Source organism: Amblyraja radiata, chromosome 35, assembly GCF_010909765.2.
Source record: "Amblyraja radiata isolate CabotCenter1 chromosome 35, sAmbRad1.1.pri, whole genome shotgun sequence".
Taxonomy (NCBI): Eukaryota; Metazoa; Chordata; class Chondrichthyes; order Rajiformes; family Rajidae; genus Amblyraja; species Amblyraja radiata.
This window is the reverse complement of record NC_045990.1, coordinates 8,180,449-8,324,307: the sequence shown is the minus strand read 5'-3', so window position 1 is coordinate 8,324,307 and position 143,859 is coordinate 8,180,449. Positions and strand designations below refer to the sequence as shown.

General features: G+C 48.5%; 2 protein-coding genes and 3 long non-coding RNA genes across 10 annotated transcripts; 2 read left to right on the top strand and 3 right to left on the bottom strand.

Annotated features, from left to right (window-relative positions):
• Positions 1 to 45,433: 45,433 nt before the first annotated feature.
• On the bottom strand, positions 45,434 to 46,171 carry LOC116991825. The gene is made up of 2 exons (XR_004416912.1): positions 46,079 to 46,171; positions 45,434 to 45,875 (listed from the first exon to the last, which is right to left on the bottom strand). It is a non-coding gene; the product is annotated as an uncharacterized LOC116991825 (long non-coding RNA).
• Positions 46,172 to 47,602: 1,431 nt separating this feature from the next.
• LOC116991826 lies at positions 47,603 to 48,083 on the top strand. The gene is made up of 2 exons (XR_004416913.1): positions 47,603 to 47,865; positions 48,008 to 48,083. It is a non-coding gene; the product is annotated as an uncharacterized LOC116991826 (long non-coding RNA).
• A 70-nt stretch (positions 48,084 to 48,153) lies between these two features.
• On the bottom strand, positions 48,154 to 61,368 carry LOC116991824. 3 transcript variants are annotated; one of them, XR_004416910.1, is made up of 4 exons: positions 61,173 to 61,368; positions 60,529 to 60,669; positions 58,771 to 58,882; positions 48,154 to 48,737 (listed from the first exon to the last, which is right to left on the bottom strand). It is a non-coding gene; the product is annotated as an uncharacterized LOC116991824 (long non-coding RNA). The 3 variants fall into 3 exon arrangements; XR_004416911.1 differs by lacking the exon at positions 60,529 to 60,669 and adding an exon at positions 56,627 to 56,727; XR_004416909.1 differs by lacking the exon at positions 60,529 to 60,669.
• Positions 61,369 to 72,155: 10,787 nt separating this feature from the next.
• On the top strand, positions 72,156 to 87,145 carry LOC116966020 (keratin, type I cytoskeletal 18-like). 2 transcript variants are annotated; one of them, XM_033012145.1, is made up of 10 exons: positions 72,157 to 72,687; positions 75,712 to 75,794; positions 76,415 to 76,571; positions 78,781 to 78,942; positions 79,337 to 79,462; positions 79,874 to 80,091; positions 81,763 to 81,812; positions 83,505 to 83,529; positions 84,973 to 84,989; positions 86,876 to 87,145. In XM_033012145.1, exons 1-10 carry the CDS (start codon positions 72,247 to 72,249, stop codon positions 86,896 to 86,898), a joined length of 1,302 nt encoding a protein of 433 aa, XP_032868036.1. In that variant the 5' UTR covers positions 72,157 to 72,246; the 3' UTR covers positions 86,899 to 87,145. The 2 variants fall into 2 exon arrangements, with proteins under 2 accessions (XP_032868035.1, XP_032868036.1); XM_033012144.1 differs by lacking the exon at positions 84,973 to 84,989 and having other exon boundaries at positions 72,156 to 72,687.
• Positions 76,666 to 108,329, bottom strand: LOC116966021 (keratin, type I cytoskeletal 13-like). 3 transcript variants are annotated; one of them, XM_033012149.1, is made up of 10 exons: positions 108,004 to 108,329; positions 103,958 to 104,040; positions 101,848 to 102,004; positions 100,795 to 100,956; positions 99,324 to 99,449; positions 97,771 to 97,991; positions 95,547 to 95,605; positions 94,632 to 94,660; positions 93,417 to 93,436; positions 92,149 to 93,061 (listed from the first exon to the last, which is right to left on the bottom strand). In XM_033012149.1, the coding sequence occupies exons 1-8, from the start codon at positions 108,289 to 108,291 to the stop codon at positions 94,647 to 94,649; spliced, it is 1,110 nt and encodes a 369-aa protein (XP_032868040.1). In that variant the 5' UTR covers positions 108,292 to 108,329; the 3' UTR covers positions 92,149 to 93,061; positions 93,417 to 93,436; positions 94,632 to 94,646. The 3 variants fall into 3 exon arrangements, with proteins under 3 accessions (XP_032868039.1, XP_032868040.1, XP_032868038.1); XM_033012147.1 differs by having other exon boundaries at positions 94,632 to 94,659; positions 95,553 to 95,605; XM_033012148.1 differs by lacking the exons at positions 92,149 to 93,061; positions 93,417 to 93,436; positions 94,632 to 94,660 and adding an exon at positions 76,666 to 76,702 and having other exon boundaries at positions 95,553 to 95,605.
• Positions 108,330 to 143,859: the final 35,530 nt, after the last annotated feature.

Here is a 143,859-nt window from a genome sequence, read left to right as displayed (position 1 = left end):
AGTTATTCCCACTTAATTTAGCCTCCCTGCTTTTCATTTTGTCCGTCTCTCTGTTTCTCTTCCCCCCTCCTCCCCTTTTCACTTGCAGCATCCTCAGGGTTCCCTTGTGTGATATCTCCCCCTCACCCCAGCACCACCTCTCCACGCTTCCTTACCCCCAATCCCATCTCTTTGTCTGACACGCAATCTTCCCTTCCTCTGGGGGCCATGCAAATCAAATTATTTTCCAGCAGGAAAAATCCTCCCCATAAAACAAAACATTTACATCTGCCAGAGTCCTCTACAGACTAGGTCTGAAGGCTCTCAACCCAAAACATCACCCATTCCTTCTCTCCAGAGATGCTGCCTGTCCCGCTGAGTTACTCCAGCTTTTTGTGTCTACAGTCAGGATAAATCAGTTTTAAAATGATTAGAATGTAAACTGGGGCTAAAAATATCAACCATGCGAAAAATTTAAAAAAAAGGAATAATCTGAACTGGTCAATTCTTTCGGTATCAGAAAATGTCTTTAAAAGATAAAAATATTATCCATATTCTAAATATTACAAATATTTTGATGGTCCTTACTCAAATCAATGGCCAGCTAAATGATCAAATTCTGACTTTTATCATCGGATTATTTATTAACTTATTACTTTTCATTAAATGTATCATTAAATTATTATTACATTTATCATTTAAATTAGTATTAAATTTATCATTTAAATTATTTTCTATTATCATTTAATTATTACATTTATCATTTAAATTGTTTTAACCATCATTTAAATTGTCATTAAATTTATCATGAAACTATTTTATCAGTAGATTTCTTTTATCACTTTCATCAACATTCTCAACCACAACCAATGGTAAAGTAAGCTTTATATATTGACTTCACATCAGAGGTATTGATTTGGTGATTTTCCCGACACCACACAGGGGCATAACTGCATGTTTACAACCTGTCGAGTCTAGAGCAGTCGGAGGCTTTGGGGATGGGCGAAAATGCTATATAAATGCTAATATTTCTGCCGCAACTTCAATACATTTTTATTATTATCCAGAGCTTTGATGTTTTGGGGCGTAAGAAGATCTGGATGGGGCATGGCAAGGATGAGCAACACACATTAAAAGAGGCGTGGAACTCAAACTGCAGGTGTAGAAATCAAACTCAGCGGGTCAGGCAGCATCGCTGGAAACATAGACAATAGGTGCAGGAGTAGGCCCTTTGGCCATTCGAGCCAGCACCGCCATTCAATGTGATCATGGCTGATCATCCACAATCAGTACCCCGTTCCTGCTTTCTCCACATCTCCCTTGATTCCGTTAGCCCGAAGAGTTCTATCTAACCCTCTCTTGAATACATCCAGTGAATTGGCTTCCACTGCCTTCTGTAGCAGAGAATTATAGATTCACAAATCTCTGGGTGAATTTTTTTTCCCACATATTGTCAAACGTTGACCCCTGGTTTTGGACTTCCCCCAACATCGGGAACATTTTTCCTGCATCTAGACTTAAGAATGTTATATATTTCTATAAGATTCCCTCTCATCCTTCTAAATTCCAGTGAATCCAATCTTTCATCATATGTCAGTCCCGCCATCCCGGGAATTAACCTGGTGAACCTACGCTGCACTCCCTCAATAGCAAGAATGTCCTTCCTCAAATTAGGAGACCAAAAATGCACACAATACTCCAGATGCGGTCTCACCAGGGCCCTGTACAACTGCAGTAGGAACTCTTTGCTCCTAACTCAAATCCTCTCACTATGAAGGCCAAAATGCCATTTGCTTTCTTCACTGCCTGCTGTACTTGCATGCTTACTTTCAGATAGGTGATGTTTCAAATCAGGACTCATGTCCTCCAGAGATGCTGCCTGACCCGCTGAGTTACTCCAGCACTTTGTGTTCTATGCGGAATTCCAGCATCTGCAGTTCCTCGAGTCCACATTTGAAAAGATAATAGTTTTGCTTAGTTTAATTCAGAGATAGAGCATGGACACAGGCCCTTCGGCCCACCGAAGATAGACACAAAATGCTGGAGTAACTCAGCGGGACAGGCAGCATCTCTGGAGAGAAGGGATGGGTGACGTTTCAGGTCGAGACCCTTCTTCAGACTGAGAGTCAGGGGAAAGGAGAGATATGGATGGCGAAATTGAGAGAAATAGAACAAAGAAATGAAAGATAAGCAAAAAAATGATGATCACGGAAAAGTTGTCCATTGTTAGCTGTGGACTGGGTGAACTCACCAGGACTCTAGTTAAGCTCGTACAAGAACTAGGGTGGGGGGGGGGAGAGAGAGGGGATGCAAAGGTTACTTGAAGTTAGAGAAATCAACATTCATACCTCTGGCTTGTAAACTGCCCAAGTGAAATATGAGGTGCTGGTCCCCCAGTTTGTGTGTGGCCTCACTCTGACAGTGGAGGAGGCCCAGGACAGAAAGGTCAGTATGGGAATGAGAAGGAGTAGTTAAGATACTTGGCAACTGGGATCATTTAGAGTCGGGACCCTTCTTTAGACAAGAAATTCACACTTGATCTTCTCTGGTGCTAAGAGACTTTTGGATTTAACACAAGAGAACAAAATGGGCTCAATAACATATAACGCAGGAGATTTGGGGGGGGGGGGGGGGGGTCGTAGAGGTGTATAAAATCATGAGGGGAATAGATAGGATGTATGTACACAGCCTTTTTCCCAGGTTTGGAGAAATAAGATCAAAGGGATGTAGACAATAAATCAGCGGGTGAGGCAGCATCTATGGAGCGAAGGAAATAGGCAACGTTTCGGGCCGAAGGGTCTGAAGAAGGGTTTCGGGCCGAAACGTTGCCTATTTCCTTCGCTCCATAGATGCTGCCTCATCCGCTAAAACAGAAACTGCTCCAAACATTCACCTTCTGAATGTTTCCAGCATTATCTGTTTTTATTACAGATTTCCAACATCAATTTTTAGTTTGGTTTAGAGATACAGTGCGGAAACAGGCCCTTCGGCCCACCAAGTCCGTGCCGACCTGCGATCCCCGTACACTAGCACTATCCTACACACTAGGGACAATTTACAATATTTACCAAAGCCAAATACCCTAGAATCCTGTACGTCTTTGGAGTGTAGGAGGAAACCGGAGCCCCTGGAGAAAACCCACTCGGTCACGGAGAGAACGTGCAAACTCCGTACAGACAGCACCCTTGGAGAAAAATAAATGAAAAGATCAAGGGAATGGGATTGGCTGGATTGCTCTGCAAGAGGGCTAGCATATGTCGATGGGTTGAATGGCCTCCTGCTTAGTACTGATCTCCTGGCTGACTGCATTTAACATCCTCAAAGATTTATCAATGACTGAGAGTTTACAAAAAATCCCAGAATGTTGGCATTCCTATAGTTGGGAGGAAGCACAGACTAGGGATGTTGGCATTCCCTTAGTTGGGAGGAATTCTAGGAATTGCTGACCACCCAATCCAACATGGTTGAAACTCGGATCTCTCTCCGGTGTATAGCTCAGTTTCACTATACTGCAGCACATTTACCAAACCAGTCATCTCAGAAACGTACAATCTGTCACGCGTGTGGTGCAGAATCAACATGGATGTTGCCATGGCAAGGACTTGCATTCATATGCCCTTGTTACGTGTGCAATGGAGTTACAGGCTCACCTCGGGGTGAGCTTATAGAGCATTACAGCATGGAAACAGGCCCTTCGGCCCAACTTGCCCACACCGACCAACATGTCCCATCGACACTAGTCCCACCTGCCTGTGTTTGCTCCACATTCCTCTAAACCTGTCCCATCCATGTACCTGTAGAAATGCTTCTTAAACGCGCGCCTATCCGATCTATTCCTCTCGTGATTCTGGTGTTGGGGTATTTTAAATGCAAAGTGTTCAGTCTTATTATTTTTCCATATAGATTGCATCAAAAGGTTTGGGAATGAATCATCTTGTAATCCATGCTGTGATTTGGGTCAGAGTTAGACTTCATGATCACACACCAAACATCTCAGCTATGTTGGTGCTTTAGGCTTCAGCAATACAGTGGGGAAACAGGCCCTTCGGCCCACCGAGTGACCAGCCATCACTCCGCACACCAACACTATCCTACACACCAGGGACAATTTACAATTTTACTGAAGCCAATTAACCTACAAACCTGAAGTAGCCAAAAATGCTGGAGAAACTCAGCGGGCGAGGCAGCATCTATGGAGCAAAGGAAATAGGCAACGTTTCGGGCCGAAACCCTTCTTCAGATTTCAATTTCTTAAACCTACAAACCTGTACGTCTTTTGAGTGTGGGTGGAGACCAGAGCTCCTGGAGAAAACCCACCCGGTCCTGCAAACTCTGTACAGACAGCACCCGTGGTCAGGGTGGAACCCGGGTCTCTGGCGCTGTAAGGCAGCAACTCTACCGCTGCACCAGTTTTAAAAAAACCTTGATAAACCTACCCCTTTCTCAGTTTAAAAAAACTCAAAACACTTTAAACTTCCCATGGGTAACCTGCTGAACATTCACACAAAGAAGCATTCATACAGAGAGTGCTGGAGTAACTCAGCGGGTCCGGCAGCATGTCTGGAGAACATGGATAGGTGATGTTTTGGGTCGGGACATTCAAACGAGGTCTGCTGGTGGAAGCTCACACCCGCGCGTTCAAACAGTGACTGCACTTGAGACCAAAGATCTTGCATCAGACGTGGAGAGGGGGAGAGCGACGGGGCAGGGACCGTGAAAGCCAATGCATGAATGCAAGTTCCATCATTTCCCTTTGTCCTGTGCCTCAGCATCGGCCCGTGCAAAGATCACAGCTCAGTAAAGTCCCATCCCCACAGCCAAAACGACTGACTGCAAAGCCGACAAGCTCGGGGAAACAAAGGGATTGTGCGGCTTTACAAGCGGAGATTGCAGCCGCCGAACACAGGATGTAATTGTTACACATGCTAACTGCCTTCACTCGCTCATTCCAATTCCCCAGGCCCGCCCGCCCGCCACTGACAAAGACTGGAGACAAAAGCAGCAGATTTATAGCGTACTGCCGCCCGGTGATGTCACCACTTTAGCCAACATCCACCGAGACCCTCACTTCAAAACCCAGCTCCTGCAGATAACTCTCACAATTAAACAACAAGCGACCTCACACACTCAACAGCAAAAGTGCTCAGCTTTTAATTAAAGGAGTCCGTGTTTCAATTAAGGAATGGGTGACATTTCGGGTCGAGACCCTTCTTCAGACTAAAGAAACGTCACCCATTCCTTCTCTCCAGAGATGCTGCCTGTCCCGCTGAGTTACTCCAGCACTTTGTGTCTATCTTCGGTTTAAACCAGCACCTGCAGTTCCTCCTTACACAGTGTTTCAATTCATTTGGGTTAATACAGTCATTCTTTCAATAGCACGAGGTTAATGGGCCCTGTCTTTCTGAGGGTCTCCTCATTAGAGACCCTTGGACTATCTTTCCTCATTGAAGACCCTCGGACTATCTTTCTTCATTGAAGATCCTCTGACTATCTTTCCTCAAAGACCCTCGGACTATCTTTCTTCATTGAAGACCCTCTGACTATCTTTCCTCAAAGACCCTCGGACTATCTTTCTTAATTGAAGACCCTCTGACCTGCTTTAATCGGACTTAACCTTGCGCTAAATGTAATTCTCTATATCCTGTATCTGTACACTGTGGACGGTTCGATTGTGATCATAGAAACATAGAAAATAGGTGCAGGAGTAGGCCATTCGGCCCTTCGAGCCTGCACCGCCATTCAATATGATCATGGCTGATCATCCAACTCAGTATCCTGTACCTGCCTTCTCTCCATACCCCCTGATCCCTTTAGCCACAAGGGCCACATCTAACTCCCTCTTAAATATAGCCAATGACTGGCCTCAACTACCTTATGTGGCAGAGAATTCCACAGATTCACCACTCTCTGTGTGAAAAATGTTTTTCTCATCTCGGTCCTAAAAGATTTCCCCCTTATCCTTAAACTGTGACCCCTTGTTCTGGACTTCCCCAACATCGGGAACAATCTTCCTGCATCTAGCCTGTCCAACCCCTTAAGAATTTTGTAAGTTTCTATAAGATCCCCACTCAATCTTCTAAATTCTAGCGAGTACAAGCCGAGTCTATCCAGTCTTTCTTCATATGAAAGTCCTGACATCCCAGGACATCATGTATAATCTTTCTGCTGACTGGTTAGCAGGCAACACAAAAAGCTTTTCACTGTACCTCGGTACATGTGACCATAAACTAAACTGTCTTTCTGTAATTAAGAGAGTTAAAACACAGTTCGGAGAACTTGTTATAGATTCTCTCAATAAGGACTTACATACAGAATTATAAACAGCACAGGGGCAGCTCAGGGCTCTGCTCGACTCTCTATATCAGGGAGAGACGGGGAGACGGGGAGAGGGGGAGAGGGGGAGAGGGGGAGACGGGGAGAGGGGGAGACAGAGAGAGAGACAGAGAGGGGGAGACAGAGAGGGGGAGAGGACAGATATGGAGAGACAGAGAGGGAGAGACAGAGAGGGAGAGACAAGGAGGGAGAGACACGAGAGAGAAGACTAGAAGAGAGAGAGATAAAGAGACGGAGAGAGAGACATGAGTAGAGATCTACAGGGAGAAGGCGGAATAAGAGAGACAGGGAGAGAGAGAGAGACAGGGAGAGAGAGAGAGACAGAGAGACAGAGAGACAGAGAGAACGGAGGTGTGATGGTGGCTGTGCAAACCTTGCACTCCTCGGGCAGAGAACGAAAGAAAAGTTTTCACCAATGTATTTTTTACAGAGGGCTTCACAAGCAGGTCGCCGGTCCTGGGGGCAAGCTGGGTAAACCACACTTCAATCCCACATCTTGCAAACGGTCTCTGTTGACAATTTGAGCCAACCCAACCCCCCCCCCCCCCCCCCTCCCCCCCCGAGGGTATTGCTCTAACGAGGCCCCTCGTGCCCCAGTAACCTTTCACTGTCTGCAACCTTTGACCTCAAGTCTAGCACCGACTGCAGGCCTTTGTAATAAGTTTGTCTGCCTGGGTACGGGTTTTGCGGGCAAAATTAAAAAAAATGCAGAGTTGCCGATTCCATATTGAGCTCAGCAACTGCAATTATGCCTTTTGCAGTCTCGAGCATGATGTAATAGATTCCCTTTCTGTTGTAGGAGGCAGGCCATGGCTGTGGGTCACCATGAAAAGAGCTGGAAATCAAATGAAGTGAGTTTTCCTTTAATAACTTCTGTATTGTCAGAGTTGAAATGCAAAAGATCAAAGAGTCTGGCATTGGCCCCACATTAGTCAGAGCTCCATTTCCTGCTCTCCAGATATATTCCTGCATTCATACCGCTAATTTAAAGCCGGCATTCTTGCTTGGCACGGTTCACCAGAGCAGAGTTTATATATTTTTTTTATACAATAGGTGCAGGAGTAGGCCATTCGGCCCTTCGAGCCAGCACCGCCATTCAATGTGATCATGGCTGATCATCCTCAATCAGTATGTTTAAGAAGGAACTGCAGATGCTGGAAAATCGAAGGTACACAAAAATGCTGGAGAAACTCAGCGGGTGCAGCAGCATCTATGGAGCAAAGGAAATAGGCAACGTTTCGGGCCGAAACGTTGCCTATCTCCTTCGCTCCATAGATGCTGCTGCACCCGCTGAGTTTCCCCAGCATTTTTGTGTACCATCCCCAATCAGTACCCCATTCCTGTCTTCTCCCCATATCCCCTATCTTTAAGAGCCCTATCTAGCTCTCTCTCGAAAGCATCCAGAGAACCTGCCTCCACCGCCCTCTGAGGCAGAGAATTCCACAGACACAAGTTTGGTTTAGACCGAAGACAGACACAAAATGCCGGGGTAACTCAGCGGGACAGGCCACATCTCTGGAGAGAAGGAGTGGGTGACGTTTCTGGTCGGGACCCTGCTTCAGGTTTAGTTTTGTTTATTGTCACTTGTGCCGAGGTACAGTGGAAAGCTTTCGTTGCGCGCTAACCAGTCAGCGGAAGGACAACACATGATTACAATCGGGCCGTCCATGGTGTACAGATACATGATAACATGAACAGCGTTTAGTGTAAGATAAAGCCAGTAAAGTCCGATCAAAGATTGTCCGAGGGTCTCCACTAAGATAGACAGTAGTTGTTGGTAGGGTGGTTCACTTGCCTGCCAACAGCTGTGGTAATGGTACACAAACTTAGTCTTAGAGAGAGGAAAAGTTAGAAAATAGGTGCAGGAGTAGGCCATTCGGCCCTTCCAGCCAGCACCGCCATTCAATATAATCATGGCTGATCATCCAAAATCAGTACCCCGTTCCTGCTTTCTCCCCTTATCCCTTGATTCCGTTAGCCCTAAGAGCTCTATCTAACTCTCTCTTGAAAACATCCAGTGAATTGGCCTCCACTGCCCTCTGTGGCAGTGAATTCCACAGATTCACAACTCTCTGGGTGAAGCAGAGAGCACAAGCATATTGCGGAGGTTCACAGGCATGGAGTCAAATAGTAACGGAAGAGGCCCTTCAGCCCATCAAGTCCAGCAATCAAACATACAACCACACCAATCCTAGTTTTGATTTTAGTTAATTTAGTTAATTAATTAATTTAGTTAATTGAGTTTATTATAGTGACATGTACCGAGGTACAGCAAAAAGCTTTTATTCGCCTGCTATCCAATCAAAGATTACACAACCATTTAAGAAACATTTGGGCAGGTACATGAACAGGTTGGGTTTGGAGGGATAAGATATTAAGAATAAGGAGTTGGCCATTTAGAACGGAGACGAGGAAACACTTTTTCTCACAGAGAGTTATGAGTCTGTGGAATTCTCTGCCTCAGGAGGCCGGTTCTCTGGATGCTTTCAAGAGAGAGCTAGATAGAGCTGTTAAAGATAGCGGAGTCAGGGGAGAAGGCAGGAACGGGGTATTGATTGGGGATGATCAGCCATGATCACATGGAATGGCAGTGTTGGCTCGAAGGGCCGAACTGCCTACTACTGCACCTATTGTCTATTGATATGGGCCAAACATAGGCAGGTGGAACTAGTGTAGATGGGACATGCTGGTCAGCATGGTCAAGTTGGGCCGAAGGGCCTGTTTCCATGCTGTACCACTCTATGAATACAGTCAAGCCTTCCACAGTGCTCAATAAAGGATACAGGTTCATCCTTTAGTGCAAGACATAACATTTTATCCTCTCTCCAAGATTCTACCATCCATGCGCCTGCACACTCTGGGATCATTTACTGTGGACAATAAATCCAGCGATATTTTAGGAGGCGGGAGGAAACGCACGTAGTGTGCAAACTCCACACAGACATCACATGAGTCAGGATCAAAACTAGGTCGTCTGAAGCCGTGAGGTAGCAAATGGGAGCTGATCGAGGGGGGGTGCTGGCACAGGGCTGCAGTCAGAACAGTACTCCCGCCCTGCATTGATATAGCACCTTAGCATATGATAGAATTCTGTAGAGTAAGTCAGGCAATTAATTTGTGTCATTACAACTAAATCGCAAGGCACAGTTTAGTTTAGTTTAGTTTAGTTTAGAGATACAGCGCAGACACAGGCCCTTCGGCCCACCGAGTCTGCACTGACCAGCGATCCCCACACATTAACACCACCCTACACACACTGGGGACAATTTACATTTATACCAAGCCAATTAACCTACAAACCTGTACGTCTTTGCAGTGTGGGAGGAGACCGAAGATCTCAGAGAAAACCCACGCAGGTCACGGGGAGAACGTACAAACTCCGTACAGACAGCGCCCGTAGTCAGGATGGAGCCCGGGCCTCTGGTGCTGTGAGGCAGCAACTCTACCGCTGGGCCACTGGTCTGCTGTACCACATAGTATACAAGGTACAATATACAAAGCTCCCACAAAGTGTACCGATCGTAACCTCAGAGACAGTTTCTTCCCAGCTTTTATCAGGCAGCTGAACCATCCTCCCACCAACTAGAGAGGGGTTCTGACCCATCTACCTCATTGGAGACTCTCGGACTATCCTTAATCGGACTTTATAGACAATAGACAACAGGTGCAGGAGTAGGCCATTCGGCCCGTCGATCCTTCGCTAAACGTTGTTCCCATTTATCCTGCATCTGTATGCTGTGGACAGCTTGATTGCCACAGCATACAAGAATTTAAAGTCTTTTTGCTGACTGGATAGCAGGAAACAAAGAGCTTTTCGCTGTACCTTGGTAGACCTGACAATGATAATAAACCAAAGTACACCAATGAGCAGCTAGGTCAGTAGTTGGGCCTAAAGCGAGTGTTGAGAAGCAAGAAGGATTTGTGTGGAGACTAATGCTAACGCTACTGAGCAAAACACTATTGAATGTATACACATGAAAAATGTATGAAGAGTTTTTTTGTAGGGTTTTTGATTTGTATATATTTTTTATTGCGCTGAGTTTATTTTTGAATTTTTTTTTTTTAAATCGGGGAAATTCCCCATCGTTTCAAGTGATCTTTTGCACGCACTCAATTCTCTCTCCACTGCTTCTATCCACCAACAATGTTGCACTGCACTCATAGCCAGGCTTGCGTTCAAATAACTGGAGGGAGATAAAAATGCTGGAGAAACTCAGCGGGTGAGGCAGCATCTATGGAGCGAAGGAAATAGGCAACGTTTCGGGCCGAAACCCTTCTTCAAATAACTGGAGTTTAGATTAGTTTAGTTTTAGTTAAGAGATACGCAGAAACAGGCCCTTCAAGGCGAAGACCAGCTTTCTCCACTTACTAACACTATCCTACACACACCAGGGATAATTTACATTTACACCAAGCCAATTAACCTACAAACCTGTACGTCTTTGGAGCGTGGGAGGAAACCGGAGATCCCGGAGAAAACCCACGCAGGTCACGGGGAGAACGTGCAAACACCGCACAGACAGCACCCGTGATCAGGATCGAACACCCCAGCAATTTCCACTGAAATGTCACCCATTCATGTTTTCCTGAGATGCTGCCTGACCCGCTGAGTTACTCCAGCGTTTTGAATCTATCGCTTGCCAGGCTTTGTCCTGCCCCCACCTCTCTCCCCACCCCTCCCTCCCCCACCTCCCCACCCCCCCCTCCCCACCACAATCAGTTTGAGGAAGGATCCCGACCTGAAACGTCACCTAGTCACGTTCTCCAGAGATGCCGCCTGACCCGATGAGTTCCTCCAGCACTTTGTCTCTTTTTTTTCTGGTTGCGTCTCCGCCTGGCTCATGGGCAAAGAGGTTCCCGTGGAGCCATCGGAGGTGCCCCTCTCCCATGCAGGGGATTGCCCGGGTCATTAGGACATTGTGCCTGCCTGCTCCTGCACTAATTTGGCTGCCACAGCACTTCGAATAACAAGCACCACGTCCACTGACTCTGAAGCAAACGGCTTTGAAACTTCTGCGGCTGAGCCAAAGGAACTCCCCCAGCACCCGACCTTAATGAATCATTCTCCTTTAAGCACCTGGCATCTTTCAAACATGGCTTCTGTTTTTTCTCAAAATATAACGAGCCTTTCAATAAATATGAAATGAAAATGATTAATGTCCTTACATTCACGGTTCTACAGGCAGGCTTTGGAATTCATTCCTTACCCCCCCCCCCCCCCCCCCCCCCTTCCACAAATACACAATTTCCCTGCTGTGTCCTATCCATTAAAACCAATAAAAATGTAACTCTACAGCTTGGAGTCACAGCCAGGCAATAGTAACGGATTCACTTCACAATTTAACATGGACACAAAGTGCTGGAGTCACTCAGCGAGTCAGGCAGCATCTGTGGACAAAAGGAATAGGCAACATTTGGGGTCAGAACCCTAATCAGGGGTTCCAAGCCGTAACACCATCTCCAGAGATGCTGCATGACCTGCTAAGTTACTCCAGCACTTTGTGTCCATTTTCAGTAGAAACCAGCATCTGCAGTTCCTTCATACACTTCACAATTTCACTCGAATCCATCTTGACTAGTCGGCATAATAACAAACTTCTCGAATGCCTTGTTGATATTTAATTTAGAGATACAGCGTGGAGACTAGGCTCTTCGGCCCTCCGAGTCCATGCCAACCATCGATCACCCGTTCACACACTAGTTCTGTGTTATCCCACTTTCTCATCCACTCCCTACACACCAGGGGCAATTAACCTACAAACCCGCACGTCTTTGGGATGTGGGAGGAAACCGGAGCACCTGGAGGAAACCCACGTGGTCATAGGGACGGCACCCGGGGGTCAGGATCGAATGCAGGTCTCTGGCGCAGTGGGGCAGCGACTCTACCTACTGCACCACTCTGTCACCCTGTATATACCGTGCATTTACAATCGTATCAATTGAAGGCTAAGTCACACAATTCTTCATAAGCACCAAGGCTACAGCTTCACAATCACATACCAGTTAGCAAATCGCCAAATTGGTTTATCATCAACTACCGATGGGGTATTGGTGACCAATTTACTAATCGCTTTATAATCTGGTCAAGTTCAGTCACTGATGGGGAACTGAACACCAATCTCCACCTACACATCTGTGGAGTTGCTGCCTTACAGCGCCAAAGACACTGGTTCAATCCCGACCACGGGTGCTGTCTGTACGGAGTTTTACGTTCTCCCCATGGGTTTTCTCCGTGATCATCGGTTTCCTCCCACGCTCCGAAGGCGCACCCGGAGGAAACCCACGGGATCACAGGGAGAACGTGCAAACTCCGCACACACAGACAGCACCCGAGGTCAGGACCTGGCGCTGTGAGGCAGCGACTCTACCACTGCTCCACCAACGAAGGGATCTATAGGAAGCAGTCTGATAAAAGGCAGCTAATACCAACAAGGACCCACAACAGCCTGGCCACACTCTCATCTCACTGCTACCATCAGGAAGGTGGTACAGGATGCTGAAAACCGTGGGTTGTCTATTTGTTTGCTGTTTTATTGCATTAATGGGTCTGTCGAGCTGCAGAAAATAAGAGCTCATTCTTCCATTGCCGACACACATGACAATTAAACTCCCTTGATAGCACCGTACATGCACACACACTCACATGAGCACACACTCACTCACACGTGTGCACACACATGCACGTGCCCACACACACATACACGTGCACACACACACACATGTGTACACACACATGCATGTGCAAACACACGTGTACACACAAACACACATGTGCACACACACATACACGTGCACACATACATACACGTGCACAGGTGTACACACACACATGCACACTCATGTAGGTAAACACACGTGTACACACACATACATGTGCTCACACACACACACATGCGTGTTCACACACACACACACACACACACACACACACACACATTTATAACAGCCACAAAGTGATAGCTAGCAGGACAGTACAGAGTGGGACAAGATATAACAATGATACATGAGCCTCTGCCAGCTCCCAGGGGAACAATCCCATACCCATTTCCCCGACACAAGCCCGCTGCTCCTCATTCAGCCCGTTACTGCACTAGAAGCGACCCATCTGAAAACCAAACAGCACGTCTTTGGGATGTGGAAGGAACCAAGAGGAAACCCACACGGTCACAGGGGGAATAGCTTCCTTCGGCACCATGAGGAGTGCCACACTGAACATGGAGGAGATAATAAATGTGGGAGCTACCAGCCGAGCTCCAGCAATACCTTACTGTAATATTGAAATCGGTGGCTATTAGGTTCAATAGAAATGAAGGGCGGCACAGTGGCGCAGCGGGTAGAGCTGCTGCCTCACAGCTCCAGAGACCTGGGTTCAATCCTGACCTCAAGTGCTGTCACACTTAGTACCACTCTGCCTAATGTATAGTATGATTGTCACTTGACAGCCCACAACAAAAGCATTTCACCGTACCTAGGTACAAGTGACAAGAAAGTACCATTCAACCACTGTCTGCGTGGAGTTTGCACGTTCTCCCTGCGACCGCGTGGGTTTACTCCGGGTGCTCCGGTTTCCTCCCACATCCCAAAGACGTGCGGATTTGCAGGTTAATTGTCCCTCTGCAAATTGCCTTCTCGTGTGTAGGGAGCGGATGAGAAAGTGGGATAACACAGAACTGGCGTGTGAAGGGGCGATCAACGATCAGAGAGAGGAGTCTCGACCCGAAACGTCGCCTATTCCTTTCCTCCCAGGGATGCTGTCTGGCCCGCTGAGTTTTTGTGTGTACGATCGATGGTCAGCATGGATGCAGTGGGCCGAAGGGCCAGTCTCCATGCTGTACGTTTCAATCGAGGCTTTTTTTAAACAAAGAGGGGGAGAGCGTGGACATGTGGTGGGTGGATCAGGGGTCCGACAGTCTGTGGGGACAGTAGGGATGGATGAACTAATCCTTGCTGTCTATCGCAGGGCTTTGTGTGGGTTGACAGGGCAGGAGAGGGTTAAACAGCTGGCTGGGGGAGGGAGGGGGGGCTCCACATCTGGGGCACATTACCCCATAAACCACTTTAAAAAAATCAGAATGCAGGGTGGGTAAAGCCCAGGTTTAAGTGGACTATGTTTGTTCACTCCCTTCTCTCTCACTCTCCTCTCTCTCCTCTCTCCATCCCCCTCACCTCCATCCCTCTCCCCTCCTACCTCCTCTCAGCTCCCATTCCTCTCCCCCTCCTCAACCTCATCTTCTTCTCCCCTCCCCTCACCTCCCTTTTTTCCCTCTCCGTCTGGGTTGTTTGAACAGCGGGGCCGCGTTTCCCTTTGTTAGGGAGCAAGTGCAGTGGCGAGACAGCGCACACACCCCGTGGGGACTCAAGCCCAATCTGCCCTCCTCTCCCTCTCCCTCCCTCCTTCATCCTCTCCATCTTCCCATCCTTCCTCCTCTCCCCTCTTCCCATCCTCGCTTCCTCCCTCTCTCTCTCCTTCCCTCTCAAACCCCTCCATCTCTCTTCCCTCTCTCCCTCCCTCCCCCTCCCCTCTCTCCTCCCCTCCCTCTCCCCCTCCATCCTTTCTCTCTCTCCCTCCCTCCTTCTTCTATCCCGCCTTCCCCTCCCTCACTCTATCCTTCCCCCTCCCTCTCTCCCACCCGGACCAAGTTGGCGCCCAGACAGCGGGGCGACACATCCCGGGACAGTCACAACTCCAATGATTCGCTCCCAACTTCCCCGAATCGGTTGTAAAGACCAGGAGGGAGGGATGGATGGCGCGGAGATGGTCGCCTGCCCAGCCCAGCCCAGCCCAGTGGCCGGAGCCCAGCCCAGCCCAGCCCGACCCAGCCCTGCCCAGCCCAGCCCAGCCCAGCCCGACCCTGCCCAGCCCAGCCCAGCCCAGTGGCCGGAGCCCAGCCCAGCCCAGCCCGACCCAGCCCTGCCCAGCCCAGTGGAAGGAGCCCAGCCCAGCCTGACCCAGCCCAGTGGCCGGAGCCCAGCCCAGTGGAAGGAGCCCAGCCCAGCCTGACCCAGCCCAGTGGCCGGAGCCCAGCCCAGTGGAAGGAGCCCAGCCCAGCCTGACCCAGCCCAGTGGCCGGAGCCCAGCCCAGTCCTGCCTGACCCTGCCCTGCCCAGCCCAGCCCAGTGGCCGGAGCCCAGCCCAGCCCGACCCTGCCCTGCCCAGTGGCCGGAGCCCAGCCCAGCCCAGCCTGACCCTGCCCTGCCCAGCCCAGCCCAGTGGCCGGAGCCGGCGTTGCCCTTCACCTTCAGCCACCGGCGGCTGGAACTTTACGGTCAAGAGGCGGCGACGAGGCGCAGTTTCCCCCTTCAACACGAACCCGGACTCGGACTCACCGTGAGAGGGAACGCGCTCCTCCCTCGCTCCTCTCCTTCATCTTCTCTTCTCCTCTTTCTTCTCTCGCCTCTGTTGTCTCCTCTTTCCCTTTCTCGCTCTTCTCTCATTCTCCCCTCTCTCATATTTCATTTTTTCTCTCCTTCTCTCAGTTCTTTCTTTCCCCCCCCCCCCCGCTTCGTCTCTCTCTTCTCTGTTCCCCCTTTCATTTTTCCTCCCTTCATATCTTTTCCTGCCCCCTCTTTTCTCTCCCCACTCCCCTCCTCTCTCATCCTCTCTTTATTTTCTTCCCTCAATCTCTCCTCACTTTCTCCTCTCTTTCTTTTCTTCACCCTCTCTCTGTTTAACCCACCGGGCCACACACACACTCTCTCTCTCTTTCTCTCATCTGGCAGCTTTCCCTGAGAGTCTAGCAGCGATGGTTGCAACAATCCCGCTAAACATTCATCCCTGGCCGCTTTATACACCCCCTATGCTGCGAGGCGGGGATGAGGGAGGTACTTTGGAGGGGGGAGAGGGGCTGGGTGAACAGGCATTGCCAGAGGATTGGCTCAGACAGAGCAAGGGGGCTGGGGGCCGGGGAGTGGAACACAACAGTTAGGTTCTTTCCCCCGCTTGTCTCTCGCTCAAAGCCCCTGTACGACTTGGCAGTCTGCCCATGCATTAACCCTTTGATGCACCAAAGCCAGCCACTGGGACCAGACTCCGAAGTGACTTCATTGCAATAACAATGGCAAACAACTGGAGAGGGGAAAAAAAGACTTTGGTAAAAATTAGTTTGAATGTCAAGGGCATATAAATGTGTATATATATATATAGCAGACACAAAATGCTGGAGTAACTCAGCGGGTGAGGCAGCATCTCTGGAGAGAAGGAATGGGCGACGTTTCGGGTCGAGACCCTTCTTATGTATTGCTGCTGCATTCTCTAATGTACAACAGTCAACGCATTATCACTTAAAAAACAGACTGAAGAAGGGTCCCAACCAAAAGGGTCTCGACCCGAAATGTCACCCATTCCTTCTCTCCAGAGATGCTCCTGTCCCGCTGAGTTACTCCAGCGTTTTGTGTCTATCTTCGGTTTAAACCAGCATCTGCAGTTCCTTCCCACACATCACCTATCCATGTTCTCCGGAGGATTTGAAGGCGGACAGATTCGTGATTGGTAAGGATGTCAAGGGTTATGGGGAGAAGGCAGGAGAAAGAGGTTGAGAGGAAAAGATAGATCAGCCAGGATTGAATGTCGGAGTAGATGTGATGGGCCAAATGGCCTAATTCTGCTCCCATGACATGAATTTATGCTGCCTGACTCGCAGAGTTACTCCGGCACTTTGTGTCTTTTTTTGTGAACTAGTATCTGCAGTTCCTTGTTTCCAACCAAAAATCCAGGATCAATTAGCAAGAACAGATGGACACAATTTCATAATGACCCAGGTAATCTGATGCATTTCTTATATAACTGCAACACGAGCTCCCAACTTCTATACTCATTTTCCCTCAAGATTCTGCTGCCAATGGATGTGTGACTGAACTCTCTCTCACGTGGTCAAAGGGTGAACATGCAAACTCCACACAGTGAAGCGTCAAGGTCAGGACTGAACCTGGGTCTCTAGCATGGAGCAGCTGGGTTTACGAGCTGTACGATTGTTATGGATGGAGGGACATTCCCTCCCGACTGGGGTTGTGCGATCAAATGCTCATTTTTAGTCGAGTCTATTATTGTCACGTGTACCGAGGTACAGTGAAAAGCTGTTTTGTTGTGCTCTATCCAGTCAGCACAAGAACCATACATGGTTACAATCTAACCGATACAGGATAAAGGGAATAACATTTAGTGCAAGATAAATTCCAGCAAAGTCTGATTAAAGATTGTCCTTATTCTTCAGACTAGTCACTGACGAGTGGGGTTTAGGACTCTAACCACAGATAAAATCACAACAATGTTATATATTGAGGCATAGAGCATAAAGAAAAAGCTGATTTGTATTACGGAGATGAGTCTGAAGAAGGGTCTCGACCTGAAACATCACCCAGTCCTTCTCTCCAGAGATGCTGCCTGTCCCGCTGAGTTACTCCACCATTTTGTGTCGACTTTCAATTAAGCTACAACCTGCGTCTTTGGAGTGTGGGAGGAAACCGGAGATCCCGGAGAAAAGCCACGCAGGTCGCGGGGAGAACGTACCGACTACATTGTATCAATGGGATAGGGCCTCGTATACTTTGTTTACTCTGGGATGTTTCTCTGTGGAATTCTCTGCCTCAGAGGGCGGTGGAGGCAGGTTCTCTGGATACTTTCAAGAGAGAGCTAGATAGGGCTCTTAAAGATAGCGGAGTCAGGGGATATGGGGAGAAGGCAGGAACGGGGTACTGATTGGGGATGATCAGCCATGATCACATTGAATGGCGGTGCTGGCTCGAAGGGCCGAAGGGCCTACTCCAGCACCTATTGTCTATTGTCTATTTACCCTGTGAGAATGTTAAAGTACTTCCCAATACTCTCCTGTGTGTCTTTCCCTTTATCATGCGTGCTTTGGTCTGTTTTTGGAGCTAACCTTTGTTGTTTTGGAGCTAACCTTTACAGTGAGCAATGTAGCTGGCTCTCTAGTGCCATGTGCTGGAGATACGAGAGAGATACAGACCTTGTGGCACTGATCCTGAACACGGGATCTCAACTTTTCCCTCTTCCCCAGTCCCGACAAAGGGTCTCAGACCTGAAGCCTCACTCCATTTCTCTTCCCACAGATGCTGCCTGACCTGATGAGTGTTTCCAGCAGAGTCTGTCTGTAGGAACAGTCGGCAGGCCACAGCCTCAGAATACAAGGACGTACCTTTAGAGAGGAGATGAGGAGGAATTTCTTTAGTCAGAGGGTGGTTGGTGAATCTGTGGAATTCATTGCCACAGCCGGCTTTTGGGTACTTTTAAAGCAGGGACAGATTAGAACGGGTGTTAAAGGTTATGGGGAGAAGGCAGGAGAATGGGATTGAGAGTGAACGATAGATTAGTCATGATTGAATGGCAGAGTGAACTCCAGAGGCCAAATGGCCTAATTCTGCTCCAATGAAGGTAGACAAACGTGCTGGAGAAACTCAGCGGGTGCAGCAGCATCTATGGAGCGAAGGAAATAGGCGACGTTTCGGGCCGAAACCCTTCCATAGATTAGTCATGATTGAATGGCATAGTGAACTCCAGAGGCCAAATGGCCTAATTCTGCTCCAATGAAGGTAGACAAAAGTGCTGGAGAAACTCAGCGGGTGCAGCAGCATCTATGGAGCGAAGGAAATAGGCGACGTTTCGGGCCGAAACCCTTCACACTTTCTTCTCCCCGCCCCCCTCCATCAAGTTAGCCCTTGCTGTCTCCTCCCCTTCCTATCTCTCCCTCAGCCCTCGGGCTCCTCCTCCTTTTTCCTTTCTTCTCCCCCCACCCCCATCAACTGCGAAATCTGCTCCAATTAACTAATTTCCAGATGGCCAATTAATCTACAAATCCGCTTGTCTTTGTAATATCCCCCCCACCCACTCTCTCCTTCCGGAGACACCCCTCCCCCCTAACTTGGTGCACATTAATGTCTCCCACTATCCAGCCCCTCTTCCCCCTCCCCTCATCCCTTTCCACCCATATCCCTCCCTCTACCTTTACATTCCATTATCCAACACAGGGTAGACTAAAATGCTGGAGAAACTCAACGGGTGCAGCAGCATCTATGGAGCGAAGGAAATAGGCAACGTTTTGGGCTGAAACCCTTCTTCAGACTGATCACACATTATCCAACACACTTTGGCCCCCTTTTCACCTCCAGCCTTTGTCCACCCCTCTGCCAATCCACTGCTCCCCACACCTGTATCCACCTATCACTCGCCAGGCTTTTTCACACCCCCACCTCTCTTTGCCCTCTTCCCCCCCCCCCTCCCTCCCCACTACAATTAGTGAAAAAGGATCCTGACCCATAATACCACACGTCCATTTCCCTCCCTCTGCAGATGCTGCCTGATCCGTTATGTTTAGAACTTCAAGTTCAAGTTCAAGTGAGTTTATTGTCATGTGTCCCTGTATAGGACAATGAAATTCTTGCTTTGCTTCAGCACACAGAACATAGTAGGCATTTACTACAAAACAGATCAGTGTGTCCATATACCATAATATAAATATATACACACATGAATAAATAAACTGATAAAGTGCAAATAACAGAAAATGGGTTATTAATGTTCAGAGTTTTGTCCGAGCCAGGTTTAATAGCCTGATGGCTGAGGGGAAGTAGCTATTCCTGAACCTGGTTGTTGCAGTCTTCAGGCTCCTGTACCTTCCACCTGAAGGTAGCAGGGAGATGAGTGTGTGGCCAGGATGGTGTGGGTCTTTGATGATACTGCCAGCCTTTTTGAGGCAGCGACTGCGATAAATCCCCTCGATGGAAGGAAGGTCAGAGCCTATGATGGACTGGGCAGTGTTTACTACTTTTTGTAGTCTTTTCCTCTTAGACTAGACTAGAGATACAGCGTGCAAATGGGCCCTTCGGCCCACTGAGTCTGTGCTGTCCAGCGATCACCCCATACACTTGCACTATCCTACCCACTAGGGAGAGTTTACAAATTTTACCGAAGCCAAGCTGCAGTCCTGCGCATCTCTGGAGTGCGGGAGGAAACCGGAGCACCCGGCAAAAACCATCGCAGGCCACGGGGAGAAGGTACAAACTCCGTACAGACTCCTACAAACCTGTTAGTCGGTTGGAGTTATCCCAGCACTTCGTGTTTTGCTTGAGAGAGGGGCAGGCAGGTTTAGAAGGTGAGAGGGGACAAGATAGCAGGAAAGATAGAGGGAGATAGATAAACGGAAAATGTGCGCGCCACCCACAAAGACTTCTGTTTCGCAGGTGCTGCAAAGATTTGAACGCTGATGTCTCGAGGTGGAAGGTAGTCAAGAGAATCATTTGATGCACAGGATATGGGTGATCAAATCATCAGCAGAATGAGAAAGTTCTCAGTGAGATGTTTGAGTTGAGAGGTACGTTGGTGCAGCGGTAGAGTTGCTGCCTCACAGCGCACAGAGACCCAGGCTCAATCCTAACTACAGGTGCTGTCTGTACAGAGTTTGTACGTTCTCCCCGTGACCTGCGTGGGTTTTCTCCGGGATCTCCGGTTTCCTCCCACACTCTAAAGACGTACAGGTTTGCAGGTTAATTGGCTTCGGTATAAATGCAAAATGTGTTTAGTTTGTGTGGGATCGCTGATCGGCGCGGACTCGGTGGGCCGAAGGGCCTGTTTTTCACGTTGCATCTCTAAACTAAATGAACTTTACTAAGAGCATTCTTTTCGATCAGGAACCGCAGGAGAATCAGCTGCTGAGAACTGTCATCCTCAAACTCCACCAGAATCAGAGAGGCAGCGCCTGTCTCCGAGAATATGACATTAACTCCCACACTGTTTTAAAAAAAAGGTAAAATAACAGGGTGTTATACAAAAGAACATTCTATGTTATTGTGATACTTTGCCAATTCAATCAGTTTTTGATTGAATTGGCTGAAAGATACAGCATGGAAACAGATCCTACAGCTCACCGAGTCCACACTGACTGCAGACAGAGAGGGAGCAAGGTGGCGCAGCGGTAGAGTTGCTGCCTTACAGCACCAGAGACACGGGTTCGATCCTGACCATGGGTGCTGTCTGTACGGAGTTTGTACGATCTCTCCGTGACCTGCGTGGGTTTTCCCCGGTTGCTCCAGTTTCCTCCCACACTCCAAAGACATGCAGGTCTGTAGGTCAATTGGCTTCGGTAAAGATTGTAAATTGTCCCTAGTGTGTAGGATAGTGTTAGTGTGCGGGGATCGCTGGTCGGCACGGACCCAGTGGGCCGAAGAGCCTGTTTTCATGCTGTATCTCTAAACTAAACTAAACTAAACTAAACAACTAAATTAAACTTAAGTAAACTCAATTAAACTAAACGGAATGAAACTAAACTATATTAAATTAAACTAAATGACTAATTTAAACTCATCTAAGCCAAATTAAACGAATCTGAAGTCTGAATCCAGAAAACCAGTTACATTCTTATGTCAAAATATTATAATCTATTATTGGAAGATTCTATATGCGTGTCCAATCTGCTTTCTGCTTTTTCCTTTATTTCACACTCTCTCTCTCTCTCTCTCTCTCTCTCTCTCTCTCTCTCTCTCTCTCTCTGTCTCTCTGTTTCTTTCTCTCTCTTTCTGTCTGTCTCTCTCTCTCTCTCTCTCTCTATCTCTCACTCACAGTCTGTCTGTCTCTCTCTCTCTGTTCCTACCTCTCTCTCTGTCTCTGTCTCTCTGTCTCTCTCTCTCTCTCTTTGTTCCTCTCCCTGCCCCTGTCTCTCTCTCTCTGTCTCTCTCACTGTCTCTGTGTGTGTCTCTCTCTCTCTCTCTCACTCTCTCTCTCACTCTCTCTCTCTCTCTCTCTCTCTCGGGGGAATTTCAGGGGAGACTTTCTTCCTTTCCACCATCTTGCACCTGAAACCATTTACAGAGCATCCCTGAGGACTGTGGCTTGTGTTGTTCACTGCCTAGCCTGACCCCTTCCCCCATGAGGTGTGCAGCCTCACCCCACAACGCGAGCCACTGTGTCAGGGGGGAGCCCCCTTGCCACCAGCAGGCCAGCTCCGGCTCCGGTGCGAACCTTTATTTAAACAAAGCACACCATTAATCACAAGAAAAGTCAACGTGAGAAAATAGAGGGAAATACCCAGAAACTCCCGACACAGAGCAGATTAACGAAGATTGATTATCCAGCCTCAAAAGGAACTGCAGATGCTGGTTTACAACAACAAAAAACACACAAAGTGCTGGAGTAACCCAGCGGGTCAGGGAGCATCTCTGTATAACATGGATGGGTTACATTTAGGGTCGAATGAAGAGTCCCGACCCGAAACGTCATCTATCCATGTTCTCCAGAGATGCTGCTTGACCCGCTGATTCACTCCAGCATTTTGTGTCTTATTCCTAAATTCATAAATTATAGGATCAGAATTAGGCCATTTGGCCCATCACATCTACTCCATTCAATCACGGCAGATCTATCTTTCCCTCTCAACCCCATTCTGCGGCCATCTCTCAACCTTCACTGTAAACATATCCATTGACTTTGCCTCCACAGTCGTCTGTGGCAATGAATTCCACAGATTCACCACCCACCATCTGCCTAAAGAAATTCCTCCTCATCTCCTTTCTAAATGGTACGTCCTTTTATTCTGAGGCTGTGGGGTTGCAGGGGTCATCCTGGCCAGGAGCAGCTATCTTCCTACAACCATCAGGTCCTTGAAGCGACTCAAATCCGACTCGGCAGCAGAATATAAACCACCTCTTGCACTACCATGGACTAATTTTTCTCTGTTTCCATGTGGGTCTCCTCCTGGTGCTCCGGTTTCCTCCCACATCCCTAACATGTGCGGCATCCGCCAACAGGCATTTAAATTATGACCAACATTTTTTAAAAACTTGAACTTGAAGGTACAACATGGTGCCCAAGATGGCGCCCAAGATGGCACCCAAGATGGCGCCCAAGATGGCGCCCAAGATGGCGCCCAAGATGGCGCCCAAGATGGCGCCCAAGATGGTGCCCAAGATGGCGCCCAAGATGGTGCCCAAGATGGCGCCCAAGATGGCGCCCAAGATGGCGCCCAAGATGGCGCAACTCTTCGTGCGGCACGGCGGCACAGCGGTAGAGTTGCTGCCTCACAGCTCCAGAGACCCGGGTTCGATCCTGACTACTGGTGCTGTCTGTACGGAGTTTGTACGTTCTCCCCGTGACCACGTGGGTTTTCTCCGGGTGCTCCGAAACAGGGCTTCGGCCCACCGAATCCACACCGACCAGCGATCCCCGCACATTAACACTAGCCCACGCACACTAGGGACAATTTTACATTTACACATTTACACCAATCCAATTAACCTCCAACTGTACGTGTTTGGAGTGTGGGAGGAAACCAAAGGTCTCGGAGAAAACCCACGCGGGTCACGGGGAGAACGTACAAACTCCGTACTGACAAGCGCCCATGGTCAGGATCGAACCCGGGTCTCTGACGTTGTAAGGCACCAACTCTACCGCTGCGGGGGTTTTTTCGTTTTTTCTCATTTTTTCTTTTTTTTATCTTTTTCTTTTTATACATATAAGTTCTCTTTTAAACACTTAACTATATTTACCTAGAGACCGGGAGGTCTATATTCAATGTGTATTTTGACACTGCACTCATATTTATGTTATACCTGCCATGAATGTAACCCTGATCCCTATGTATCAGTATCACCGTTATGTTTAGAATTGTCTTTTTTTTGCTTTTGAAAAACACGAATAAAAAGATTTAAAAAGAAAGACAAGCGCCCGTAGTCAGGAACGGAGTAGGGTCTCTGTAGTTGTAAGGCAGCAGCTCTACCCGCTGCACCACCACGCCAGATGCCAATGATGGCTCCTATGTTGTTTGCTAGCCCCTTGATAAAGTCATGGATGAATGTGAGCAAAATGTTCCCCCCACCCCCACCACACATCCGCCTCCCCCCTCTGATCATCAGGACAGGTTTCAATAAGACACACTAAATATAGAGACAGTCTTTTTTGTTTCCATCCAGCGAAAAGTTAACAGATGCGGACCACAAACCTCGATGCCCATAACCACCAGTTAAACTGCCACTGACCACATCCAGCGGTTCTGAGCACGAACCTCTCCCACCTCCTGCTCCGGTGCACGGTGCAAATAGTTAGTTATAAAAAGATACGCATCTCACACCAAAGCGACTGCAAATCTCTGCCGTTGGGCCTTGGCTGCAGCTGTTAGCGTCGAGGCTCCAAACAGTGGATGGAAACATCGCAAGGGCAGCATCACAACTGACTCCTTTTCCACAGCCCTGACCTCCAGAGGAGCCTTCGTAAGTTCATAAGTCATAGGAGCGCGGTGGCGCAGCGGTAGAGTTGCTGCCTCACAGCGCCAGAGACCCGGGTTCCATCCGGACTGCGTGTGCTGTCTGTACGGAGTTTGCACGTTCTCCCCGTGACCCGAGTGGGTTTTCTCCGGCTCCTCCGGTTTCCTTCCACACTTCAAGGACACACAGGTTTGTGGGTTAATTGGCCTGGTATAATTGTAAATTGCCCCTAGTGTGTAGGATAGTGTATAGGGTGATCTCTGTCAGTGTGGGCCGAAGGGCCTGATTCCTTGTTCTATCTCTAAACTAAACTAAACATAGGAACACATAAAACAGGTGCAGGAGGAGTAGCCCATTCAGTTCTTCGATCCAGCATTGCCATTCAATATGATCATGGCTGATCATCCAAAATCAGTACCCCTGCTTTCCTCCCCATTCCCCTTGATTCTGTTAGCCCTAAGAGCTAAATCTAACTCTCTCTTGAATATAACCAGTGAAATGGCCTCCACTGCCTTCTGTGGCAGAAATTTCCACAGATTCAAGACTCTGTGCAAAAGTTGTTCTTGGTTCTTGGTTTCTTGGTCCTCCAAAATATTCCAAATGGAATTTAAACTGGAGGTGGTGAAGGGAGGTTCCTCATCTCAGTCCTAATTGACCTTCCCATTATTCTTAAACTGTGACCCCTGGTTCTGGACTCCCCCAAAATCGAGAACATTTTTCCTGCATCTACCCTGTCCAATCCCTTACACTAAACAAAGAGCAGAATTAGGCCATTCGGGCCCATCAAGTCTATTCTGCCGTCAATCTATCTTTCCCTCTCAACCCCATTCTCCTGCCTACCCCTCGAAACCCCCAACACCCGTACTAATTCAGAATCTGTCGACCTCCACCTTAAAAATATCCAATGACTTGGCCTCCACAGCCGCCTGTGGCAATTAATTCCACAGATTCACCACCCTCTGACTAAAGAAATTCCTCCTCATCACTTTTCTAAGGGTACGAACAGAATAATAGATTCTGCGGCTGTGTCCTCTGGTCCAAGACTCTCCCACTAGTGGGAACATCCTCCCCACATCCACTCTATCCAAGCCTTTCACCATTCAGTAAGTTTCAGTGAGGTCCCCTCATTCTTCTAAACTCTAGCGAGTACAGGCCCAGTGCCGTCAAACGCTCATCGTATATTAAGGACCTGCCCCACTTGGGCGTCAGTTGCACGTCATGCAGGTGGCGCGCGAAGATTTTGAACATCCCAAAATCCTGGGGCGCCGCCCGAAACCGCACGTCACTGCCTACGTCACCACTCACCATGCGCGCATCACATGCGTGTCACGACGCGCGAGTCGTGCGTCATGCCGCGTAAATTACGGGCAAATGACGCCCCAGTGGGACAGGCCCTTAAACCCACTCATTCCTGGGATCATTCTCGTGGGCTTTCAGAAGCTCACGAACACTATCTTTGTGAACCCGGTGAGGTGAATTATGCTCAGTGGTTCCTCATAGAGTCAAAGATTGATAGCGTTTCCCTGAGAGTGGCGTCGCAGGCTGAGAACAAAGAGGGGCCCGGTGTGGTTGGGGGGGGGGGGGGGGGGGGGGGGGGGGGGATCCAAGAGTAAAGAGGGACTGGGGAGTGGAGGTCCAAGTGTTCAAGTTCAAGTGAGTTTATTGTCATGTGTCCCTGTATAGGACAATGAAATTCTTGCTTTGCTTCAGCACACAGAACATAGTAGGCATTTACTACAGAACAGATCAGTGTGTCCATATACCATAATATAAATATATACACACATGAATAAATAAACTGATAAAGTTCAAATAACAGAAAATGTGTTATTAATAATCAGAATTTTGTCCAAGCCAGGTTTAATAGCCTGATGGCTGTGGGGAAGTAGCTATTCCTGAACCTGGTTGTTGCAGTCTTCAGGCTCCTGTACCTTCTACCTGAAGGTAGCGGGGAGATGAGTGTGTGGTCAGGATGGTGTGGGTCTTTGATGATACGGCCAGCCTTTTTGAGGCAGCGACTGTGATGAATCCCCTCGATGGAAGGAAGGTCAGAGCCGATGATGGACTGGGCAGTGTTTACTACTTTTTGTAGTCTTTTCCTCTCCAGCGCGCTCAAGTTGCCGAACCAAGCCACGATGCAACTGGTCAGCATGCTCTCTACTGTGCACCTGTAGAAGTTAGAGAGAGTGTTAGAGAAGTTAGAGGTGGGGCAGAAGGAAGAGTTTCTTGAATACTTTTGTAACTTTGTCGTTGCCCTTTAGGTAGTAACTCTTTGCATACTTGTTTATTGTTTGCAGAAGAAAGGATCTCACTGTACCAAGTACACTGGACAATAAGGTATCAAGCAATCCATCAGTCAGTAGGGTGGTAAAGAAGGCTATTGGTACACTGGCCTTCATTAGTCAGGGTACCGAGTGAATGGAAAAAGGACATAAAGTGCTGGTGTAACTCAGTGGGTCAGACAGCATCTCTGGAGAACATGAACAGGTGACGTTTCAGGTCAGGACCCTTCTTTAGACAGTATAGAAGTTGGGACCGAAGGTGGACACAAAAAGCTGGAGTAATTCAGCGGGACAGGCAGCGAGAAGGAATGGCAACTCCATCGACTTTATCAAATCACCTCCATCAGATCACAATTGAATCTTGTAATCTCAAAAGAATGCGGCTCCACTTGTGCTAAAGGGGTGAGACCTGCGTCGACCGCCCGTGTCAGGGAACAGGTGCGTTACCCGAGATTGTCTTCGATACGCAATCGATGTTGATGTCGATCACGGCCCAGAGTTCTCTCCACATAGAAGAGGATGTGCCTGTGCTATCTGCCTGGGCTCATCTAAAAGTCATTCAAACACACAGCTGCATGTTCATCTGATCATCGTTTAGAGTCAGAATCAAAGAGAACAGTCACAGAGGCACAGCGGTAGAGTTGCTGCCTTACAGCGCCAGGGTTCCATCCTGACTACGGCTGCTGTCTGTGTGGAGTTTGCATGTTGTCCCTGTGACCTGTGGGTTTTCTCCAGGTGCTCCGGTTTCTTCCCACATTCCAGGTTTGTAGGTACATTGCCTTCAGTAAAATTGTTAAATTGCCCCTAGTGTGTAGGATAGTGTTAGTGTGTAGGAGGTGCGGACTCTGTGGGCCAAAGTTTCATGGCCAGTTTCCATGCTGTATCTGGATAAAAGTCTAAAGCACAGAAGCAGGCCCTTCGGCCCAACTCGCCCATGCTGACCAAGATGCTCCATCCAAGCTAGCCCCACCTGCCTGAGTTTGGCCATATCCTCCTAACCGTTCCTATCCATGTACCTGTTCAAATGTCTTTCAAATGTTGGTATAGTACCTGCCTCAACTATCTCCTCTGGCAGCTCGTTCGATCCCAACTACGGGTGCTGTCTGTACGGAGTTAGTATGTTCCTCCTGTGACCGCGTGGGTTTCCTCCCGCTACTCCAGTTTCCTCCAACACTCCAAAGACGTGCAGGTTTGTAGGTTGACTCAAGAGTCAAGAGTGGGGCCTGGCCAAGCTGGCCATCCGCGAGTCACGGTGCCAGGCAGAAGAGGATTTTGCCCGAGGTGGCTGTCTGCCCCTTTACATAGAAACATAGAAACATAGAAAATAGGTGCAGGAGTAGGCCATTCGGCCCTTCGAGCCTGCACCGCCATTCAATATGATCATGGCTGATCATCCAACTCAGTATCCTGTACCTGCCTTCTCTCCATACCCCCTGATCCCTTTAGCCACAAGGGCCACATCTAACTCCCTCTTAAATATAGCCAATGAACTGGCCTCAACTACCTTCTGCGGGAGAGAATTCCACAGATTCACCACTCTCTGTGTGAAAAATGTTTTCCTCATCTCGGTCCTAAAAGATTTCCTCTTTATCCTTAAACTGTGACCCCTTGTTCTGGACTTCCCCAACATCGGGAACAATCTTCCTGCATCTAGCCTGTCCAACCCCTTAAGAATTTTGTACGTTTCTATAAGATCCTCCCTCAATCTTCTAAATTCTAGCGAGTACAAACCGAGTCTATCCAGTCTTTCTTCATATGAAAGTCCTGACATCCCAGGAATCAGTCTGGTGAACCTTCTCTGTACTCCCTCTATGGCAAGAATGTCTTTCCTCAGATTAGGAGACCAAAACTGTACGCAATACTCCAGGTGTGGTCTCACCAAGACCCTGTACAACTGCAGTAGAACCTCCCTGCTCCTATACTCAAATCCTTTTGCTATGAATGCTAACATACCATTCGCCTTCTTCACTGCCTGCTGCACCTGCATGCCTACTTTTAATGACTGGTGTACCATGACACCCAGGTCTCGTTGCATCTCCCCCTTTCCTAATCGGCCACCATTCAGATAATAATCTACTTTCCTGTTTTTGCCACCAAAGTGGATAACCTCACATTTATCCACATTATACTGCATCTGCCATGCATTTGCCCACTCAACCAGCCTATCCAAGTCACCTTGCAGCCTCCTAGCATCCTCCTCACAGCTAACACTGCCCCCCAGCTTCGTGTCATCCGCAAACTTGGAGATGTTGCATTCAATTCCCTCGTCCAAATCATTAATATATATCGTAAATAGCTGGGGTCCCAGAACTGAGCCTTGTGGTACCCCACTAGTCACTGCCTGCCATTGTGAAAAGGACCCGTTTACTCCTACTCTTTGCTTCCTGTCTGCCAGCCAGTTCTCTATGCACATCAATACTGAACCCCCAATACCGTATGCTTTAAGTTTGTATACTAATCTCTTATGTGGGACCTTGTCGAAAGCCTTCTGAAAGTCCAGATATAACACATCCACTGGTTCTCCCTTATCCACTCTACTAGTTACATCCTCGAAAAATTCTATAAGATTCGTCAGACATGATTTACCCTTCATAAATCCATGCTGACTTTGTCCAATGATTTCACCACTTTCCAAATGTGCTGCTATCCCATCTTTAATAACTGCTTCTAGCAGTTTCCCCACTACCGACGTTAGACTAACTGGTTTGTAATTCCCCGTTTTCTCTCTCCCTCCCTTTTTAAAAAGTGGTGTTACATTAGCTACCCTCCAATCCTCAGGAACTACTCTAGAATCTAAAGAGTTTTGAAAAATTATCACTAATGCATCCACTATTTCTGGGGCTACTTCCTTAAGTACTCTAGGATGCAGCCTATCTGGCCCTGGGGATTTATCGGCCTTTAATCCATTCAATTTACCTAACACCACTTCCCGGCTAACCTGGATTTCACTCAGTTCCTCCATCTCATTTGACCCCCGGTCCCCTGCTATTTCCGGCAGATTATTTATGTCTTCCTTAGTGAAGACAGAACCAAAGTAGTTATTCAATTGGTCTGCCATGTCCTTGTTCCCCATGATCAATTCACCCGTTTCTGACTGCAAGGGACCTACATTTGTTTTAACTAATCTCTTTCTCTTCGCATATCTATAAAAGCTTTTGCAGTCAGTTTTTATGTTCCCTGCCAGTTTTCTTTCATAATCTATTTTCCCTTTCCTAATTAAGCCCTTTGTCCTCCTCTGCTGGTCTCTGAATTTCTCCCAGTCCTCTGGTAGGCTGCTTTTTCTGGCTAATTTGTACGCTTCATCTTTTGTTTCGATACTATCCCTGATTTCCCTTGTTATCCACGGATGCACTACCTTCCCTGATTTATTTTTTTGCCAAACTGGGATGAACAATTGTTGTAGTTCATCCATGCAGTCTTTAAATACCTTCCATTGCATATCCACCGTCAACCCATTAAGAATCAATCGCCAGTCCATCTTGGCCAATTCACGTCTCATACCCTCAAAGTTACCTTTCTTTAAGTTCAGGACCCTTGTTTCTGAATTAACGATGTCACTCTCCATCCTAATGAAGAACTCAACCATATTATGGTCACTCTTGCTCAAGGGGCCACGCACAACAAGACTGCTAACTAACCCTCATTACTCAATACCCAATCTAGAATAGCCTGCTCTCTCGTTGGTTCCTCTACATGTTGGTTTAGAAAACAATCCCGCATACATTCCAAGAAATCCTCTGCCTCAGCACCCATTGCCAGTTTGATTCACCCAATCTATATGTAGATTGAAGTGACCCATTATAACTGTTTTACCTTTGTTGCACGCATTTCTAATTTCCTGTTTGATGCCATCCCCAACTCCACTACTACTGTTAGGTGGCCTGTACACAACTCCCACTAGCGTTTTCTGCCCCTTAGTGTTTCGCAGCTCTACCCATACCGATTCCACATCCTCAAAGCTAATGTTCTTCCTTTCTATTGCGTTAATCTGCTCTCTAACCAGCAACGCTACCCCACCTCCTTTCCCTTTCTGTCTATCCCTCCTGAATATTGAATATCCCTGGATGTTCAGCTCCCAGCCTTGGTCACCCTGGAGCCATGTCTCCGTGATCCCAACTATATCATAGTCGTTAATAGCTATCTGCACATTCAACTCATACACCTTATTACGAATGCTCCTTGCATTGAGACACAAAGCCTTCAGGCTTGTTTTTACAACACTCTTACCCCTTATACTATTATGCTGAAAAGTGGCCCTTTTTGATTTTTGCCCTGGTTTTGTCTGCCTGCCACTTTTACTTTTCACCTTGCTACCTATTGCTTCTACCCTCATTTTACACCCCTCTGTCTCTACGCTCACACATTTAAGAAACCCTTTCCCTTTAACTCCATCCTCCACTATCCCATTCGACACCCCACCCCCCTTATTCAGTTTAAAACCACCCGTGTAGCAGTGGCAAACCTGCCTGCCAGAATGCTGGTCCCACACCTGTTAAGATGCAATCCGTCCCTTTTGTACAGTTCCCCCTTACCCCAAAACAGATCCCAGTGATCTAAGAATCTAAATCCCTGCCCCGTGCACCAGTTCCTCAGCCACACGTTCAGGCCCCGTATCTCCCTGTTCCTGCTCTCGCCAGCACGAGGAACTGGAAGCAAACCGGAGATAACAATCCTGGAGGTCCTGCTTTTCAGCATTTTTCCGAGCTCTCTAAAGTCACGCTGCAGAATATTCATCCCCTTCTTTCCGACATCGTTTGTGCCGACATGCACTACCACTTCTGGATGTTCACCTTCGCCCTTGAGGATTTTCTGCACTCTGTCCATGACATCCTGGATCCTGGCACCAGGAAGGCAGCACACCATCCTCGCATCCCGTCTGTTGCCGCAGAAACCCCTGTCCGTAACCCTCACAATGGAGTCTCCCACTACAATGGCATTGCCTGCCTTAGGCCTTTTTGGTTTTGGCTCAACAGCCCTATTCGCATCGCAAGCCAGTCCGCCGCTCAGTGTAAACACGTCTTCTGTCCCGACAGCTTCTAAGTGGGTGAACCTGTTCACAAGAGGTACAACACCCGGGGAAGTTGGCATTCCATGCTTCCCTCCCGTTCTCACTATCTCCCACCTTCTCTCTTCCAGTACCTTAGGTGTAACAATCGTACTGTAGGACTTGTCGAGGAACGACTCCGTTTCTCGGACGAACCGGAGGTCATCCACTTGCTTCTCCAGTTCCCCAACACGGCCCTTCAGGAGCTCTACCTGGATGCACTTCTCGCATTTGTAGCAGCCAGAGGCACCAGCGGTGTCTTTGACCTCCCACATACTGCAAGCATCGCACTGAATCAGCTTGCCTGACATCTTCTTTCGTCTCTACCTCTCAAGTGTATTGCGTGGTCTCCTCTCCTCAGCCTCCTCGCCAAAGACTCACACTTTTCTCACAGGGCACTTCCCTCACTGCCGCTCGCTAAGAGCCGTCTTGCTTAAATTGACTGGTAAATTGCTGATTTACCAATTTACAAACCTCAGTTTACAAATTCCTCCGTTTTCAACTGGTTTCCCAGCACTGACTCACTTCTCTCCTCCCACTCGGGCTAGAGCCAATCAGTCGTATCTCATGATTATCTCCTGCTGCTGTTGCTCCCAAATCTACAGCAGTTAACCGGGGTTAGGCCCGCGCCCGGGTGGTGTTAGAGAGGGACATTGTTTCTCACAGAGAGTTGTGAGTCTGTGGAATTCTCTGCCTCAGAGGGCGGTGGAGGCCGGTTCTCTGGTTACTTTCTATGGATCTCTGGATATTCTCTGGATACTTTCAAGTGAGAGCTAGATAGGGCTCTTAAAAATAGTGGAGTCAGGGGATATGGTTAGAAGGCAGGAACGGGGTACTGATTGGGGATGATCAGCCATGATCATATTGAATGGCGGTGCTGGCTCGAAGGACCGAATGGCCTACTCCTGCACCTATTGTCTATTGTCTATTGACATAATTGTACAGTGTTTAGATAATATATTTGTAATATATTTGTTTGGAAATTTTGTGTCTGAATAATTTGGTGATTTTGTAATCTCCTTGGCATTGGCCAAGCTTTATCTCTTTGTGAGATGGTACAGGAGGTGTCCACCTCTGGAAAAATGCAGGGACATGCTGAGCGGTGGGTCTCGGGGTGTGAGGGTTGTGGTCACAGAATCATTGCAGTCTGCTGTCTGCCCAACCTCAGTCCTCGTTGACCTTCCATCGATGCTGCCTGTACAACTGAAAGAGGAACATGGAAAGTAAAAGGTGCTCAGAGTCAGATTGTGGTTGCTCGGTCAATCGATCACCAACCACATGTCTGAGCTCAGAGATCCCTCAGGCGGAGAGGTTACACTGCACTGAAAGATCAACTATAGAAGGTGCTGAACCATAGGAGGTCACATTTTAGCTTAGTGTAGAGATATATCATGGAAACAGGCCCTTCGGCCCACCGAGTCCGCGCTGACCAGCGATCCCCGCACACTAACACTATCCTACACACGCCGGGGAACTATTTACAATTTTACCATGTCTACAATCCTGTACGTCCTTGGAGTGTGGGAGGAAACCCATTCAGGTCACGGGGGAGAACGTGCAAACTCCATACAGACAGCACCCGTAGTCAGGATCGAACCCGGGTCTCTGGCACTGTAACGCAGTTGGAGTTCAAGTTCGTAGCTCTGTAATGGTGGCAGCACAAGGAGATAGGATAGTGAAGAAGACTTATGGGACTCGTGCCTTCATCAGTCAGGGCACTGAGTGCAAGAGTCAGGAAGTCATCTTGCTGCATGAGAGGGCTTCGGTTCGGCCACATTTAGAGTATAGTCAAGTCAAGAGAGTTTATTGTCATGTGTCCCAGATAGGACAATGAAATTCTTGCTTTGCTTCAGCACAACAGAACATAGTAGGCATGAATACAGAACAGATCAGTGTGTCCATATACCATAATATAAATATATACACACATGAATAAATAAACTGATAAAGTGCTAATAAACAGATAATGGGCTACTAATGTTCAGAGTTTTGTCCAAGCTGAGTTTAATAACCTGATGGCTGTGGGGAAGTAGCTATTCCTGAACCTGGACGTTGCAGTCTTCAGGCTCCTGTACCTTCTACCTGAAGGTAGCAGGGAGATGAGTGTGTGGCCAGGATGGTGTGGGTCCTTGTTGATGCTGCCAGCCTTTTTGAGGCAGCGACTGCGATAAATCCCCTCGATGGAAGGAAGGTCAGAGCCGATGATGGACTGGGCAGTGTTTACTACTTTTTGTAGTCTTTTCCGCTCCAGGGCGCTCAAGTTGCCGAACCAAGCCACGATGCAACCGGTCAGCATGCTCTCTACTGTGCACCTGTAGAAGTTAGAGAGAGTCCTCCTTGACAAACCGACTCTCCGTAATCTTCACAGGAAGTAGAGGCGCTGATGAGCTTTCTTTATAATTGCATCAGTGTTCTGGTCGCCTCATTACAGGAAGGATGTGGAGACCTGGGAGAGGGTACAGATGAGGTTTAGAACATAGAACAGTACAGCTCATGAACAGGCCCTTCGGCCCACAATGTTTGTGCTGAACATGATGCCAAAACCATCTCTTATCTACCTGGTCCTGAGCATAATCCATATCTCTCCATTCCCTGAATATCCATGCGCCTATCACACAAACCAACCTCCCTTCTATTGATTCTATGTATCTCACGATAAACAACAGACAATAGACAATAGGTGCAGGAGTAGGCCATTTGGTCCTTCGAGCCAGCACTGTCATTCAATGTGATCATGGCTGATCATCCCCAATCAGTACCCCGTTCCTGCCTTCTCCCCATATCCCCTGACTCCGCTATTTTTAAGAGCCCTATGTAGCTCTCTCTTGAAAGCATCCAGAGAACCGGCCTCCGCCGCCCTCTGAGGCAGAGAATTCCACAGACTCACCACTCTCTGTGAGAAAAAGTGTTTCCTCGTCTCCGTTCTAAATGGCTTACTCCTGATTCTTAAACTGTGTGGCCCCTGGTTCTGGACTCCCCCAACATCGGGAACATGTTTCCTGCCTCTAGCGTGTCCAAACCCTTAACAATCTTATATGTTTCAGTGAGATATCCTCTCATCCTTCTAAACTCCTGTCCTCGACAAGGACAGCAGTATAATTGGGTTAGACTGGTGTAGGTTCATAAGGTCATATGTGATAGGAGGAGAATTAGGCCATTCGGCCCATCGCGTCTACTCCGTCATTCAATCATGGCTGATCTATCTTGCATTGTATTCACCACAGACATGCGGAGGAATTTCAGGAAGTCAGAGGGTGGTGAATCTGCGGAATTCTTTGCCACAGAAAGCTGTGGAGCCCAGGTCAATGGATATTTTAAGGCGCCGATTCTTCATTTGTATGAGTGTCAGGGGTTTTGGGAAGAAATCAGGCGAATGGGGTTAGGAGGGAGAGATAGATCAGCTATGATTGAATGGCGGAGTAGACCTGATGGGCCGAATGGCCTAATTCTGCTCCTAGCACTTATGATCATGACATTGCGGGCTGAAGGGCCTGTTCTTGTGCTGTACTGTTCTATATTCTATGTCTATTTTCCAAGAGACTAGAGGCACTGGTGTGACTCGTGTGGGAGCACATCTGTGGTGAGTCCAGGACACATCATTCCCGATGTTAACGGCAAGGAATTAAAAGCTGCAAACTCTCCCTGCTGCCAACCCCACCAATTAAAACTGCTCCTTCTTTAATTCTGTTTGGTTTAATATTAGCCAGCTGCCTACGTTGCTGTCGTTCAAATATCAACAACCTGGTCTCTTGCTTTCAAGTTCTAAACCTCTCAGGAACTGGACGGCCATAGAGACCTCTGAACATTCCCTCTTCATTCTGTGTGGGTTGTGTGTACAAGTGTGTGTGTGTGTGTGCACATGAACATGTGTGTGTACGTGTCTCTAATAATAATAAATTTTATTTATGGGCGCCTTTCAAGAGTCTCAAGGACACCTTACAAAAATTTAGCAAGTAGAGGAAAAACATGTAAGCGGAATGAAATAAATAGTAGAGACATGACTAGTACACAAAGTAAAGACAGAATTCAATTCAAAACACAATATGAGGCAATGCAAGCACAGATGAAAAGGGAGGGGGACGTGGGGCTAAGGATAGGCAGAGGTGAAGAGATGGGTCTGAGGCGGGACTGGAAGATGGTGAGGGACACGGAATTGCGGATCAGTTGGGGGAGGGAGTTCCAGAGCCTGGGAGCTGCCCTGGAGAAGGCTCTGTCCCCAAAACTGCGGAGGTTGGACTTGTGGATGGAGAGGAGACTGGTTGATGTGGATCTGAGGGACCGTGAGGGTTGGTAGGGGGAGAGGAGGTCAGTGAGATATGGGGGGGGCCAGATGGTGGAGGGCTTTGTAGGTGAGGATCAGGATTTTGTAGTTGATCCGGTGGGAGATGGGAAGCCAGTGAAGTTGTTTGAGGACGAGTGATGTGATGCCAGGATTTGGTGTGAGTGATGAGTCGGGCGGCTGCGTTCTGGACCAGTTGGAGTCGGTTGATGTAGGTGGAGCTGATGCCAAGGAGAAGTGAGTTGCAGTAGTCCAGTCGGGAGGAGATGAAGGCATGGATGAGTCTTTCAGCAGCGGGAGGTGTGAGAGAGGGTCTGATTTTGGCGATGTTGCGGAGGTGAAAGAAGGAGGTTTTAATGACATGGCGGATGTGAGGCTCAAGGGAGAGGGTGGAATCAAAGATCACGCCAAGGTTGCGGGCCTGGGGAGATGGGGAGACAGTGGTGCCGTCGATGGTGAGAGTGGGGTTATTGATTTTGCTGAGTGTGGATTTGGAGCCTATGAGGAGGAATTCTGTTTTATCGCTGTGTGTATGCTTGCATGTGTGTGTGTGCATGTGTACATGGGTGTGTGTTTACATTTTGGTGCACATGTGTGTGTGGGTGTGTGCATGTGTGTGTGTGCATGTGTGTGTGGGTGTGTGTTTACAAGAGGGTGCACGTGTGTGTGTGTGTGTGCATGTGTGTGTCAGTGTGTGTTTACATGTGTGTGCACATGTGTGTGCCTGTGTGTGTGTGTGTATGTTTGCGTGCGTGTGCATGTGCACGTCCATTTGTGTTTCCGTGTGTGTGTGTACTTAGCCTTAGCCTTAGCCCCACGTCCCCCTCCCTTTTCATCTGTGCATTAATTGCCTCATATTGTGTTTTGAATTGAATTCTGTCTTTACTTTGTGTACTAGTCATGTCTCTACTATTTATTTCATTCCCCTTACATGTTTTTCCTCTACCTGCTAAATTTTTGTAAGGTGTCCTTGAGACTCTTGAAAGGCGCCCATAAATAAAATGTATTATTATTATTATTACTTGTGCGCATGTGTACGAGTGCATGTGCACATGCATGTACTTAGATGTGCGTGTGCATGTGTACATGTTGGTATGTGCGCATGTGTGTGTTTATGCGTGTGTGGGCATGGCTGTGTGTGTGTATATGTGTGTGTGTGTATATGTGTGTGTGTGTATATGTGTGTGTGTGTGTGTGTGTATATGTGTGTGTGTATATGTGTGTGTGTGTATATGTGTGTGTGTGTGTGTGTGGGTATATGTGTGTGTGTGTATATGTGTGTGTGTGTATATGTGTGTGTGTGTATATGTGTGTGTGTGTATATGTGTGTGTGTGTGTATATGTGTGTGTGTGGTATATGTGTGTGTGTGTGTATATGTGTGTGTGTGTATATGTGTGTGTGTGTGTATATGTGTGTGTGTGTATATGTGTGTGTGTGTGTATATGTGTGTGTGTGTATATGTGTGTGTGTGTGTATATGTGTGCGTGTGTATATGTGTGTGCGCCAAACTGGGAGTTGTCTCTGTATCTCAGCTGAATAGGTTGCCATACCCAGCATGTCCACAAGATGGAGTGGGTGTGACACATTTCCCAATCCCTCTGATATTCCGCTTGGGCAGCTGACAACACCATGTGAATAATGAATTCTTCCATTTCATCTAATACCCCTGCTAACCCCCCTCTCTCTTTCCCTACTCCCCCATCCTAGAGAGCACAGATTTCTCCCACCATCTTCCACCCCCTCCCCCAGTCACCCTCAGTGCTGGAGTAACTCAGCGGGTCAGGCAGCATCTCTGGAGGACCAGGTTAGGCAACGTTTCAGGTCAAGACTCTGCTTCAGTCTGAATAAGGTGCAGTCTGAAGAAGGAACCCAACTAGAAATTGTTGTCTGTCCATTCCCTCCACGGATGCTGCCTGACCTGCTGAGTTCCTCCAGCACTTTGCGTTTTTTACTCCAGATTCCATCGCCTGCAGTTCCACATACCCCAGTCGCTCTTCTCCTTTCCCCTCCTCTGTACGCTCATCTCCGCGTCTTGGTTAGGGCGGCAGGGTGGCGCAGCGGTAGAGTTACTGCCTCTCAGCACCAGAGACCCGGGTTCGATCCTGACTACGGGTGCTGTCTGTACGGAGTTTGTACGTTCTCCCCGTGACCTGCGTGGGTTTTCTCCGGGATCTCCAGTTTCCTCCCACACTTCAAAGACGGGCAAGATTGTAGGTTAATCGGCTTGGTATAAAAGTAAATTGTCCCTAATGTGTGTAGGATAGTGTAAGTGAGCGGGGATCGCTGGTCGGTGTGAACTCGGTGGGCCGAAGGGCCTGTTTCCGTGCTGTAACTCTAAAATGAACTAAAAATCTCCCATCCCTGCCTCCTATATTTCTTTTTTACCACCCCCTTCTCCCCTTATACACATATTCCTTCCCTCCAGTTTAACACTTAATTCCACTTCTTCATTCTCTATCTGACACGCTTTTACCTCCTGCACAGATTGTTCTGAGGAGTGATGGGTGGGTCATTAGGTTTGACTTTTTAAAAGCAGGGTAATCTCGAAGGCAGAGGTGGCAATGGATGTAGTGAAGGAAAAAGGGACCTGAAGGCCAGCCTGATTCTCCGGCTGTTCCGGGTTCTTCCCACACTCCAAAGACGTACAAGTTTGTAGCTTAATTAGCTTCGTTAAAATTGTAAATTGTCCCTAGTGTGTATTGTACAGGGTGATTGCTGGTTGGTGCGGACTTGGTGGGCTGAAGAGTCTATTTCTGAGCTGTATCTCTGAAGTTTCTAAAGTAAAATCTAAAGTAATCGAGGTCCAATTATGCCACTAGGGGGAGAAGTGTCAATTGTCAAAGTGGTTAGAGTTGCTGCCTCACAGCGCCAGAGATCCAGGTTCCATCCTGACTACGGGTGCTGCCTGTGTGGAGTTTGTACGCTCTCCCTGTGACCTGCGTGGGTTTTTTCCGGGTGCTCCGGTTTCCTCCCACACTCCAAAGTTGCACAGGTTTGTTGGTCCATAGGCTTTGGTAAAATTGTAAATTCTCCCTGGTGTGTGTAGGATAGTGTTAGTGTACGAGGATCGCTGGTTGGAGTGGACCCGGTGGGCCGAAGGGCCTGTTTCCGTGCCGGATGATCTCTGATCTTGAGGGCGGACACCATATCTCTAGTGATGAGAATGACAATCTCAAGCTGGGTTTAAATGATGTCTAATCTTTAAACACTGGGAGCCCACAAACAACAATGTTGGAATGTTAGGATCCAACCAGAAACATCATTTGCCCATTCCCCCCAAGGAAGTTTAGTTTAGTTTAGTTTAAAGACACAGCACGGAAACAGGCCCTTCAGCCCATACCGACCATCCTTTCACACTAGTTCTGTGTTATCCCACTTTCTGATCCACTCCCTACACATTAGGGGCAAGTTTCAGAGGACCAATTAACCTTCAAACCTGCAGGTGTTTGGGATGTGGGAGGAAACCGGAGCACCCGGAGAAAACCCACGCAGGTCACGGGGAGAGAACGTGCAAACTCCACACACGCACACACACACACACACACACACACACACACACACACACACACACACACACACACACACACACACACACACACACACACACACACACACACACACACACACACACACACACACACACACACACACACACACACACACACACACACACACACACACACACACACACCACCCGAGGTCAGGATTGAACCCGGGTCTCTGGCACTCTGAGGCAGCAGCTCTACCCGCTGCACCACTGCGTCAAACTGGGAACTGTGTACTTAGTCAAGAGTTCAAGTTCAAGTTCAAGTTTACTTGTCACATGCCCCATTTTTTTAATAATCAAATATATTTATTCAAATATTAAAATAGTATTTGCAACACAATAAAACAAAACAGAACCCACCACCATAGTACAGGGCAAAACAAATATACCAAGTAAAAGTCTGAAGAAGGGTTTCGACCCGAAACGTTGCCTATTTCCTTCGCTCCATAGATGCTGCTGCACCCGCTCAGTTTCTCCAGTACTTTTGTCTACCTACCAAGTCAGCAATCCTTGTCCAGGATTCTCATGCACCACAAGGTGCAGTGAAATGAATTTGCCGTGCAGCGTTACAATTAAAAAGGACATAATACACAACATATTTCAACACAGACATCCACCGCAGCATTCTTCACTGCAGTGGAAGACAAGGCAAGACAAGAGAGACATTTATTGTCACATGTACCAATTACTACAGTGAGATTAGTGGTCACCCTACAGACATACGAATAAAAATGAGCACAGAACACGATGGGCAGTGCAGTTCAGAGTCCCCCTTCTCTCTTGTTCACCCGTGGTCGGGGCCCTGACCCTCCATAGTGTATTCGCCGCTACGGACAGCCCGATGTTCAAGTCCTAAGGGCAGTGTCAAGGGTTAAGTGATGATCAGAGACGTGTAGATATTGCCCCATCCACTCAACAAGTCTGGAATGGAAACTCCCTGTGGTGTGGGAAAGTAAATGGCTGTGGTCTGGGAAGTCGGTTGTCCTGGCAACAACAGGTGCATTATTCCAAGCAGTCCATGTTTATAATAATTTCCCTCATTGCTTCATGTTGCAATTATCTCTCAATCATCATTCTCTCTCTTACATTCCACCCTTGCTTATCTGTCTGTTTTTCTGGAACCCCCGTCCCTCTTTCCCGAGTAACTCACGAATTCTCCCGAGATTTCCCCTTGATTCAAACTCACAGAATGCCCGTAGCGAGTCCGTATGAGGTCGTAGATACATCGTAGCGGCTCGTAATGCCAGCCGTAGGTACTCGGGGCGTCAGGTAAGTCGGGACGGTTTTTTTCCAGCATGTCAAAAAAGTCCATGAGTTAAAAGATAATCGGGAGGAGAAAAATTGCAACTTTCGTAGATCACAAAAATCTTGATTTTATTTTTAAAGGTCCTTTCAACTCAGCAGAGGACTCGGGATAGTGGGACAGGCCCAGTTTGCCTCCTCTTCTCATCCCCCAGCACCTCTTTGCTCTTTGCTCTTGCATTTGTATTCTCTCTTGGTGTTCATTGCGAATTTAGTTTCGGTTTTAGCTTAGAGATACAGTGCGGGAACAGGCCCTTCGGCCCATCGAGTCCGCACCGACCAGCGATCAACCCGTATACTAGCACTATCCTACACACACTAGGGATACATAAATACAACACAGATCAGTTTAGTTTATTGTCACGTGTACCGAGGTACAGTGAAACGTGTTTGTCATGTGTGTATTTGGAACTTTGGAAGGAGTAGGAGGGGGACCCACAGCCCCATTTATATCAACGGGTCGATGGTTGAAAGGGTCAAGAACTTCAAATTCCTGGGGGTGCACATCTCTGAAGATCTTTCCTGGTCCGAGAACACTAACGCAATTATCAAAAAAGCTCATCAGCGCCTCTACTTCCTGAGAAGGTTACGGAGAGTCGGATTGTCAAGGAAGACTCTCTCTAACTTCTACAGGTGCACAGTAGAGAGCATGCTGACCGGTTGCATCGTGGCTTGGTTCGGAAATTTGAGCGCCCTGGAGAGGAAAAGACTACAAAAAGTAGTAAACACTGCCCGGTCCATCATCGGCTCTGACCTTCCTTCCATCGAGGGGATTTATCGCAGTCGCTGCCTCAAAAAGGCTGGCAGTATCATCAAAGACCCACACCATCCTGGCCACACACTCATCTCCCTGCTACCTTCAGGTAGAAGGTACAGGAGCCTGAAGACTGCAACAACCAGGTTCAGGAATAGCTACTTCCCCTCAGCCATCAGGCTATTAAACCTGGCTCGGACAAAACTCTGATTATTAGCAACCACTTTCTGTTATTTGCACTTTATCAGTTTATTTATTCATGTGTGTATATATTTATATCATGGTATATGGACACATTTATCTGTTTTGTAGTAAATGCCTACCATTTTCTGTGTGCTTAAGCAAAGCAAGAATTTCATTGTCCTATACAGGGACACATGACAATAAACTCACTTGAACTTGAACTATATTATAATTTACTATATAAATATAGCAAATGTGCTATACATATATATACATATATATATATATATATATTAAAAACTTCTTAAAGGGCCTGTCCCACTTTCACGAGGTAATTCACGAATTCTCCCCGAGTTTTCCCCTTGATTCAAACTCGCAGAATGTTCGTAACGAGCCCGTAGGAGTTCGTAGATATATCGTAGCGGCTCGTTATGCCAGCCGTAAGTACTCGTGGCATCAGCTAAGTCGGGATGAAAGAATTAAGTCGCGAAAGTGGGACAGGCCCTTTACGCTGCCTTATCCAATACATTTGTGGACGGCTCAGTGGAGCGGGGGTGAACTTGCTGCCTTGCAGTGTCCAAGATCCAGGTTCGATCCCAACTACGGGTGCTGTCTGTACGGAGTTTGCACGTTCTCCCCATCACCTGTGTAAACTTTCTCCTAGATCTTTGGTTTCCTCCCACACTCCAAAGATGTACAGGTTTGTAGGTTAATTGGCTGGTATGAGTGTAAAATTGTAAATTGTCCCCTAGTGTGTGTGTGTGTAGGAGATAGTATTTGTGTGCGGGGATCGCTGGTCGGTGCGGACTCGGTGGCAGGAGGGCCTGTTTCCTCCCAGTATCTCTAAACATTTGCATTACACCTGCCTGAAATGTTTCCAGTGGAGAGGGAGTTCTTGCAGAAGCTGAATTACTCCAACACTTAGTGTTCTATGCAAATGGTTCTACCTGTAGCGACAGGCAGGAGATAGGGAGGGAAGATAGGACTGTTCGGTAAACTTTGGAAACATTCTTGGTGCCGGAGACATGGCGACACTTGTGTTCTGCCTGGGTGAGGTCTGCTGTATGATCTTACTAAGTTGTCTGCCAAACAAAGCATTTCACTGTACCTAGGTACATGCGATACTAAGGTATCATCGCAATTGAGTCATTCCAGCATCTACTGTTCCTTGTGTGTATGTGGAGGAAACTTTTGTTTCAGTTTAGTTTCGGGAGACAACAGGGACACAGTCCCTTCGGCCCATCCAGGCACGGAAATCGGTGTCAAAACATTGGGGGGGGGGAGGGGGACAATTTATTGGTGGCCGCACACACGCACTGTGGAACTGCACTTGAGTTTTGTGGCCTTGCACCCTGCTTGAAGTGGTAGGAAACTGCACTTGAGTTTTGTGACCTTGCACCCTGCTTGAAGTGGTAGGAAACTGCACTTGAATTTGGTGGCCTTGCACCCTGCTTGAAGTGGTAGGAAACTGCACTTGAATTTGGTGGCCTTGCACCCTGCTTGAAGTGGTAGGAAACTGCACTTGAATTTGGTGGACTTGCACCCTGCTTGAAGTGGCATAAAATTGCACTTGAATTTGGCGCACACACGCGAGATTTCAGCCGTGGGCCCTATGGCCGGTAACATCGGGAGCTGATCTGGTTGGTGACCGACTCCGAACTCTGGCAACAGCAGCTTCGCCCACCCCGAATCGTGGGGCGTCAGTCGGCCCGTTCGTGGGGGCTTCAACATCGGGAGCCTCGATCACCTCGACGCAGTAATTTGGCCGCGGGGCGGTGGAAGGTCCTGAGGTCAATTTTAAGCCGCGCCGGGCGATGAAAGGCCCCGCGAACGGGCCAATTCAAGCTCCGCCCTCTGATCTTTGCTCGTCTCCCTCCTCCAATCACGGCGCTCTATCCTCAGTCCCACCCCCCTACTTCCGCCTCTGACCGACACCTCCCGCCTCCAATCATCGGGCTGAATCATCATGTCCCCCCCCCCGCCATTGCCTGCTGACCGACGTCCCTCTCGTCCAATCGGCGCCCTCGATCATCAGTCCCACCCCCACTGTCTCACGGAAAGCGGAGATTTTTGAAAGTTTTTTTTCAAGGAGTTTTAAAATCCGGATTACAAAAAATGGGGGGGATCGTCCCCCACCTGCCAAAACAGGGTGGGGGGTGTGTCCCACCTGTCCCCCCCCGGGATTTCCGCCCCGGGTCCCACCGAGTCCACGCCAACCATCGACCACCCATTCACACCATTTTAGTTTAGTTTAGTTTAATTAGTTATTGTCACGTGAACCGAGGTACAGTGAAGACCTTTTATCATTGCATGCTAACCAGTCAGCAGGAAGACCATGCATGGTGACATCCAAGCCACCCACAGTTATTCCACTCCCTACACACTAGGGGCAATTTACAGAGGCCTTTTAACCGACAAACCCGCACGTCTTTGGGATGTGGGAGGAAACCCGAGCGCCCGGAGGCAACCCACGCGGTCACAGAGAGAACATGCAAACTCCACACAGACAGTGGCAGAAGTCAGGATCGAACCCGGCTCTCTGGCGCTGTGAGGTAGCGGCTCCACCCGCTGCGCCAACGTGCCACATTCATTCTAAATTGAATGCATACTGTGGACTGCTGTCTGGCTGATGAGCTGTTTGCTTATATTCTTGTAATAGATCTTTGGACTCTAATCATTCAGTTTGATCTTTGTATTGGTATTGGTTTATTATTGTATAGTCTACCGAGAAACAGTGAAAAGCTTTGTTTACATATTTACAGTAGTTTAGTTTAGTTTAGTTTAGTGATACAGCGCGGAAACAGGCCCTTCGGCCCACCGAGTGTGCACCGACCCGCGATCCCCGCACAGTAACACTATCGCACACTCACTAGGGACCGTTTTTACATTTATACAAACCTATAGGTGAAGGAGAAGGTTTAGTTTGGAGACGCAGCGTGGAAACAGGCCCTTCGGCCTACCGGGTCCGCGCCGACCAGCGATCCCATCCTACACCCACTAGGGACAATTTTTACATTTTGACCCAGCCAATTAACCTACAAACCTGTACGTGCTTGGAGTGTTGGAGGAAACCGAAGATCCCGGCGAAAACCCACGCAGGTCACGGGGCGACATTTCGGGTCAAGGGCCTTCCTCAGACTTTTGAAGAAGGGTCTCGACCTGGATTGTCACCCATTCCTTCTCTGCCGGTACATAGTAGCTAAGGACAGCTCTCTAGTTGTTGGTAGGATGGTTTAGTGGCCTGATAACAGCTGGGAAGAAACTGTCCCTGACTCTGGAGGTGTGCGTTGTGACACTACTGAAACTCCGAGGCAGCAGCTCTACCCGCTGTGCCACTTGTGGAGCTTCTCGACACTGTCGACGTCTGTCAGCAATACTCGTGTGAAGTACCTGCACAGGTATCATGGCCTTCAATGTAAACTGTCAATGCAGCTTATAGGGTGGGTGTGACTGAGAAACGATCTCATCCCGCTCGGACAAGGTGAGATCAGTGCTGACTTCAAACACTTAGACAACAATATTTTCTTTTATGCGGCCGGTTCCAGTTTCCAGTGTGAGAGAGTTTAGGCGGTTACTCATATCCTCCAGACAAGTCTGTTCCTTACGCGATGAAGTCATTCAGAAGTCAAGGCTGTCGACAATACAACTGCCCAACAGTTGCAGAGTGAATGGACAGATCACCAGGAGCGGGCAGGGAGGGGTTGGAACGCTCAGGGTTCAGAGGGCAAACCCAGGTCACAGAATCACAGCCTTCAGTCAGGGGTCACTGATAGTACTGAGGGAGTGTGGTAGTGGCAGTAGTGATGGAGATGTGACACTATCAGTAGTGAGTGAGTGTGATACTGTCAGTAGTGAGAGAGTGTGATACTCAGTAGTGAGAGAGTGTGATACTGTCAGTAGTGATGGAGATGTGACACTATCAGTAGTGAGAGAGTGTGACACTATCAGTAGTGAGAGAGTGTGATACCTCCTGTAGTGATGGAGTGTGTGGCTCTCAGCTGTGACGCAGTATGATACTATCAGTAGTGAGCATGTATGACTGTCACTAGTGAGGAAGTGTGACACTGTCACTACTGAGGGAGAGATGACAGTACAGGGAATTATGTTAGTGTGTAAGGAGTTAAAATAGTAGCAGTGCAAAGTGTGACACTCAATAGTGATGTGTGACACTGTCAGTAGTGAGGGAGTGTGATACTATCAGTAGTGAGCATGTGTGTTTCTTCAATAGTGAGGGACAGCCACTGCTGACAGGGTGTGACACTGTCACTACTGAGGGAGAGATGATAGTGCAGAGAGATGTGACAGAGGGGAAGGTGTTAATTAGGAGGCAGTGCACAGTGACACTATCCGTAGTGAGTGAGTGTGATGTTATCAGTAGTGAGCATGTGTGACACTGTCAGTAGTGAGACACTGTCACTACTGGGGGAGAGATGACAGTACAGAGAAGGATGTTAGTGTGTAAGGTGTTAAAATAGAGGCAGCGCACAGTGTGACACTTAGTAGTGATCAGATGTGACACTGTCTGTAGTGAGCTAGTGTGATACTATCAGTGGTGAGCATTAGATTAGATTAGATTAGATACCTTTAGTGTCATTCAAATTTATTAGTTTGAACAAAATTGCGTACCTTGCAGCCATGACAGAAAATAACGTAACAGAACACACAATGAACACAGTTTAACATCCACCACAGTGACTCCAGGCACCTCCTCACTGTGATGGAAGACAAAAGTCTTAAAGTCCTTGCCTCTTCCTTCCTTGTTCTCCCTCTGCGTTGAGGCGATCCAGGCTTTCAATGTTGGCCCCCCCGCCGGACGATGGTAAGTCCCGCGGCCGAATCCGAGCTCCGCAAACGGACCGGTTCAAACTCCGTGGCCCGGGGCGGAAGAAGCTGTCACCCTCCAGTCCAGCGGACGGAGCTGTTGTTGTGGGAGCTCCGGAGATTCGGTCACCAACCTGGGACCTGCGAGCTCCCGATGTTGTCGTCCACTGGGCCCGCGGCCGAAGCCTCCGAGGCGCCGAAGTCGGGCCGCCGCCGCTGCCACAACGCCACCACAGCCCCGAAGTCGGCCAGCTTCGCGATGGTCAGTCCACAGGCTCTGCCTCCCGAGCCTCGAGGTCGCTCCCAGTTGGAGGAGGCCAGCTCCACGATTAGGCCTCAACGCAGACGGAGACAGAGATGGAGATACGACAAAGAAAAGGTCACATTCCCTTGAAGGAAGAGGTTAAAACACGTTTCCCCTGCCCCCCACACACACATACATACACAACGGAAAATAAACTAAAACATACATCTAACATCTAACAAAACAAAAAAAGGTAAAGACAGACGGACTGCAGGCGAGCCGCAGTTGCATTACAGCGCCAACACTTCCACATGTGTGTTTCATCAGTAGTGAGGTACTGACACTACTGAGGGAGTGTGACATTGTCACTACTGGGGGAGAGATGTCAGTTTGGATAAAGATATCAGAGGGGAAGGTGTTAATCGTGAGGCAGTGCACGGGGTGGGTTCTGGGGAAGTGTGACATTGTCCGTAGTGAGCACGTGTTACTCTGTCAGTAGTGAGACACCGTCACTAGTGCGAGGGGTGCAGACACTGTCACTACTGAGGGAGAGAAACTGTTAGAAATTAGGGAGAGATGACAGTACAGAGAAGGATGTTAGTGTGTGAGGTGTGTGCTGCACTGTGTGACACTTAGTAGTGAGCAAATGGGACACTGTCTGTAGTGAGCGAGTGTGATACTGTCAGTAGTGAGGGAGTGTGATACTATCAGTAGTGAGCATGTGTGTTTCTTCAATAGTGAGGTACTCTCACTACTGAGTGAGTGAAACATTGTCACTACTGAGGGAGTGTGACACTGTCACTACTGAGGGAGTGTGACACTGTCACTACTGAGGGAGTGTGACACTGTCACTACTGAGGGAGTGTGACACTGTCACTACTGAGGGAGAGATGTCAGTTCAGATAAAGATATCAGAGGGGAAGTTGTTAATTGTGAGGCAGTGCACAGGGCGAGTTCTGGGGAAGTGTGACTGTCCGTAGTGAGCATGTGTTACTCTGTCAGTAGTGAGACTGTCACTATGGAGAGGGGTGCAGACACTGTCACTACTGAGGGAGAGAGATTGTCAGAAATTAGGGAGATTACAGTACAGAGAAGGATATTCGTGTGTAAGGTGTTAAAAATAGAGGCAGCGCACAGTGTGACACTTAGTAGTGAGCAGATATGACACTGTCTGTAGTGAGGGAGTGAGATACTGTCACTACTGAGGGAGAGAGATATGATCACATGATCTCAGTCCTAAATGGCCTGCACCTTATTCTTAAGCCTGTGGTGAGGGATGTGGATTATGTGTTGGGCGTGTCGGTGAACTCCCCGGCAATAGATGGAGAATGCGCCCAGCCTCTCACCATGCAGAGGATGGTCAAACCGAGCACAGCCGTGGACGCAACCCGCAAGAACATCGAGTGATCGCCACGGTGACCGCCTGAATCTGCTGGCCCTCTTGAACCATAACTTTACCTGCCATTCCAAACCAATGCCAGGCTGGGTAACTCAGCGAGTCAGGCAACATGTCTAGGGTGAAGGAGGGTGTCGACCCTTAGATATGAATCCACAAGTGTCTCGACCCATTCCTTCTCTCCAGAGATGCTGCCTGTCCCGGCTGAGTTACTGCAGCACCAAGCCGGTGTCCCAGTGATGTCTTCTTTAGCTTGCCAGAGGGGGTTGCCTGGAAATGCCTGAGTTCAGCAGATTGGACAACGTCTGGGTCTCGTTGGCGGTAGTAATTGTCGCCCAGCCCCACACAGGTGAGGTTGCTCTCTGATTCTGTTGGAATGAGTCACAGCAGAGTTTAATCACAGCGTTGGAAAGTGTTTCATGGTCAGAGGTTAAACATCAAAGCAGGTTCAAACAGTTTGAAGACGCTGCAACAGCATAATTTTGCACCCACTCCCTACACACTAAGGGCAATTTACAACTTACAAACAACATAGAAACATAGAAAATAGGTGCAGGAGGAGGCCATTCGGCCTTTCGAGCCAGCACCGCCATTTAAAACAAAATTTTAAATTTATTTAACTCTTTATTTCGAACAGAATAAAAAGCAAGTGTGAAACAACATACAAAAAACAAAACAAGAATATTTATAAAGTGTCATAAACAATATCTATAAATAAATGAAATCATATGTGTCCGAAAAGGAGCAGGAAGAAGTCAAAGCTAATAGTAAGATTAAATGAGAACTTACCAGTTTGAAGTTTGATCTGTATTTTATGAGGCGTTACGATGACGGATTACGTGAAGAACCCGCTCAGCACGCATGCGCGGCATACTTCAAAGCAGCGGTGTGGAATCACAGATAGACACAGTTATTGAAGTAAACATAGTAAAGACAAGGAGACATCAGTTTATGAATTTGACCCATATTATTGAGGGTGGGAGCGGAGGGCACGTAATCGCTCATCGTAACTCCTCATAAAATACAGATCAAACTTCAAACTGGTAAGTTCTCGTTTAATCTTACTATTTTACTTCGGAGTCACGCGAGTGATTCCGTGAAGATTTCAAAGCTCTGTGATTTCAAACCGTGTAACAGTTATTACTACATCACTGCCGAAGTCTACCGCGCATGCGTGCTGAGCGGGTTCTTCACGGAATCACTCACGTGACTCCGAAGTAAAATTAATTCCCACCCCTTATTCAACTGTGTCAGAACTGAACGAGGAGGAGGACACAAATGCAGGCTCAGACACAGGGCAGATCAGTCTTCGGCGTTTAATCGGTCCAAGTCAGTACACAGGTAGGCAAAACAGATGCAACAGTACCATATAGGAGCAGGCAAGAACCAGTGGTCGAAAATACAGGCAAAGGTCGAGATCACAAGGTCACAAGATTTCGAGGGCTGGAACGAGGTGATACCAAGTAGCATACACAACGAACTGGCAATGGGAACTAAAACACAAAAGGCTTAAATACAGACTAGCAGGGGATAACGAGACACAGGTGAAACACATCAGGGCGTGGCCAACAATCACATGAGGGTAAACGACCTGACAGGAAATGGGACCTGAAACAAGAGGAGATGTGAGACACCAAAATAAAACAAGAATGCAAACTCTAATACTAAAAACCAATAAGAAACAGAAACTAGATCAAACGCGAGACCTGACAGTACCCCCCCCTCCACGGCCGGCTCCTGACGGCCCAGGATCTTCAGGATGTTGGCGCCGATAGTCCCTGATAAGTTCCGGGTCGCATATGTTGCGAGCTGGCACCCAAGACCGCTCCTCAGGTCCATACCCCTCCCAATCCACAAGATACTGACAACCACGACCACGCCGGCGCATCCCCAGCAACCGGCTGACCGTAAACACTGGACCCCCATCAAGGAACCGGGGGGGCGGAGGGGGTGTGGAGGCAGGGACCAGAGGACTCTCCTTAAATGGCTTCAGACGGGAGACATGGAAAGTAGGGTGGACCCTCATGGCACGGGGGAGTTTGAGACGAACCGCCACAGGATTGATGACCTTCGATATGGGGAAAGGACCAACAAAACGAGGAGCCAGCTTCCGGGATTCCACCCTCAGCGGTAAGTCTCGAGTGGAGAGCCACACCCTTTGACCAGGCGAGTATACTGGAGCCGGCGTTCTTCCACGGTCAGCCATCCTCTTGTAACGCGCAGAACTGCGCAACAGCATCTGACGAGCCCCATTCCAAACCTTGCGACAGCGACGGACGAGAGCCTGAGCGGAGGGCACACTGGACTCCTTCTCCACAGCAGGGAACAATGGCGGTTGATAACCATAGGCACACTGGAATGGAGAGAGACCAGAGGATGAGCAAGGAAGTGTGTTGTGTGCATACTCCACCCAAATAAGGTGTTTGCTCCAAGTTGAAGGGTTCTGTGCCACCAAGCACCGCAGTCCTGTCTCCAATTCCTGGTTAAGGCGTTCAGTCTGTCCATTGGATTCCGGGTGATAACCAGATGTAAGGCTGACCGTGGCGTCCAACAGAGAACAAAACTCCTTCCAAAACCTGGACACGAACTGAGGCCCCTGGTCAGACACAATGTCTCTGGGAAATCCATGAATGCGAAAAACATGAGACAGCATGACCTCTGCCGTCTTCTTGGCGGAGGGAAGCTTGTGCAACGCAATGAAATGGACCATCTTAGAAAATCTGTCCACTACAGTCATGACTGAGGTGTTACCTTCAGAAGAGGGCAAGCCCGTGACAAAGTCCATGGAGATGTCTGACCAGGGGCGTGAGGGGACAGGCAGCGGATTCAGGAGGCCAAAGGCGGCCCGACGGGAGGTCTTGTTCTGAGCACAAATACTGCAGGCGGCGACGTACTCCTTAATCCCCCTCTCCATGGAAGGCCACCAAAACCGCTGTTTGGCCACAAACAGGGTTCGGCGGACACCAGGATGACAGGAGATCCGAGACGTATGAGCCCAGTGAATCACCTGTGAACGAAGAGACTCGGGAACAAACAGACGATTAGAAGGACACCCTAGCGGAGACTGAACACCAGCAGTTGCCTCGGAAACTCTCTTCTCAATCTCCCAAGTAACCGCCCCAACAAAACAGGAAGCAGGCAGAATGGGAGTTGAAACCTTAGGGGATGGGTCAGGATCAAACTGTCCGGAGAGAGCATCAGGTTTGCCATTCTTGGCACCAGGGCGGTAAGACAGTACAAAATCAAATCGATTAAAGAAGAGAGCCCACCTTGCTTGGCGCCAGTTGAGGCGTTTGGCTGACTTGATGTATTCCAGGTTTTTGTGGTCTGTCCAAACTAGAAACGGCTGCTTGGTACCCTCCAACCAATGTCTCCATTCCTCCAAGGCTGTTTTAACCGCTAACAGTTCACGGTTACCCACATCGTAATTTCTCTCAGCAGGAGAAAGCTTCTTTGAGAGGAAAGCGCAGGGATGTAATCGACCATCTGTGGGGGATTTCTGTGAGAGTACGGCCCCGATGCCCACACCCGAGGCGTCCACCTCAACCACGAACTGGAGTGACGGGTCAGGGTGAACCAGGATGGGGGCTGAGGAGAAGCTCCTCTTGAGTCTCCTAAATGCAGTTTCTGCTTGAGAGGACCAAGAGAAAGGCACGTGGGGTGAGGTAAGAGCATGGAGTGGTGCAGCAGTGACACTAAAGTTCCGGATAAACTTCCTATAAAAATTAGCAAACCCAAGGAACCCCTGAAGTCGCTTACGACTGGAGGGTGTAGGCCAGGTGGCCACAGCACCGACCTTGCTCGGGTCCATCTGTATACCAGCAGGTGATACAACATAACCAAGGAATTGAACAGTGTTAACATGAAATTCACATTTCTCAGCTTTCACAAACAGATCATTCAGGAGCAAACGTTCTAGCACCTGGTGTACATGCTGCACATGGGAAGTCTCGTCTGGAGAAAAAATCAAAATGTCATCAAGGTACACAAACACAAATCGGTTCAGCATGTCCCGTAATACATCATTAACCATGCCTTGAAAAACTGCTGGAGCATTAGCAGGACCAAACGGCATGACCAGATATTCATAATGACCACTGGGTGTGTTAAACGCAGTTTTCCATTCATCCCCGTCCGTTATCCTCACCAGATGATACGCATTTCTAAGATCTAACTTAGTGAATCCTGCAGCGTCTTTTAACAGTTCAAATGCAGAGGAGATAAGAGGAAGAGGGTATCTGTTCTTAACAGAAATGTCATTGAGTCCTCTGTAGTCAATGCAGGGCCGAAGTGTTCCATCCTTCTTATCCACAAAGAAAAATCCAGCTCCTGCAGGTGAAGAAGAAGGTCTGATGATCCCAGCAGCAAGGGCATCGTCAATGTACTTTTCCATGGCGAGCCGCTCAGGTGAAGAAAGGAGTAGAGATGGCCCTTAGGAGGCGCTGTACCTGGCAGAAGGTCGATGCAGCAGTCATACGGTCTATGCGGCGGAAGAGATGTGGCCTTGGCCTTGTTGAACACCTCCTTTAGGTCTAGATAATATGAGGGAACCTTGGTGAGATCTGGAAAACCCTCCTCCCTTGAACGGGGAGGCTGCCGGAGGGTGGTCCTGGAAGTTCCCAGCAAACTGCTCCTTGACGGATCCTTCATAGACTCAGGAGAAGAATCATGCAGATAGATGAGTTTACAGTTATTCCCCCAAGAAATTACTTCCCCATACCCCAGTTCATGTGAGGATTATGGTAAGACAGCCAAGGGAGCCCCAAAACCAGAGGATGAAGAGGACAGTCGAGGAGATGAAAACTGATGGTCTCCAGGTGATTACCTGCCACGATGAGTTGAACAGGTTGAGTTCGGTGAATTACCCTGTACAGTAGGCGCCCATCCAGTGCACTAGCCTCCATAGGATCTTGAAGCTGTTCACGTTCCAGCTTCAATTCATCAGCCAAGCGAATGTCCATGAAGTTCTCATCTGCCCCAGAATCAACCAAAGCCTGCAGGGAGTGCCACTGGGAATGCACCAACAATTGTACCGTCGACAATGGACGAGAGGAACGGCTCATAGGAGTGGTACAACTCACCAATGTCCTCTCTTTCATTGGTGAGCTTTGTCTTTTACTGAACAGCTGTTCAACAAATGTCCCAGTTCACCACAGTAAAAACACCTCATTTCCCTTAGACGGCGCTGCCGTTCCTCCGGACTGAGTTTGGCTCGTCCCACCTGCATGGGCTCCTCCGAAGATGCAGGTGGCGCTGTAGGCTGACTGGACCGGCCGAGAGGGAAGAAGTCCCGACTGGAAGGTGAAGGGCGACGCTGCCGCCACTGCTGGGAGGAGGACCGAACTGCAGCCGATCTCCTCTCTCGATCTCTTTCTCTGAGCCTAGCGTCAATTTGGATAGCCAGGGAAATCATAGACTCGACGTCGGAAGGCAGGGTTAGAGGAGCCAATTGATCTTTGATAGCTTCAGACAATCCATTGCGAAAAGCATCCAACAAAGCAGCCTCATTCCATCCACCCTTAGCAGCAACAGTTCGAAAGTCAATAGCAAAATCCATAACAGAGCGATTACCTTGTTTCATGGAGACCAGGTTCTGTGAAGCCTCTCGGCCAGGATTGGAGTGATCAAACGTGCGGGACAGAGCTTCTATGAACAGGACCGATGTCTGGCAAACAGGAGAATTCCGAGACCACTCCGCCGTGGCCCAAGCCTCCGCCCTACCCGGCAGGTGCGTGATGATAAAGGCTACCCTTGAGCGTTCTGATGAAAAGGAAGCCGCTTGAAGTTCGAAATGCAGTCCACACTGAATCAAAAAAGGTCTACATTTCTCCGATTCCCCCGAAAAGTGTTCCGGTCTTGCCAGGTGGACGAATGGAGATGCTGCAGCAGCCGCGGCCATCGGAGCTCCTGGAGACACAGACAAGGAAACAGACTCGGCAGGCACGGGAGCCACAGCAGGAAACAAAGAATTCAGCCGAGTAACCAGGTCTTCAAACCGAGAACTTAAAGTGTTCACCTGTGAACCGATGTCTGCCTGGAACCCCTGCTGACGCTCGCCGAGATCCCGGAACCCGGCGACGATCGAGGAGAGTTGACCCTCGTAATGCGAGATGCGCTCCTCTTGCTTCTGGAGCGCTGCACGAAAAGGATCAGAGCCCGCTGAGTCCATTGTTGGCCAGTTCGTAATGTCAGAACTGAACGAGGAGGAGGACACAAATGCAGGCTCAGACACAGGGCAGATCAGTCTTCGGCGTTTAATCGGTCCAAGTCAGTACACAGGTAGGCAAAACAGAGGCAACAGTACCATATAGGAGCAGGCAAGAAACAGTGGTCGAAAATACAGGCAAAGGTCGAGATCACAAGGTCACAAGATTTCAAGAGCTGGAACGAGGTGATACCAAGTAGCATACACCACGAACTGGCAATGGGAACTAAAACACAAAAGGCTTAAATACAGACTAGCAGGGGATAACGAGACACAGGTGAAACACATCAGGGCGTGGCCAACAATCACATGAGGGTAAACGACCTGACAGGAAATGGGACCTGAAACAAGAGGAGATGTGAGACACCAAAATAAAACAAGAATGCAAACTCTAATACTAAAAACCAATAAGAAACAGAAACTAGATCAAACGCGAGACCTGACAAACTGCTTGTAATTATATTATACAAGTTTAGCAGGTATATGTACACCATATGTACACCAGCAGCTATATGTACACCAAATTATTTACATTTATACACTAATCAAATATTTACAAAACCATACAAAAAAGACAAAAAGAAAAAGAAAAGAAAAAACCCTCACATACTATACAGTATCGTAGTCATATATACAACCCATCACTCTATAATCACCCTTCCCAATACAATCAGTATAACAAATATCCCATTCACAATCACCTATCCTCATCCCAATATCCTTTTAAACAAGTGTTTTTGTACATCTTTTTAAACTGATTGTGATCATGGCTGATCGTCCCCAATCAATAACCCGTGCCTGCCCTCTTCCCATATCCCTTGACTCCACTAGCCCCTAGAGCTCTATCTAACTCTCTCTTAAATCCATCCAGTGACTTGGCCTCCACTGCCCTCTGTGGCAGGGAATTCCACAAATTCACAACTGAGTGAAAACGTTTTTTTCTCACCTCAGTCTTAAATGACCTCCCCTTTATTCTAAGACTGGCCCCTGGTTTAGTTCAGTTTACTTTGCTTTGGAGATACAGTGCGGAAACAGGCCCTTCGGCCCACCGAGTCCATGCCGACCAGTGATCCCTACATATCAACACTACCCTACACACACTAGGAATAATTTAGTTAAACCAAGCCAATTAACCTACAAATCTGTATGTCTTTGGAGTGTGGGAGGAAACCGGAGCACCCGGAGAAAACCCACGTGGTCACAGGGAGAACTTACAAACTGCTCCCTGACAGCACTCTGGCGCTTTGAGGCAGCAGCTCTACCCGCTGCACCACTGTGCAGCCCCGGTAGAATCTAAGCATGGGTTTAAGGTGAGAGGAGAAAGATTTCAAGAGAAACTGAGGGGCAATGCCTTCACACAGAAGGTGGTGGGTTTATGGAACATGCTGTCAGAGAACAGACACAAAATGCTGGAGCAACTCAACGGGACAGGCAGCATCTCTGGATAGAAGGAATGGGTGACGTTTCAGGTCGAGACCCTTCTTCTATGGTAGAGACTGGCAGAGTTACAACATCACAGGTCATTTGGATAGGTACACAAGGGATTTGGCCCAAGCACAAAGCAATGGAATTAACTTAGACAGACATCTTGGTCAGCATAGACAGGTTGCCAGCATAATCTTAAGATTGTTAAAGGCTTGGACACGCTCGAGACAGGAAACATGTTGGAGGAGCCCAGAACCAGGGGCCACAGTTTAAGAATAAGGGGTAAGCCATTTAGAACGGAGACGAGGAAACACTTTTTCTCACAGAGAGTGGTGAGTCTGTGGAATTCTCTGCCTCAGAGGGCGGTGGAGGCAGGTTCTCTGGATGTTTTCAAGAGAGAGCTAGATAGGGCTCTTAAAGATAGCGGAGTCAGGGGATATGGGGAGAAGGCAGGAACGGGGTACTGATTGGGGATGATCAGCCATGATCACATTGAATGGTGGTGCTGGCTCAAAGGGCCGAATGGCCTACTCCTGCACCTATTGTCTATTGTCTAGTGTCTATTGTCTATAATCACTCTGTCTTCTCCCTTCAGACAAGTGGGTACAGAAATTTGAAGATGCACACCTCCAGATTCAGGGACTTTCTTCACAGCCATCATCAGCCAATTGAACCATCCTCTCAACAGCTAGAGTGCGCACTGATCTCCCAGCTACTTCATTGGAGATCTGCATTAGGGGAATACATTTCATTAATTTGTCTATATCTCTCTACATCACTGGCTATATCTCTCGTTTCCCTTTCCCCTGACCAGTCTGAAGAAGGGTCTCGACCCGAAACATCACCCATTCCTTCTCTGCAGAGATGCTGCCTGTCCCGCAGAGTTACCTCCAGCATTTTGTATCTATCTTCGGTTTAAACCAGCAACTCACTCTACTCAACAACGTACCTCGGTGACTGCCAATCACCCCCCCCCCCGGACACTTATTATTATTTATTCAAATAATTTGCTATGTCGCTCTTCCAGGCAGATGCTAACTGCATTTCGTTGTCTCTGTACTGTACACTGACAATGACAATTAAAATTGAATCTGAATCTGAATCTAAATCTGATCTGCAGTTCCTTCCTGCACAGCTAAAACAACGAACAGGCAAAAATCAGCTAGAAAGGCAAATCTTCCTGAGGATGTGGGCTGCCCTCGAGGCTAATGCAATGAATTGCCAAACCCTTCGAGAACTTTTGATCTTCTACTGATTCATGTGTAGGTTTGCCCAACCCATCAGGAGCATGCATCCAACACCCTGAGGTGTGGCAGACACCAAAAACCTGTGGATGCTGCAAATCTGAAACACAAACGCAAAGGGTGGAACATTCAGGAGGTCAGGCATTAACCGTGGGAAGAGAAACATGGTTGGGTCCAGGACCCTTCATTAGAAGGTTCATGTTCACAAAGTCCAACGTACCAAATAGTGAAAGGCCTGGCTAGAGTGGATGTGGAGAGGATGTTTCCACGAGTGGACCAAACTGTAAACTTTAGTGGGAGAGTCTAGGAGCAGAGGCACAAACCTCAGAATAAAAGCACGTACCTTTAGAAAGATGAGGATGTATTTCTTTAGCCGGAGGGTGGTGAATCTGTGGAATTCATCGCCACAGACGGCTGTGGAGGCCAAGTCAATGGATATTTTTAAGGCGGAGATTGACAGATTCTTGATTAGTCCGGGTGTCAGGGGTTATGGGGAGAATGGGGTTGAGAGGGAGAGATAGATCGGCCATGATTGAATGGTAGAGCAGACTTGATGGGCCGAATGGCCTAATTCTGCTCTGAGAACTTGTGAATTTATCAACATATGAGCTTCAAGTTTAGTTTAGTTTACTTCAGAGATACAGCATAGAAACTGACCCTTCAGCCCATCGAGTCCATGCCGACCATTGAATGACCCCGTACAGTGGGACAGGCCCTTTAAGCTGTGCAGAGGGCTTGACAGAACGGTTATGGAGAGGATCACTTGGATCAGAGCCCAGCAGCAAAGACCAATGGATGGCTGACAAGTCAGTGGCATCCTCCTTCCTCCACAAATAAAAATGTTCTTGTTTGCAACTCACTTTAAAGCAGTTGAACCGGTTTTATGCAATGTTTGAATGTTTATTAGTTAGTCAACTTGGTTGTGGCATATTTCAAACCCATTTGCCTAAACAAAGAGTATTTGTTATGAAACCAATCCATATCTAATCAGGAAAAACAAGGAACTGCAGATGCTGGCTGATGAAACAAAAGATACAAGGTGCTGGAGTAACTCAGCGGGTCAGGCAGCATCTCTGGAGGAAAAGCATAGGTGACGTTTCGGGTCGGGTGTCTGAAGAAGTGTCCCGACCCGAAATGGCGCCTATCCACGTTCTCCAGAGATGCGGCCCGGCTTGCTGAGTTACTCCAACACCTTAGTTTTAGAGATACAATGCAGAGACCAGCAAGCCCGCACCGACCAGCGATCCCTAACAGCTATGCGACACACTAGGGACGATTTACATTCACACCAAGCCAATGAACCTACAAACCTGTATGTCTTTGGAGTGTGGGAGGAAGCCAGAGCTCCCGGGGAAAACCCACACGGTCACGGGGAGATTGTACTGTATAAACCCCATATAGACAGCACCCGTGGTCAGGATCGAACTCGAATCTCTGGCGCTGTAAGGCAGCAGCTCTACCGCTGCCCCTTGTGTCTTTACTTCCATATTGAAACAATCTTACGCTGAGATTCGATGCCTTTCTCACCTGTGGTCTGAGTTGGAGAGGTGTTTTCCTGCCTTGGTCGGCCCAGTGTCTGTCCTCGCCGTTGGACGGGTGGGATCTAGAAGTCTATGATGGAGTAGGTTGGCTCAGCATCCTACAGAGGAAGAAGTTGGGCTTGGTGTATAGATAATCATGGCTATGGCAAGTACATTTCTTCCCTACTAACATTTTCTTCCACCATCCCGTACAACCCCAATCCTACCTCAACAACAGAACACTGACGTCCACCGATTATGTTTTCATAAGGTCATAAGTGATAGGAGCAGAATTAGGCCATTCGGCCCATCAAGTCTACTTTGACATTCAATCTTGGCTGATCTATCTCTCCCTCCTAACCCTATTCTCCTGCCTTCTCCCCAAAACCACTGACACCCGTACTAATCAAGAATCTATCTATCTCTGCCTTAAAAAATATCCAGACTTTGCCTCCACAGCCTTCTGTGGCAAATAATTCCACAGATTCACCACCCTCTGATTAAATATCTTCCTTTATGCACTGATCTTTTTTCTTCTCTCTCTTACACTATGCATATATCATTTATGTACAATCATTCATATATGTAAATTAGCGTGCCTAAATTTATGTATGTAAATTCATGCACCAATGCGATTTATCTACATAATTTTTGTGCATAAATTATATAAAACAAAGTACAAGACGTGCAAAACTGTACAAACTCTGTAAATGTCTCGAATGTAATCATGTATAGTCTTTCTGCTGACTGGTTAGCTCGCAGCAAAAGATTCTCACTGTACCTCGGTACACGTGACAATAAACTAAACTAAACTAAGCTACAGAATTCGGGCAGACCACCTTTCACTGAGTTGATGACGTTCCAGTAGCACGTGACGTCCATCTCCGGGTGTGTCCCTGGGAACAGTCCGTAAATCACAGAGTCCTCTGTGACGGAGCTGTTCGGATTAAACCGTGACAGGGACCTCTGCATCACTCTCCAGACTCTCTTTGCGAATCCACACTGTGCAAAGAGGTGGGCAACCGTCCCCTCTCCATAGCAGCCGTCCCGAGGGCAGCGTGCGCTGGTGGTGAGGTTCCGACGGTGCAGGAAGGATCTGACTGGGAGTGCTCCCCTCACCGCCAGCCAAGCCAGGTCTTGGTGCTTGTTGGTGAGTTATGGCGATGAGGCATTTTGCCAGACAAGCTGGGCAGTCTGCTCTGGGAACCACGCCACCGGATCCATGGAGTCCTTTCCCACGTTCCATGCTGACCACTGCCCGATGGACTTGTGGTCAAAGGTGTTGGTCTGGAAGAACCTTTCCACGAACGACAGATGGGGCGGCAATGCCCAGCTGACTGGCACATTGCGTGGCATCTGCGCCAGGCCCATCCTTCGCAACACCGGGGACAGGTAGAACCTCAGCAGGTAGTGACACTTGGTGCCCACGTGCCTTGGCTCGACGCTCCGCCTGATGCAGCCACACACGAAGGTGGGCATCAGGGTGAGGGCAACGTTGGGAATGCTTGTACCCCCATCGTCTGCCTACTCCTGCATTGTGGCCCATTGCACCTGCTCCATCCACGACCCACGGATGAAGCTTTCCCTGCAGTGACTCCAGCCAGCATCAACACCTTCTGGGACAGCGTGCGGGAGGGCAGTGTGGCCAAGAGTCCAAGCAAGGGGGCGGAAGGAAAACTGAAGCTCGGTTGAGAAAGGATGGGAGAATGGGGAGGAGGTGCAGTGGTGAGAGGACAATGATTCAAGTGGTTACTCCGTCACTAACCTCCCAGCCTGTCCAGTCGGGACCTGCAGCCTCACACCCAACCAGTGGCAATATTCAGTGTTTCGGCCCGAAACGTTGCCTATTTCCCTCGCTCCATAGATGCTGCTGCACCTGCTGAGTTTCTCCAGCATTTTTGTCTAGCTAAAACATACAGATGCTAGAAATTGGAACGATGACAGTTGTCGACCTGAAACATGAACTCTTTCTCCCACCATAGATGCTACCTGATCTGAGGACTATACCAACCCTAATTTTGCCGCCCCTGGCTAATTTCCTGCACTGGCCTCTTATGCTGTAGATGAGTCTGACCACTGACTCATAGAAACATAGAAACATAGAAAATAGGTGCAGGAGTAGGCCATTCGGCCCTTCGAGCCTGCACCGCCATTCAATATGATCATGGCTGATCATCCAACTCAGTATCCTGTACCTGCCTTCTCTCCATACCCCCTGATCCCTTTAGCCACAAGGGCCACATCTAACTCCCTCTTAAATATAGCCAATGGACTGGCCTCAACTACCTTCTGAGTTAAGGGCTCATCCGAGTCCTTAAAATCAACATGAAGCAGTCGAGAGTACACACCAGGAACTGCAAATGCGTATAAACACAAACAATTAGCTGATACCATCTCCTCGAATCTCACCTGAAATGTTCAGCCTTGTTTTGCTTTGTAGATCAGGGAGTTCTCAATGTCAAGATGGAGATTCTCACTCCAACTCTGCGATCCTTTCTCTTCGTAAACAAGGAAATAAATGATCGCATAACCCTGGATAGGAGTATTTATTTCAAACTAAAATAGAGCCTAAACAATTGAGTTTATAATTGGAAACCTTCGGAGAGGGTGGGGGAGCTTAGTGAATGCAAAATGGATTGTGTTGCAGGGTGCGGTTCCAAACTTAAAACCTGTCAAACTATTTACCTTTCACAGCTATCTTTTACCGGTGGCAAATTTTTCTGGCTGCTTCACATTTTTGCAAGTTACAAAAGGTTTCTTTGTGGATTGTGAGAGAGTTGAGCAGAGTGTGAAGCAGTTAGATCAGGAGGCCTAAGGCAACATCCAAAAGTGGGGGCATGAAGTGAATTTCTCCACGGACACCTGGGCAGACCAAGCAGTGGGTTAAAGGGAGGACTCAATCAGGGCTCTTGTGGCTGGGTGGCTCAATGTATCTTTAGGAAAGAAGGAAATAACTTCCAAAGCCTCCAAACCCGAGGGGCACCTTCAGCAACAGACTGGTTCCACCAAGATGCAGCACAGAACGCCACAGGAGATCCTTCTTCCCTGTGGCTATCGAACTGTACAACACCTTCCCCTTCTGTTGTGGGGTAGACTGACTTCCCCCCCCCCCCCCCCCTCCCTAATCTTTGCACATCGCCAATCCTTTCCACTTGTCACTTTAATTTCATGTATGTTGTGTTTTTATCGCTGTTGGCAGATCAATTTCGCTCCTGGGATAAATAAAGTTCTATCCTATCGTACCGAGCTGTTCATCACATCCGGGTTCACTCCTGACCTCAGGTGCTGCCGTTGCTGAGTTTGCACGTTCTCCCTGTGACCACCTAGGTTTGCCCCCCTATGCTCCGGTTTCCTCCCACATCCTAAATTCTCCCTAGTGTGGAAGGAGTGGATGTGAAAGTGAAGGTGTGGATTCAGCGTTTTTAGTTGCTGCCTTAAAGCACTTGCAGCATCGGAGAGCCGGGTTCGATCCCGACTACGGGTGCTGTCTGTACGGAGTTTGTACGTTCTCCCCGTGACCTGCGTGGGTTTTCTCCTAGATCTTCGGTTTCCTCCCACACTGCCAAGACGTACAGGTTTGTAGGTTAATTGGCTTGGTGTATGTGTAAATTGTCCCTAGTGTGTGTAGGTTAGTGTCAATGTGCGGGGATCGCTAGTTGGAGCGGACCCGGTGGGCTGTAGGGCCTGTTTCCGCGCTGTATCTTTAAACTAAACTAATCTAAACCCATTTTCCTAGGGTTGTTTTGATCAAACTTAGATTGTTTTCTCCTAAACATTGAGATTCAAACTGAAAGAATCATATAAAATTATGAGAGACACAAATAGGGCAGAGAATATGAATCTTTCTCCCTGGGTGGAAATGTCAAAGACTAGAGGGCATAGGTTAAGGAGATAGGGGCAAGGTTTAATGAAAATGTGCTGGGCCAAATGAGTGGTCTGGAGAGAATGGAGCGGCTGGGCTTGTAAACTCTGGAATTTAGAAGGATGAGAGGAGATCTTATTGAAACATATAAGATTATTAAGGGTTTGGACACGCTAGAGGCAGGAAACATGTTCCCGATGTTGGGGGAGTCCAGAACCAGGGGACACAGTTTAAGAATAAGGGGTAAGCCATTTAGAACTGAGATAAGGAAACATTTTTTCACACAGAGAGTTGTGAGTCTGTGGAATTCTCTGCCTCAGAGGGCGGTGAAGGCCGGTTCTCTGGATACTTTCAAGAGAGAGCTAGATAGGGCTCTTACAGATAGCGGAGTCAGGGGATATGGGGAGAAGGCAGGAACGGGGTACTGATTGGAGATGATCAGCCATGATCACATTGAATGGTCGAATGGCCTACTCCTGCACCTATTGTCTATTGTCTATTGGTTGGTGCATGGAATGCACTGCCAAGGACCACTTATGCCCAGTAGACCATGGGTTCTCTGCCACATCTAGGTAATTGAATGCTATCTTCCTCAATAGACCAAAGGCTGTGTTGGCGCATTCGTGGAAGCAGTGAAATTCTTCACATTGTTTCTCAGTTACAAAGCCTTCCCAAAATTCAAGCGTCTAATAGTCATATGCAAAGATCTGCTCTGTGATCTTTGGTCGTATGTGCCAAGAACAGAACAATGAAATTCCTACCTGCAGAATTTTTGAAATACTTCCTTTCTTACTTACTTGATCTAATTGGATAGCACACTAACAAAAGCTTCTCACTGTGTCTCTGTACATATGAACAAAATAAACCAACATCGATACCAATGTAGAATGTAGTCTACCTTCGAATGTAGATTGCAGGCTCTTTAATGAAATAACACACAAATGTTCAGTAATAAAATGGGTCGGCATAAATGGTGGCGCAGCGGTAGAGTTGCTGCCTTATGCCCCTGTCCCACTTAGGAAACCTGAACGGAAACCTCTGGAGACTTTGCGCCCCACCCAAGGTTTCCGTGCGGTTCCCGGAGGTTGCAGGTGGTTGCTGGAGGTTGCAGGTAGTGGAAGCAGGTAGGGAGACTGACAAGAACCTCCGGGAACCGCACGGAAACCTTGGGTGAGGCGCAAAGTCTCCAGAGGTTTCCGTTCAGGTTTCCTAAGTGGGACAGGGGCATTACAGCGCCAGAGACCCGGGTTCAATTCTGACTGCGGGTGCTGTCTGTACAGAGTTTGTACGTTCTCCCTGTGACCTCGTGGGTTTTCTACGGGGGCTCCGGTTTCCTCCCACACTCCAAAGACGTGCAGGCTTGTAAAATTGTCCCTAGTGTGTAGGATAGGGTTAGTATCGTTGGTTGGTGCCGACAGCCTGGCTTTTAATACGTTATATAAAAGTTGAAAACACAAAGTGCTAGAGGAGATGTCAGCGGGTCAGGTAGCATCTGTGGAGAGTATGGACAGATGATGTGTAGGGTTGGGGCCCTTCTTCCCCTTCTGCAGTTGGGGAGGTCAGAGGGAGAAAGCTAACTTTAACCAACAACTTTTTGGTCTGGAGAAGGATCTTGACCCAGAAAATCATTGATCCATGTTCTCCAGTGATGCTGCCTGACCTGCTGAGTTACCTGTCCTCTGGGTGGGCAGGAACTGCAGATGCAGATTTAAACCGAAGATAGCTACAAAAAGCTGGAGTAAATCAGCGGGACAGGCAGCATCTGTGGAGAGAAGGAATGGGTGACGTTTTGGGTCGAGACCCTTCTTCAGACTGTGTCCTGGGGTGGGAGATTGCAACCTTCACGTGGTCCGCCCTGTTTTGACGAATGTAATCAACCTGGCGTGCACAATCAAATAAGATCAAATAGAACAAGTTGTCCTATAACTTTAGGCTGTGCACGCCATACGCAAGAAGAAGAAGAAGTCTGTGTCCTTTAAAGAGCATCTGCAGTTCCTTGGTTTTAATTTCCAATCTCTCCTGCATTTGAAGAGGTTTCATTTTACACCCTCGGCACTCTCTGTTCTCACACCTTTTGTTCTGGCACCGTTGATTTTATCTTGTCTCTAACTCTGCTTTCTTACAGAGCACAGATATTCGTGTGTTAAATTTCACCTGCCATACAACTGTTCATGCAACCAAGCATACGAGTGTTTTTTTTTTCTCTGGAGTCTATCACTATCTTCCCTGATCTTTGGTCATTTCTGAGTTGGATATCACGTGTGAAACTTGAGATTTGTGCCCTGCTCACAAAAGGACAAACACTCAGATAAGGAAGTTTGGACATGGCACGATTCTAGGGCGGCACCATTACATGCTAGAGAGACACAAAATGCTGGAGTAACTCAGCGGGACAGGCAGCATCGCTGGAGAGAAGGAATGGGTGACGTTTCACTCCTCCCTCACTCTCAATCTGAAGAAGGGTCTCGATCCGAAACGTCATCCATTCCTTCTCCCCAGAGATGCTGCCTGACCCGCGGAGTTTATGCCCCTGTCCCACTTAGGAAACCTGAACGGAAACCTCTGGAGACTTTGCGCCCCACCCAAGGTTTCCGTGCGGTTCCCGGAGGTTTTTGTCAGCCTCCCTACCTGCTTCCACTACCTGCCACCTCCGGCAACCACCTGCAACCTCCGAGAATCGCACGGAAACCTTGGGTGGGGCGCAAAGTCTCCAGAGGTTTCCGTTCAGGTTTCCTAAGTGGGACAGGGGCATAACGCCTGCATTTAGTGTCCATCTTCTGTGCAAACCAGCATCTGCAATTCCTTCCTACCATTCCATATTTCTCCTTTCAGACAAATAACTCTCCTATTTAATTTTTATTAAAATATGTATTTTAATTCATTTAAAAATATATATATATATATATTGTTGTTTTAGTCAAATAGACAACAAACCCTCCACTTCTTTAGAAGATTGTGTAGTTTGGGTGTGTCCCGATCCTGGCCTCTCTCCACTGGCTCCCGGTGCGGTTCCGAATAAATTTCAAGATCCTTCTCTATGTTTACAAAGCCCTTAACGGCCTTGTCCCCACCTACATCAAAAGTCTGTTTACCCACCACACCAACTCCAGGTCCCTCAGATCGGCCGACTTGGGGTTACTGAATATCCGGCGGTCTAGGCATAAGCTCAGGGGCGACGGTGCCTTTGCGATTGCTGCTCCTAGACTGTGGAACAGCATCCCCCTTCCTATCAGAACTGCCCCCTCCATCGACTCTTTTAAGTCGAGACTTAAAACTCATCTTTACTCTCAAGCCTTTCTTGACGTCCTCTGAGGGAGGGCTATATGTATGTATTTATGTATGTACTTAATCTATGAACCAATGTTGTATAACGTTAGTACCTCCACCAATGTAAAGCACTTTGGTCAACGAGAGTTGTTTTTTAAATGTGCTATAGAAATAAAAGTGACTTGACTTGACTTGACGATGTTACAGGGGGTGGAGAGGGTATTGACTAGTTGCATCACGGACTGGTTCAACAACTCAAATGCCGGACACTGCCCAGACCATAATGGGAACTGACCCTCCCCACCATCGATCGGATCTACAGGAAGCTCTGCCTTAAAAAAAAGCCGCCAGCATCATGAGAGACCCACACCACCCTGGCCATGCTCTGATTACATACTGGTTTGTTCTTCTTCAAACCAGCACCTACAGTTCCTTCCTACACATGCTCTGAGTTTGCTACTCTCATTGAGAAGAAGGCGCAGGTGGCTTTAAATCATGACATCCAAATTCAAGCACAGCTTCTCAACAACCTTCTTGTAATTTAGGGCAACATTGTGGCACAGTGGAGACCTGGGTTCGATCCTGACTACGGGTGCTGTCTGATCGGAGTTTACACGTTCTCCCTGTGACCACGTGGGTTTTCTCCTGGTGCTCTGGTTTCCTCCCACACTCCAAAGACGCGCAGGTTTGTAGGTTAATTGGGCACTGTGAATTGCCCATAGTGTGTGTGGAGTGGATCAGAAAGTGGGATAATGTAGAACGGGCCGGAAATAGTATATGGGCGACCATTGGTTGGCTCACACTTGTTGGGCCGAAGGGCCTATTTACACGCTGTATCTCCAAACTAAGTTAAACCATCAAGCTCTTGAACGCTACATTACACTAACCTATGAGCAAAAGGACAAAGTGCTGGAGTAACTCAGCGGGTCAGGCAGCATCCCCGGAGAACATGTATAGGTGATGTTTCTGGACCAGGATAGATCAGGAGGGAGAGGAGTGGGGTTATCCAGAATTGGAGAACTCAATTTTCGTAGGGTTGTAAGCTGCCCAAGTGGAGGTGCTGTTGCCCCAGTTTGTGTGTGGCCTCACTCTGTCAGTGGAGGTGGCCAAGGGCAGAGAGGTGGTTATGGGAATGGGGAGATGGTCAAAGTAGCTTACCTGGGTCCCAGCTACACGCATGGTTTAGTTTGGGACGTTAAACAGATCGTTCCTCTCTCCACATCACCTGCAATCTTCGTGACAATCTCCACCCTTCTCCCTCTCCCATGACTCATCCTTTTGAATGAATCATAATTCATCCCACCCTCCTTACCTGGATCCACCTATCCCATAGACAGACACAAAATGCTGGAGTAACTCAGCGGGTCAGGCAGCGTCTCTCAAGGGAAGGAATAGGTGACGTTTCTGGGTCGCGAGAAAGGTTCCTTATCCCCAGAGATGCTGCCTGACCCACTGAGGTACTCCAGCCTTTTGTGTCTCTCTTCACTAAAGCCTTGCCTGTCCATTTCCCACAACAGATAGCACTCTGGTAGGTTCGTATTTTGCGAAATACTAGAAGGGTGTTGGCTCATTTGGATTGGCATCTGTGCCTTGTACTTGGAAAGTGTTAACCTGAAGACACTATGATTGTCTAAACGTAACCGTATTATGAATGCAAAGAAAAGGCATGTGCTGCTTTTAATATTTCTGTGTGTGTGTGTGTGTGTGTGTGTGTGTGTGTGTGTGTGTGTGTGTGTGTGTGTGTGTGTGTTGTGTGTGTGTGTGTGTGTGTGTATATATGTGTGTGTGTGTGTGTGTGTGTGTGTGTGTGTGTGTGTGTGTGTGTGTGTGTGTGTGTGTGTGTGTGTGTGTGTGTGTGATGAATGGAGTATGTAAGAAGGAACTGCAGATGCTGGTTTAAACCGAAGATAGACACAAAAAGCCGGAGTAACTCAACGGAACAGGCGGCATCTCTGGAGAGAAGGAATGGGCGACGTTTCGGGTCGAGACCATTCCTCAGACCGAAGAAGGTTCTGAGGAAGGTTCTCCAGAGATGCTGCCTTGCCTCCATCTTCGGTTTAAACAAGCATCTGCAGTTCCTTCCAAGGAAAAAGGGTCTCAACCCGAAACGTCACCCATTCGCTCTCTCCAGAGATGTTGCCTATCCCATTTTGTGTCTATCTGCACTGACCCACTGCAGTTCTTTGGTGCTACATGCTGATAATCAGTGATGTTTAATGTCCTAAGAGCAAGTAATATTACAAATCCTATCCTACTGGGGGAGCGCCGGGAACTTCATTACTTTAGTTATAATTCACAAATAAAATTCATTCATAACATAAGATAGACACAAAAAGCTGGAGTAACTCAGCGGGACAGGCAACATCTCTGGAGAACGTGGATAGGTGACGATTCGGGTCGGGACTGTTCTAAAGCACTTGATGTACTTTTTTAAATTAACTAATAATTGCCACGTCCCTCTCTGTCTGTGGGAGCTGATGGTTCAATTTACAGACATGCAGAACCGGCAGGACCAGCTGGGTGAGAGGAGATCTGCAGTGTTTGCAAACTGGGGCCCTCGTTCCATTTGACGGTGCGTTGAGAAATCCTGCTGCTGGGTGACTAGTTAGGCGAGGGGTGTGTACACCAGCTGTGAGAGTGAGCAGAGAGGGCAAAACCCAGGGTTAGAAAGGTCAGACGAAAGCCCCAGGTTAAGGTGTGCCTTATCTCAGCACTTCTCACTGTCTGCAACAGCCGCACCCAGCACAACAGCCCTGGAATGTCACTGTTCACCGCCTAATCTGGTAGTCGCCACCAAAGATATCTTTGCTCGCCACAGGGCAGTTGTTTAGTTTAGAGATACAGCACAGAGACAGGCCCTTCGGCCCACCGGGTCCGTGCTCGGACCAGCGATCCCCTCACATTTAACACTATCCTTCTCCTGCACCCACTAGGGACAGTTTTTACATTTGCCAAGGCAATTAACCTACAAACCTGGACGTCTTTGGAATGGAGACAGCGTGGGTCAGGGAGGAGACAACATGTTTGGCAACTCCCAACATCAGCAGCTCCTCCGTTTAAACCCGGATCTTACCGCAGAATGGTTGAACTTGGATCTTCAACGTACAAGGTAGAAGGTACAGGAGCCTGAAATCTGCAACATCCAGCTTCAGGAATAGCAACTCCCCGACAGCCATCAGGCTATTAAACTCAACTGAAACAAAAATCTGAACTTTAATAGCCTATTGCACTTTATATGTATATATATATTCAATAGTATATGGACACACTGATCTGTTCTGTATTTATTTATGCCTACTATATTCTGTTGTGCTGAAGCAATGCAAGAATTTCATTGTCCTATCTGGGACACATGACAATAAACTCACTTGTACTTGAACTACAAGGCCCACCATGGTTAACTCACTCCAGCCTTCATGTAATCCCCATCACTTTGGTCCTTCTCTTTCAAGAATCAAGAGTGCTTAATTGTAAGTGGTGGCGCAGCGGTAGAGTTGCTGCCTCACAGCGCCAGAGACCCGGGTTCGATCCTGACCATGGGTGCTGTCTGTACGGAGTTTGTACGTTCTCCCCGTGACCCACACTCCAAAGACGGTCAGGTTTGTAGGTTAATTGGCTTCGGTAATATTGTAAATTGTCCCTAGTGTGTGTAGGATAGTGTTAGTGTGCGGGGATCGTTGGTCGGTGTGGGTTCGGTGGGCCGAAGGGCCTGTTTGCACTCTGTATCTCTAAACTAAACTAAACACCTGCTAGTATGGCTCACCTGAAGCCTCCCGAAGAACAGTCAGGGATAGGCAACAAACACTGGTCTCCACGACAACCTGAAAAGAGAACAAAAAAAAAACATTTCGGCCAACGCCTTCAGTCTCCACTGTCCCGTTAACCTGGTGACATCTCACACCCGCCCCACACACACACACACACACACTCCCTCTCTCTGACCTCTTCCAGAGTCTGAACTCATCTCCCTCATCCTCACCAAGCTACCACACATCACCCTGACTAACTTCCAGCCCCTACACCTCTCCCTCTCTACCCCTCTCCCCTACACCTCTCCCTCGCTGTAACCTTAGTTTAGTTGAGTTTAGTTTAGCGCGGAAACAGGCCCTTCAGCCCACCGAGTCCACGCCGATCAGCGATCCGCGCACAATTCACGGCCTCTGCCGAGTTTGCCCTTGACTCATACTCGCAGCATGGTCGTCACGAGGTCGTAGGAGACCGTAGGTAGGTCGTAGGTAGGCCGTGAAGCTAGTCACAGGTACTCGTGGCATCAAGTAGGTCGGGGCGTTTTTCTAGCCTGATGAAAAATGTCCACGAGTAAAAAAGGTCGTGAATTAAGTCGTGAAAGTGGGACTGGCCCTTAGCGCCCACCTGGGAAAATGTACATTTATACCAAGCCAATTCATCTACAGACCTGCACGTCTTTGGAGTGTGGGAGGAAACCGGAGCACCCGGGGAAAATCCCACGCAGGTCACGGGGAGAACGTACAAACTCCGTACAGACAGCACCCGTAGTCAGGATTGAACCCGGGTCTCCGGAGCTGTACCTCTGCGCCATCCGTCCTGCCGTAAAACTCTCCCCATTCACCTCTCCCTCTCTGAGACCATTCTAATGTTGGAATACCATATTTATTTTTGCACTAGCTGTTGTACTTGTGAGTCAAAAGAAGGGTCCCAATCTGAAATGTTGCCTGACCATGTCCTCCAGAAATGTTGCCTGACCCACTCAGTTACTCCAGCTCCTTGCCTGTTTTTTTTTGTAAACCAGCATCTGCAGTTCCATATATCTCTGTAGTAGTTTAGTTTAGAGATACAGCGTGGAAACAGGCCCTTCGGCCCGCCGGGTCCATCTGTGCCGACCAGTGATCCCCGCACATTAACACTATCCTACACCCACTCGGGACAATTTTACACTTGTGCCAAGCCAATTAACCTACAAACCTGCACGTCTTTGGAGTGTGGGAGGAATCCCACGCAGGTCACGGGGAGAACATACAACCTAACTCTGTACAGACAGCACCCGTAGTCAGGATCGAACCCGGGTCTCCGGCGCTGCAAGGCTCTGCAAGGCAGCAACTCTACCCGCTGCGCCACTTGTGTATGGCTACTGGAGGGCAAAGGTTTTCGTTTACTGTATCTCGGTACCCACAACAATAAAACTCCCACACAATGGAACAGTTGGCAGTGCTAGTGGCCTCACAGCAACGGAGACCCGGGTTCGACCCTGACCTCGGGTGCTGTCTGTGTGGAGTTTGCACGTTCTCGCATGGGTTTGCTCCGGTTTCCTCCCGCGTCTAGAGGAATGAAAAGGACAAATGAATGGAAGGTATGAAAAGAAGACATCAAAGCCAGCACCGATGATCAAGGAAATGGGCCATTGCCGGCTCCATCTTTCCTTCCACATTTTCATCCCCCAAGTTTCCCACTGATAGACACAAAATGCTGGAGTAACTCAGCGGGACAGGCAGCATCTCTGGAGAGAAGGAATGGGTGACATTTTCAAGTTCAAGTGAGTTTATTGTCATATGTCCCTGTATAGGACAATGAAATTCTTGCTTTGCTTCAGCACAACAGAACATAGTAGGCATTGACTACAAAACAGATCAGTGTGTCCATATACCATAATATAAATATATACACACATGAATAAATAATTTTGGGTCGAGACCCTTCTTCACTCCTCTTCTACAAGTCTGAAGAAGGGTCTCGACCCGAAATGTGTTACCTATCCATTTTCTCCAGAGATGCTGCCTGGCCCGCTGACTTACCCCAGCGTTTTAGATGTTAGAGTTAGATGTTTTAGAGTTAGATGTGGCCCTTGTGGCTAAATGTATCAGGGGGTATGGAGAGAAGGCAGGTACAGGATACTGAGTTGGATGATCAGCCATGATCATATTGAATGGCGGTGCAGGCTTGAAGGGCCGAATGGCCTACTCCTGCACCTATTTTCTATGTTTCTATGTTTTGTGTCTCCAGTATGTATGCATATCTGTTGTGCTGATACAGGTAAGAATGTAATTGTTCCATCTAGTGACAGATGACGAGACACTCTTGTCTCTCTTGAATCTTTGTGTCTTTCACAAGATTTAATATTCCTGTCTGGTGCCGCAAATTAATGCATTTCCCCGGGGCGCTGAGCGATCAGGATACGAGTGGAGAACAGGGTTTGTACTGTCAGGTTGTGGGCGTGAAGTTTAAAAGGTGGGATTCAGCATGGGTGTGGCTCTGTCCAACCCCTGTCCTCACTGTATAAGAAGGAGGGAGGCAGGTACCGTGGCCACTGAGCATCTAGAGCGAAGTTTGGACTAGACACTGCCTTCCTCCTGAAGTCCTCCTTTAGTCACCAGCAGCAACATGTCTCATCAAAGGTCAGTAACCAGCTACAGCACCATCGGTGGTTCCAACCGGCTTTCCAGCAAGCTGCCACGGTACTCTAGTGTGTCTATGCAGGGCTACAGTTCCCGGCCGCGGGCCAGCGGCTCCACCATGAGCTACAGAGGCGGCAGCGGTCTGGGTCTGGGTCTGGGTCTGGGTCTGGGCTCCGGTGTTGGTCTTGGCTCAAGCCATGCTTCCAGCTCCTTCTCCATCATGCCAGGCGGCTGTGTCATCAACAACGAGAAGGGCACCATGCAGGAACTCAACGACCGTCTCGCCAGGTATCTGGAGAAGGTCCGCACACTCGAGCAGTCCAACAAGGAGCTGGAGATACAGATCCAGGCGCTCGGCTCCACCAACAACTACGAAGGCTTCGACTGGTCCACTTACAACTGCGCGGTCAGACCTCTGCAACAGCAGGTACGTACAAAGGCGGCGGGAACTATGATAGATTAGAGATACAGCGGTGAAACAAGCCCTTCAGCCCACCGACCAGCAATCCCCGCACACCAACACTATCCCCCACCCCCCCCCCCCCCCCCCCCCCCCCACACACACACACACACACACACACACACACACACGCACACACAAGGGACACTTTCCATTTATACCAAAGCCAATTAACCTACAATCCTGCAAGTCTTTGGAGTGTGGGAAGAAACCGGAGCACCCGGGATAAACCCACGCGGTCACGACGAGAACGTACAAACTCTGTACAGACAGCACTACCCTTCCATATCTCTAGTCTGAAGAAGGGTCTCGACCCGAAACGTCACCCATTCCTTCTCTCCAGAGATGCTGCCTGTCCCGCTGAGTTACTCCAGCATTTTGTGTCTATCTTTGGAGGAACTCAGCGGGTCAGGCAGCATCTGTGGAGAGGAATGGGCAGACCAAGTTTGGGGTGGGGACCTCAGTCAGATTCAGATTCAGATTCAAACTTCAGTCTAAAGACACTATCCCACCTATGCCCCCCACCCCCTCTTCTTTTCCTTGCCCCCTGTTCCCTTGCAAGTAAAGTCTATTCTTCTAACGTAGGTTTCTGTTTCTTATCGCCATGTGTTCCCAAGTCAAGACGTATATAACCATTTAACAATTACAGCACAGAAACAGGCCATCTCGGCCCCTACAAGTCCGTGCCGAACACTTATTTTCCCCTAGTCTCATCTACCTGCACTCAGACCATAACCCTCCATTCCTTTCCCGTCCACATACCTATCCAATTTATTTTTAAATGATAAAAACGAACCTGCCTGCACCACTTCCACTGGAAGCTCATTCCACACACAGCTACCACTCTCTGAGTAAAGAAGTTCCCCCTCATGTTACCCCTAAACTTTTGTCCCTTAATTGTCAAATCACGTCCTCTTGTTTGAATCTTCCTTACTCACAATGGAAAAATATACCTGTAGCTTTTCAATTGACGGGGCAACACGGTGGCGCAGCGGTAGAGTTGCTGCCTTAACAGTGCCAGGGACAAGGGTTCGATCCTGACTATGGATGCTGTTCGCACATTAATTTTCCCACTGACCGCCTGGGTTTTCTCCGGGGGCTCAGGTTTCCTCCCACATTCCAAAGACGTGCACGTTTGTAAGTTGATTGGCTTCAGTAAAATTGTAAATTGTCCCTGGCGTGTGTAGGATAGGACTAGTGTACGGGGTGGTCGCTGGTCGCTGCCGGATTCCATGGGCTTAAGGGCTTGGTTCCACACTATATGTCTAATGTGCAGTGCAGTGCAGAGCTTTGTTTTACAATACAATACTTAAATCAAACTCAAGTACAATAGGTGAAGAATATCCTTCTCAGCATTACAGTGCATTGTTGAGTGAAGAAGGGTCTCAACCTGAAATATCACCTATTCCTTTTCTCCGGAGATGCTGCCTGTCCCGCTGAGTTACTCCAGCTTTTTATGTCTATCTTCGGTTTAAACCAGCATCTGCAGTTCCTTCCTATACATTATAGCACATCAGTTCAATAGACAAAGTCCACAATGGGGTAGAGGTGAATTGGACGGTATCCTGGCTTATACAAGGGCTGTTCAAAAGCCCGGATAACTGAGGGGAAGAAGTTGTCCCTGAGTCTGGTTGTGGACATTTTCAAGCTTCTGTCCATTTGGTCTGACCACAGTGGGGAGAAGAAGGCTTAAATGTCACCCAAATGTCGCACAAGTGGGACAGGCCTTATCTGGCGCCCTGATCTCCTTATCTGATGCCCTTTAGTTTGTGAAATCCAGGGCAGTTATACACACGCCAATGCAGCCCGTAGATCTGAGCTGGGCATGTAGGCATCTGCGACCTTGACTTCCCACTGAAAATGCTCTCCTCACCCTCCACGTCTCAACCCAGCGGTATGAACATTGACTTCTCTAATTACAAATAACCCCTGCATTCCCCCTCTCTCTCTCTCTCCGCCCCTGCCCCACCCTCGTCATCCTGCTAGTTCCACTGGTCGCATCCACACATCCCTTCATTATCAATGGACCATTGTCGGCACGGTGGCGCAGCGGTAGAGTTGCTGCCTCACAGCGCCAGTGACCCCGGTTCGATCCTGACTACGGGTGCTGCCGCCTGTATGGTGGGTTTTCTCCGGGTGCTCTGGTTTCCTCCCACACTCCAAAGGCATGCAGGTGTGTAGGCTAATTGACTTTTGTATAATAGTAAATTGTCGTGTTAATGTGGATGTGTGTGTGTGTGTGTGTGTCTGTCTGTGTGTGTCTGTGTGTGTGTGTGTGTGTGTGTGTGTGTGTCTGTGTCTGTGTGTGTGTGTGTGTGTCTGTGTGTGTGTCTGTCTGTGTGTGTGTCTGTGTGTGTGTGTGTCTGTGTGTGTGTCTGTGTGTGTGTGTGTCTGTGTCTCTGTCTGTGTGTGTGTGTGTGTGTGTGTGTGTGTGTGTGTGTGTGTGTGTCTGTGTCTGTGTGTGTGTGTGTGTGTGTGTGTGTGTGTGTCTGTGTGTGTCTGTGTCTGTGTGTGTGTCTGTGTGTGTGTGTGTGTGTCTGTGTGTGTCTGTGTCTGTGTGTGTGTCTGTGTGTGTGTGTGTGTGTGTCTGTGTGTGTGTATGTGTGTGTGTGTGTGTGTGTGTGTGTGTGTGTGTGTATGTGTGTGTGTGTGTGTGTCTGTGTGTGTGTGTGTGTGTATGTGTGTGTGTGTGTGTGTGTGTATTGTGCGGGGATCGCTGATTAACGCGGACTCTGTGACCTATTTCCACGCTGTGTCTCTAAACTAAACTAAACTGAACTTTGTGGGCTCTGCCTTTCCTTGGTCATTGGCTCCGATTTGCTCTGAAACTTTTCATACCTCGAGCTTCCCTCTCCCCCACTGTCTCTGTCTGCTGAAGGGTCTCGACCCGAAACGGCGTCTATTCCTTCTCTCCAGAGATGCTGCCTGACCCGCTGAGTTACTCCAGCTTTGTGTGTCCACCCGTTTGATTTTCTCTCCAATCTCTCCCAGATCATCAATGCCATGCTGCAGAATTCCCGTATCGCACTGGAGACGGACAATGCCAAACTGGCCGCAGAGGACTTCCAGTGCAAGTAAGTGACCTAGTTCCATTCTTTAAATAAAAAAATCCTATACATTGTAGCGCATCAGTTCCAAAGTCCACTGTCCACAATGAGTCATAGAGTGATACAGTGTGGAAACAGGCCTCTCGGTCCAACTTGCCCACACCGGCCAACATGTCCCAGCTACACCAGTCCCACTTGCCTGAGGTGGAGGTTAATCGGACAGTACTCAAAGGGTTTCGACCCAAAACGCCACCTATTCCTTCTGTCCAGAGATGCCGCCTGTCCCGCTGAGTAACTCCAGCTTTTTGTGTCTATCTTCAGTTTAAACCAGCATCTGCAGTTCCTTCCTGCATCTGTTCCATAGACAAAGTCCAATGTCCACAATGGTGGTGGAGGTGAATCGGGACAGTGCACTGGCTTATAGATGGACTGTTCACAAGCCCGATAACCGAGGGGAAAAAGTCACAATGGTGCAGCGGTAGAGTTGCTGCCTCACAGCGCCAGAGACCCGGGTTCGATCCTGACTACTGGTGCTGTCTGTACGGAGTTTGTACGTTCTCCCCGTGACCGAATGGCCTACTCCTGCACCTGTTGTCTATATTTCTGAGGTGATGGTCTTGTGGTGATGCTTGTCCCCTCTGTTTCAGGTTGCGCACGGAACAGTGTCTCAGGATGTCGGTGGAGGCCGACATAGATGGTCTCCACAATCTGAAGGCCAACTACCTGCATTTGCACGAGAACCTGAATCAAGACATTATCGGGCTGGAGGATGAGATCGCCTTCCTGAAGAAGAACCACGAGGAGGTGAGCGGCCCTGTCAATCGCTGGGATTTAGAGCGGTACAGCGCCAGAGTCCCCGGTTCGATCCTGACCTCGGGTGCTGTCTGTACAGAGTTTGCACGAGTTCTATGTTATCCCGCATTCTGATCCACTTCCTACACACTAGAGGGCAATTAACCTACAAACCTTTGGAATGTGGGAACAAACGGGTGTGAAGGGCCAGGGGGGAGGAAGGCAGGAGAATGGGGTTGAGAGGGAAAGGTTGATTAAATGGCGGAGTTGACTTGATGGGCCGAATGGCCTAATTCTGCTCCCTACCACTGATGAATGTGAAAGCGGAGTATCTGAGTAACGTGACAACTCCACACTGACAGAACCCGAGGTCAGGATTGAACCAGGGTCTCCGACACTGTGAGGCAACAGCCCTACCAGCTGTGTGACTGTGGCAGCAATAAAACAGTGCAATGATACTGTGTTGCCTCCCTGGTGCCTCTACTGAAGGTAGCATGAGGTTCATAAACAACGGAAGGCATAAACAAGGTGAATAGCACAGTAGAGGGAGGGTCCCCACCAGAAACATTGTCTATCCATGCTCTCCAAAGATACTGCCCGACCCTAGACACAAAATGCCGGAGTAACTCAGCGGGACAGGCAGCATCTCTGGAGAGAAGGAATGGGTGACGTTTCGGGTCGAGACCCTTCCGCCTGAAGAAGGGTCTGGTCCCGAAACATCTAGAGGTTCAGTCTCGACCCGAAACGTCGCCCACTCCTTCTCTCCAGAGACGCTGCCTGTCCCGCTGATTTACTCCAGCAATTTGTGTCTATTTTCAATGTAAACCAGCGTCTGCAGTTCCTTGTGTTCAAAAGGGAACTGCAGATGCTGGAATATCGAAGGTACACAAAATTGCTGGGGAAACTCAGCGGATGCAGCAGCATCTATGGAGCGAAGGAAATAGGCGACGTTTCGGGCCGAAACCCTTCTTCAGTCTGGTGGAGACTTCTTCAGTCAGGTGGAGACCAAGGGTCACAAAGTGCTGTGGTAACTCAGCGGGCCAGGCGGTATAAATGTGCAGGAAGGAACTGCAGAAGGTACACAAAATTGCTGGGGAAACTCAGCGGGTGCAGCAGCATCTATGGAGCGAAGGAAATAGGCGACGTTTCGGGCCGAAACCCTTCTTCAGTCTGAAGCTTCCTGGGACCTCCTGATGGCCAGTTCCACCACTTCCCAGCTGTTGTCCTATTGCAATGCCGGACCAGGCAAATAGAGAGCTGGCGAAGGTATCAGGGGTTGCAGCTTCGACCGCCTGCTCAGGCAGTGAATTTTGGACCCACTCCACTCTTTAGATGGGGAACAATTATTTCATGGAATCCTTCGCAGATCTTGGTCACAACTTTCCTTGCGGAGTTTGGTGGCACAGCGGTAGAGTTGCTGCCTCGCAGCGCCAGAGATCCAAGATCGATCCTGACCATGGGTGCTGTCTGTACGGAGTTTGTCTGTTCTCCCCGTGTGGGTTGTCACCGGATGCTCGGGTTTCCTCCCACACTCCAAACACCTACGGGTTTGTAGGTTATTTGCCTACGGTAAAAAAATGTCCCTTGTGTGTAGGATAGTGCTCGGGTATGGGGAGAAGGCAGGAGAATGGGGGGAGAGAGTGGGGAGGGAGAGTGGGGGGGGGGGAGAGAAGTGGAAGAGTGGGTAGGGAGGGGTAGGGGGAGTGGTGGAAGAGGGACAGGGGGGAAGGGGACGGAGGGAGAGAGGGAAGGGGGTGGGGGAGAGAGGGATGGGGTGGGAGGAGGAGGTGGAGGAGAGGGAGAGGGGTGAGGAGAGGGAGATGGAGAGGGGGAGGAGAGAGGGGAGGGGGAGAGAGGTGTGGGGGAGATGGGGTACCACCTCCAGTTTAAATTCTATTTGGAATATTTTGGAGGATCAAGAAACCAAGAACCAAGAATGGGGTTGAGAGGGAAATATAGATCAGCCAAGATTGGATGGTGGAGTAGACTTGATGGACCAAATGGCCTAATTCTACACCTATCATTTATGAACTTATGAAGTTACTGTTTGGGGTGATCGCTGGTCGGCACGGACTCGGTGGGCTGAAGGGCCTGTTTCCGTGCTGTATGTGTAGACTGAACTAAACTAGAGGTTCAGCACGTGCAGCGATGTTACACAGACATGGATGGAGGGATTCACTGGGGGTGGTCCTGACCCTGCCTCTGTTTCCATCTCTTTCAGGAGCTCAGGCTGCTGCGGCAACAGAAGACACAGGACATAGAAGTGCAGGTGGACTCCGAACCAACTGAGAACTTGGATCAGATCCTGGCTGATCTCAGGGAGAAGTACTCCAAGCAAGCCTGTGACAACAAGGCAGCCATGGATGGATGGTACCAGCAGCAGGTAAGGATTAGACTGGCTGTTCACAACAGCTCAACCTCCACGATGCCCAAGCACTGCTCCATCTGGTGTGAGACTCCCTGAGGGAGGACACGGGGTTGTGGAGGGTGGGTTGTCCACTGTGGCAGCTGGAGCTTCCTAACTGGGCATCTCCTGTCCGGCCCACGGCCTCACCACCCTCTCCCAGACTCCTGTATCCCGCAGACGCTCCGACTCAACCACAGGCTCCTGGGAAAGGCCGGGATAGAGTGGGATAGAGTGGATATTTCCACTATTGGGAGAGTCTAAGACCAGAGGCCTGGTGGCTCAGTGTCCTTGGATCAAGACTCTGTCCCAACATCCGGACACCATTGTTTACACCCCCTGCCTGGTCTCTAACTCATCATTCATTTTTCAGCTGCAGATTAAAGAAACAACAGTCTTTCAGAACGACCAGGCTCTGGATGGGGTCAAGAATGAGATGTGCCAATATCGACGCCAGTTGCAGGACCTTGACATGGAGTACAGCAGTTTAATTGGATCCGTAAGTGACTTGTGGCAACGTGACATTTACCCCAGAACCGCTAGTCCTGAGCTCACAGAGTGCGGGCAGAGCTGGTGCTACCTGTGTTGGCGACCCTCCAACCACCCCCCCCCCCTCACCCACCCCCCCCCCCTCCCCCACACACTCACCCACACCCACCCTCGCTCACCCCCCTCACCCCACCCCCCCCTCACCCCACCCCCTACCCACACCTCACCCAACCCCCCTCACGCACCCCCCCAATCACCTACCACCCCACCCTCACTCATCCTCCCCCCCCCACCCCCCCTCCCTCACTCACCCCCCTCACTAACCCCCCCCCCCCCCCCTCACCCACCCCCCGGACCTATGGTTGGGAGCAGCCCATTGAGACGGGAGGTCAGACTGACAGAGGTGACCTTGTGCTTTCAGATCAACGCTCTGCAGAACAGCCTGAACCAAATCGAGGGAAATTACGACATGCAGCTTCGGAGTCTGCAGACCAGGATCGCACAGCTGGAGGGAGAACTAGGGAGTATCAGGAATGAGTTGCTACACCAGAACGAGGGGTACGAGAGCCTCCTGAACATCAAGATGCAGCTGGAGGCTGAGATCGCACAATACAGATTGTTGCTGAGCGGAGGGCACTGGTAAGGAGAGATGGGGGAGAGGAGAAGGGGTCAAACACCTGAGCCTAATGTGGCCAAGCAAGTCCCCACCCTCATTCTACACGTTGACCCAAACCCACGTGGAAAATATCCCCTCCTCACACAACAGCAGTGGAGTCAGGCCCTGTCCACGTTCCCGAGTTACTCACCCGAGTTTTCCCCTTGATTCGAACTCGGGGAATTACGGTAATAGCCATTCGCAGGTATTCGGGGCTATTTTTTTTAATTTGTGGACATTTTTCAACATGTTGAAAAAAACGTCCCGACTTACCTGATGCCCCGAGTTCCTACGGCTGCCATTACGAGCCGCTACGAAACATCTACGCACTCCAACGGCCTCCTACGAGCTCGCTACCAACATTCCCCTACATTCCCCGAGTTCGAATCAAGGGGAAAACTCGGGAGAGTTCATGAGTAACTCGGGAAAGTGGGACAGGGCCTTTACAGCACCAGAGACCCAGGTTCGATCCTGACCACGGGTGCTGTCTGTACGGAGTTTGCACGCTCTACCCGTGACCGCGTGGGTTTTCTCCAGGTGCTCCGGTTTCCTCCCACTAAGTTGGAAACATCTAAGGAACGTGGTCCCCTAGTTTACCTTAGTTTAGAGATTCAGTACGGAAACAGACCATTCGGCCCCACTGGGTCCACGCCGACCAGCGATCCTTGTACACTAGCACTATCCTACACACTAGGGACAATTTACAATGACTGGGATCCTGAGTTTAGTTTAGTTTCGAGATATCGCGCAGAAACAGCCCCTTGGCTCACCGAGTCTGCACTGACCAGCGATCCCCGCACACTAGCCCTATCCTACACACACTGGGGACTATCTCCAATTTTACCAAGCCAATTAACCTGCAAACCTGTGCATCTTTGGAGTGTGGGAGGAAACCGGAGCACCCGGGGAAAACCCACGCAGGTCACAATGTCCATACAGACCAGCACACACAGTCAGGATCAAACTCAGGTCTCCAGCGCTGAAATACGACAACTCTAGCCTGTTAATATCACGACACCTGCGTAGTATTTGAGAGGGATTAAGAGTTTTAACATCGCATGCACAGAAAGTAGGAAGACGATTCCTTAAAGCAGGACTTCCATAAAAAGGTGTATTGCTCATTAAGTTTAGCTTTGCTTAGAGATCCAACCCATTAAATCCATGCTGACCATCGATCGATTTAGTCGTCCACTCCCGACACACTAGGGGTAATTGACAGAGGGTGAGTTAACCTACAAAACATGCACGTCTTTGGGATGTGGGAGGAAACCGGAGCACCCGGAGGAAACCCACACGATCACAGGGAGAACGTACAGACAGCACCCGAAGATTGACGCAAATAGCTGGAGTAATTCAACAGGACAGGCAGCATCTCTGCGGAGAAGGAATGGGTGACTTTTCGGGTCGGGGATCTTTGTTCCCGAGGTCGGGACCGAACCCAAGTCTGGGAGGCAGCAGCTCTACTTGCTGTAACAGTCTTGTGATTCTGTAAAAGCAAGGCTGAAACTGGAGGATGTTAGTCGAGGGGTGGGGTGGATAGGGCAGGTATTGGGGGGGGGGGGGGTGGTGCGGGGTTGGGGGGGTGGTAGTGGACAAAGGAAGGATCAATACTCTGTAAGAGAACAACTTTAATAATCACCCTTTTTACTTTTTAGCATCAATACCTCTGGAAGCTCTTCATCGCAAGTTTCACAATCCTATTCCAGTAAGTTTCCAAGTAGGTTGATGCCGAATTTAATAGATACAGCATGGAAACAGACCCTTCGAGTCCCCGCCGACCATCGATCATCCGTTCACCCTAGTTCAATGGTATCCCACTTTCTCATCCGCTCCCTACACACTAGGGGTAATTTACAGAGGGCCAATTAACTTACAAACCCACACGTCTTTGGGATGTGGGAGGAAACCGGAGCACCCGGACGAAACCCACGCAAAAAAAACATCCGAGGTCAGGATCGATCCGGGTCTCAAGCGCTGGGAGGCAACAGCTCCACCCGCTGCGCCACTGTGCCGCCCGGCTCGACTTGTGTAAAGCTCATTGTTTAGCCCAGCCCCATACAAAGCAGGTACCACCGTGACTGACCCTTTCCTGCCCAGCCTGGGGCATGAGAGTAGGGCAGCATGGTGGTGTAGCGGTAGAGTTGCTGCCTTACAGCGCCTGGGCGATCCTGACTATGGGTGCTGTCTGAATGGAGTTTGCACGTTCTCCCCGTGACCTGCGTGGGTTTTTCCCGGGAGCTCCGGTTTCCTCCCACACTCCAAAGACGTACAGGTTTGTAGGTTATTTGCCTTGGTAAAATTGTAAAAAAAAAATCCTAGTGTGTGTAGGACAGTGTACGGGGATCGCTGGTCGGTGCGGTGCAGACTCAGAGGGCCGAAGGGCTTGTTTCCGCGCTGTATCTCTGGTCTAAAATTCTAAAGCACCACCATCTGGCCAATGTGGTCCATGTGAGAGTACCTGGCAGTGATGGCCTCTTCTCCCCTCTCCCATCGGGCAATGGGTATAGAAGTGTGACCACACACACCTCCAGATTCAAGGACTGTTTCTTCCCAGCTGTTATCAGGCAACTGAACCATCCTCTGATCAACGAGCAGTCTTGTCCTACCATCTATCTACCACATTGGATACCTGCGAACAATCTTCAATCGGATTTTAATTGTGCTAAATATTATACCCTTTATCCTGTATCTGAACACTGTGGACCTTAGTTTAGTTTAGTTTATTGCTGTCATGTGTACCAAAGTACAGTGAAAAGCTTTAAAGTTTGCGTTTGATCCAGTCACAGGAAAGACTACACATGATGACAGTCAAGCCTTCCACAGTGTACAGATACAGGATAAAGGGGACAACATTCAGTGCAAAATAAAGTCCAGTGAAGCCCGATTGAAAATAGTTCACCATTCACCAAAGATAGGTCTCCATTGAGGTCGATGGGAGGTCAGGACTGCTGTCTAGCTGATGAGAGGATGGTTCAGTTGCCTGATAGAAACTGAGAAGAAACTGTCCCTGGATCTGGAGGTGCATGTTTTCACACTTCTGTACCATTTGCCTGATGGGAGAGGGGAGAAGAGAGAGTGACCCGGGTAAGACTCATCCTTGATAATGCTGGCTGGCCTGCCCCATTGCTGCCATTGAGTCTGTCTGTGGAGCTGATGCGCTACAATGCTGAGAACTATGTTCTACACTCTGTATCCAAACCTACCTATTGTACTGGAGTTTGGCTTGTTGTATTTGTGGATAGCATTATCTGGTCTGATTGAATAGCAAGCGAGACAAAGCTTTTCACTGAACCACGGGTACATGCGATGATACTAAACCTAAACCAGATGTCTTGAGATGAGTTGCAACGGGTCTATTTAGCGATGAGTTCAATCCGGAATATTCTTTCTTTTGCAGAGGTTCCAGCTTCTTCTGTGATCACGTAAGTTGGATTGATTTTATCCTGACTTTGACACCCCCTTTGGGAAGACAGAGAAGCTGCATTGCCAGAAACCATCGAGAGAGCAGCACACTTAAGACACAAGGATTTGATGCAGTGCTGGCGGATCGCAGCGGGCCATGCAGCATCTGTGGAGGAAATAGACGGGCGACGTTCTAGTCCGGGACCCTTCTGATGGAGTAGAGAGGGAGATAACTGGAAAAATGGGGGTGGGGGCAGGACCAGGCCTGGCAAGTGATGGGTGGACAAGTACTAGTTTCACTGTCGTCCACTTGAGTTCCGCTGATCACCTACCCCACAGCTAACAATGGACCATTGTGGGCTCGGCCTTTCCTTGATCACCATTGCATTCTGCATATCTTTCATTCATTAGCTCCATGTGCCTTCTATATCTCTCGTTTCCCTTTCCCCTGACTCTCAGTCTGAAGAAGGGTCTCGACCCAAAATGTCACCCATTCCTTTTCTCCAGAGATAATAATAATAATAATGGATGGGATTTATATAGCGCCTTTCTAATACTCAAGGAGCTTTACATCGCATTATTCATTCACTCCTCAGTCACACTCGGTGGTGGTAAGCTACTTCTGTAGCCACAGCTGCCCTGGGGCAGACTGACGGAAGCGTGGCTGCCATTCTGCGCCTACGGCCCCTCCGACCACCACCAATCACTCACACACACTCACACACATTCACACACAGGCAAAGGTGGGTGAAGTGTCTTGCCCAAGGACACAACGACAGTATGCACTCCAAGCAGGATTCGAACCGGCTACCTTCCGGTCGCCAGCCGAACACTTAGCCCATTGTGCCATCTGTCGTCCCACGCCTGACCCGCTGAGTTACTCCAGCTCTTTGTGTCTATCTTTAGTGTTGGAAGGCTATGTGTATAAAGGAACTGCAGATGCTGACATATTCATAAGACAGGCACAAAGTGCTGGAATAACTCAGCGGGTCGGGCAGCATCACTGGAGAGAAGGAATAGGTGACTTGTGGGTCAAGATTTTCCATTTAGGACTAAGATGAGGAAAAAAATTCACCCAGAGTTGTGAATCTGTGGAATTCTCTGCTACAGAAGGCAGTGGAGGCCAATTCACTGGATGTATTCAAGAGAGAGTTAGATATAGCTCTCAGGGCTAACAGAATCAAAGGGTATGGGGAGAAAGCAGGAATGGGGTACTGATTTAGGATGATCAGCCATGATCTTATTGAATGGTGATGGTGGCTCCAAGGGCCATATAGCCTACTCCTGCACCTATTGTCTATGTTTCTAAGTTTCTTCAGAAGGGATTGAAGTACAGTTGTTTCTCAGAGTGAGGGGGTTCCAGGAAACGTGTTGCCCAGCCCTGCCTTTTATTCTTATCTTGTCGAGTATATATGATGTGACTATGAAGACTAACATCTTTTTCTTCTCCCTTTTTTTAACAGAACAAAGGTTATCACAGGTAATAAACCTTTCTTCTTATTCCCTCATGTCTCTGTTTGAAAGGATCTGCATGGTGAATGTATTGCATATACTGTAGAACAGGGGGGGGCTGAGCTACAGGGAGAGGTTGAGTAGCCTGGGACTCTATTCCTTGGAGCGCAGGAGGATGAGGAATGATCTTATAGAGGCGCGTAAGATCATGAGAGGAATAGTGGGAAAACGCACACAGTCTTTTGGCCAGAGTAGGGGAATCGAGAACCAAGGGACAGGAGTTTAAGGTAAGAGGGAGAAGATTTAATAGAAATCTGAAAGGTAACTTTTTTACACAAAGAATGGTGGGTGTATGGAAGGAGCTGCTGGAAGAGGTAGTTGGGGCAGGTACTATCGATTGATAAAAATGCATCTCTTGATGCTCCTGAACACATCATCAGTGATGTAACCTGGGGTCATTGGGTGTTTGGGGTCTTTCAACATCAGACACCTTCGCCCAGGCGACCCAGCCGTGGTTGATCAGACCACGACTTGTGTTCAGGTGGCATTCGCTCCTCCCCATGGACCTCCTCTCCTGATCCAGAGCCTTCTCCGCTGCCTCTGTGTTGTTCTTGATGGCTCTTCCCTTCGTCACTCCGTTGATGCCCAGTGCACTCGAGGCTTTGTAGAGCGATTGCCCTACAAAACCTCTGCAGCCAACCTCAATGGGCACAGACATTTGGACATGTACAAGGATAGGGTGGGTTTAAAGGGTTTTGGGCAGGTAGGACAAGTGTGGATGGGGTATGTTGGTCAGTGTGGGCAAGCTGGGCCGAATGGCCTGTTTCCATGTTGTATGATTCAATGACTCGATGATTCTATAACAGTATAGCCCAGGAACAGGCTCTTTGGACCACAATGTTAGTGCCAACAATGATGGCAAGATAAACTAATCTCCTCTGCCTGCATGTGATCCACACCCCTTCATTCCTGCTCTCCAACGCAATTATATTGGGATCATGGCCCAAGAGAAGGCAGCCCAGGGCCATTGGGGAGTCAAGGGACCGCAGTCTGGAGTGAGTGGGAGATATCACACTGGGCTTTTCACCTGGAAGGTCGATCTATTCAAACTGTTACCATCGGCCGACCAGTTCAGAAAAGACACGGCCTGTGAAATGAGGCTTGTCTGATGTTGATAAATCCACCACCAGCCCTTAATGTCCTTCTTGGTAAATCTACAACCTTTATACTGGAGGACAGTGGCTACAGGGGTTATTCGAATTGATCACTTGAAAGATACAGCATGGAAACAGGCCCTTCACCCCACTGAGACTACACTGCCAATCGATCACCCATTCACACTAGTTCTATGGATAGGCATAAAATGCTGGAGTAACTCAGCAGGTCAGGCAGTATCTCTGGTAAACGTGGATAAGTGACGTTTCAAGTCGGGATCCTTCCCCAATCCAGACCCGAAACGTCGTTATCCGTGTTCTCCAGAAATGTTCTCCACGTGCAAACTCCACACAGACAGCGCCTGAGGACAGGATCGAACCTCGGTCTCTGGCGCTGTGAGGCAGCAGCACGACCAGCTACACCACAGCGGTAGAGTTGCTGCCTTACAATGCCAGGGTCATGGGTTCGATCCTGACTGCAGGTGCTGTGCGTGGAGTTTGCACGTTCTCCCTGTGACTGTGTGGGTTTCCTCCAGGTGCTCCGGTTCCCTGCTACATGCCCAAAACGTGCAGGTTTGGAGGTTAATTGCCTTCTGTAAGTTGTAAAATTGTCCCTAGTGTATAGGAGAGTGCTAGTGTACAGGGATCACTAGTCGGCATGGACTTGGTGGGCCGAAGGGCCTGTTTACACACTGTATCTCTAAAGTCTAAAGGTGAAAGAGTGAAGTGTGAAATCTCTCTTTATTTGGTGTCTTTGCAGAAAAGGTGATGTCTCGGCACTAAGGAGAGAGACTGGCCCCGTGGTTCTATCCGAGGCGGTGGACTGAGACCCCCTCACCTGCTCCCCACATCTCCATCTGTTTGCCGGGACCACCACTGGGGTGTCTGGCGTCTCGCGAGCTGCCCCCCTGTGATCTCTGCCCTGTGCTGCTCCCTCTTGTCCCGGGAGGGGCATGGGAAGGAATTTCACCCAGCTGCACACGGACCATTGCCCGATTCAACACTTGGATAGCCACGGAGACGGAGAGGTCCAACCTGTGTCGTCCCCCCCAATTCCACCCCCTCGCTTCAGCTGCTGCTTGTGGCTTTATACGAAACTCGGATAACGCTGGCCCACACCCTCCCACCATCCCCACCCTCCCTCAGGCCACATTTACACTGCAGGAGCTGTCCAAGGTGCTGATCCACACCCTGGCTGTCAGCTGCAACACAACCCTGGATCCAATGCACCTACAGAGTGCTGGAGTCACTCAGCCGGTCAGGCAGCATCTCTGGGGAAACGTGTAGGAAGGAACTGCAGATGCTGGCTTCTGCCGAAGAGAGACACAAAGTGCTGGAGTAACTCAGCCGGTCAGGCAGCATCTAATGAGAACAAAGGCACGTTTGTCCTTTGGTCTGAAGAAGGGTCTCGACCCGGAAAGTCACCCATCCTTTCTCTCCAGAGATGCTGCCTGACCCGCTGAGTTACTCCGGCACTTTGTGTCTATGGCCAGCATCTCTGAAGAACGTGGATGGGTGGTTTTGGATCACGCCCCTTCTTCAGACTGATTTTGGGAGGGGGGGAGAGAAGAAAGCTGTGGAAATGAATGAAGAAAGGGGGAGATCTTTCTTCTCCCACCCCCCCCCCCCCCCTCCTATCCCTCCCCTCCAACATTCAGTCTGAAGAAGGGTCCCGACCCGAAACGTCACCAATCCATGTCCTCCAGAGAAGCTGCCTGGCCCATTGAGTTACTCCGGCGCTTTGTGTCTTTTTGCGCATTAACCAGCATCTGCAGTTCCTTCACTGGCATCCTGGGTGCTAATTCACAACCCACGGTGGCTGGCATTTGGCCCATCATCTCCCTGTCGAACCAGTTCCCGGTAAATCTGGCTGAGTGCCAGGGAGACTTGTCATGGTGATCCAGGTGGCGAGGAGTTCTGGACCCAGGCTCCTGTGTGTGACCGGCCTCTCGCTATCCCCTCCATGACCCACGGACACTCCTAAACCCCTCCCATCCCCTCTATGCTTGCATTTTGCTCAAAATCAATAAATACTCTTATTCTCAGCCCACCCTGTGTGTTGTCACTCATTTTCTCGTCACGGGATGAAATAGGAACCAAAAGCAAATGCACGGAGTTCAGGGTCGGCGATCGGTGTCTGTGTTTCCCTCCACACTCCATCCTCCACTCACAGAGCAGAACAGCATAGGAACAGGCCCTTCGGCCCACAATATCTGTCTAGAGGGAACAGCATTAATGTGAGAGAGGAAAAGTTTAAAATGTGGGCGTCATGGTGGTGCAGCGGTAGAGTTACTGCCTCACAGCGCCAGAGACCCGGGTTCGGTCCTGACTACGGCTGCTGCCTGTATGGAGTTTGTACGTTCTCCCCGTGACCTGCGTGGGTTTCCTCCCACACTCTAAAGATGTACAGGTTTGCAGGATAGTTGGCTTGATATAATTGTAAATTGTCCCTGGAGTGTGTCGGATAGTGTATGTGTGCGGGGATCACTGGGTGGGCTGAAAGGCCCTTTTCTGCACTGTATCTCTAAACTAAACTAAAGGAGGTCGCTAGGCAAGTAGCTTTACACAGAGAGGCCTGGATGCTTGGAACACCTTGACCATGATGTTTAATTTAGTATAGATTTTAGTTTTGTTTGGTTTATTGACAATTAGTTTAGTTTATTGATAACAAGTTTAGTTTAGTGACCATAAACTAAACTGATGTCACGTGTACTGAGGTACAGTGAAAAGCTTTTTTGTTGCGTGCTAACCAGTCAGCAGAAAGACTATACATGATTACAATCAAGCCATCCACAGTGTACAGATACAGGATAAAGGCTGAATAAAGTTAGTCCAAGTGTCTTCAATGAGGTAGGTGGTAGGTCTTCTATCAGGGCTCTCCACAGCCTCCTTGGAGCTGTCCACATTTTTGTGTTCCTTTTCGAGTATTTAAGGGGATTTAAGTGAGATTGGCCTTGACTGAAACACTGGTCTTTTTGTTTGATCTGAGCTACCAGTGTTAGCTCCATCTTGTGGTTCTTCCTGTAACCATCAACCAATCCCACTACTCACACACACCCTTGTGTATTATTTCCTAAACCTCTCTCCTTATGCTCATAGCATTATATGTTTAGTTTAGTTTAGAGATACAGCACGGAAACAGGCCCTTCGGCCAACAAGTCCGCGCCGACCAGCGATCTCCGCAGACTAACACTATCCTACACACAGTGGAGACAATTTAACATTTTATATCAAGTCAATTAACCTACAAGCCTCTACATCTTTGGAGTGTGAAAGGAAACTGAAGACCTTGGAGAAAACCCACGCAGGTCACAGGCAGAATGTACAAACTCCATACACAACACCCGTAGTCAGGATTAAATCCGGGTCTCCAGCGCTGTAAGGCAGCAACTCTACGCGCTGCACCACCGTGCTGCCCCTCTGCTATGTATCTATGTATCTACCACCTCTGCCTTAGGGTCACCGATACCTGGTCGTCATAACTACGCCTGATGCCTTATGCAGATGCCGGAATCCTGAGACAAAAACTGCTGGTGAAACTCAGCGGGTCAGGCAGCATCTCTGGAGGGAATGGCAGGTGACATTTCGGGTCGGGGCTTTTCCTCAGTCTGATGGGACTCCCATTCTCCTGCCTTCTTCCCGTGGCCCCGACTCCTGTACTAATCAAGAATCTATCTATCTCTGCCTTAAATATATCCCCATAATGGCCTGCACTGCCTTCTGTGGCAAAGAACCACAGATTTGACTAAATACATTTCTCCTCATCTCCTTCCTAAAAGAATGTCCTTTAATTGTGAGCCCTCTCGCCCTAGACTCTCCCACTAGTGGAAACATCCTCTCCACATCCACTCTATCCAAGCCTTTCACTAATCTGTGTGTTTCAATGAGGTCCTCCTCAATCTTCTAAACTCCAGCGAGTATAGGCCCAGTGCCGTCAAACGCTCATCATATCTTAACCTCCGCATTCCTGGGATCATTCTTGTAAACCTCCTCTGGACCCTCTCCAGAGCCAGCACATCCTTCCTCAGATATGGTGCCCAAAACTGCTCACAATATTCCAAATGCGGTTACGGCTTATTGCCGATTTTCCGGCACCCTCGGTCCCTGGGCCTTTCTGGATTGACAGGTGATAATGGAGGGATTGGCAGATGGATGGAGTAAGTGACAAGGGCTGGAGGTAACAAGGGAGACAGAAGGGAGTCAGAGAAGGAGTGGAATGTGTAGCCAGAGGGAGCTAACTTATTCCAGTTGAATCCTATCATTGTAACAGAGTGTATAACATTCCCTCTCATCCTAAAATCTGTTCCTACATGCCTGGAATGTGAGTCGAAGCTGCAATGTTGAGACCTGTTATATAATCAGAAGAACAAAGCCTTTAGACATTTGTCTTTAGAGAGACAGGGCGGAAACAGGCCCTACGGCCCAATAAGCCGTGCCAGTGATCATCTGGAACGCTAGCTCTACCCCACTAGACATCATTTACAATTTACAGAAGCCAATTGACCTACGGAAACCGGATCACCCGGAGCAAACCCATGCGGTCACGGGGAGAACATGCAAACTCCGTACAGACAGCACTACACCCGTGGTGAGGATTGAACCCAGAGCTCTGGCGCTGTAAGGCAGCAACTCTCCCCGCTGCACCACCGTGCCGTATCTGGTGCAATGGGTAGAGCAAAGGGGAAGTTACAGGAGATAGTTCTCGGCATGTTGTGGTGCATCAGTTCCTTACAGAAGTGTTCGCAGTGAACTCTCGGTCCACATAGGCCACCCAGATCTCCCAGTTGCCACCAACTTTAACTCCCCTTCCCATTACCATACTGACCTTTAAAAGACATTTGGACAGAGTCATAGAGTGATACAGTCTGGAAACAGGCCCTTCGGCCCAACTTGCCCACACTAGCCAACATGTCCCAGCTACACTAGTCCCACCTGCCTGCGTTTGGTCAATAGCCCTCCAAACCTGCCCTATCCATGTCCCTGTCCTATGCATAGGAAGGGGCCAATGAATGTGGGCCAAACGCAGGCAGGTGGGACTCGTGTAGATGGGGCATGTTTGCAGGCATAGGGGAGATGGGCTGAAGGGCCTGTTTGGTGCTGTGTGATTCTGAGGCTGAACTGGCCCTCCTCCATTGTCAGAGTGTGGCCTCATGCAAATTGGAGGGACATCTGCTCATATTTTGCTGAATGGTATGTGCCTTGGTATCAGCCCACGGGTGTGAATGTTGGATTCTCCAATTCATGCTAACCCCCCCACCCCACTAGCACGTTCCTCTTCCCCCCCACTCCCACCCCACTTCATCCCCTCCCACCCACACCACACCCTCCGGATTTACAATTCACTCTTCCTCTCCTTATCTGACGTCACCTCCAGCTTTTATCACTTACTCCATGCATCTGCCACCCCCCCCCCCCCCCTCATCTGTATCCACCCATCACTTGCCAGGCTTTGTCCTGCCCCCACCTCTCTTCTCCAGCATCTCCCCCTCCCCCCATCTATCTGGAGAAACCCAACCAAAAAGATAGTTTGTCCATTTACCAGATAAAAAGACAGTGAGTGCTTGAGCAGCATCTCTGGAGAACATGTCCTCCACAGATGCTGCCTGGCCCGCCGAGTTCCTCCAGCACTTGCTCAGGATTCCAGCATCTGCAGTTCCTTGTGTCAACGTTTGACTCAGTGCTCGCACACAATGAAGGGCAGGACGGAACTGCAGATGCCGGTTTATACCGACGATAGGCACAAAGTGCTGGAGTAACTCAGCGGGTCAGGCAGCACCTGCGTAGAGAAAGGATGGGTGACGTTTCAGGCTGAGAATCTTCTTCAGGCTGAAAGTAACTTTCCTTTACTCACAGTCTGAAGGATCCCGACCTGAAATGTCACCCAGAGATGCGGCCCGACTTGCCGAGTTCCTCCAGCACTTTGTGCCTTGCTCAAGATTCGGGCATCTGCAGTTCCTTGTGTCCCCATTTTGCTGCTTGCACTGGTCCAGGGGGTTTGATTGCTCATTTCAAACAGACACACAAGGCAGGTACGGTGAGAGGGGAGATGCATTTATTGATGGACTTTGCACAGAAAGCAAACACAGGAAGTGTGGAACGCGAGACTCGCACCAGCGCTGAATCCCTTCGGGAGATCCAAGCCCCAACGCCCAGGGTCCACCCTCATAACCAGTGACCCCGTGATCTCCCGGCTGGTGTAGATGACAGATAAATGGCCTGTTGTGGTCCTCACCACAGCAACGTTGGATGGTCCCACCACACCTTGATGTATAGACATGTGGCACCAATGTCAGTAGCTATGGGCTGAGAAGCAATGGGTGGGATAGATCAGTGGCAGAGATGTATTCGGGCATGATGGTCAACCAAAGACCAAGCCCATGAAGGCCCTTCGGCCCACCGGATCCATGCTGACCCGTGCACACCAGTTCTACATCAGCCCACGTTCGCATCCACTGCCCACACACACACACACACAAGGGGGCAATTTACAGAGGGCCAATTAGCTCACAAACCCGCACGCCTATGGGATGTGGTAGTAGATCGGAGGAAACCCACGCGGGCCACGGGGAGAAGGTGCAAACTCCGCACAGACAGCACTCGCGGTCAGGATCGAACCCAGGTCTCCGGGGTATCGGCTCTACCCGCTGTGCCAACGTGCCGGCCAAGAGGTGGATCCATCTTCACCAGGAGGGTGTGGGGCCGTGGAGCGTGTGGGGCCGCTTGTCCAACGAGAGCCACGGGACTTCCTGCTCCACCTTCCGTGTTGGAGAAGCGTCAGAACGTGCAGAGGGGAAGGTGGGGGGTGGAGGGGGATGGGGTGGGGGAACGTGGTCTGGGAGGCCACAGTCCAGGGTTCCAATAAGGGGCACAGAAGGAAGCGAGAGTGGGGGGGGGGGGGGGGGGGGCTTTGATCCAGGGTCAGCCGAAGCCCCTCAGGAAACAGTTTCTAAAATAAACCAGAAATCCACGTTAACTTTGCTGGCATGAATCTTGCTTTAATTTGGTTTAGTTTATTATCATTGCTCAGAATCTCTTGTTCCCTCCCACCCCCCCCCCATCACCCATCACCCACCTCCCGACCCACTCCTCACCTGCTTCACAGGCTAGTGACCCCCCTCTCAAAGACCACAATCTCCCTTCTAATCAGACATTTTCCTCAGTACAGCACAGGACAGGCCCTTCGGCCCACAACGTCCATGCCAAACACATGTCTAGTCTGCCATTCAATCATGGCTGATCTATCATGGCCTTATTCTGCTCCCGTCACATATAATCTGATGGAGTAAAAGGGGATCACTTACTTTTGGTTTCGGTAACGGTTCTGAAAAAGATACAAAGGATAGCAGAGTCAGTGGGAATGCAGCACACAGATGATCATCACACATACCGCAAAACTGCAACCTCGAGAGCTCGCCCGACGTGTCATATCCTCACCGCCCCAAACCCCAGTGGGGCCCTCAGATGTGTTTAGTTAGGATTGGAGTTAGAAGGTCGCATCGTGTGTGTGTGTGTGTGTGTGTGTGTGTGTGTGTGTGTGTGTGTGTGGCGTTTGCACGATCCCCCTGTGACTGTGTGGGTTTCCTCCAGGTGCTCCAGATTCCTCCCACATCCCAAAGACGTGCAGGTTTGCGGGTTAATTGGCCCTTTGAAAATCATCCCTGGTGTGTAAGGAGTGGATGAGAGAGTGGGATAAAAGAACATTATATGCTTATTTATGTGTGTGTGTGTGTGTGTGTGTGTGTGTGCGCGCGCATGTATATGTATATATATACACACACACATATACATGCATACACATACGCATACATATACGCATACATATACGCATACATATACATATACATATATATTCAATGGTATATGGACACACTGATCTGTTCTGTATTTATTTATGCCTTTGCTAGGTGAGAATGAGTGAAGATGATGAGACTCAACAAGTGAGGCGGCATCGATGAAGCGAAGGAATAGGTGACGTTTCGGGTCGAGACTTCTCTCCTTCGCTCCATAGATGCTGCCTCACCCGCTGAGTTTCTCCAGCATTTTTGTCTACCTTCGATTGTTCCAACATCTGCAGTTCCTTCTTGGCCATGAGACTCAACAAGGTGACTTTGCGTAGGAAGGGACTGCAGATGCTGGTTTAAACCGAAGATAGACACAAAATGCTGGAGTAACTCAGCGGGACAGGCAGCATCTCTGGAGAGAAGGAACGGGTGATGTTTCGGGTCGAGACCCTGGTACGACTTGGGTGGGGGAGGGATGGACAGAGAGGGGATGCGAGGGTTACTTGACATTAGATAAATTACCTGTATGAACAGCCGTATTGATTTAAGTTATGCTATGTTAATTGTGAATTCGGAACAAAGGTTCTTTGTTAAGGAACACAATTGAACTTATTCCAAGGCTTTGGATCCCATCTTCATATGTCCCAGACCAAGCACTCATATCAAGACAAGACAAGAGAATTTATTGTCATGTGTCCCTGATAGGACAATGAAATATCAATAGGTGCAACTTACGTGATAGTCAGTTTGCTAGTTCCTGACCCTAAGATTGGACAGGGAAAAAAAACAGTGGTTATGCAACTGTTGACGTACAAGAAGTACAGCTTAAAGTGTAATAACTTTACATGCCGATATCCCAGTATCCAACGGTCAGAAACTGGTGGAGGTACAAGGAACTGCAGGGCAAAATCTTGAGCAAAACACACACAAAGTGCTGGAGGAACTTAGCAAGTCAGGCATCATCTGTGGAGGGGGGTGGACAGGGTGGGCGATCCGGGTCTTTACTTTAGATTTAAAAGATTCAGCCCTCCACATCCTTCTGTGGCAATGAATTCCAGAAGTTAAGGGATTGAGAATGTCATGAGTGGAGGCCTCCGTGCAGTCTGGTGTCAAATATTAGCACATACAGGCAGATGGGGTAAAGGTTCGAGGGAATCTTTCCATCCATGGCAAGAAGAATTGAGGAGGGAATGAATGGCAATTTCTTTAGCCAGAGGGTGGTGAATCTGTGGAATTCATTGCCGCAGATGGCTGTGGAGGCCAAGTCAATGGGTTTCTATAATTAATAATAATAATTTCTTTATTTATATAGCACATTTTTAGTCAACTTGCATTGACCCCAAAGTGTTTCACATAACTTACATCCACACACACAGGCAAAGGTGGGTGAAGTGTCTTGCCCAAGGACACACACAGGCAAAGATGGGTGAAGTGTCTTGCCCAAGGACACAACGACAGTATGCACTCCAAGCGGGATTCGAACCAGGGAGCAGGCAGGAGAATGGGAAAAATAGATCAGCCACGGCAGAGCAGACTCGATGGGCCGAATGTCCTAATTCTGCTGCTTTAGCTACCGGCTTGTGATCTCAATGCCCTCATCAATACATGAAGATTCTCCCTCACACAAAGTGATAGGAATAACGTTGGAAAACTTACCGGATGTGCCACCTGAGGCGCTGGAAGAGAATCCACTGCTGGATCCAATCATGCTAGACAGGGAACAGTGGAGGTAAAGGAAGAAAAACAGAGTTTGTTAGCAACTGTACACACACACACACACATAATGGAGATTCATAAAACCGGGTGGGGAACAGTGTGGTGCTGGCCACAACGCTGTACTCTTTGGTCCAAGGCAATGTCCAAGGAGATGAGTGGCTCCTGTTGTTTGTGGAACAAAAGGATTTGAGTATAGGAGCAGGGAGGTTCTACTGCAGTTGTACAGGGTCTTGGTGAGACCACACCTGGAGTATTGTGTACAGTTTTGGTCTCCTAATCTGAGGAAAGACATTCTTGCCATAGAGGGAGTACAGAGAAGGTTCACCAGACTGATTCCTGGGATGTCAGGACTTTCATATGAAGAAAGACTGGATAGACTCGGCTTGTACTCGCTAGAATTTGGAAGATTGAGGGGGGATCTTATAGAAACTTACAAAATTCTTAAGGGGTTGGACAGGCTAGATGCAGGAAGATTGTTCCCGATGTTGGGGAAGTCCAGAACAAGGGTTCACAGTTTAAGGATTAAGGGGAAATCCTTTAGGACCGAGATGAGAAAAACATTTTTCACACAGAGAGTGGTGAGTCTCTGGAACTCTCTGCAACAGAAGGTAGCTGAGGCCAGTTCATTGGCTATATCTATATTTAAGAGGGAGTTAGATGTGGCCCTTGTGGCTAAAGGGATCAGGGGGTATGGAGAGAAGGCAGGTACAGGATACTGAGTTGGATGATCAGCCATGATCATATTGAATGGCGGTGCAGGCTCGAAGGGCCGAATGGCCTACTCCTGCACCTATTTTCTATGTTTCTATGAGAAGCCATCTATTCCCCTTGGAAACCCACAACGCAAGAAGTCTCACAAGTCTCAGTCCAAGAGTGTTGGACACAAAACGCTGGAGTAAATCAGCGGGTCAGGCAGTATCTCTGGAGAGAAGGAATCCCTGACGAGACCCTTCGGGACGAGACCCTTCACCAGACTGAGAGTCAGGGGAAAGGAGAGATAGATGGTAAATGCAACAGCGTGGGCAGCATGGTGGAGCAGCAGTAGAGCTGCTGCCTCACAGCGCCAGAGAACTCGGTTCGATCCCGACTACGGGTGCTGTCTGTATATTCTCCCCGTGGGTTTTCTCCGAGATCTTCGGTTTCCGCCCGCGCTCCAAAGGCGTACAGGTTTGTAGGTTAAATGGCCTGGTGTAAATGTAAAATTGTCCCTCGCGAGTGTAGGGTAGTGTTAATGTGCGGAGATGGTTGGTTGGTGCGGACCCGGTGGGCCGAAGGGCCTGTTTCTGTGCTGTATCTCTAAACTAAACTAAATTAATGAAAGATCAAAGAAAGGTGGAGCCCACAAAGATGCATTGTTGGCTGTGGGGAGGTGATAATGAGTTACACACACTGTGAAACTCAAGCGGATAACAATTCTGTACCATATCTATGCCTTTCATAATGTTATATACTCCTCTATCCCTCTATAGAAGAAAGCTTCTTACTAGTATCTGACCACCCTACTGACTTGCTGTTCCAACTCAAATCAAGGTGACATTTATAGCATAACACGGCCATTCAGTCCAGTGTGACTGTGGCAATGAGAAATGGATATTGTGTAGGAAGGAACAGCAGATGCTGGTTTACACTGAAGATAGAAACAAAATGCTGGAGTAACTCAGCGGGACAGGCAGCATCTCTGCAGAGAGTAGTGCGTTCGGCCGAACGCACTATGGGAACTACCCTCGCCCCTCTGCAGGAACGATACATCAAAAGGTGCAGATCCAGAGCAAGCAACATTATGGGGGATCCCTTCCCCCCCAGCAACGGACAGTTCCAGCTGCTACGGTCAGGCAAACGCCTCCACTGTCATGCTGTGAAAACAGAGATGAGACGGAGTTTCTTGCCAGAGGCCATTAGGACTGTAAACTCTTATCTCACCAGGGACTAACTTACTGTTGTGTTGTGTTTTTTTAATAAATTGCTAGTTTTTTTCCTCACCAATATGTCGTTACTGATTCTGTGCTATTCTGTTTTGTCGTATTTTGCACATTCCACAGGAATTGCCACTTTTCATTTCACTGCACATCTCGTATGCGTATGTGACGAATAAACTCGACTAGACTTGGAGAGAAGGAATGGGTGATGCTTTGGGTTCATGATGCTTTGGGTGCCTTACCCCTGATGCCCTCCGCTCAGCAACATTCTGTATTGTGCGATCTCAGCCTCCAGCTGCATCTTGATGTTCAGGAGGTTCTCATACCCCTCGTTCTGGTGAAGCAACTCATTCCTGATACCCCCCAGTTCTCCCTCCAGCTGTGCGATCCTGGTGTGCAGACTCCGAAGCTGCATGTCGTAACTTCCGTCGATTTGGTTCAGGCTGTTCTCCAGAGCCATTATCTGAAAGCACAAGGTCACCTCTGTCAGTCTGACCTCCCGTCTCAATGGGCTGCTCCCGAAAGTTGACCTCAGGAAAGGGATGAGGAGGAATTTGTGTAGTCAGAGGGTGGAATTATTTGTGGAGGTCAAGTCAGTGGATATATTTAAGGCAGAGATAGATAGATTCTTGATTTGGCCGGGTGTCAGAGGTTATGGGGGGGGGAGGGCAGGAGAATGGGGTGAGGAGGGAGAGATAGATCATTGAATGGCGGAGTAGACTTGATGGGCCGATCGGCCTAATTCTGCTCCTATCACTTATGATCTTATGAAACCCAGGCCCGGGCTCGCTGGGAGAGGGAAGGCCACCGATCCCGACCCCTACGCCACCCCAGGGATGGAAGGAGACAGTGACGGACACTGGACAAAGGGAACCTTTGGGGTCTTAAAATCTGATCCATCGAGTTCAAATATGGGAGGCTCCCCCCCCACCCTGGGGAACGAGGGCTGAAGAGGGCCGGGCGAGGAGAGGGACAACGGTTCGCGGGTCGACCGGAATGGAAGCGACGTCAACAACAGGCCCATCTGGCCAACTGCAGCTGGGATGTCCAATGATGCCAAATGGCATCTCTTGCAATTTGGGCTGGCTGGGCAGTGGTGTACGTTCTATACGACCACGGGATCGCACTTTATGTACACAGACCAGTATGAGGTTGGGGGGGGGGGGGTGGGGTTGGGGGGGGGGGTGGGGTGGGGGGGGGGGGGGTGGGTGAGGTTGGGGGGGGGTGAGGTTGGGGGTGAGGTTGGGGGGGGTGGGTGACGGTTGGAGGGGGGTGGGGTGAGGTTGGGGGGGGTGGGTGAGGTTGGGGGGGGGGGGGGTGAGGTTGGGGTGGGTGAGGTGGGGGGGGGTGGGTGAGGTTGGGGTGGGGGAGGTTGGGGGGGGGGGGTGAGGTTGGGGGGGGTGGGTGAGGTTGGGGGGGGGGGTGGGTGAGGTTGGGGTGGGTGAGGTTGGGGGGGTGGGTGAGGTTGGGGGGGGTGGGTGAGGTTGGGGGGGGTGGGTGAGGTTGGGGGGGGTGGGTGAGGTTGTGGGGGGTGGGTGAGGTTGGGGGGGGGGTGGGTGAGGTTGGGGTGGGTGAGGTTGGGGGGGGGTGGGTGAGGTTGGGGTGGGTGAGGTTGGGGGGGGTGGGTGAGGTTGGGGGGGGGGTGGTGAGGTTGGGGTGGGTGAGGTTGGGGGGGGTGGGTGAGGTTGGGGGGGGGGGGGGGGTGAGGGTCACCAACACAGGTAGGACCAGTTCTGCCCGCACTCTGTGAGCTCAGGACTAGCGGTTCTGGGGTAAACGTCACATTGCCACTTACCGTTCCCTGTAAACTGCTGTACTCCATGTCAAGGTCCTGCATCTGATGTCGATATTGGCTCAACTCATTCTTGACCCCATCCAGAGCCTGGTCGTTCTGAAAGACTGTGGTTTCTTTAATCTGCAGCTGAAAAATGAATAATGGGTTGGAGAGGGTTTGTGAGGCCGGGCAGGGGGTGTGAACAATGGTGTCCGGATGCTGGGACATACTGGTGATTCAAGGACACTGAGCCACCCACAGTGGCAGCGTTGACACACAGAGATCTCCCACACCAGTGGTGGAAGCATCTCCTAGTGAGGTTTGTGCTCACACTCGTTCACAACTCACGCAGAGTCCTTCCATTGCAAGCAAGTGTGTGAGACCAGGTGGACAGTGTGTTGGACGGAGACTGTTCCAGGCCAGATGACAATCACTGGGCCACTGGTTGGGCTGCAACTCCTTGATGTGACATAATTGCCCACACTGAGCATGTGTAGGAACGCAGTGAGTTGGGGAACAAAGGGCTGCATTCATACAGTCATAGCCACACAACGTGGAAACAGGCCCTTCGGCCCAACTTGCCCACACTGGCCAACACCTACACCAGTCCCACCTGCCTGCATTCGGCAGGTATCCCTCCAAACATGTCCCACCCTTGCACCTGTCCAAATGTCTCTCAAACCTTGCCATAGTCCCTGCCTCAAATACCTCCTCCTGCAGCTCGTTCCACACACCCACCACACTTTGTGTGAGCAAGTTACCCCTCAGGTTCGTTTCCTCTCGTTCACGGCCTCTGGACGTCCCACACCAGTCTCCAGCCCGTGTCGCCCCTCTGATGTTTGGATTCACCAGGGAATGAAACACTGTTGGACTCAACATCAACAGCCAGAAACTCCAGAAAGCACCCAGACGAAGTCTTCATGGTGGAGGCCCAGCTCATATCTAGGTACAGAATCAGGCCGTTAGGCCCATCAAGTCTACTCCGCCATTCAATCATGGCTGACCTTCTCAACCCCATTCTCCTGTCTTGGACCCATAAACCCCGACACCCTCCTAATCAAGAATCTGCCAGACTCTGCCTTAAAAATACCCACTGACTTGGCCCCCACAGCTGTCTGTGGCAATGAGTTCCACAGATTCACCGCCCTCTGATGAAAGAAACGTCTCCTCATCTCCTTTCTAAAGGTACATCCTGCGGCCTCTGGTCTTAGACTCTCCCAATAGTGGAAATATCCACTCTATCCCACTCTATCCCGGCCTTTCCCAGGAGCCTGTGGTTGAGTCGGAGTGTCTGCGGGATACAGGAGTCTGGGAGAGGGTGGTGAGGCCGTGGGCCGGACAGGAGATGCCCAGTTAGGAAGCTCCAGCTGCCACAGTGGACAACCTGTCCTCCACAACCCCGTGTCCTCCCTCAGGGAGTCTCACACCAGATGGAGCAGTGCTTGGGCATCGTGGAGGTTGAGCTGTTGTGAACGGCCAGTCTAATCCTTACCTGCTCCTGGTACCATCCATCCATGGCTGCCTTGTTGTCACTGGCTTGCTTGGAGTACTTCTCCCTGAGATCAGCCAGGATCTGATCCAAGTTCTCAGTTGGTTCGGAGTCCACCTGCACTTCTATGTCCTGTGTCTTCTGTTGCCGCAGCATCCTGAGCTCCTGAAAGAGATGGAAACAGAGGCAGGGTCAGGACCACCCCCAGTGAATCCCTCCATCCATGTCTGTGTAACATCGCTGCACGTGCTGAACCTCTAGTTTAGTTTAGTCTACACATACAGCACGGAAACAGGCCCTTCAGCCCACCGAGTCCGTGCCGACCAGCGATCACCCCAAACACTAGCACTATGCAATACACCAGGGACAATTTACAATTTTCACCAAAATCATTTAACTACAAACCTTGTACGTCTTTGGAGTGTGGGAGGAAACCAGAGCAGCCAGGCAGTCACGGGGTCCACACTGATTGTGGGTGATCAGTCATGATCTCTGTGAATGGCAGTGTTGCGTCGAAGGGCCGAATGGCCTACTCCTGCACCTATTGTCTATTGTTTATACATTGGGATGGTTGAATGATACTTGGTGATTCCCTATGTATAGGGTATGGATATCATTGGTTTTTGTGGCTATCCAACAGCGGAAGTGGTCCATTCACTGGGACTGTGACCAAGCACCCCCCCCATGGATAGATACTTTACTCAGCTATGGGTGGCACGGTGGTGCAGCGGTAGAGTTGCTGCCTCACAGCGCCAGAGACCCAGGTTCAATCCTGACTATGGGTGCTGTCTGTACGGAGTTTGCACGTTCTCCCCGTGAGTTTTCTCCAAGATCTCCGGTTTCCTACAACGCCCATAAAGACGTACAGGTTTGTAGATTAATTGGTTTGGTATAATTGTAAATTGTCCCTAACGTGTGTAGGATAGTGTTAGTGTGCGGGGATCGCTGGTCGGTGCCGACTCGGTGGGCCTGTTTCCGTGCTGTGTACTAAAATATATATATTTTTTTTAAAAGCTGTTGCAAACAGGAGCAGTGCCCAGCAATGTGGCCACCCACCTCCTCGTGGTTCTTCTTCAGGAAGGCGATCTCGTCCTCCAGCCCGGAAATGTCTTGATTCAGGTTCTCCTGTAACTGCAGGTAGTTGGCCTTCAGATTGTGGAGACCATCAATGTCGGCCTCCACCGACAGCCTGAGACCCTGTTCCGTCTGCCACCTGAATAGCAGAGAGACACACCACATCAGTGCCAAGCCGTGCGACAAGGTGGGATTACCATGGGTCAACATGGGTTACTCTTTAGGCATTAGAGATACCCCAACCAAAGATCAGTTTAGTTTATTGTCACGTGTACCCAGGTACAGTGGAGAGCTTTTTATTGCATGCTAACCAGTCAGCGGAAAGACAATACATGATTACGATCGAGCCATTTACAGTGTATAGACACCTGATGTGGGAATAACGTTTAGTGCAAGGTAAAGCCAGCATCCTCCATAGACTCCAGAGATTGGCATCGGTAATTGACGTCGCCTATTTCCTTCGCTCCATAGATGCTGCTGCACCCGCTGAGTTTCCCCAGCAATTTTGTGTACCTTCCTCCATAGACTTGCAGCTGTGTAGGTTATTTGGCTTCTGTCAATTGTAAATCGTCCCTTGTGTGTAGGATAGTGCTAGTGTTCGCTGGTGGGCCGAAGGGCCCGTTTGCGCACTGTCCAGCAATTGCTCTGTGCACTAACACTCTCCTACACGCTAGAGACAATTTTACCGATGCCAATCTCTGCACGTCTTTGAAGGTTGGGGGAAACCAGAGCACCCGGAGAAAACCCACACAGTCACTAGGAGAACGTACAAACTCCTTACAGAAAACACCCGTGGTCAGGAGCAAACCTGGTTCTCTGGCGCTGTCTTCTAATGCCCCTGTCCCACTTAGGAAACCTGAACGGAAACCTCTGGAGACTTTGCGCCCAACCCAAGGTTTCCGTGCGGTTCCCGGAGGTTGCAGGTAGTGGAAGCAGGTAGGGAGACTGACAAAAACCTCCAGGAACCACACGGAAACCTTCTATCCTCTCCTATCTTTTCTTCTTTCGTCTGGTTTTACATTTTGCATATATATGTTTTCACTGACTGGGTAGCACACAAAAAAAAGCTTTCCACTGTACCTCGGAACATGTGACAGAATATACTGAACTAGACTTCTTCACTCATCTCATCTCACACTATTTGTCTTTTCACCTCTAACCTTTGTCCTATCACCCCCAACTTCATCTGTATTCACCTATCACTTGGTACACAAAAATGCTGGAGAAACTCAGCGGGTGCAGCAGCATCTATGGAGCGAAGGAAATAGGCAACGTTTCGGGCCGAAACCCTTCTTCAGACTGCCAGACTGTACAACATCCACCTCTTCCAGCTTCATCACCCCCATGCACAATCAGTCTGAAGAAGGGTCTCGATCCGAAACGTAACCCGTAGACGTTCTCCAGAGATGCTGCCTGCCCAGCTGAGTTACTCCAGCATTCTGTCGATTGAATGGTATAGACTTGATGGGCTGAATGGCCTAATTCAGCTCCTAGAACTTATGAAATGGTGCTTCAAAGTTGCTGCTTTTTAAAGTAGGGAATTATTTGGTGTCAGGCGCAGTGTCAAGACAGATGAGGGTCCTGGGTAAAAACACTGCCCAGTCCATCATCGGCTCTGACCTTCCTTCCATCGAGGGGATTTATCGCAGTCGCTGCCTCAAAAAGGCTGGCAGCATCATCAAAGACCCACACCATCCTGGCCACACACTCATCTCCCTGCTACCTTCAGGTAGAAGGTACAGGAGCCTGAAGACTGCAACAACCAGGTTCAGGAATAGCTACTTCCCCACAGTCATCAGGTTATTAAACCTGGCTCGGACAAAACTCTGATTATTAATAACCCATTTTCTGTTATTTGCACTTTATCAGTTTATTTATTCATGTGTGTATATATTTATATAATGGTATATGGACACACTGATCTGTTTTGTAGTAAATGCCTACTATGTTCTGTGTGCTGAAGCAAAGCAAGAATTTCATTGTCCTATACAGGGACACATGACAATAAACTCACTTGAACTTGAACTTGAAAATGAGTGAGCGCAGTGCCCTTCCGCGTCCTTTTGTTTGGGGGGGGGGAGTATATACTCACTTGCTTTGGAAGTCCTCAGCTGCCAGCTTGGCATTGTCAATCTCCAGGGCGATGGTGGAGTTCTCTATGATGCTTTGCTGTATCTAGGAGAGATGAAAAGGAGGAGGTTGGAGATCGAGCAACAGCATGTAGTCCCATTAACAGAGAGAAGTAACAGAAGCACCATCACAGGAGTTGGCATTGAGCTGAAGATATTTTTTTTCAAATCAAAAATAACATATTTAATTACTATCACGATACAAACAAAACCGTGGTGGCACGCCCACCACCATATTACAAAATCACCAAATTATTCACACACTAAATTTCCAAACAGCCATGCTACAAATATACTAAAGAACTACTACACAATGAAGTCCCTTTCTAACACACACGTGCGCGGAAATAACCCCGGTAAAGAGGCAAGCATCTGGCTCGGGCAGAGCCCTCTTCCGCATGGCGCCGTGACTCGCGGATGGCCAGCTTGGCCAGGCCTAGGAGCAACCCAACCAGGACATCTTCGGCACATGGGCTGAAGACATTGGGCTAAGGCAATGGAGGAAGACAAACAAGAGTCCAAACCCTTTATCCAAGATCCCCGGGCACTGCGCTCACTCATTGGTACCCAGGATCCTCATCTCTCCTGACACCAAATAATTCCCTACTTTAAAAACAGCAACTTTGGAGCAACCTTTCATAGGTTCTAGGAGCTGGATTAGGCCATTCAGCCCATCAAGTCTCTACACCATTCAATCGACACAAAATGCTGGAGTAACTCAGCGGGAGAGGCAGCATCTCTAGAGAGAAGGAATGGGCGACGTTTCTTCTTCAGGCTGATCTATCTTTCCCTCTCAACCCCATTCTCCAGCCTTCTCCACACAACCCCTGACCCTCGTACTGATCAAGAATCTGTCAATCTCCACCTTAAAGATATCATTTGATGGAGGATTGAATGGAGGAGGAGGCTTGATGGGCCGAATAGCCAAATCCTGCTCCTAGTACATGAAATTATGAATTTATGGGCTTGCAAAACTGCAGCAAGTAAGAATGTCATCATTCCTTTTGTGGTATATACAACAACCACTTTTAACTTATGCCTTTAGGACCAACTATTGTGAGAAAAGAACAGCTTCACACCTATCTCCAGCACCCTAGTGTGTGTGTAGGTTAGTGTTAATGTGCGGGGATCGCTGTTCAGTGTGGACCCGGTGGGCCGAAGGGCCTGTTTCGGCGCTGAATCTATACACTAAACTAAACAGATGGAATTGGCACAGATATTGGGTTGGAGTACCAACTGGGACATGGTGGTGCTGCTCATTTTGGTGGAAAAAACAAAAATATAATGCTTAAAGGAAGAAAAACGTCGAAAGTTGCACAAGAAATCTAAAGCTTGTTGCAGATAAAACAGGAGATTCCCACATCAGGAGCAGTTACTGTAGACGGACAATGGGGCGAGGCCCTATGCAAAGATTATGCAAATCTTACTGCAAAAAAAAATACTCAAAGTGCTGGAGTAACTCCGCACGGTGGCGCAGCGGTAGAGTTGCTGTCTTACAGCGCCAGCGACCCGGGTTCGATCCTGACTACGGGTGCTGTCTGTACAGAGTTTGCACGTTCTCCCTGTGACCTGCGTGGGTTTTCTCGGAGATCTCCGGTTCCCCCCCACACTCGCTGGTCGGCATTGACTCGTTGGGCCGAAGGGACTGTTTCTGCACTGTATCTCTAAACTCAACTGAACCGGTCAGACAGCAACTCCGGAGAACATGGACAGGCGATGTTTTGCGCTGGGACCCTTCATCAGAACTTAAACCTATCCACGTTCTCCAGAGATGCTGCCTGACCTGCTGAGTTACTCCAGCACTCTGTGACTGCGTGTCCTTTAAAATGCTTTAGTATTGATGTTTGAATGATTGATTGAAAGACACAGCATGGAAACAGGCATTTCAACCCACTGTGTCCACGCCGACCATCGATCACCCATTCGCACTGTTCTATGCTATGCTAATAAAATATTCGGACTCGATTTTGGTTTACAAAATCTTCCGTAGACTATCCCCACCTCCGTTAAAGGACTTCATAAAGAAAAACACAAATAGGTCGACAAGAGCAGCCTCCAGGGGTGATTGTATAGTTCCGTTTAGGAAAAGTGTCTTTGGGCAGTCAGTATTTTCATATCGAGCATCGCAGACCTGGAACACGATACCATACGTCATACGGGATCTGCCAACCCTTACCTCATTTACCAAACATCTAAAAACATGGTTACTGCAAAATCAAAATTACAATCATAATCTACCTTAAAATTATCATATGGTAATATGATATAGGTAATATGATATAGGAAAAAATTATTGCTACTTTTTTAATTTATTGTTTGTTTTGTTTTTGTTTTTGTCTTTTGTTTTTACCTTGTTTGGGATGTGTTTACCTTGTGTTGGGACTAAAGATGGAAATTAGCTACTGGCTACAATCTTGCATATTACATGCAAATGTTCATTAATATGCACTGCCTCTAATAAAATCAATTCAAATTCAAATTCAAATCCCACTTTCTCATCCACTCCCTACGCACCAGGGGCAATCTAACCTGCAACCCCGCCCGTCTTTGGAATGGCAGCCCAGACCATCACACAAACCAGTCTGAAGATGGGTCTCGACCTGAAACGTCACCCATTCCTTCTCTCCAGAGAATCCTTCTTTTTCTGGCTATCTTCGGTTTAAACCAGCGTCTGCAGTTCCTTCCTACACAAACCAACTTCCCTTCCATTGACACCTCACGCTGCCCCGGCAAGGCCAGCAGCATAATCAAGGGCGAGTCACACCCTGGCCACTCCCTTTTCTCCCCTCTCCCATCGGGCTAAAGGTATAGAAGTGTGAAAACGCACCCAAACATATTCAGGGTCAAATTCTTCCCAGCTGTTATCAGGCAACTGAATCATCCTACCACAAGCAGAGAGCAGTCCTGAACTACTATCTACCTCATTGGTGACCCTCGGACTATCCTTGATCGGACTTTGCTGGTTTACCTTGCACTAAATGTTATTCCCCTATCATGTATCTGTACACTGTGGATAGCCGAAGGGTTTCAGCCTGAAACGTTGCCTATCTCCTTCGCTCCATAGATGCTGCTGCACCCGCTGAGTTTCTCCAGCATTTTTGTGTACCTTCGATTTTCCAGCATCTGCAGTTCCTTCTTAAACAATCGATTGTAATTCTGTATTGTCTTTCTGCTGACTAAAAGAAAAAGTGTTTCACTGTACCTCGGTACACGTGGCAATAAACTGAACTGGACAGCTCTGGAGAGAAGGAATGGGTGACTTTTCTTGTTGACCAAAGAAGAGTCTTGGCCTGAAACATCACCCATTCCTTCTCTCCTGAGATACTGCCTGTCCCGCTGAGTACTGCCCCTGTCCCACTTAGGAAACCTGAACGGAAACCTCTGGAGACTTTGTGCCCCACCCAAGGTTTCCGTGCAGTTCCCGGAGGTTGCAGGTAGTGGAAGCAGGAAGGGAGACTGACAAAAACCTCCGGGAACCTTGGGGAAGTCCAGAACTAGGGGGTCACAGTTTAAGGATAAGAGGGAAGTATTTTAGGACCGAGATGAGAAAATCATTTTTCACACAGAGAGTGGTGAATCTGTGGAATTCTCTGCCACAGAAGGTAGTTGAGGCCACAGTTCATTGGCTATATTTAAGAGGGAGTTAGATGTGGCCCTTGTGGCAAAAGGGATCAGGGGGTATGGAGAGAAGGCAGGTACAGGATACTGAGTTGGATGATCAGCCATGATCATATCGAATGGGGGTGCAGGCTCGAAGGGCCGAATGGCCTCCTCCTGCACCTATTTTCTATGTTTCCATTACTCTAGCATTTCGTGTCTTTGTGGTGTCCAATGTTGGACCTTTGCTGTTGAAACAAGGACCCGCGGACGCTGGTTGGTGCAAATGTGTGATCGACCTGGGATGTGGGACAAGACTCGACCCCTGGGGGAGCGGGACGTGGGCAGGTGGGGAGATGCTGCCTGCTGGTTAACTCCGGCCGGTTGTGTCTATCTAAGAATCGCCACATACCTGGGATTGCAGCGGAGGGATGATCTGGTCATACTTCGACCAGTCGAAGCCATCGATGGTGTTGCTGGATGCAAACTCGCGGATTTGAATCTCCAGTTCCTTGTTGGATTGTTCCAACTGCTGGACCTTGGCGAGGTAGTTAGCCAGGCGGTCGTTCAGGTTCTGCATGGCGTTCTTCTCGTTGCCGACCAGCCCCATGCCCCCACTCATGAAGGATGATGAGCTGATACCGCTACCGCTACCAATGGCCATGCCACCGCTATAGCCACTGCCTATGCCCATGCCCATCGCACTGGACAAGCCATACCCACCACCAACACCACCACCACCGCCCATGCTGCGGCCACCCGAAGCCCATCCACCGCCGGATCCCCTGGATTGCACCGTGAATGTCCTGCTACTGCTAGACCGGCCACTCCTCGAAGGGGTGACTGCGCTTTGAGCATATCTGTGAATGCGACTAGCCATGGACACGGTTGGAGCTTGCGAGAGATAGAGCGAGAAGAGATGCGTTGAAAGCAAAACACAAAACCCAGACGCGTTGAATCCCGAGTGAAGTATCGCCACCGCCCTGCTCTTGCCTTTATACACCTGCATCTCCCTCTCCCCTCCCACCTCCACCCTTCATTGGATCGAAGCCTGCAGGGAGGAGCGGTGCGGGGAGGTGGTGGGAGCAATTGATAGGACAGAACCTGGGTGGGGAGAGTCGGGAGGATCCAGAAACATCACCTATTCCTTCTCTCCAGAGATGATGATGCCTGACCCGCTGAGTTTCTCCAGCTTTTTTGTGTCCCTTAGGTTGACCAGAATCTTTCCCCCAGAATCATTCCCCCCCCCCCCCCCCCCCCCCCCCCCCCAGAGGATAGACACATAAAATGCTGGAGTAACTCAGCGGGACAGGCAGCAGCATCTCTGGAGAGAAGGAATAGGTGATGTTTCTGGCCGAAATCCACCATCAGAGATGTTGCCTGTTTCGCTAAGTTTTACTCCAGCATTTTGCGTCTATCTTCGGTGTAAACCAGCATCTGCAGTTCCTTCCTACACATTTCATATTCCCGACAGGCATCAAGCAGGGTTTCGGCCCGAAACGTTGCCTATTTCCTTCGCTCCATAGATGCTGCTGCACCCGCTGAGTTTCTCCAGCTTTTTTGTGTACCTGTCATTTTTCAAGTCGTTTTCTCACCTCCAACCCTTCACCCCCACCCCCCTCACCACCTCACCCCTTCCTTCTCAATTATATTTAATCGAAATCTGTGCAGAATTTCATGTAGTTCCGAGACATGGGTCACGAAAGTTGATTTTGTAAAATTGTTAATTGTCCCTGGTGTGTGTAGGATAGTGTTCGTGTGCGGGGATCGCTGGTCGGTGCGGATTCGGTGGGCCGAAGGGCCTGTTTCTGCACTGTATCTAAACTAAACAAGAACTACAAACTTGGCATGAAGTATTTGCATATATAATGGTTGATGTGAATTATGACCAGTTGGGCTGAATGGCCCGTGGCTAAAGGGATCAGGGGGTATGGAGAGAAGGCAGGGGTGGGATACTGAATTGGATGATCAGCCATGATCATATCGAATGGCGGTGCAGGCTCGAAGGGCCGAATGGCCTACTCCTGCATCTATTTTCTATGTTTCTATCTATGTTTCTATGTTTCTGTGCATTTCTGGTTTAATTTATCTGCCTTCAGTATAAAGAACCTGAGGTCACACATATAGCAATTGTTTTAATTGGGCTGGGTTGACAGTTTAAGATTGTTTGTACGTGTAGAAACCTTACTCTTCAGGATTCAGGCAAACCTTCTGCATAGAATCATAGTAAAATAGGTGCAGGAGTAGGCCATTTGGCCCTTCGAGCCAGCACCACCATTCAATGTGATCATGGCTGATCATCTAAAATCAGTACCCCGTTCCTGCTTTTTTCCCCCATATCCCCTGATTCCTTTAGCCCTGAGAGCCAAATCTAACTCTCTCTTGAAAACACCCAGTGAATTGGCCTCCACTGTCTTCTGTGACAGAGAATTCCACAGATTCACAACTTTCTGGGTGAAGAAGTATTTCCTCATCTCAGTCCTAAATGGCCGACCCCTTATTCCTAAACTGTGACCCCTGGCTCTGGACGCCTCCAAAATAGGGATTTTTTTCCTGCATCTAGCCTGTCCAATCCTTTAAGAATTTTATATGTTTCTATAAGATACCCTCTCATCCTTGCAAATTCCAGAGGATACAAGTCCAGTCGACCATCAGTCAGAGTGTCAGTTAGAGAATCTAATGCAAGACGCAAACTAATCATTAATCCACACGGATTATGTGATAGTGCTGGGCCTGGCGAAAATACTAGGGGTTGCTGGTTCAAATCTCACCTGAGGTGCGTTAAAAATGAAGACCATTCGTCGTTTTTTTGGAATCATATGGTGCAACACAATTGTAAAAAAATAACTGTTTCAGGACTGGACGAGGGTTGGTCAAGATTATAAATAATGATCTCCTTTTCTTTTTTATTTTATTTTCTTTTCTCTATTTTCTCTCTCAACTTTCTTCATTTACTTGTTTTCTTTCTTCACACACTATATATTTCACATCTTTCTATCCTTTACTATCTAACTTCTTTTTCTTATTCTAATCTTTTTTCAATGTAATAAAAAAAAAAAGAAGTTGTACATAAAATGTATTATGAAAATATATATTAGGCACTTTGGTGCCATATGACTGTACTTACTTCTAATAAAATAAAATATTAAAAAAAAAAAAAAAAATGAAGACTTCACCTCTGTAGTTCCTTTGCCTCAAAAAAAAAAAGACACAAACAGTCCAAAACCCACACAGATCACGGGCAGTACGTACAAACTCCGTACAGACAGCACCCGTAGTCAGGATCGAACCCGGGTCTCTGGCGCTGTGAGGCAACAACTCTACCACCGTGCTGTCCATGATTGATTAATTTAATTGATTGAAAGATACGACATGGAAACAGGCCCCAGAGTCCACTCTGACCACTGATCATTTTCCATCTTTCCCACTTTCCCATCCACTCACACACTAGGGAGGATGTACAAGATGGCCAATTAAGCTACAAACCCGCACGTCTTTGGGATGTGGTAGGAAACTAGAGCACCTTAAGGAAACCTACGTGTTCGCAGGGAGAACGTGCAAACTCCGTACAGACAGCGCCTGAAGTTAGGATCGAACCCATGTCTCTGGCGCTGCGCCATTGAATAGCCTCTACGGTGGACCCGGCTGCTGCAGATTGGAGAGAGGAAGATATAAAGGAGAGAGAGAGTGTGTGAAGTCAGAGAGAGAGAGAGGGGGACAGAGAGAGGGACAGAGAGAGAGAGAGACAGAGAGAGCAGGGAAGTATGTGAGATTTGGCAGGGAGTGGCAGTTAACGAATTCTGTATCTACAGGATCTCTGGCACAAGTTGAGCCGCACCCTTGCCTCTGAATTTACAATCCATTAATCACCAGGTCCTAGTTGCAGGATATTACTATATTAGCACAAAAGCAACCCAAAAAAGCAGCTGCATCCAAGCCTGCTGGCTACAGAAATGCAAAGCACAATCAGCACTTGAGCTAACGAATACTGCAAGTCCAGGCACGGGTAAGCACTGGGATGATTGAATGCGTTGGAACAATGCTGTCCCACTGCTCAGTAACAAGGTAAGCTAAGATTTCATCTACTCTCAGAGCTCCAAATCTCCAATGGGTGTAGACCCGTCCAACACACAGACCCAGACTCCCCACCATTGACTCCAATCTATAGATAGACACAAAGTTCTGGAGTAACTCAGCGGGTCAGGCAGCATCTCTGGTGGAAAATGGATGGGTGACGTTTCGGCTCGGAACCCTTCTTCAGACTCCATCAATTTAGTTTAGTTCACAGGTACCGAGAAAACCTCTTTATTGCATGCTATCCAGTCAGCAGATAGACTATACATGATTACAATCAATGTTTAAGAAGGAACTGCAGATGCTGGAAAATCGAAGGTAGACAAAAATGCTGGAGAAGCTCAGCGGATGAGGCAGCATCTATGGAGCGAAGGAAATAGGCAACGTTTCGGGACGAAACGTTGCCTATTTCCTTCGCTCCATAGATGCTGCCTCACCCGCTGAGTTTCTCCTGTATGTTTGCAATCAAGCCGTCCACAGTGTACAGATACAGGATAAAGGGAATGGCATTAAATGCTAAATAAAGTCCAGTAATGTCTAACTAAAGATAGCCCGAAGTTCTCCAATCAGTTAGACAGGATGTCAGAAACACCCTCTGGTTGGTGATAGGATGGTTCAGTTGCTTGATAACAGCTGGGAAGAAGCCGTCCCTGAATCTGGAGGTGTGTGTGTTCACCTTTTTGTTTAGAATTGTTTAGTTTAGATAGACACAAAGTGCTGGAGTAACTCAGCGGGACAGGCAGCGTCTCTGAAGAGAAGGAATGGGTGGCGTTTCGGGTCGAGACCCTTCTTCAGACTGAATTAAACTAAACTAAACGCTTTATGAGTCGGGACTTTTCTCATTCATAGAAACATAGAAACATAGATAATAGGTGCAGGAGGAGGCCATTCGGCCCTTCGAACCAGCACCGCCATTCATTGTGATCATGGCTGATCGTCCCCAATCAATAACCCGTGCCTGCCTTCTCCCCATATCCCTTGATTCCACTAGCCCTTAGAGCTCTATCTAACTCTCTCTTAAATCCATCCAGTGATTTGGCCTCCACTGCCCTCTGTGGTAGGGAATTCCACAAATAGACAATTCCCTGGGTGGAAACGTGTTTCCTCACCTCAGTCTTAAATGGCCTGCCCTTTATTCTAAGACTGTGGCCCCTGGTTCTGGACTCGCCCAACATTGGGAACATATTTCCTGCATCTAGCTTGTCCAGTCTTTTTATAATTTTATATGTTTCCATAAGATTTCCCCTCATCCTTCTAAACTCCAGTAAATTCAGTCTGAAGAAGGGTCCAGACCCGAAGTATCATTTGCTGCTAGTTCCTCTGTGTTGTAATAGTGTTTTGTGTTTTGCTGAAGGCAACTGTATATTGAGCAGAGGGAAAATATTCACTGGGTTGGGCACTTAAGCCCCAGGACATGTTCGCTCAGGAACCAGGTGGATGGGAAACAGCACAAACCATTGTTCTCACAGAACTGACTGAGAATGCATGCCCTTTGAATAGAAGCCTCCAGGTGCAAGTCTATTTGAGAAACGTTTTGAGCTGTGTTGCCTAATCACAGATTATTTTCTGGGGTTTGATGTCTCAATAACAATTTCACTGTGACTGAAGCAAACATCAGGCATTATTTGTATATGGGGTAATTGAGTTGCGATTGAGTTTTGGTCAACTTATGTAGGTCTGCTTGGACACTTGTGTTTGTGTGTGACCTTATGCTTTGACATTTTTACTGCGCGCATGTATGTGCATGTGTGGTACACAAAAATGCTGGAGAAACTCAGCGGGTGCAGCAGCATCTATGGAGCGAAGGAGATAGGCAATGTTTTGGCCCGAAAGCCTTCTTCGATTTTCCAGCATCTACTCTGTGTGTGTGTGTGTGTGTGTGTGTGTGTGTGTGTGTGTGTGTGTGTGTGTGTGTGTGTGTGTGTGTGTGTGTGTGTGTGTGTGTGTGTGTGTGTGTGTGTGTGTGTGTGTGTGTGTGTGTGCATACTTATACATACATATACGCATACATATACACACACATACGCATCTACTGTGTGTGTGTGTGTGTGTTCAGGTCAGTGTTTGTGTTCAGGCCAGTGTTTGTGTGTGTGTGTGTGTGTTCAGGTCAGTGTTTGTGTGTGCGAGGATGTGTGTGCGTGCATGTGTGTGTTCAGGTCAGTGTTTGTGTGTGTGTTTTTTGTGTGCATGCATGTGTGTGCGTATGTGCCTGCGAGTGTGCATGAGCGCGTGTGCTTGTGCATGTGTGAGCTTAAGTGTGTATGCGCGCATGTGTGCTCTGTGTGTGTATGTATGCGCGCATGTGTGCTCTGTGTGTGTATTTACGCACAGTTTTAGTTTCAATTTTAGATTCAGTTTAGTTTATTGTCATGTGTACCAAGTCCGATCAAAGATAGTCCGAGGGTCACCAATGAGGTAGATAGTAGTTCAGGACCGCTCTCTAGTTGTGGTAGGATGGTTCAGTTGCCTGATAACAGCTGGGAAGAAACTGTCCCTGAATCTGGAGGTGTGCACATTCATACCATGTTATGCGTGTGTGTTTTGTGTGTGATATGAATGTGTATTATGTGTATTATGTGTGCGTGCTATACGTGTGTGTGCGTGTTATATATGTGTGTGTGCATATGTGTGTGTGCGTGTGTGTTATATATGTGTGTATATGTGTGCGTGGGTGTTATATATGTGTGTGTATGTGTGTGTGTGCATGTGTGTTATATATGTGTGTGTGTGTGTGTGTGTGTGGTTGAATGTGTAAATGAGAAGGTGATTCTCATACACCCTCATTATTTCTTGCTACCATGGTTTTAAGTGGGATGTTAGTGTTCTACTGAAGATAGACACAAAATGCTGGAGTAACTTAAGTAACCCAGCAGGTCAGGCAGCATCCCTGTAGAAAAAGTATTGGTGATGCAGGTTCAGCAGGTAGTGAAGAAAGCGAATGGCATGTTGGCCTTTATAACCAGAGGAGTTGAGTATAGGAGCAAAGAGGTCCTTCTGCAGTTGTACAGGGCCATAGTGAGACCACACCTGGAGTATTGTGTGCAGTTTTGGTCCTCTAATTTGAGGAAGGACATTCTTGCTATTGAGGAAGTGCAGCGTAGGTTTACAAGGTTAATTCCCGGGATGGCAGGACTGTCATATGCTGAGAGAATGGAGCAACTTGTACACTGTGGAGTTTAGAAGGATGAGAGGATATCTTATTGAAACATATAAGATTATTAAGGGTTTGGACACGCTAGAGGCAGGAAACATGTTCCCGATGTTGGGGGTCCAGAACCAGGGGCCACAATTTAAGAATAAGGGGAAGCAATTTAGCACGGAGACGGGGAAACACTTTTTCTCACAGAGAGTTGTGAGTCTGTGGAATTCTCTGCCTCAGAGGCCGGTTCTCTGGACACTTTCAGGAGAGAGCTAGATAGGGCTCTTAAAGATAGCGGAGTCAGGGGATATGGGGAGAAGGCAGGAATGGGGTACTGATTGGGGATGATCAGCCATGATCACATTGAATGGCGGTGCTGGCTCGAAGGGCCGAATGGCCTACTCCTGCACCTATTGTCTATTGTCTATTGACGTTTCAGGTCGGAATCCTTCTTCAGACTGAAAGTAAAAAGAGGGGGGGGGGACAATAAACTGGAGGAACTAAGTATTCTATATTCTATTAATCAAAAAGTATTCTACTTGCAGCAAACAGTCTAATTTAGGGATTGTGTGATTAGTGGGAGAGAGGGGTTACATGCTTTATTTTGCTGCTGAACAGGGCTGTTAGAAATAGGTTCTCTTTAAACATAAGAGACCAAGTATGCAGGGAAGAGTCTGAATACAGGTCTCGACCTGAAAAGTCACCCATTCCTTATCTCCAGCGATGCTGCCTGTTCTGCTGAGTTATGGGCCTGTCCCACTTAGGCCATTTTTTTAGGGAACTACAGGCGACTGGTTTATCGCCACATGTTCGGCGGTGATCGCTGGGAGTCGTCCCCTCAGTCGGGCAAAAACTCGTAGCGTCTTTCTGGTTGCCGCTAAATTTTCAACATGCTGAAGATCTCTCGCCGACAGTGGGTTTGACTACAATGAGCGTAGCTTGACTTCTCCTGACGTTGGGGCTGTCGGAGGAAGTTGCCAGGGTGACGTAGGTTGTCGCCGGTTTTTCGGCGACCTGCTATGACTATGACAATAGTCAAGCTCCTTCCTTTTGTTTACAAAGCCCTTAACGGGCTTGCCCCCACCTACATCCAAAATCTGCTTTCCCACCACACCACCTCCAGGTCCCTCAGATCGGCCCACTTGGGGTTACTGACCATCCCGCGGTCCAGGCATAAGCTCAGGGGCGACCGCGCCTTTGTGGTTGCAGCTCCTAGACTGTGGAACAGCATCCCTCTTCCCATCAGAACTGCCCCCTCCATCAACTTTTAAGTCGAGACTTAAAACTTATTTCTACTCACAAGCCTTTCTTGAGGTCCTCTGAGGGAGCACTGTATGTATGTATTTATATATGTAATGTTAGATCTATATACAACTGTATGTAGCACGTTAGTACCTGCACTGATGTAAAGCACTTTGGTCAATGAGAGCTGTTTTTAAATGTGCTCTAGAAATAAAATTGACTTGACTTGACTCTGACAGTCACCGGCAATTGCCTAAACAATCGCCAAGTGGGCCAGGCCCATTACTCGAGCATTTTGTGTCTATCTTAGGTCCCCATGGACAATGGGCTGCTGAACAAGCGGAAGTCCTGAGTGAAGATTGAAGCGTTGTATGCAAGCCAGCAAGGTGGACAGGTGAGACGCCACAGGGCTCTAACCTTGGACGGCAGTTTGCTGTAATCTACCTCAACGAGTTACCTGAGAACGAAGAAACTAAGTGTAACCCATTCCAGTTTGGTGATACCAGCAGGTGATACCAAGAGAGGTGGGGTAACAGGTTAGGCAAAAGCACAATGAATGTGCAAATCTAAAGATGGGTTATGCAAATTGACCAAAAGATGGCAGATATGATGTGTTGAAAGAAAAGCAGGGAACAAGATCTGAAGCATAAGCTTCATTGCACAGAGAGTATTTGATATTTGGAACATGCTACCAGGCAGGTAGTGATTCAGATACAATCTCTGTGTTTAAGAGACATTGAGGCAGACACATGAATAAGGGGCGGTAGAGGTGCTGCCTTACAAAGCCAGGTACCCGGGTTCAATCCTGACTACTGCTGCTGTCTGTACAGAGTTTGTACATTCTCCCTGTGACCTGTGTGGGTTTTCTCCGAGATATTCAGTTGCCTCAACCTCAGATGTTATCTATTCTTTCTTTCTCCACACATGCTGGCTAACAGCTGAGTATCAGCGAAGAGGTTCCCCTTTTTTCAGACTTGAGAGATACAGCACCAAACTGGTCCTTCTCCCCACTGAGTCAGCATTGACCGACAATCACCCCGTACATTAGCAATATCCTACACACACTAGGGACAATTTACGATTCACAACCCAAATAACCTACGAACCTGTACGTCTTTTGGAGTGTTGGAGGAAACCGGAGCACCCGGAGGAAACCCACGCAGGTCACTAGGAGAACGTACGTACAAACTCCATACAGATCGCACCCATAGTCGGGATGGGACCCGGGTTTCTGGCGCTGTAAGGCAGCAACTCTATCGCTGCACCACCGTGCCTGTCCAAGTGTCCAAGTGTTCAGATACCTGCCCAGGAGATAGTCCACCTGTGCAGCTGCGGTTCTATCTCTCTCCGATACACTGACTCCTCACCACCCGTATTACAGCCAACCATAGTGGTGCAGTCAGCAAATATGTCGGTGACACTGGAGCTTTGCTTAACCAAGGGGTCATGCATGTAAAGAGGGTGCAGCAGAGGCACAGGCATGCAGCCCTGGAATGCAACTGCATTAATGGTCAGAGACAAGATGCTCAGTCTGCAGAAGGGTCTCGACCCCAAACGTCACCCATTCCCTCTCCCTACACATGCTGCCTATCCCGCTGAGCTACTCCAGCACTTTGCGTCTATCTTCAAGAAGATGTTCCTGATCCCGGTTACCGAGGTCTCTCGATGGGGAGGTCGAGGATCCAGGGAGGTATCGAGGTCCAGGTTCTGGTGGTGAGTTTGGAGGGGGTGATGGTGTTGAACGCAGCGCTGTAGTCAATGAACAACAGCCGTGTGGCCCTTCACTGGTCCCGAGCAGAGAGAGGAGCCAGTGAGACAGTGTCTGTTGTGGCCCTGAGTCGCCACGGGCAAGCTGAAGCAACAAGGTCATTCCTGAGGCAAGATTTGATTCCCCCCTCAACCACTCTCTTGTGGTATTGCATTATGGTGGGTTTAAATGCCACAGTATGTAGTCATTGAAGCAGGTGATTTAAGCGTACCTGTGTGCTTGTATGTGACAAGTTGGGATGTATGTGTGGGTGACACGGTGTGTGGGCATGAGGGAGATGTCTATGTGTGGGTGTGGGTGTGTGTGTGTGTGTGTTGTATTTGTGTGTGTCTGTGTGTGTATGTGTGTGTGTCTATGTGTATGTGTGTGCATGTGTGTATGTGTGTGTGTGTGTGTGTGTGTGTGTGTGTGTGTGTGTGTGTGTGTGTGTGTGTGTGTGTGTGTGTGTGTGTGTGTGTGTGTGTGTGTGTGTGTCTCTGTGTGTGTCTCTGTGTGTGTCTCTGTGTGTGTGTGTGTGTGTGTGTGTGTCTCTGTGTGTGTGTGTGGTGGAGGTGTCTGTGATTCTCCCATGCTTTGTGGATTCACACCCTCAGCGGGAATCGACACGTTTCAGGAGACTAGCCGGGAGGTAGAGTTGACTGGATTTTTGTTTGTTATTCTAGCCGTCCCACCCGTCGCTGGGAGGAAGGAATGCAGAGGCCTGTCAGCACATCTTCCGACTCACCACAGACGCTGACTCACATATCGATCACATCTGTGCAGGAAGCACACTCACCCACTACCACCCCGGTCACAATAGACCCTCCCACAGACCACGGCTGGGGTCAGGAACACACACTGCCCCCCACGTCCCACCAGAACAAACTCTGCCAAAGGTCCCGGCTACCGAGAACAAAGAGGACTCTTAGACCGAAGAAGGGCCTCGACCCGAAACGTCACCCATTCCTCCTCTCCAGAGATGCTGCCTGTCCCGCTGAGTTACTTCAGCATTTTGTGACTATCTTTGAGAACAAAAGAGGAACCCAGCGTGGGGAAGAGCCTCCGAGAACAAAGAGGCGTAAATAAAATTTGATAGGGGCGGCACAGTGGCACAGCGCTAGAGTTGCTGCCTTAATGCCCCTGTCCCACTTAGGAAACCTGAATGGAAACCTCTGGAGACTTTGCGCCCCACCCAAGGTTTCCGTGCGGTTCCCGGAGGTTGCAGGTGGTTGACGGAGGTTGCAGGTAGTGGAAGCAGGTAGGGAGACTGACAAAAACCTCCGGGAACCACACGGAAACCTTGGGTGGGGCACAAAGTCTCCAGAGGTTTCCGTTCAGGTTTCCTAAGTGGGACAGGGGCTTTACTGAGCAAGAGACCAGGGTTCGATCCTGACTAAGGGCGCTGTCTGTACGGAGTTTGAACGTTCTCTCCGTGACCGAGTGGGTTTTCTCCGGGTGTTCCAGTTTCCTCCCGCATTCCAAAGACGTGCATGTTTGTAGGTTAATTGGTTTCGGTGAATTGTAAATTGTCCCGGGTGGGTAGGATAGTGGTTGTGTACGGGGATCGCTGGTCGGCACGGACTCAGTGGGCCGAAGGGCCTGTTTCTGTGCTGTGTCTCTAAACTAAACTAAACAAAGAGGAACATGGCGTGGTGGGGGCTACTTAGAACAATGAGGGACCATTGGGGATAAATATTTTGTAACTTTGTCAACGTCCTTTATGTGGCCACTCTTTGCATACCTTGGCTGTGGTATGCAAAACAATCCACAATTATAAAGAAAGAAATCAATCAATTGATCGACCGATCTTTCGATCAAACAATTGATCGATCATTTGGCAGTTTATAAGCCCCCCTCTATCAGATTCATGCATGAATGTAGTGCATCAGTCCTTACTCCAAGGCACAGAGCATTGGGTTGTACTGGCTCAGGCTCATTTGCAGCCTTTGCCCAGGCAAGGCTCGTATTACTGTCAAGCCAGTATTACGAGTATGTGGGCAGGTAAACAAATAGTTAGAACCAAAGATCCTGCTCCGCTATAGGATCTTTGGTTAGAACCATACCGGGTGGAAGAGAGGGACAGGAGAGTCCAATTGGACATTTCATAGAACAGTACAGGGCCTTACTGTTTGTGTCAACCATGTTGCCTGGCTGAAGCTCGGTGCAGCCAACGCCAAGGCTCGGTGGAGGAGGATTCCTTCTGCTGCTGAACATGGGGGGCAGGGTGTGGTAGTGACGCCCCTCAAAATAAGGGAAGGGATCCCATGACAGTGGGCCACATGAGTGGCAAGGGTGTGGTGTGAAATTGTGATTTGGGGAAACTGTATTGTATGTATGTATAGCCTCCGAGAATGTCCAGATGGACCCTCTGTCCATCAACGATCTGTGAATGATCAATGTGTAAGTTATTGACTCCATCTACACCTCACGCTGCCTCGCCAACGCCACCAGCATCATCAAGGTCCAGTCTCACCCCGGCCACTCCCTCGTCTCCCCTCTCCCATCAGGCACGGCGTACAGGCCATCATTCCGCACGTCAGTCTCCGGTGCGGGGAGATTCCCGACGAAGCGCGGAGCGTCAACGTCAGCTGGGCTCACTTCATGAAGGTGGGTAACGGGGCAACCAGCGCTTGCTGTTGGTGGCCTGCCCCCCACCCTGCCCCTCACCAAATTGTGAAACTGTATTGTATGTATGTATGTATAGCCTCCGAGAATGTCGGATGGAGTATTGTAAGGATCGTGTATTGTATATATTTAATTCTCGAATAAAGTCTATATTGAAATTTAAAAAATGAATGGCTGGTGTCCACTGTCTCTCTCAGGTGGACCTGCTCCTCTCTGATCGTCCCTGCACGTTTGACGGCTATGTGGGACGGATCACGTCTACTGCTGCTGCTTCCATGTTTGGGCATTGGGTCACGTTTGAATATCCAAAGCCAAAGAACACCAAGTCTAATCATGCCCTGACTCAGTGCAGAATGCAACTATGAGCTAATGCACAGAAGCAACTGAAGCAGCTGAAGCACTACCTTTTTTACAAAGCATGGCCACCCAACCAATCCTCCCCCACCCACATAGGGCCAGCTTCAAAGTCATCTTTTTTTTTTTTCTTTTCTCTTTCTTTTTTTTTCTTCTTTTTTCTTTTTTTTTCAAAGTCATCTTGTGGGGCTCAACGTCTGCGCTCATTCTCACCATCTCACTTCGGTTTAAACCAGCGTCTGCAGTTCCTTCCTACGCCCAAATAACTGATCGAGTGAATGGATTAAAAGGTACAACGTGAGCATAGGGCATGAAAGCATGAGACTCGGTGGGCCGAAGGGCCTGTTTCCCACGCTCTATCTCGGAAAGCCTAAAGTCCCACTTCTCAAGCATCATGGTAACGACTGTGGAGGCGTTGAGGGAGCTCACTCCGTGTCTGATAAGATTTGTCTCAGCTCCTCTCTGGAGGGTCAACCCTTGATGAAGGTGGTCGCTCTGGACTGAATCTGATCTAGTGCCCTGATGATCAAGAGGTGTGAGTGTAGAGTATAGAGCTAGAACTCCCCACCATGAGGCAAACGCCGTCCAAGCTGGCCATCCGCGAGTCAAGGCACCAGGCGGTGGAGGGCTCTACCCGAGCCGGCTGCCTGCCCCCTTTCTGGGGATACGTCCATGACACGGGTGCGGATGGAAAGGGAATACGCCCTGTCTACGGGCACCCTGAGGGAGTTCCGCGTCCACTGGGCACCAAGGGGGGTTGAACGTATGCTGGACAAGGATTGCAATATAGTTGTTTAGCAGTTGCTTAGCATATTTGTTTGTCTTGTATTATAGTGGTGTTTTGTTTTATTGTATTGTAAATACTATTTTAATATTTGAATAAATATTTTTGATTGAAAAAAATAAAAATAAAAAATAAATAAAAATGAGGTGAACGCCATCTTGCCCAACAAAGGCCAAGTTTTCCCGAGACCGCTGGGGGGTGGAATGTATCCTTAATAAGGATGGTGATATAGTCGTATAATTAGTATATTTCGTATAGAAGAATATTTGTTTGACCTGTATTATGGTGGTGGGTTGTTTTGATTTATTTCGTACTGTACATATTATTGTAAATAATTGAAAAAATTATTTTGGTTAAAAAGAAATCTTCAAACAAAGGCCAAGTTACAACAGACACAAGGGATAGTTCAGTGCAGATCTACCTTAAGGTCTGAAGAAGGGTTTCGGCCCGAAACATTGCCTATTTCCTTCGCTCCATAGATGCTGCTGCACCCGCTGAGTTTCTCCAGCATTTTTGTGTACCTTCGGTTTTCCAGCATCTGCAGTTCCTTCTTAAATACCTTAAGGTGGAGTTCACTGGGACAATTCGCTAGGAAGGAACTGCAGATGCTGGGAGTAACTCAGCAGGTCAGACAGAATCCATGGAGGAAAGGAATAGGTGACATTTTGGGTTGAGGCCCTTCTTCAGTCTGAAGAAGTCTCTCGACCCGAAACATCACCTATTTGTTTTCTCCAGAGATGCTGCCTGACTCGCTGAGTTACTCCAGCTTTTTGCGTCTATCATCAAAGTCTTCTAAGACTTCAAAGTCTAAAAAAAGGGTTCCAATAGACAATAGACAATAGGTGCAGGAGTAGGCCATTCGGCCCTTCGAGACAGCACCGCCATTCAATGTGATCATGGCTGATCATCCACAATCAGTACCCCGTTCCTGCCTTCTCCCCATATCCCTTAACTCCGCCTTCTCTAAGAGTTCTATCTAACTCTCTCTTGAAAGCATCACCTATTAGTCCCGACCCGAAACATCACCTATTTATATTCTCCAGAGATGCTGTCTGACCCGCTGAGTTACTCCAGAAATTTGTGTCTTTTTTTAATGATTTTGGTAAGGGGGTTTGATTGATTGATTGAAAGATACAGCGTGGAAACAGGCCCTTCGGCCCACCGGGTCCATGCTGGCCATCGATCACCCGTTCACACTAGTTCTGTGTTATCCCACTCCCTACACACTAGGGGCGATGTACAGAGGGCCAATTAGCCTATTGAAGGATGGAGAGCCCATTAGGATGGAGAGTGACATTGTTAATTCAGAAACAATGGTTCTGAACTTAAAGAAAGGTAACTTTGAGGGTATGAGACGTGAATTGGCCAAGATTGACTGGCAATTAATTCTAAAAGGGTTGACGGTGGATATGCAATGGAAGACATTTAAAGACTGCATGGATGAACTACAAAAATTGTTCATCCCAGTTGGCAAAAGAATAAATCAGGGAAGGTAGTAGCATCCGTGGATAACAAGGGAAATCAGGGATAGTATCAAAGCGAAGGATGATGCGTACAAATTAGCCAGAAAAAGCAGCATACCGGAGGACTGGGAGAAATTCAGAGACCAGCAGAGGAGGACAAAGGGCTTCATTAGTAAAGAAAAAATAGATTATGAAAGAAAACTGGCAGGGAACATAAAAACTGACTGCAAAAGTTTTTATAGATATGTGAAAAGAAAGAGATTAGTTAAAACAAATGTAGGTCCCTTGCAGTCAGAAACAGGTGAGTTGATCATGGGGAACAAGGATATGGCGGACCAATTGAATAACTACTTTGGTTCCGTCTTCACTAAGGAAGACATAAATAATCTGCCGGAAATGACAGGGGACCGCGGGTCAAAGGAGTTGGAGGAATTGAGTGAAATCCAGGTTAGCCGGGAAGTGGTGTTGGGTAAATTGAATGGATTAAAGGCCGATAAATCCCCAGGGCCAGATAGGCTGCATCCCAGAGTACTTAAGGAAGTAGCTCCAGAAATAGTGGATGCATTAGTAATAATCTTTCAAAACTCTTTAGATTCTGGAGTAGTTCCTGAGGATTGGCGGGTAGCAAACGTAACCCCACTTTTTAAGAAGGGAGGGAGAGAGAAAACGGGGAATTACAGACCAGTTAGTCTAACATCGGTAGTGGGGAAACTACTAGAGTCAGTTATTAAAGATGGGATAGCAGCACATTTGGAAAGTGGTGAAATCATTGGACAAAGTCAGCATGGATTTACAAAAGGTAAATCATGTCTGACGAATCTTATAGAATTTTTCGAGGATGTAACCAGTAGCGTGGATAGGGGAGAACCAGTGGATGTGGTGTATCTGGACTTCCAGAAGGCTTTCGACAAGGTCCCACATAAGAGATTAGTATACAAACTTAAAGCACACGGCATTGGGGGTTCAGTATTGATGTGGATAGAGAACTGGCTGGCAAACAGCAAGCACAGAGTAGGAGTAAACGGGTCCTTTTCACAATGGCAGGCAGTGACTAGTGGGGTACCGCAAGGCTCAGTGCTGGGACCCCAGCTATTTACAATATATATTAATGATCTGGATGAGGGAATTGAAGGCAATATCTCCAAGTTTGCGGATGACACTAAGCTGGGGGGCAGTGTTAGCTGTGAGGAGGATGCTAGGAGACTGCAAGGTGACTTGGATAGGCTGGAGTGAGTGGGCAAATGTTTGGCAGATGCAGTATAATGTGGATAAATGTGAGGTTATCCATTTTGGTGGCAAAAACAGGAAAGCAGACTATTATCTAAATGGTGGCCGACTAGGAAAAGGGGAGATGCAGCGAGACCTGGGTGTCATGGTACACCAGTCATTGAAAGTGGGCATGCAGGTGCAGCAGGCAGTGAAGAAAGCGAATGGTATGTTAGCTTTCATAGCAAAAGGATTTGAGTATAGGAGCAGGGAGGTTCTACTGCAGTTGTACAGGGTTTTGGTGAGACCACACCTGGAGTATTGCGTACAGTTTTGGTCTCCAAATCTGAGGAAGGACATTATTGCCCTAGAGGGAGTGCAGAGAAGGTTCACCAGACTGATTCCTGGGATGTCAGGACTGTCTTATGAAGAAAGACTGGATAGACTTGGTTTATACTTTCTAGAATTTAGGAGATTGAGAGGGGATCTTATAGAAACTTACAAAATTCTTAAGGGGTTGGACAGGCTAGATGCAGGAAGATTGCTCCCGATGTTGGGGAAGTCCAGGACAAGGGGTCACAGCTTAAGGATAAGGGGGAAATCCTTTAAAACCGAGATGAGAAGAACTTTTTTCACACAGAGAGTGGTGAATCTCTGGAACTCCCTGCCACAGAGGGTAGTCGAGGCCAGTTCATTGGCTATATTTAAGAGGGAGTTAGATGTGGCCCTTGTGGCTAAGGGGATCAGAGGGTATGGAGAGAAGGCAGGTACGGGATACTGAGTTGGATGATCAGCCATGATCATATTGAATGGCGGTGCAGGCTCGAAGGGCCGAATGGCCTACTCCTGCACCTAATTTCTATGTTTCTATGTTTCTATGTACAGAGGGCCAATTAGCCTACAAACCCGCATATCTTTGGGGGTGTGAGAGGAAACACACGTGTTCACAGGGAGGACATGCAAACTCCCCACACAGACTGCAGCCGAGGTCGGGATCTGTGGCGCTGTGAGGCAGCGGTTCTACCCGCTGCACCACCCACCGCGCCCTTCTGGAAAGTGAAGGGTTAATCAGTTCAAGGGTGAGTGCAGTTTTGAATGTTCCGTTTTTACATTGACAGTAAACTGCTGCTGGAACTTGTCGAAAAGTCGAGTCTTAGCTGACATGGGGAATGCATACATAGTGTGAATGTTTACCCACTGAATCAGAGGCAGGTCTCCTCAGCTCTTCATGCCTGCACTCGCTCAGTGAATGAGTCTCACTAGTTCTGCTCCTTATCTCGTTCCTCTCAGGCACACAGAACTTTCTCTTCTAAAGTATATATTTAATTCCCTTTTCAAAGTGTTCCAATGAACCTTCACCTGAAGCATATTTGCTGTTTAGTTTAGTTTCGAGATACAGCGCGGAAACAGGCCCTTCGGCCCATCGAGTCAGTGCTGACCAGCGATCCCCGCACACTAACACTACCCGACACACACTAGGGACAATTTTACATTTACACCAAGGCAATTAGCCTACAAACCTGTACATGTGGGAGGAAACCGGAGCACCCGGAGGAAACCCACATGGTTATAGGGAGAACGTGCAAACTCCGTACAGACAGCACCTGTAGTCAGAGTGGAACCTGGGTCCCTGGCGCTGTGAGGCAGCAACTCTACCGCTGAGCCACCGAGCCGGCCTATGATCATTGTGATCCAATTAATGTCCACGAGTTGGAGTGATTAATGGACTTGTGATTTGGAGACATAAATAAAGATGCAATGTGATAGGTACACAAAATTGCTGGGGAAACTCAGCGGGTGCAGCAGCATCTATGGAGCAAAGGAAATAGGCGACGTTTCGGGCCGAAACCCTTCTTCATGCAATGTGATATGTTGGGGGCTATTTGTTTTCAGTTGTTTAATTGAATAGGGCTGACATTTAAAACCTAGCAAGGGCAGCACAGTGGCACAGCTGGTAGAGCTACTGCCTCACAGCGTCAGGGTCCCAGGTTCGATCCTAACCTCGGGTGCTGTCTGTGTGGAGTCTGCACGTTTGCAGGTTCTTTCAGTCACTCCGTGGGTTTCCTCCGGGTGCCCCGGTTTCCTCCCACGTCCCAAAGACGAGCGGGTTTGCAGGTTAATTAGCCCCTAGTGTGCAGGGAGTGGATGAGCAAGTGGGATAACACAGAACTAGTGTGAACGGGTGATCGATGGTCGGCGTGGACTCGGTGGGCTAAAGGGCAAACACACACGTACATGCGCCTACACACACACACACATACAAGTATGTGCAAACATGCACATACACACAAATATGTGCACACATGCACACACATACATGCACAAATGCACACGCAAACATGCACACAATGTATTTCTAAACATTTAAACATTAGTAATGGAGGTTCCAATTCTAATGAATAGGCATAAACTAAATCTAGTTGACTGTAGTACTTCAAGGATCTTGTACATGCCTGGACTAGTATTCACTTCATTACAGACCACGAAACAGCAGCTGACTCTACAGTGGCAGATAAACCCACTCTGTTGAACCAAACCACCACAAGGTAGTTGAAGGTCACCCACAACTTGTCACAAGATAGAACAGGCCACTCGGCCCACAATGTCCGTGCTGAACATGATGCCTAGATCAACTAACCTCCTCTGCTTGCATTTGATCCATATCCCTCCATTCCCTCCATATCCACATGCCCATCCAAAAGCCTTTTAATAGACAATAGACAATAGGTGCAGGAGTAGGCCATTCGGCCCTTCGAGCCAGCACTGCCATTCAATGTGATCATGGCTGATCACCCCCAATCAGTGCCCCGTTCCTGCCTTCTCCCCTTATCCCCTGACTCCACTATCTTTAAGAGCCCTATCTAGCTCTCTCTTGAAAGTATCTAGAGAATCGGCCTCCACCGCCCTCTGAGGCAGAGAATTCCACAGACAAGATAACAGGACAACGAGGAAAGGATTCCATTCACAGGGTGGAGATATCAAAGACTACTACATGTCGGAGCTTTAAGTTGAGTGGAGCAAAGTTTCCACGCTGTATCACAGGGAGAATATACAAACCCTGTACAGCAGCACCAATGATCAGGATCGAACCCATGACCCTGGCTCTGTGATGAGGCAGCTACACTACCACTGCGCCACTATGCTGTCCTTATAACCGCACTATCGTATCTGCCTCCGCCACCACCCCCGGCAGCGCGCACCCTCTGTGTATAAAAACTTGCCGCGCACACCCCCTTTAACCTTGGCCCCTCTCAGCATAAAGCTGAGCACTCTAATGAGAGAGGACAACAAACACAGCACAGAGAGAGAGGTAGAGAGGGGGCACAATAGTTGCTGAGATGCTGAAAGGCGTGGCATTAGGGAGCGGCAGTGACTGAGAAGTGTGAGCTGTGCAGATAAAAGAAGAGAGAAAGTTGGATGAAACATGAGGACGGGGAAAATAAAACTGGAGAAAATAAAAAATCAAAGGAGGGAGAGAGTGACAGAATGAGAAAGTGAGAGAGAGAGAGTCACAGAGTCAAACACACCCAGGCATATATACACGATCACATGCATACACAAATATGCACATATGCATACACACAAGTACTCACACATACATGCACCCATACATACATAAACATGTGCACACATGCACATACATACACATGCACGCACAAGCATGCACACAAACACGTACACACAGACACACGTGTACAAAAGCATACACACATACGCGCACACACACACACACACACACATGCACAGAAAGAGAGAGCGAGAGGGAGAGAAAGAGACTGAAAATGATGCAAACTAGAAGAAAGAGACTGAGAGAAAAAGCATATGGAGATAGAGAGCGTGCAGACAGGAGGGCGAGACAGAGAGAAGCAGAATGCAGACACCTGAAGGACTGGGATAAAGTTGTGGGAGGGAGAGAGGCTGGGTAGAGGCAACAAGCAGAGGCAGAGATGGGAGAAGACTCTGTTTGATGACAAGACGCAGAGTTATTTCAGAATTCCAGGAGTCATTGTGAATCTGTAATAAGTGCTGAGTCCAATTACACGCTTCAAGCTGGGGCGGTGATCAATGGGCATGGTGTCTATCTGCCTTAACGACACCTGGTTGCTGCTGTGTGTCGACTTGCCCAAAGTGAAATGGATCAACTTTCATTACCTGCTGTCAATTAACATAATCTGCCACGAGGCTGCTAAACAATGGGCACAATACATAAAATGGGACAACGTGTCAGAACTAACGTTTAAGAAGGAACTGCAGATGCAGGAAAAATCGAAGGTAGACAAAAATGCTGGTGAAACCCAGCGGGTGAGGCAGCATCTATGAGGCAGAATCTTATAGAAACTTACAAAATTCTTAAGGGGTTGGACAGGCTAGATGCAAGAAGGTTGTTCCCGATGTTGGGGAAGTCCAGAACAAGAGGTCACTGTTTAAGGATAAGGGGGAAGTATTTTAGGACCGAGATGAGAAAACTTGTTTTCACACAGAGAGTGGCGAATCTGTGGAATTCTCTGCCACAGAAGGTAGTTGAGGCCAATTCATTGGCTATATTTAAGAGGGAGTTAGATGTGGCCTTTGTGTCTAAAGGGATCAGAGGATATGGAGAGAGGGCAGGTACAGGATACTGAGTTGGATGATCAGCCATGATCATATTGAATGGCCGTGCAGGCTCGAAGGGCCGAATGGCCTACTTCTGTACCTATTTTTCTATGTTTTTATGTTTCTATGGAGAGGAGGAATAGGTGACGTTTCGGGTCGAGACCCTTCTTCAGACTAATGCGTCCTCCCTACCCCACATCAGTCTGAAGAAGGGTCTCGACCCGAAACGTCACCCCTCCATGGATTCTGTCTGACCTGCTGAATTACTCCCAGCTATCTTCGGTTTAAACCGGCATCTGCAGTTCCTTCCTACGCAGAATCGAGGATCGTAGTCTCAAAATAAGGGGTCAGTCATTACAGGCAGAGGTGAGAAAAGTTGTCCACTCAGGCTGGTGGGTCTTTAGAATTCCCCACCTATGGCAGTGTAGGCTGAGTCTCCGAGTTTATTCAAAAACTTTGATGGAAAGATTTAAAAATATTAATCAAGGTAAATGTGGGTCAGAAGAAAGTGGCGCTGTGGTGGAACCATCTTCCTGAGAGGAGAAACTGGTTTGAGCGGTCCATGTGTCCCCTAGATCTCGAGGCACTAGGCTTAAGCCTGTGAAACCTATACGTAAATCCGGGCCTCAGATCAACATCTCATCTAACCAACGGCACTTCCCTCAGTCCTAGTTTTAGTTCAGAGTTTAGTGTAGAGATACATTGCAGAAACAGGCCCTTCGGCCCAACAAGTCCGCGCCGACCAGCGAGCACTATCCTGCACTCGCTAGGGACAATTTACAATCTTTACCGAAGCCCATTAACCTACAAACCTGCACGTCCTGGGAGTGTGGGAGGAAGCCAGGGGCACCTGGGGAAAACCCACGCAGTCACAGGGAGAACGTGCAAACTCCGTACAGACAGCGGCCATAGTCAGGATTGAACCCTGTTTTCAGGAGAGAGTTAGGGGTGGAAGATTGCAACCTTCACGTGGTCCACCCTGTTTCGACTAATTCAATCAACTCGACGTGCACAAACGGAAGATCAAATAGAACAAGTTGTCCAACAACTTTAGGCTGTGCACGCCACATGAAAGAAGAAGAAGAAGAAGAAGAAGAAGAAGAAGAAGAAGAAGAAGAAGAAGAAGAAAGAGAGAGTTAGATTTAGCTCTTAGGGCTAAAGGAATCAAGCGATATGGGGAAAAAGCCAAAACAGGGCACTGATTTTGGATGATCAGCCATGATCATATTGAATGGTGGTGCTGGCTCGAAGGGCCGAATGGCCTACTCCTGCACCTATTTTCTATTTTTCCATGTTTTCCACTGTAAGACAGAAGCTCTAGCACTACGCCAGCGTGGTGCCCTAAACGACACCAGAGGAGAGCGAAGGATTTGAAGCAGGGATCTGTGAAAGAGCCGTCTGGACCATCCAGAACTTTCACTTAATTGGGCGAGGATATAAACTAATCCTGGCAAGCTAAGGAGCCTGAGGGAAATGTATTAAATTGGCGCGGGCAACTCCCAACTCATAGCATAGCATCTCAATTAGTGTGAGACTGTCGGCACACAGCAAATGGCAGGATATGGAGAATTGGCATTGATTCAAACAGTGATTCAAATGATTGAAAGTTCAGCTCAGGATCCCAGTGTTGCTCTGGTAGCTGGAGACAGGGAAAAGCATCGAGGACCAGAGCCCCCAGGAGCCGGAGGGCCTTTAATGCAGGAGGCGGTGCAGATATAGACAAGTCATAGTCATAAAGCACGGAACAGGCCCTTCAGCCCAACTCATCCATGCTAACCAAGATGCCCCAGCAACGCGTCCAATTTGCAAACATTTCAAGTCAAGTCAAGTTTATTTGTCACATACACATACAAGATGTGCAGTGAAATGAAAGTGCCAATGCCTGCAGATTGTGCATACAACTACAGAACAGAATAGAACAGAATCAGTATTAATATCTTAGAAAATTAAAGACACAACACAACAGTAAATTATTCCCTGGTGAGATAAGAGTTTACAGTCCTGATGGCCTGTTGGTAGAAACTCCGTCTCACCCTCTCTGTTTGCGCAGCGTGACACCGTGGCGTTTTCCTGACCGTAGCAGCTGGAACAGTCCGTTGCTGGGGTGGTTGGGGTCCTTCATGATCTTGCTGGCTCTGGACCTGCACCTCCTGGTGTATAGGTCCTGCAGGGGGGGCGCGTGTAGTTCCCATGGTGCGCTCGGCCGAACGCACTACTCTCTGCAGAGCCTTCCTGTCCTGGGCAGAGCTGTTCCCAAACCAGATCGGGATGATACGGGACAGGATGTTACCAGTACATTTCTAGTTAGTGTACCAATTGATGAGAAGGGACAAAATGCTGGCGTAACTCATGCACCTATCCATGTTCTCCATTGTATTACTCCAGCACCTGGTAAATCAGCACCTGCAGTTCTTTGTTTCCGCATTTTGATAGCTCGATGATTATCATCTTTGAGTCAGAGAGTGGAGGCTGCAAATTGTACTCAGGCACCTGATCCAAGGTGTGATAAGCAGCGCCATGCTGAAGGTTTTGTGTAGTTAGTTTAATTCATTGTCATGTGTACTAAGGTAGAGTAAAAAGAGTTTTGTTTCGTGTGAACTAGTCAGCGGAAAGACAAGACATGAATACAATGCATCCATCGACAGTGTACAAACACATGATAATGGGAATAATGTTGAGTGCAAGATAAAGTCCAGTAAAGTCCAATAAAAGGTAGTCTGAGGCAAGATCCTATAGCGGAGCAAGATAGACCACTCCTGCTAAATGCAATGGGCTGACGTGCAACAGAGCGGAACGTGGGCCTTTTTTTCATCCATTTCAGTAACCCGACCCGACCCGACCCGACTCGCAGTGTAATCAACGTTGCGGGGGAACAGTTTGTGTTAATTAAATAAAAATTCTGAAAATGAGTAGCAGATTTTTACCAAATAACTTTTATTTTTACGAGGATGTTTCCGTAACTGGCTTCCATCTCCGCACTAGTATCTTTGCTCCGCTACGGGATCTTTGGTGCGGAGACAGAAGCCGGTTACGGAAATGGGGCCGAAAATTACCCATGAATCTGCCCATGGTCTTTTTCGTCGAGTGGACTATCTTGCTCGCTAGTGGATCTTTGGTCTGAGGGTCTCCAATGAGGTAGATTAGTAAGATTAAACGAGAACTTACCAGTTTGAAGTTTGATCTGTATTTTATGAGGAGTTACGATGAGGGATTACGTGAAGAAGCCCGCCAGGACGCATGCGTGTGATTCTTCAAAGCAGCGGTGTGAAATCACAGATAACTGTAATGACTAAACAGAGTAAGATTAGAGAAGAGATACCAGTTAAGTATATGATCAAGGGTGGGAGCGGAGGGCACGTAATCCCTCATCGTAACTCCTCATAAATACAGATCAAACTTCAAACTGGTAAGTTCTCGTTTAATCTTACTATTTTACTTCGGAGTCACGTGAGTGACTACGTGAAGATTTTAAAGCTCTGTGATTTCATGCCGTGGAAACGAGTCCATGCATCACGTCTGCCTTGATGACTGTAGGAGGAATTGTGTTAACATAATTTGGACATGAATTCGACATTGAAATCATAAAATTTGTTAACACAAAATTATAACCCCTTTTTATGGGTTTAAATTAATTTACAGAACTTAAAATTGTTTCTGCAAACGTTCCAGGTTTCATTACTGGTTTGTTGTAAAATAATTGGAATGTTTTTTCCCCAGACCATCCTGCTGCCTTGAGGATTTGGTCCATTGGTACATCCAACTGTATCGCTGCCGATGTAGCTGCAGCCCTGGTGGAATGAGATTTAAAATATTAGTATCCACCCCAGCCTGTGTTAGCACCTGTTTCAGCCATCTTGAGATGGTCTGGACCGTCACTCTTTTGTGTGGTTGCTTGTGGCTGACCAAAAGTGCCTTCTCATTGCCTCTTAGGATTTTCGTTGTCTCCATGTATAACGACAGATGTCTTACTATACAGAGACGGTCATCTGTTGGGTATGACCTAAATTGTATATTGAGGCCTGCTGATCCCTGTCTGTTCTGCTTTACTAATTCATAGATATGAAACGTAATATTTTCTGTTGAGGAAGTCATGTTGTCCAGTCTTAGTTTATGCAGTGACTGTACCCTCTGTGCCGTGACCAATGCCATTAGCATGACTGTTTTTAATGTCAGTCTGTGTAGGGACAGAGCTGTTGCTGGAGACCAATTCCTGAGCATCTTCAGGACAATGCTTACATCCCATATTTGGGAGTACCTAGTTCTTGGGGGATTAGTATTAAAAATTCCCCTCATAAGTTTTGTTACCAGTGGGTGAGTCCCAACAGAGTAACGCTCTGTCCCCTGCCATAGGTAAGTCGATAGGGCACTTCTGGCGCAGTTGATGGCACTGTAACTGAGCCCCTCATCATAGTGGAGGCCTGCCAAATATTCCAGAACAGACGGGATGTTCATGTCTCTGTAGGTGATGTTGTTTTTATGGCAGTACATCTCCCACTTCCTGATATAGACCAGATACTGTTTTGTTTTTTTTGGTTGACTGTCTTTGGGCCGCCGAGATCATGTTCACTGTTCGGTCCGTCAGTCCCAGTTGTAGTAGAGGTGTTTTTAAACTCTACAAATTAATAAGTTCAAATGTTTATGGCATGGGTGGCTATCCCTTGTTACGGGATGTAGCAATAAATCTGGTCTATGTGGGATGGTGATACATGGTTCTAATACCATGTTTAATACCACTGGGAACCATGGTTGAGTAGGCCAATCGGGTACTACCAAAATACCAGACGCAGAGTCTTGTTGTATTTTCCTTAATACCCGACTGATGAGGCAGAAAGGAGGGAATGCGTAAATAAACAATTTCCCCCCCAATGCAGCGAAAATGCATCTGTCGCCGCTGCCCCAGGGTCTGGTTCCCATGAAACATAATTTGATAACTGGTGGTTAAGTCTGGATGCGAATAGATCGATATCTGGTGTTCCATATTTTGCTGTAATATCAGCAAATACTTTTTTATTCAACATCCATTCGGTGTTTTCATTAAATTTGCGTGACCTGGTGTCTGCCACTAAATTTAGTCTTCCTGATTGGTAAGTGGCTGATATCCAAATATCTCTCTGGATACACCATTGCCAAATTGTATTAGCCAGATTGTCACATGATGTCGATTAGTTTCCACCCATGTGGTTAATGTATGCTACCACGGTGGTATTGTCTATCTGTAGTCTAACATGCTGGTGATATGACCCAGTACAATATGACTTTAGGCCATGGAATACACCCAACATTTCCAGGTAGTTTATGCCCAGTGTGAGTAATAATGATGCCTCCTGAGCAGTCCATCTACCTCCACAGCTGGTGATGGTATTGGTGGCTCCCCACCCAAGTGCACTGGCATCAGTTTGTAGTACCATGGAAGGGTTACTGACAATGATTGGATTGGAACAAAGCCAGATCTATCCACCATTTTAGTTCCATTTTAGCTTTGATTGGTAGTTTCATAGTAAGTAAGTAAACTTTATTTATATAGCACATTTTAAGTCAACTTGCATTGACCCCAAAGTGCTTCACATAATTTAAATAATAAGTTCCATTGCAAACCATAGAAAAAGGTTTAAACAAAAAAAGAATAAAAATGGACACAACATATTATAGAGTTCAACACAAACATCCCCCCACAGCAGAATCAAAACATTTCCACTGTGGGGGAAAGGCACCAGAGAGTTAAGTCCTCTTCCTCTGTGAAACACCCGAGGTCAGGGCCCATCTGTGGCCGTGCAGCCAGTCCGATGATTTTCAGGGCCCTCTTGCCGTAAAGATGGAACATCGGCGTCGGGTGAAAACATTCCTCAGCGGCTTGGAAAAGTCTGCCCTTCCCGGAGACCGGAGACCACGGCACTCGTAGTCCTCAGGCCACGCCGGCTGAAGCTCCGACCCCGGCGAACTCGATCCCTGGCTCTGCGGCGCTCCAAATCCAGCGCCGCCCGCAGCCACAGCTCCGCAATGTTGGAAGTCGGCGGCCAAGGCGCTCCGGAGCTTACCGCACGGCGACCCAGTAGGCATCGCCTGCTCCATGTTGGTATCCCAGCGCTGCGCCACCGCCGCCGAAGCTGTAGTCCCAGCCGGTCCCGACAGGAAAACGCCGCTCCATTTTCGGTGGTAGGCCACGAGGACGGGGCGAAGAAACAGCACGGAGGGATGCTGCCTCTCCGACCAGGTAGGGGACTAAGAATAAAGTTTCCCCCTTCCCCACCCTCCACATAGAAGACCTCCATTAATATTTTTTAACATGACTTAAAATAAAATAAAATAAAGAAAGGTGTAGAGACGGACTGCGGGCAGGCTGCCATACACAGACGACGCCCACTCCCGCACATCCGCCATCTAATCAATGTCAAAGTGACCTGCATTAATTTTGAGTGCTTGTATTTTTGCTCTCTGTAAGTTTTGGTAATGTAGAGGTCCAAATTGTGTGGCTGGAAAGGCAGCCACCATTTTGCCAATTACTTTTGCTACCAATCTGATGGATGGTTTGCTGATGTCAATGAGGTTATTGCAAGCCTCTATTAAATCTCTAGCCTTTCCCTTAGGCAGAGTCACCGACATGTGAACTGAGTCAATGGTGAATCCCAAATAGTCCATAGTAGTGGAAGGCGTTAGTTTAGATTTAACTGAATGGATAATAAATCCCAGTTTTTCAAATAACTGTTTTGTGGCTGTTACAGTTTGTTTGGCCAATTCCAAAGTTTTGCCCACAATGGGTATGTCATCTAAATATGCCATGACCATGTGTTTACGTTTACGTAGAAACGCTAGGGCTGGTTTCAAAATTTTTGTGAACAGCCTGGGGGCTGATGATAACCCATTTGGCAGTGCTTTATACTGCCAGTGTTGTCCCACCCAGTTGAATTTTAAGTAACATCTGTGGTCACCTTGTATAGGCACTGAATAGTAAGCATCTTTTAAATCGATGCTGGCCATGAAGTAACCTTTGGAAATTAATTGTTTAGCAGTAACAAAGGTTTCCATTTTGAAGTGAATATATTGTACAAATGTATTCAATTTGGTCAGATCTATGATGATGCGACAACCACCATCTTTTTTGTTTTTGGTAAATATATTGGACACGAATTCTAATGGTTCGTGTTGAGTTTTCTCAATTACACCTTTTACGTAAAGCCGCTCCAGTTCAGCTTGCGCTTTTGATTTTTCTTTATCAGAAAGCACGAAAACATTCGGTTCGGTATATGTTGAACTGGAGGGCTGTACTTGTGTATAAACTCTATTGTATATCCCTGGATACTGCTTAAGATGTAAGTATCGGTTGTTAACATGCTCCATGCATTCAGAAAAGAGTGTAATCTCCCCCCAACCTCCATGCTCCCTCTATTTTGTAGGGAACCAGACCCACCTACCTCCATAGTTACCAGTGGCAGGTTTACTTCTTTTTTGTAGGTTCTTCGCTGCTGTTGTTGCGCTGGTGTCTGGATTTTCGGTTTGGTTGGTGTTGGAGGTCCCCGCATCTTCCAAGAAGGCCGGCCTGGGCCATGGCCTAAAAAGACTCATGTTTTGAGTACCGGGCCTTCGAGCTTTCACCAATTCTGCTGGTGGGTGCGTAGGGGTGCTGTCTTTGGCTGTAGTGGGTTTTTGTTGGAGTCCCTTTTATTAGTCCCAGGGTTTTTGCTTCCTCATCGAGCTCCTTGACTTGCTTCGATAGGTTGCCTCCAAACAATAGCATTGGTGGTTTTGTGGTCCCAGGTTTGCTCAGTCCCTGCACCCCTTGCACACTTGTCTTTCCTTCTGCGGACCCGTCTTCCAGGTCAGCCCAGAACTGACCCGCAGTGCTCCCCTCTGATGAGGTAGAAGCACTGTGCAGCCCTTCAAGAGGTACTGCTGTGGGTTTATCATAGGGCCCACAGTGACCTGACTCCATCTCCCGGAGTCTGTCACGTTGGAGCAAATGCTCCACACACCGCTCCATCCGGCTCCAGCGCTCTCGGTCGCTGGCCGCCGGCGGTTGTTCAAAGTTGGACTCCTCTGTGTCCACGACCTTGTTTGTTTTGTGTCTAGCCTTACCGCCCGGCCGCGTGGATCTGGCCGGTGCGGAGGCGACATCGGGCACAGCTGATCCCACTATCGGTGATCCGAGTGCCGCTGGCTGCTGCTGGCTGCCCGCTGCTCCGTGGTCCTCCCTCACCAGCTTTGTCGCAGCCCGTTGGTTTCTCCACCTGTAATCAGCATGGGAAACACAAAAAGACCGCAGCTGTTACCTGCAGGTCCTGGGTTTAAATTGTCGCTACGGGGGAACGTCGTTCCACCCCGCCTCCTCCGTTTTCGACTTGTCAAAAGTCGACGGCCCCATCTGAATAGTCTCCCGCCCGGCCGTGGTGTTCTGGCCGGCGCGGGACCAAAAGTCGGCACAGCTGATCCCTTACGGGGCTTGTGCCTTCAGCTGCTGCTGGCTCCCGCAACTTCGCGGTCCTCCCCAGCCAGCTTCACTCGCAGCACTTGTGGACACTATTTTGTCCAGCTTCCCCCCCTGTGTAAAAACAGCGCGGGGACAAAACTACCGCAGAGTAAATCACTTACCTGCAGGTCGCGGTTTCAAACTTACCGCTGCGGGGGAACGCTCCACCCCGCCTGTCGTTTCGCAAGCGTGAAAGCGATATGACACGCATGCGTCCTGGCGGGCTTCTTCACGTAGTCACTCACGTGACTCCGAAGTAAAATGGAGGATCAGGACTGCTCTTTAATTGTTGGTAGGATGGTTCAGTTGCCTGATAACAGCTGGGCGGAAACTGTCCCTGAATCAGGAGGTATGTGTTTTCACACTTCTGTGCCTGATGGGTGAGGGGGGAAGAGGAAGTGGCCGGGGAGAGACTCATAGGTGGACTGATTGTCCCAGTGTGGGATTGGGATGTCCATCCAAGATCCTGCTACTATTCCCGGTGGATTTATACATCCCACCAGCAACATGAATGAGGGAGCGGAGCCAATCTCCCAATGTCCTGGGTGACATTTAGCCAACAAACAGCCTCACTAAAACGTTAGCGAGAGGGAATCACAGTCTGAAGAAGAATCCCGACCCAAAACGTCACCTATCCATGCTCTCCAGAGATGCTGCCTGACCCGCTGAATTACTCCAGCATTTTGTGTCTTTGTTTTCACAAAGATAGTGTGCGAGCTATCTGTGCATGTACGGGTTGCTCCACTTACACACTTGTTCAACATTTCCACTGGCTCAGAATTACTGACTGGTTAGCACGCAACAAAAAGTCTTGCACTGTACCTCGGTACACCTGACAATAAGTTAAACTCTGCGAGGGAGAGGGAGAGAGGGAGATAGAGGGAGAGGGGGAGAGGAGGCGGAGGGAGAGGGAGAGGGAGAGAGGGAGGGGGAGAGGGGGAGAGGGGGAGAGGGGGAGAGGGAGAGGGGGAGAGAGGGAGAGGGAGAGGGAGAGGGAGAGGGAGAGGGAGAGGGAGAGGGAGAGGGAGAGGGAGAGGGAGGGGGAGGGAGGGAGAGGGAGAGGGAGAGGGAGAGGGAGAGGGAGAGGGAGAGGGAGAGGGAGAGGGAGAGGGAGAGAGAGAGAGAGGGAGAGGGAGAGGGAGAGGGAGAGGGAGAGGAGAGGGAGAGGGAGAGGGAGAGGGGAGGGGAAGGGGAGAGGCAGATGGGGGAGGGAAAGAGGGAGGGAGGTAGGGAGAGGGAGAGAAGGAGAGAGAGAGCCACAATCACAGCTCTCTCCACAGCTAGAGAGAGCCATGAACCACGGCACTCCTGGATATGATTTATGGGTGAATGAGGAGGCTGGACATGAAGGCAGCTGCAATTGTAAACTCCCAGCTTGTCACAACCTGCTCTGCACAAACTGTCTCGTGCACGCTTACATTTAAAGATCATTTCACAATACCCCAACCCACTCAACTTACCTAAGGTAAACTCTTTATGAAGTTATTATACGGCCAAAAGACACGGCTAGGCACATGGATAGGAAGGTTTAGAGGGATATGGGGCAAATATGGGGCAGGTGGGGCCAGTGTAGATGGGGCATTGTGGTCAGCAAGAACAAGTTGACCGAATGGCATTTTTCTATACTGTGTGCCTCTAAGACTATTCTGGTGATCTAATAACATTTGTCTCACCTCACGTTACATCTTATGGTCAAACTCTGTCCTAGTTTCAATATCCTCTGAGATCATGGATTCGCTGCCACAGCATGCCAATTCACTGGATGTATTCAAGAGAGAGTTAGATTTAGCTCTTAGGGCTAACGGAATCAAAGGATATGGGGGGAAAAGTGGGAATGGGGATCTGATTTTGATCATCCATGATCATATTGAAGGTGCAGCCTCGAAGGGCCGAATGGCCTACTCCTACACCTATTTTCTATGTTTATGTTTCCACCTGTCTAAATGTCTCTTAAACATTGTGATAGTACCTGCCTCAAATTCCTGCTCCAGCAGCTCATTCCATACACCTAACACCCTTTGTGTTAAAAAGTTGCCCCTCAGGTTCCTATTAAATCTTTCCCCCCCTCACCTTAAACTTATGTCCTCTGTTTATTGATTCCCATACTCTGTGAAAAAGAATCCTTGCATTTACTCTATCTATTCAGTGGGGCACTGGGGACAAGGGTCAGAAGTGAGGGGGGTTTGGGGGAGAAATGGGAGGGGCTGTTAGAAGTTACCTAAAATTGTGGAATTCATTTGGAATGGCAAGGTCTACATGCATCAGTGCCTGATGAAACCATAGCTGCCACCTGGTGGTGATCTGTATAACTGCTGGCTGCTTCTCAGCATAGAACCACATCGGAACAATGTGTAACATAGAAACATAGAAAATAGGTGCAGGAGTAGGCCATTCGGCCCTTCGAGCCTGCACCGCCATTCAATATGATCATGGCTGATCATCCAACTCAGTATCCTGTACCTGCCTTCTCTCCATTCCCCCTGATCCTTTTAGCCACAAGGGCCACATCTAACTCCCTCTTAAATATAACCAATGAACTGGCCGCAACTACCCTTCTGTGGCAGAGAATTCCACAGATTCACGACTCTCTGTGTGAAAAATGTTTTTCTCATCTCCGTCCTAAAAGACTTCCCCCTTGTCCTTAAACTGTGACCCCTTGTTCTGGATCTTTAAACTGTGACCCCCTTGTTCTGGAAGGAACTGCAGGTGCTGCTTTAAACCGTAGACACAAAATGTTGGAGTAACTCAGCGGGACAGGCAGCATCTCTGGATAGAAGGAATAGGCGACGTTTCGACACAAGACCCTTCTTCAGACCGATGGAGAACCACATAGAAACATAGAAACATAGAAACATAGTTATTAAAGATGGGATAGCAGCACATTTGGAAAGTGGTGAAATCATTGGACAAAATCAGCATGGATTTACAAAAGGTAAATCATGTCTGACGAATCTTATAGAATTTTTCGAGGATGTAACTAGTAGCGTGGATAGGGGAGAACCAGTGGATGTGGTGTATCTGGACTTCCAGAAGGCTTTCGACAAGGTCCCACATAAGAGATTAGTATACAAACTTAAAGCACACGGCATTGGGGGTTCAGTATTGATGTGGATAGAGAACTGGCTGGCAAACAGGAAGCAAAGAGTAGGAGTAAACGGGTCCTTTTCACAATGGCAGGCAGTGACTAGTGGGGTACCGCAAGGCTCAGTGCTGGGACCCCAGCTATTTACAATATATATTAATGATCTGGATGAGGGAATTGAAGGCAATATCTCCAAGTTTGCGGATGACACTAAGCTGGGGGGCAGTGTTAGCTGTGAGGAGGATGCTAGGAGACTGCAAGGTGACTTGGATAGGCTGGGTGAGTGGGCAAATGTTTGGCAGATGCAGTACAATGTGGATAAATGTGAGGTTATCCATTTTGGTGGCAAAAACAGGAAAGCAGACTATTATCTAAATGGTGGCCGACTAGGAAAAGGGGAGATGCAGCGAGACCTGGGTGTCATGGTACACCAGTCATTGAAAGTGGGCATGCAGGTGCAGCAGGCAGTAAAGAAAGCGAATGGTATGTTAGCTTTCATAGCAAAAGGATTTGAGTATAGGAGCAGGGAGGTTCTACTGCAGTTGTACAGGGTCTTGGTGAGACCACACCTGGAGTATTGCGTACAGTTTTGGTCTCCAAATCTGAGGAAGGACATTATTGCCATAGAGGGAGTGCAGAGAAGGTTCACCAGACTGATTCCTGGGATGTCAGGACTGTCTTATGAAGAAAGACTGGATAGACTTGGTTTATACTCTCTAGAATTTAGGAGATTGAGAGGGGATCTTATAGAAACGTACAAAATTCTTAAGGGGTTGGACAGGCTAGATGCAGGAAGATTGCTCCCGATGTTGGGGAAGTCCAGGACAAGGGGTCACAGCTTAAGGATAAGGGGGAAATCCTTTAAAACCGAGATGAGAAGAACTTTTTTCACACAGAGAGTGGTGAATCTCTGGAACTCTCTGCCACAGAGGGTAGTCGAGGCCAGTTCATTGGCTATATTTAAGAGGGAGTTAGATGTGGCCCTTGTGGCTAAGGGGATCAGAGGGTATGGAGAGAAGGCAGATACGGGATACTGAGTTGGATGATCAGCCATGATCATATTGAATGGCGGTGCAGGCTCGAAGGGCCGAATGGCCTACTCCTGCACCTAATTTCTATGTTTCTATGTTTCTAATCAAGAATCTGTCAAACTCCGCTTTAAAACTACCCAAAGTGGCGCATCGGTGGAGTTGCTGCCTTACAGCGCGCCACGCCGGAGACCCGGGTTCCATCCTGACTACGGGCGCTGTCTGTACGGAGTTTTCCTTTCTCCCCGTAACCGTGCGGGTTTTCTCCGAGATCTTCAGTTTCCTCCCACACACCAAAGACGTGCAGGTACGTAGGTAAATTGGCTTGGTAAATGTAAAAATTGGCCCTGGTGTGTGTAGGATAGTGTTAACGTGCGGGGTTCGCTGGTCGGCACGGACCCGGTGGGCCGAAGGGCCTGTTTCCGCGCTGTATCTCTACATTAAACTAAACCGAGACATAGACAAAGTATTGAATAACCCAGCGGGTCATGCAGCATCTCTGGAGGACATGGAAAGGTGGCATTACAGGTCGGGAAACTTCTTCAGTTTGAATGTAGGGGTGGGAGGGGTTGGGCAAGAAACTGGAAAGGAGGCGAGGCAAGGAGCGTGGCAGGTAATGGGTCGACATACACGATGTTTGTGCCGAACATGATGCCAAGTTAAACCAATCTCCTTTGCCTGCACTTGTCTTGATCCATATCCCTCAATTCCCTGCATGTCCATGTGCCTATCTAAAAAAAGCTTTTAAAAGGCCACTATCATATCTGCCCCCATCATTAACACTGGCAGCTCGTTCAAGGCCCCCGTAAAAATACTTGTCCCACATATCTCTATTAAACTTTCCCCCTCACCTTATAGCCACGCCCTCTAGTGGAGTAAGGAATGGGTGACGTTTCCCATTCCTTTTCCCAGAGAAGCTGCCTGCCCTGCTGAGTTACTCCAGCTTTTTGTGTCTATCTTTGGTTTAAAACAGCATCTGCAATTCCTTCATGCACACTACTAATGTAATGGACTGATTTGTACATTGTGCATGATATGAGTTGAGTGGATAGTGTGCAAACAAAGCATTTCATTGTCTCTCAGTTCACATACCAATACCAAATGGGGAGAAATACTTTAATCTTACGGCATTAAGTCGGATCAGATTATCTGCATTTTCACAACATGTCCCTATTTTATTGCACAAAAATCCTTACAGGGACAGGAATTTGGTTAAAACCACACCCAGTTTAGTTTAGAGATACAGCGCGGAAACATGCCCTTCAGCCTACTGAATCTGCACCGACCAGCAATCCCCGCACACTAACACAATCCTATACACACTAGGGACAATTTACAATATTACCAAGCCAATTAGCCTGCAAACCTGTACGTCTTTGGTGGTAGGAAATCAAAGATCTGGGAGAAAACCCACGCAGGTCAGACTGCATGGTGTGACCGCCTGGGTTTCCTCCGGGTGCTCCGGTTTCCTCCCACATCCCAAAGACGTGCAGGTTGGTAGGTTAATTGCCCTCTGTAAATTTCACCCCTAGCGTGTAGAGAAAGTGGGATAACGTGGAACTAATGTGAATGGGTAGTCGATGGTCAGCATGGACTCGGTGGGCCAAATGTCCTGTTTCCATGCTGGATGTCTAAACGGAAGAATCAGAGACCCGATGAAGTTGGGAGGGGGATCCTCAGTGATGGAGTAAATCAAGTGGCAAACACTGTTACAGCAGAATCATAAAGGGGCTGTCCCACTGCGGCAACCTGATCTGTGAGTTCAGTCATACTCGCAGAATGGTCGACACGAGGTCCTAGGAGGTCTTTGTAACTCTCCTTCATGCTCGAGAGTGGTCCCCACGTACTCGAGGCCTCAGCTAGGTCGCGGCGTATTTTTCAACATGCTGAAAAATGCCCGCGAGTAAAAAGAGGTCGCCATGGAAAAACTCGACATTTTTTTTACTCGTAGGTTTAGTCGAAGTAGGTCGTAGTAGGTCGGCATGTTAGTCGTAGGTAATCGAGGGCAGTCGAAGGTAATCGAAGGGAGTCGTAGATAGTCTTCAACATAGTCGAAGGGAGGTCAAAGGAGATCGAAGGAGGTCGTCTTCACTCTCCACTATTCGGTGTCCAATTTTCCCGAAGCTAGTCTTCAACATAGTCGAAGGAGGTTGAAGGAGGTCTTCAACATGACACTATTTCAAACTCTCCTAAACTCTTCCAAACTCGCCAATTAGGTCGCCGCAGTGGGACAGGCCCTTAAGGCACAGAAACTGGCCCTGTGGCCCAACTTGCTTATGGTGACCAAGATGCCTCATCTACGCTAGTCCCACCTGCCCGTGCTTGGCCCATATCCCTTCAAACCTTTCTATCCATGTATTGGACTAAATGTCTTTTCAGTGTAGTTATCTGCCTCAACTACATCCTCTGGCACATACCCACTGTGTGGAAAAGTTGCCCCTCAGGTTCCTATCAAATCTTTCCTCTCTCA

Bases quoted from the DNA above. Each gene is read 5' to 3' on its own strand.
- LOC116966020 (XM_033012144.1), top strand. From the start codon at position 72,247: ATGTCTCATCAAAGGTCAGTAACCAGCTACAGCACCATCGGTGGTTCC. The intron at 78,943-79,336 runs GTAAGGATTAGA...TTCATTTTTCAG, and splicing joins ATGGATGGTACCAGCAGCAG to CTGCAGATTAAAGAAACAAC. The intron at 83,530-86,875 runs GTAAGTTGGATT...GTGTCTTTGCAG, and splicing joins CCAGCTTCTTCTGTGATCAC to AAAAGGTGATGTCTCGGCAC.
- LOC116966021 (XM_033012147.1), bottom strand. From the start codon at position 108,291: ATGGGCATGGGCATAGGCAGTGGCTATAGCGGTGGCATGGCCATTGGT. The intron at 102,005-103,957 runs GTGAGTATATAC...TCTGCTATTCAG, and splicing joins GCTGAGGACTTCCAAAGCAA to GTGGCAGACGGAACAGGGTC. The intron at 99,450-100,794 runs GTAAGGATTAGA...TTCATTTTTCAG, and splicing joins ATGGATGGTACCAGGAGCAG to CTGCAGATTAAAGAAACCAC.